The 128,188-nt window shown below is 36.6% G+C and overlaps 7 protein-coding genes, 3 long non-coding RNA genes, 1 other non-coding gene and 4 pseudogenes across 14 annotated transcripts; 9 read left to right on the top strand and 6 right to left on the bottom strand.

Annotated features, from left to right (window-relative positions):
* Positions 1-3,438: 3,438 nt before the first annotated feature.
* Positions 3,439-4,220, bottom strand: LOC147285990 (glutathione S-transferase T3-like). The gene is made up of 2 exons (XM_086239344.1): positions 3,939-4,220; positions 3,439-3,840 (listed from the first exon to the last, which is right to left on the bottom strand). The coding sequence occupies exons 1-2, from the start codon at positions 4,218-4,220 to the stop codon at positions 3,439-3,441; spliced, it is 684 nt and encodes a 227-aa protein (XP_086095470.1).
* Positions 4,221-8,375: 4,155 nt separating this feature from the next.
* LOC147285989 (small nucleolar RNA R71) lies at positions 8,376-8,482 on the bottom strand. The gene has a single exon (XR_015122151.1). It is a non-coding gene; the product is annotated as a small nucleolar RNA R71 (small nucleolar RNA).
* Positions 8,483-8,540: 58 nt separating this feature from the next.
* On the top strand, positions 8,541-13,359 carry LOC147285988 (uncharacterized; annotated as a pseudogene).
* Positions 13,360-31,138: 17,779 nt separating this feature from the next.
* On the top strand, positions 31,139-33,342 carry LOC147285987 (Tetratricopeptide repeat (TPR)-like superfamily protein). Of its 2 annotated transcripts, none has more exons than XM_086241963.1 (2): positions 31,139-31,488; positions 31,679-33,342. In XM_086241963.1, the coding sequence occupies exons 1-2, from the start codon at positions 31,225-31,227 to the stop codon at positions 32,915-32,917; spliced, it is 1,503 nt and encodes a 500-aa protein (XP_086098089.1). In that variant the 5' UTR covers positions 31,139-31,224; the 3' UTR covers positions 32,918-33,342. The 2 variants fall into 2 exon arrangements, with proteins under 2 accessions (XP_086098089.1, XP_086098090.1); XM_086241964.1 differs by having other exon boundaries at positions 31,376-31,488; positions 31,674-33,342.
* A 1,401-nt stretch (positions 33,343-34,743) lies between these two features.
* LOC147285986 (uncharacterized) lies at positions 34,744-38,435 on the top strand. The gene is made up of 4 exons (XR_015122012.1): positions 34,744-36,866; positions 37,686-37,970; positions 38,005-38,068; positions 38,246-38,435. It is a non-coding gene; the product is annotated as an uncharacterized LOC147285986 (long non-coding RNA).
* Positions 38,436-39,286: 851 nt separating this feature from the next.
* On the bottom strand, positions 39,287-49,986 carry LOC147285985 (notchless protein homolog). The gene is made up of 13 exons (XM_086241322.1): positions 49,803-49,986; positions 49,268-49,349; positions 49,045-49,134; positions 48,266-48,391; positions 47,317-47,444; positions 46,258-46,457; positions 45,784-45,847; positions 44,309-44,419; positions 43,058-43,195; positions 41,782-41,924; positions 41,648-41,702; positions 41,072-41,128; positions 39,287-40,008 (listed from the first exon to the last, which is right to left on the bottom strand). Exons 1-13 carry the CDS (start codon positions 49,941-49,943, stop codon positions 39,925-39,927), a joined length of 1,419 nt encoding a protein of 472 aa, XP_086097448.1. The 5' UTR covers positions 49,944-49,986; the 3' UTR covers positions 39,287-39,924.
* An 11,042-nt stretch (positions 49,987-61,028) lies between these two features.
* LOC147285983 (putative LRR receptor-like serine/threonine-protein kinase At3g47570) lies at positions 61,029-73,420 on the bottom strand (annotated as a pseudogene).
* On the top strand, positions 67,312-71,337 carry LOC147285984 (bifunctional adenosine 5'-phosphosulfate phosphorylase/adenylylsulfatase HINT4-like). The gene is made up of 5 exons (XM_086239195.1): positions 67,312-67,385; positions 69,978-70,054; positions 70,177-70,243; positions 71,065-71,142; positions 71,232-71,337. Exons 1-5 carry the CDS (start codon positions 67,312-67,314, stop codon positions 71,335-71,337), a joined length of 402 nt encoding a protein of 133 aa, XP_086095321.1.
* A 3,294-nt stretch (positions 73,421-76,714) lies between the features above and the next one.
* LOC147285982 (uncharacterized) lies at positions 76,715-77,548 on the top strand (annotated as a pseudogene).
* Positions 77,549-78,500: 952 nt separating this feature from the next.
* LOC147285981 (uncharacterized) lies at positions 78,501-80,468 on the bottom strand. The gene is made up of 4 exons (XR_015122088.1): positions 80,402-80,468; positions 80,069-80,274; positions 79,854-79,959; positions 78,501-78,726 (listed from the first exon to the last, which is right to left on the bottom strand). It is a non-coding gene; the product is annotated as an uncharacterized LOC147285981 (long non-coding RNA).
* A 3,058-nt stretch (positions 80,469-83,526) lies between these two features.
* Positions 83,527-84,078, top strand: LOC147285980 (secreted RxLR effector protein 161 pseudogene; annotated as a pseudogene).
* Positions 84,079-87,138: 3,060 nt separating this feature from the next.
* LOC147285979 (ribonucleases P/MRP protein subunit POP1-like) lies at positions 87,139-95,325 on the bottom strand. Of its 3 annotated transcripts, XM_086240657.1 has the most exons (12): positions 95,245-95,325; positions 94,316-94,429; positions 91,400-91,945; positions 91,212-91,308; positions 90,888-90,995; positions 90,579-90,812; positions 90,054-90,172; positions 89,450-89,968; positions 88,874-88,982; positions 88,208-88,794; positions 87,554-87,721; positions 87,139-87,446 (listed from the first exon to the last, which is right to left on the bottom strand). In XM_086240657.1, the coding sequence occupies exons 3-12, from the start codon at positions 91,840-91,842 to the stop codon at positions 87,248-87,250; spliced, it is 2,583 nt and encodes an 860-aa protein (XP_086096783.1). In that variant the 5' UTR covers positions 91,843-91,945; positions 94,316-94,429; positions 95,245-95,325; the 3' UTR covers positions 87,139-87,247. The 3 variants fall into 3 exon arrangements, with proteins under 3 accessions (XP_086096783.1, XP_086096784.1, XP_086096785.1); XM_086240658.1 differs by lacking the exon at positions 94,316-94,429 and having other exon boundaries at positions 95,245-95,264; XM_086240659.1 differs by lacking the exons at positions 94,316-94,429; positions 95,245-95,325 and having other exon boundaries at positions 91,212-91,322; positions 91,400-91,535.
* A 198-nt stretch (positions 95,326-95,523) lies between these two features.
* LOC147285978 (Carbohydrate-binding-like fold) lies at positions 95,524-109,607 on the top strand. Its single transcript, XM_086240020.1, has 27 exons — positions 95,524-95,777; positions 95,878-95,943; positions 96,045-96,131; positions 96,430-96,486; positions 96,642-96,706; positions 96,827-96,996; positions 97,254-97,315; positions 97,538-97,621; positions 97,865-98,024; positions 100,000-100,115; positions 100,897-101,025; positions 101,778-101,849; positions 101,995-102,090; positions 102,167-102,244; positions 102,925-103,053; positions 103,451-103,627; positions 103,806-104,009; positions 104,107-104,220; positions 104,321-104,571; positions 104,825-104,870; positions 104,957-105,205; positions 105,961-106,191; positions 107,172-107,263; positions 107,802-108,030; positions 108,159-108,515; positions 108,763-108,836; positions 108,942-109,607. The coding sequence occupies exons 1-27, from the start codon at positions 95,676-95,678 to the stop codon at positions 109,045-109,047; spliced, it is 3,603 nt and encodes a 1,200-aa protein (XP_086096146.1). The 5' UTR covers positions 95,524-95,675; the 3' UTR covers positions 109,048-109,607.
* A 5,012-nt stretch (positions 109,608-114,619) lies between these two features.
* On the top strand, positions 114,620-118,035 carry LOC147285977 (uncharacterized). Its single transcript, XM_086239327.1, has 3 exons — positions 114,620-117,090; positions 117,185-117,290; positions 117,394-118,035. The coding sequence occupies exons 1-3, from the start codon at positions 114,620-114,622 to the stop codon at positions 118,033-118,035; spliced, it is 3,219 nt and encodes a 1,072-aa protein (XP_086095453.1).
* A 3,686-nt stretch (positions 118,036-121,721) lies between these two features.
* On the top strand, positions 121,722-123,244 carry LOC147285976 (uncharacterized). The gene is made up of 2 exons (XR_015122059.1): positions 121,722-121,821; positions 122,857-123,244. It is a non-coding gene; the product is annotated as an uncharacterized LOC147285976 (long non-coding RNA).
* The last annotated feature ends 4,944 nt before the right edge of the window (positions 123,245-128,188 follow it).

Genomic DNA, 128,188 nt, shown 5'->3' with positions numbered 1-128,188 from the left:
TTTTAATTGATTTCCACTTTACCATCTAGATGTTTATTTATCAAACTTTCTATTTTTCCGTCCATTCTGTCATCCAAGTCGTAAAAAATGGTGACATGAGAAGGGCATTTTTGTCTTTTCATTCAATTTCATCCATTTGGACAAAAGAAATCAATTAAAAATTCTTATATTTTACAAAATATTAAATTTAATTAAAAAATTAAAAACTAAAATAATAAAAGAAAAAAGAATACCCAAGTGCAGCACCTCTCCTCCCCTCACCCGAGCCTTGCCGCACCCCCTCCGGCCAACTTCAACATGCCAACAACCCTTCTCCCTCTCTTTCTCTCACTTTCTCTCTCCTCTCTTCTTCCTTCCTATTTCTCTCTCTGGTCCTTCACAATCAAACCCACCATCCCACTTCACTTATGGCTTGAATTTGCAGGAGAGAAAGTCGCTGGCGACTGGGGGTGGAGGAAGGGGAGGGAGGAAAGAGATGGTGGAGGTGGTTTGGGGTGGGGGTGCAAAGATTTGATTGACTCTCTATTATGTTTTGGATGTATGTCAGTGTTTAGACCAAAATCAAAGGTAAAAGGCCCACATGGAAAGAGCCTAATCAAAATCAAAAAGCCCAAACCCAAGGAAAGAAATAAAAACAACTTGAGCCAAGTATATGACCTCGAGGCTCGAACGGTGCCCAACCGAGACAATGTCTCCATGTTGACATCTTTGGGCGAGGCCCAGCCGAGATAAAAACTTTCAGGTACAGTATCTTCAGACGATGCCCAGTCGAGGGAAGAAAGCCGCCTCAATGTTAGCGGCAAAAGTACAATGACGAATGAGGGTTGAGGTCACCTTGCACGCTTCAAGAATCAAAATGTGGATAGAATTGTAAACCTGAAAAAACCTCATATGCCAGCCTTTAAAAGCAAAAACCACCTCAAATAGCCAGTCTATTCATTGCCATTGTTGCAGATTCAGAATCATATTAGTCATGTCTATATTGATTAACTTATATCATTGTCCTTTTTGTTCCCTTTCCCTTTGTAAGCCCTGCCAAGAGTGAAGCTTCTCCATTTTTGGTATCGATTTCAGTAGTTTAGGCCTTCTACAATGGGGATCCCCAAATACCTAATACCCAAATCAATTTTGGGAATCAAAAAGTGTAAAAATATAGATTTTAGGGATCATTAACACAATGGTGTTGATGCCCAAATATGAGGATATTAATATTTAACTCATTTACTTAATCTTAAAATTGATTAAGTGCCCGTTAATTAAATATTTAAAATATTTTATGATTAAGAATATTATATCATTATTAATAATTTAATTAGCTCTTCAAAATGACACCAATATTAATATATTAATATTAAAATATTAAAAACGTTAAACACAATACAATTTATTTCATTTCACAATACAAACATATAAACTAAACCACAAACACATGATCTAAACAACATTGGCCCCTCAAGCATGTGGTGCGCCTCCCGCTTGGATCCATACGTGCTCAATCAAATTTTCCTTCAAGTGTTCATTCACACGCCGTCATACTCTGATTATACTCTTCTAATCGCCTCTTCCACATTAAACTCCTGCCAGGCTGGATCATCTTGCTGTCGCTTATCATCGACAATCATATTGTGCAATATTATGCACGCTTTCATGATATAACTCATATCATCCATATCCAAATAACGAGCGGGTCGTTTGATAATCTGCCATCGGGATTTTAAAATCCCAAATGCCCTCTCCACATCCTTATGAAAGCCCTTTTGTTTCCTCGCAAACAACCTGTGAGGTTCCGAAACTGGATTGCGTATTGATGAAATTAGAGTCGCCCACTTGAGGTAGATCCAGTCAGCAAGATAGTATGGGATTTTGAATTCCACATCATTGACACTGTATTTCACCCTGTGGGCTCTTCCAGATATCTCCCAATCAAAAAGGTGTGAGCAATCCAACACGGTAATGTCATTGTTAGAACCCGGAAATCCGAAGTTTGCATGCCAAATCCACGTGTCGTATGAGGCAACTGCTTCCAAAATAACAGTAGGTGTATGATAGTGCCCACGATAGTGAGCTTGCTCAGCCATGGGGCAATTTTGCCACACCCAGTGCATGCAGTCTAAGCTTCCAATCATTCCTGGAAATCCTCTCTGGCGCTCCTTTCGCATGAGTCTTCTCATATCCTCCAAGTTAGGTCTGCGGAGATACTCTTCCTCATAAACGTGGGTGATGGCTCGACAGAACTTATATAGTGCATCCTTTATAGTGCCCTAGCTAATGGTTAGTAGCTCTGCAACCCCATCGAGGGGTTGGCCATACGCCATCACTCTCAATGCTACAGTCACCTTCTGATGGGGTGTGCAACCAAGTCTACCGAGGGCATCTGGCCTGGATTAGAACCAATGATCATGGAGGCACACATCATTCAGAATCTTGTTGAATAAGGGTTGATGCATACGGAAGCGTCTCCGAAACGTCACTGTGTCTTCTATCGGTGCAGGGATAAAGTAATTCTGCATCAGCCTCGCGTGAGCGCCTTCCCTATCCCGACGTGTGTAACCTCGACGAGAACACGTACCACCGTGACGTGGACGTGGGGCGACGACTTATTGTCCCATGGACATAATTACACACTCCATCAGCCTTCTGCCTTCATCTACCCTCTCGTAACTAGTATCGAAATCGTCATACTCGATCTCGGGAGGACTCGAAGATGACGACGAAGACGATGCGTAGTTGAAAGGATTCATCGAAGTTTTGATCGAATGATAAATTATCCTGAATAGATAAAAACTATGTGAATTTCAATGGACGAAGTTATCACAATTTATACAGAGTTCATAATGTAGGGTACGTGAATAGTCATATCATGCAAGGTACGTGAATAGTCACTTCATGTAGGGTACGTGAATAGTCACTTCATGCAGGGTACGTGAATAGTCATATCATGCAGGGTGCGTGAATAGTCACTTCATGCAGGGTACGTGAATAGTCATATCATGCAAGGTGCGTGAATAGTCAATTCATATAGTGTACGGTAATAGTCACTTCATTAAATCCTAAACATAATGATTCAAATCTTAAACATAATTTAACTCTCAAGCATAATAAAAACATAATTCAACTCTCAAACATAATAAAAACATAATTCAAATATTAAAAACATAATTCAAATCCACTAATTATTTGGAGGGTACCCTGGGTATGACTGGTTGAGGTCGGTCATATCCGGGTAGTATTCGGCTGAACTCGAGGTAGTACGTGCACGTCTTCTTGCAATTATTTCAGCTTGCTTTGATCCCCCAACTCTCTTTGCATGTCATTCATGTTTGTCAAGTCTTTGTCCATAATCTGACCTTCCTCCCACTCTATCGCCCTCTCAAGCTTCACCTGTTCTCTTGCTTCCTTCGCCCTTTCTCTTGCCTCCTTCGCCCTTTCTCTTGCTTCCTATGCCATGTCTCTTGCCACTTCTCTTTCTTGTTTCACCCTTTCTCTTTCATGTCTCATTTCCTCAGCTACACGTGACCTATCATTATATTCGTCAATTGCCTCCAACATATGAATTTGGTGGGGATCAGCTGCCTTGGCTCGCTTTGCTTTATTTCTTCCTATTGGCCTTGGGCGTGATGGGCCTACTGGTTGCCATGATGGTGGGTCATCATCTGTATCAAGACAAGTCTCATCTTCATCATTCGGTGTGTAATCTGTCGGTGCTTTCTGATCTCTGACCCGCACAGTTGAATTTGCAGCTGAGTACTTGACGCATTCTTTTAAATCCTTCCAAACGTGGAGCATGCTAAACTTTTTTCCATTGTTCTTGTCCTTATATATCTCAAGTGCGTCCGTAAACTACAAAAATTATGACACATGAATAAATTATCAAGCATTAACAATGGAATAAAATACAATATTCAATTAAATATATACATTCATAAAAAATAACTTACAACATCGTCTGAATTCACACCACTTTGACGTCTCCTTTCGGCATCCAAAAACGAGGCATAAAATTTGTTGCAAAAGGCGGCAATGTCCTTCCACCATGATCTAATTGCACCCATCGTTTTGTCCGTTGGTGTGCCCAAATTACGCTGAAAAACAATGTAAACTTCGGCCCAGAATACATCATTTTTTTGTTGTGCACCGAGTTCCGAATTTGGAGACTTCTCTAGCCAAGCTTGGACTAGAGCAATATCTTCATCTTTGGTCCAACCAAGACCTCTAACCATATTGAATTCACTAAATTTGATGAAAATGTGGTGTAAAAGAGAGAAAGATGTGAAGAAAAAAATAAGAAGAATGAGGTTTATATAGAATTTTTGGTGTATTAGCCGTTATAAAATTAAAGGGCATTTTAAAAAAAATTTCTGAAATTTTTCAAATTTTTTTGACATTTTTTTCGATTTTTCTATATTTATTATTATTATTTTTTTGTTCAAAAATAATATTTAGTCATTCTGGGCCATTGATCTTCAATGGCACACAGATCTCCACCGTCCAAATTGAATGACAGGGTGCCGTTGCACTGTGGAGCTGCAGGGGGCTTGTCTTGGAAGCAGCATCCAAATTTTTGGTGTACTTGTTGCAGCTGATATACTAGATTGTGGAGTGCAGGAGTTGTTTTCTTCTTGTCAGCAATGGGTCCCGCATGCATGTGAATGAAAGAGAAATTGGTTTTTTATTTTAGGTGGGCCAGCCATGAGTTTTGGTTTTGGGTATAGCTTATACCCAAAACTGGAGATAGGTTTTGGGGATTAAAAATTTTTGGGGTTAAGATTCCGGCCCATTGTACATGGGTTATACCCAAATTATACCCAAAAAATAGAATTGGGGATCAGATACAGCCCCCACTGTAGAAGGCCTTAATGAAAGTAGTCATATTCTTAGTCTTTTTTTATGAGATGTTTTTGATTTCTTGAATGAAACTATTTTAACTATTTTCTACAGATCTGAACCACATAGCATTTAATTTACATTTAAGTTTATTTTGTTTTGCTTTTATTTGAGTCTCGTTCACCTGAATCCAATACTACTCACATTTGAGTTTCACCACACAATCACAGTTCACCCAGATCAGTGAAGTCCTAAGAACGTTTAGGCATAAAAAGAACCCTAACTAAGTTTGGTTCATACTCAGTTGCACAACTCGCTTGAGGACAAGTAGTTTGGGCCATCCTCTAATCTTTCTAGCTAAAGGCCCAAGCTAGTGGCATGCCCGCATAAATACCAAAGCCAGACAAAAAGGCCCAAAGTATAGCTTTTGGTAGGCCCATTACCCGCTGAGATATTTTGAGCTATAACACTCAAAAATTTCTTCATCAATCATCTTAGTCATCTGCTGGAGTAATTCTTTAATATTTGCACCAATGTAAGAATCAGACCCGTTGAACTTTTTGTCCATAACAAGTACATGTAGTACATGCTTTGCATTTCCTAATGACTAACACATGAACAAAAGCAAGGAACTACACTTCAACACATTCACAAACCTTTGACTCATTTGGGTTCAAATACCTCGCCTGCAATGAAAATAGAGTCCAACTTAGAATTCAAACAATAATACAAGAAGTAAAATTTTATGACCCAATAAAACCACATGCTAACCTGGGCTTCGATGAAGCTACCCTTTGCTTGAATCCCATCAGCACTAATAATGAGTGAAGGATTGAGCGACCCCGAGTCGTCGATCTGGACCGTTAATACCTTCTTCGGCGTCGCGCCGTTGAGCATCAAAATCAAGCACGAGCAAAACCCTCGAGTGATCTCAGTAAGGGAAGTCGCCGGCAGATGGGGGTGGGGGAAGGGGAGGGAGGATGAAGATGGTGGTGGTGGTTTGGAGTAGGGTGCTTGGGAGGGGGGAGGGGAGGGGAGGGGAGGGGAGGGAGGAAGGAGATGGGGTTGGGACAATTTCACTTACACCTCCTAAGGATTGAAATTTTTACACGCACACCCAAGGTTTCACTTATTACACACACACACACACACACACACACACACACACACACACACACCTCTTTTTCTTAATTGAAATTATCTCAACTTAACAGTCAAAGGGCAAGCTTGCCATTTAGCCTTCAAAAAAGAAAAAAAAAAGTGAGGCAGAGAGAGGCAAGGCAGAGAGAAGGAGAGGAGAGAGAAAGTAGTTGCGTGGGTACGTGTTGGTACTGTTGCTTGGGTTGCCTCTGAGTCTGTCTTTACCTGGAATCGAGTAGGCTTCGCGCCGAGGGTGGTGAAAGGCTGGCAGAGAGTGACGTTGGCAACGGTTCCGAAGCCGGTGAGGATGCAGAGGCCCATGTTTTTGCGGCAGCAGAACCGCTAGGGTTGGGCAATAGGCGAGTTAGGTCAGGTTAAGGCCCAACCCGCCAACTGAACCGAGAAGACTAGTTAGAGAATAACCAACCCAAACTGCTCATTTAATAAATAGGTGGGTCAGTTTTGACTAACGTCAGTTGGCGGGTAATTGGGTTGGTGTCCGGTTGGGCGGACTCCAATCCCACACACTCCAAAAGCCAAAAACAAAATAAAATATTTCAATTTAAGCCCATAAAATATAAGGCTCAGTCCATGTGTATAGTCAAACTCAAGTGGTTGTGTTCAAAATGAAGCAAAGAATTCATTTTATAAGAGAAATAAGGGAGTTGGATTGTGGAACTACATTTCATCAAGCTATTTCTTAGTTCCAAAATCCCACATCACGTAGGAGTGAAAATACTCCTCTTGACTTCCTTTATAAAAATAGCTCACACCACTTCTATAGATTTGCACAACTCCAAGCCTTAATATATATATATATATATGTGCGCCAACAATTAATGGCTAGTATTGTGACAGGACCGCCCCCGGATTCCACCCTGAATCTCGGAGGGATCCTGCGGGATCCAAAATCAAGGAAAATCCTACCGAAAATTTGGCAGAACCTCCCCTGAAAATGAATTAACCCAAAAAATTTTCAGAACCTGTCAAACATGAAATACACTTCTATATTACTTCAGCCACCCCAACCACAATTAAATAAGATCTCAGACCCACAACAAGTAAGACAAATCTAATCAGAGCATATGTAATAAACTTTACAATCATATCTCATTATAATAATTTCAAGGGAAATCTTGATCCCAATATACAGCTGGAGATGAGAGATGAGAGATGAGAGACTCGAATGCCTCGACGTGGTACGGTCCGACCTCAATGATCGCTATTACCTGGGGGGAACGTAAAAAAATAACACGTGAGAAAACTCTCAGTGAGTGGACTAAATAAACTTCAAAACCTTTCATTTGAAACCACTTTATAAAACTACTCGGGCTAAAAAATATCCAATTTGAACTAAAAATGAATATCAATTGAAAACATCTTTGTAATGAACTCTTTCACAACTTAACAAAACCTTACATCATAAACATAATTCCAACATAATGTTTCTACATAACAATTTCAACTTGAAATTCCTTTGTATCATAGAGAATAATGAGAAGTAATATAAATGCTATATCTTATAAAATTTATAACTAAAATCCCTCTTTTTGAGTCTTGAATTGATAGAAAATAACTAAAATATCTTTATCTAATAAAGTTTTTAGTAAAAACGTTGGCCATATAAGCACCCAATTGACAGGCTCCACATTGGCACCGTTACAAAACCGTTGCACCAAGTGGACCGTCTACATAACCTTCCACTCGCACCGTCGCAACGCCGTCATGCGAGTGGACTTACGGTGTCCCTTGTACCGTCGCAACGCTGTCATACAAGTGGACTTACAGTGGCCCTTGTACCGTTGAATAGCCGTCGTACAATAAGCCAAAGTGTGGTACGTGCACGTAGACTGCCCTTCCACCCGCACCGTCGCAACGTCGTCGTACGAGTGTACTTACGGTGGCCCTTGTACCATCGAATCGCCGTCGTACAATAAGCTAAAGTGTGGTACGTGCACGTAAACTACCCCCAAAGAGTGAGGCATCTCGGCACACGGCCCAAAGCCTATGTGTGTGCCGTGATGGGTCCCAAAGACCTATCTGTATCTGTACCTGTGGGTGAGGGTACTTATATGACTATTTGAAAATCACTCAGCAAATTTCTAAAACCATTCTTGTAAATAGATAAAGTCAGCAAATTACGATTTCTTAAGCTTTTCACAAATCCACAAAATCATGCAATTAATAAATCGTCTCAAAATAATATAGCTCTTAAAACCATAAGCCTTATTAACTCAACCTCTAGATACCAAAATTTTCCCGATGAGTCCGTGCGTCTCCGTTTATTCCCATTTTCGGTTAAGGACAAAGCAAAAGATTGGTTGAACTCCTAACCCCCCGGTTCCATCACTTCATGGGATCAACTTGTTAAAAAAATTTTGTCAAAATTTTTTCCAATGTCTAGGACTAACGCGCTTAGGAGAGACATTTCGGAGTTTAGACAAAAAGACGATGAGCAATTTTATGAGAGTTGGGAGCGATTCAAAGACTTAATTTTGAGATGTCCTCACCATGGTTTCGAGACGTGGCGTTTGGTGCAATATTTTTACAACGATTTAACTCAAATAAATCGCAATATGGTAGAGTCTATGAATGGGGGTGCGTTTTTAAATCTTGGGGAAGAGCAAGCCTATGATTTCTTTGAAAAATTGTCCGAAAATTCTCAACAATGGGATTTCTCCAACCCACATGATAGACAAGCCAAAGAACCAAAGCGTGGGGGGATGTATGAAATGAGAGGCGATGTAGACTTAGGTTCTAAGATTGAGAGCCTAATGAGAAAGGTGGAGGCCTTGGCCTTGAGTCAAACCACGAGTACCGTTAACCATGTCCAAAATGAGGTTTGTTCTCATTGTGCTAGCCCGATGCATAATGTCCAAACGTGTCCTTCCTTGTTTACTTTTTCCGAGAATAATGTTGAGCATGCGAATGCCCTTAACAATTTTAGGAAGCCGTTTGTGAACCAAGGTACATTTTTCGAGACCTACAATTCCAATTGGAAGAATCACCCAAATTTTTCTTGGAGACAAGGCCAACCCCAAACACATTTAGGAGGAAATTCAATGTCAAACAATTCATTCCGTCCTCCTAATCCCTCATATTCTCATGTTCCCTATGTTCCTCATCCCACTCCTCAAAGTGTTGCCCCACAACAAAATTCATCATCACCTTTAGAGGACACACTCCAAAAGTTCATGCAATTGACCGGTCAAGCCTTTGTTGAGGTTAAAGCTTCCACCCACCAAAATACACAAGCCATTGCGAAGCTAGAACATCAAATTGGTCAATTAGCTAACATTGTGGGGGAGAGAGAGAAGGGAAAATTTTCAAGTCAACTCATTCCTAATCCAAAGGGTCAATTTCATGTTGATGCATCTAGTTCATCCAATACTTATAAGCATGTCAAGTTCATCACAACCCTTAGGTCGGGTAGGCAAATTGATAATAAGGTTCAAATGCCCAATTTGGAAAAAGAAATGAAACAAAGAGATTAGGTGGTCTAGAGCCTAATGTTGATCACATTGTCAAGTCAAAGGAAAAAGAGCCTTTAATTGTTGATCCTTCTCCAACTTTTGTCCTCAAAGCCCCATTTTCTCATGATTGGCTAAGACAAAGAAAAATGCACAATTTGATGACATTCTAGAAGTCTTTAAGCAATTCCATATCAATATCCCTATCTTAGATGTCATCAAACAAGTGCCTTCTTGTGCCAAATTTTTGAAAGACCTTTGCACCATAAAAAGGAGAACCAACGTTCCAAAGCAAGCCTTTCTCACCGAGCAAGTTAGTTCAATTATCGAGCATCGAATTCCGGTTAAGTACAAGGATCCTGGTTGTCCTACCATTGCATGCACGATAGGAACTCATCATATAGGAAGAGCATTGCTAGATTTAGGAGCAAGCGTGAACCTTTTACCATACTCCGTTTATGTGCAACTTGGCTTAGAAGAGATGAAACCAACCTTGGTGACTCTTTCTTTAGCGGATAGGTCGGTAAAAATTCCTAGGGGAATGGTGGAAGATGTTCTGGTCAAAGTGAATGAGTTTTATTTCCCGTGGATTTCATTGTACTTGACACCCAACCCGTGACGAATGTTTGTGATCAAATTCCGGTAATTTTAGGACGTCCATTCCTTACCACCGCAAATGCCCAAATTAATTGTAGGAATGGAGTCATGAATTTGTCATTTGGGAACTTAACTATGGATCTTAATATTTTTAACATAAGTCACCAACCACAAGAGGGTGATGATAGCATTTGTGAGGTTAATTTAATTGAACAAATAGTGGTAAACTCTTTCCATAGGGATAGTGTTAAGGACCCACTAGAAGCATGCTTAGCCCACTTTGGTTGTGACTTTGATTTTAATGAAGCCATAGAAGAAGTCAATGCACTTTTGGACTCCACACCTATCATGAACACCACTAATTGGAAACCAAGGGTAGAACCTCTTCCTCTTTCCAAAAATCCTCCACTTTCTTCCACCATTGAGCCACCCTAGCTAGATCTCAAACCATTATCTGATAACTTGTGTTTTTAGGAGTTTCCGATACCTTGCCCGTGATCATAGCCTCCGATTTAAATGATGAGCAAGAATGCAAGCTTGTGAAAATTTTGAGGGAGCATAAGGAAGCCATAGGTTGGTCCATTGCTGACATTAAAGACATTTCTTTATCCATTGTCATGCATAGGATCCACTTAGAGGATAACACTAAAACTTCTCGTGAGCCCCAAAGACGTTTAAATCCTGTCATGAAGGAAGTAGTGAGAAGTAAGGTCTTGAAATTGTTAGATCTTGGTGTCATTTACCCCATTTCTGATAGTCATTGGGTGAGCCCTGTCTAAGTTGTTCCAAAGAAGTCTGGTGTCACCGTTTTGAAAAATGATGATAATAAATTGATTCCCACACGAGTGCAAACCGGTTGACGTGTGTGCATAGATTATAGGAAATTGAATGCCGTCACTAGGAAAAATCATATCTCTCTTCCTTTCATTGACCAAATGCTTGAGAGGTTAGCCGGTCATGCCTATTATTGTTTCCTTGATGGTTATTCTGGATATAACCAAATCCCCATTGCACCCGAGGACCAAGAAAAGACCACCTTCACTTGCCCATTTGGTACTTTCGCTTACTATCGCATGCCCTTTGGGTTATGTAATGCACCCGCCACCTTTCAAAGGTGCATGATTTCTATTTTCTCCGACATGGTAGAGCAGTTTCTTGAGGTTTTTATGGATGATTTTTCCGTCTTTGGGTCTTCTTTTGATGAATGTTTGCACCATCTTTCATTGGTTTTAATTCGTTGCAAGGAGAAAAATCTTGTTTTAAATTGGGAAAAATGTCACTTCATGGTCAAAAAGGGTATTGTATTGGGACATATCATTTCTTCTAAGGGAATTGAGGTTGATAAGGCTAAAGTTGATCTAATTTCTAATCTTCCACCTCCACGTACTGTTAAGGAAATTAGATCTTTCTTAGGACATGCCGGTTTTTATCGAAGATTCATCAAAGATTTTAGCAAAATTTCACGTCCCTTGTGCAATTTACTTGCCAAGGATTACTCTTTTGTCTTTGATGATGATTGTATCCGTGCCTTTGATAAACTTAAGTCTTTGTTGACCTCCGCGCCCATCATTAGACCTCCCCTATGGAGTGAACCCTTTGAGATTATATGTGATGCATCCGATTACGCCATTGGTGCCGTTTTGGGACAACGAGTTGGTAGGTTGCCCTATGTCATTTGCTATGCAAGCAAGACCCTCACTGATGCCCAACTTAACTATTCCACCACTGAAAAAGAACTTTTGGCGGTTGTCTTTGCGTTAGACAAGTTTAGGTCTTATCTTTTAGGCACAAAGGTTATTGTTTATTCTGATCATGCGGCTTTAAAATACCTTTTGTCTAAAAAAGATGCTAAACCCCACCTAATCCATTGGATCCTCTTGCTCAAAGAATTTGACATTGAAATCCGTGACAAAAAGGGGTCCGAAAATGTGGTTGTCGATCATCTTTCTAGATTGATAGTTGAGTCATGTGAGGAGTCCATTCCCATCACTGAGACATTTCCTGATGAGCAACTTATGCTTGTTTCCCAAACACCATGGTATGCAGATATTGTGATTTTCCTTGTCACTAATAAGATGCCTTCCCATTGGACCAAGCAAGATAAATCTAAGTTTCTAGCTAGGGTCAAGCATTATTTTTGGGATGATCCTTACTTGTACAAATATTGCCCTGATCAAATCATTAGGAGATGTGTCCCGAATAGTGAGCAATCCAATATCATTTCTTTTTGCCATGACCATGCTTGTGGAGGCCACTTTAGTGCTAAGAAAACCGCTGCCAAGATCCTTCAATGTGGTTTCTATTGGCCTTCCATTTTCCGTGATGCCCATGTGTATTGCCAATCTTGTGAGAGATGCCAAAAGTTAGGGAGTCTCACTAGGAGAAACATGATGCCTTTGAACCCAATCCTTGTTGTCGAAATCTTTGATGTTTGGGGCATTGATTTTATGGGACCCTTTCCTAATTCCTTTGGCAATTTGTACATACTTGTGGGTGTGGATTATGTGTCCAAGTGGGTAGAGGCAATTGCATGTAAAACCAATGACCATAGGGTAGTGCTTCGTTTCTTAAAGGAAAACATTTTCACTCGATTTGGGACCCCACGCGCTATCATTAGTGATGGAGGGAAGCATTTTTGTAATAAGTCATTTGAACATTTAATGAAAAATTATGGCATCACCCATCAAGTTGCCACCCCTTACCATCCCCAAACAAGTGGTAAAGTTGAGATTTCTAATAGGGAGATTAAGCATATCTTGGAGAAAACAGTTAACCCATCTCGAAAAGATTGGTCTTTGAGACTCATTGATGCATTGTGGGCTTACCGAACCGCTTTTAAAACCCCTATTGGAATGTCTCCTTATCGCTTAGTTTTTTGGAAAGCGTGTCATCTACCTGTCGAATTGGAACATAGAGCGTTTTGGGCCATAAAACAATTTAATTTTGCTCTAGACAAAGTAGGAACCCATAGGAAGCTCCAGTTAAATGAGCTTGAGGAACTAAGGAATGATGCATATGATTGTGCTAAAACTTACAAGGACCGTATGAAGGTGTTCCATGATAAACACATTTTGAGGAAAACTTTTTCACCTAATCAAAAAGTCCTTTTGTATAATTCTCGTTTGCATCTTTTTCCTGGTAAATTGAAGTCTCGTTGACTGGTCCTTTCCTTGTTCGCACTATTTTTCCTCATGGGGCAATTGAAATTGAAAATCCTAAAAATGGTGATGTTTTTAAAGTCAATGGTCAAAGATTGAAACCATTTCTTGAGTTCCAGAATGATGAGGTTGAGGAAGTCTTACTTTGTGATTCCATTTATCATGATTGATGTTCTTTGTTTAGTTCATTGATTTAGGATTTTTCTTCTCTTTCTTGTTATGTGTATATTCTCTTCATATCTTTGGGAATTATCTTTCATTATTTGTTGAGCTTTATTGTTGGTAATTTCAAAGAAATGACAGTTTTCTCTTTCAGGTAATTTCTTTTCACCATCTTCTTTCTTATTTCTTGTCATTGTCATGTTTTTCCTTTCCAATCATTGAGGACAATGTTTGATTTAGGTTTGGGGGTGGAGTTTTGAAATTTTACTTGAATTTTATAGTACTTTTCTAGTTACTAAAAAAAAAAAAAAGTTTTAGTTTTGTTTTTGTGTTGATTGCTTCACCATGATGTGATTGATTTTCTTGCATTCAATGCTTAGCTTTAGGAAATACATGATTTTCTACTTTAATATTTTTGCATGCAAAATAAGAATACCTCTCATTAGATTTCTTATTATTTTCATGATAGAATCATTTTTTTTTAATTCTTAAACTTGGAATATTTTTGCACTTAAGCCAATAATTGCATTTTGAAATTAAAGAGTGAAATTTGAATTGAATTACCTAAGGAAAAATAGTAGAGACTTGACCCTAGTGAGCTTAGAGTCATTCTATTTTTGTGAGTGTTATATATTTATCTCTAAATTCTTTTTGGGCCCACAATTTGTCGTTGATGATCTCATTATTCTTTCTTGTTTGGTCAATTACTTGAAAATGACATTGAATTTTGAATCATTGCACTTTATGCTCCTTTAGTTGAATTGAAGCATCATAACCATACTCGACTTAGGAAATGATTTTAGGCCATTTTTGTTTTAGTTTGAACCTTTCTTGTCATCCTTTGTCATTAAATAAAACTTTACCACTAGTATCCCTTTTGAGCCTTAGTTTTAGTCTTTTCGTTTGTTAAATACTATCACCCTCTTTTTCTGAGAATTGTTAGAAAAAGTAAAGAAAAAAAAAAAAAGAATATATAGGCATTATGTTATTAGTGTCTCTCTTTATTTTATTTTTGTATGATTTAGTATGATTTTATGATTTTATTTTAACTTTCTTAGAAATGTTTTACATTTTCCATCTTAGCCTTACATTACAAGCCAATAAAAGTCCTATTTGATCTTAGGAAGAGTTTGGTTAGAATGTGGAGAGAGAATGAATAGGAATTAAAGTACTTGATTCAATATTTTCATGTATTTGATTTCCTTTCATGAGATCTTATATTTTCTCTATAATTCCGTTCTTTATGATTCTTATATGTGAGTTATCTTTGAACATTGTTTACATTTACTCATACTCACATATAATGACGCAGTCGGATGCACTAAGACAACAAACGTTGGTCTTAGAATTGAAGGTCCAAGCTCGCGGGTGTCAAACTTGAAGAAAAAACTCTGGAATCCACCAGAAAAAGGCAAAGCTCGAACACTCGAAAACTTTGATTAATAATGATGATAAAAGTCCCCCTAAAACATAGCACCTAAGGTTCTTTATATAGAGAAAACCTAAAGCATAAAATAGGAAATTCCTAGAAATAAGGAAAATTACTAGAATCCTAACTAGAAAAGGAAAACACAAATTACTAGAATCCTAACTAGAAAAGGAAAACACTTAAAAAGGAAATATCTAGAAATAACTTGTAAGCTAGAATAGATTAGGTATTGTAACCGTCTCCTGCATCAGTCTCCTCCACCTCCAAAGAACTCGTCCCCGAGTTCTTATCTGGATAAAGAACACCATCGGCATGATACTCGTAGATGTCTGCTACATTGAACGTATGAGAGATGCTCATGTCGTCTGGTAGATCTACCACATAAGCATTGTCATTAAGCTTTCGTAAAATCTTGAATGGACCATACTTGCGAGGCTGAAGCTTGCGATAAGTACCAACTGGAAACCTTTCTTTCTTGAGAAACACCATTACTTCATCACCTTCTTTGAAAACCTTGAGCCTCCGTTTTTTATCTGCTGCCCTTTTGTTCTTTTGCCCAGTTTCTTCCAATCTAGCTCGGACTGCTTCTTTAGTGTCCAAAATGTCTTTAGCCATAGCTTCAGCTGACGCACTAACTCCAGGAGCTTTCGGTAGTGGAACTAAATCAACCACATGCTTCGGGACAGAGGTATATACCAACGTAAATGGTGATTTCCCTGTTGCGGAATGTACGGCACTATTGTAAGCGAACTCGACCTGCGGTAGAGCTAAATCCCACTGCTTCGGTTTATCACCACAAACACTTCTGAACATGTTACCCAGCGTCCTGTTTGTTACTTCGGTTTGCCCATCACTCTGGGGATGAGCTGTAGAGCTTCGTTTTAAACGTGTTCCAAACATCCTCCATAATGTAATCCAGAAGTGACTGAGAAACTTAGTATCCCTGTCGGAAACTATTGACTTCGGAACCCCATGGAGACGCACAACTTCCCGAAAGAACAATTTGGCTATGTTGGTTGCATCTGCGGTCTTTAGGAAAACCTGTCATTTTGGAAAACCTGTCGACAACAACAAACACAGAATCCACACCTCGTTGCGTCCTCGGCAACCCCAACACAAAATCCATAGATAGGTCCTGCCAGATATCTTCAGGAACAGATAACGGCATGTAAAGACCTGTGTTCTGAGATTGTCCCTTAGAAACCTGACAAACAAAACACCTCCGAACAATAGCTCCAGCGTCTTTCCTAAGGTGCGGCCAATAGTACCTTTCCTCCAAGCTTGCAATTGTCTTATCCCGTCCCAAATGACCACTAAGACCACCACTGTGCAATTCTCGGATCAGCTTCTCTCGTAACGACGAGCAAGGAATGCACAGTTTGTCTCCTTTAAAAAGATAGCCATCGCGAATATGGAAGTCTGCAGAAGGATGCTTACCGTTGCACTTGTCCCATAATTCCTTGAATTCAGCATCACTTTCATATAACTCTTTCAAAAATTCGAAACCCACAATCTCATGTGCTAAGGTAGTTAGCAAGGAAGCCCTTCTACTCAAAGCATCAGCTACCTTGTTAAGAGCTCCGGACTTATGCTGAATAATGAAAGGAAATTTTTGCAGAAAACTTACCCAACGAGCATGCATCTTATTTATCACTTTCTGGCTGTGAAGAAACTTCAGAGCTTGGTGGTCAGTGAACAGAATAAACTCTCGCTGAATCAGATAATGCTCCCATTGTCGAAGAGCTCGAAATACCGCATAGAACTCTTGATCATAAGTACTCCATTTCTGTCGTGCTTCACTTAGCTTTTCACTAAAGAAAGCTATTGGTCTTTTCTCCTGAGATAACACAGCACCAATTCCTACACCACTAGCATCGCATTCCACTTGAAATATCTTATCAAAATCCGGCAATGCTAACACAGGAGCAGTACAAAGCTTCTCCTTAATCAATGCAAAACTCTCGTCTTGTTCTGGTCCCCAGTGAAACTTCCCTTTCTTCAAGCATTCGGTAATAGGTGCACTAATAGTACTGAAGTCTCTTACAAATCTCCGGTAGAAAGTAGCCAAACCATGAAAGCTGCGTACCTCAGTTACGGTTTTGGGAACGGGCCAGTCTTTTATTGCACGCACTTTGGCTTCATCTACTTGAATCCCATCCTCACCAACGACAAACCCCAAAAACAGCAGCTTGCTTGTGCAGAATGTGCATTTCTTTAAATTCACGTACAGCTGATTTTCTTGGAGGACTTGTAACACCTGCCTTACATGCTCCAAATGGTCGTCCTTGGCTTTGCTATAGATCAAAATATCATCGAAGTACACTACCACAAAGGACCCAATGAAAGGACGGAGAACCTGATTCATCAATCTCATGAAAGTACTAGGTGCGTTTGACAAGCCGAAAGGCATCACTAACCACTCGTACAATCCGTCTTTACTCTTAAAAGCAGTCTTCCATTCATCTCCAGGCCTGATTCGAATCTGATGGTACCCACTTCGAAGATCTATTTTCGAAAACACCTTTGATCCATTCAACTCATCAAGCATGTCTTCCAACCGAGGGATAGGAAACCGGTATTTGATTGTGATCTTGTTGATGGCCCTAGAATCAACACACATTCGCCACTGATTACCTTTCTTTGGAACGAGAAGAACCGGTACAGCACAAGGGCTCATGCTCTCGCGGATTAACCCCTTCTTCAGCAAATCTTCAATCTGTTCCCTTACAATTTCATTCTCTTTAGGGCTCATTCGATAGTGGGGAAGATTAGGTAGACTAGAACCTGGGATCAAGTCAATGTGATGCTGTATATCACGCATAGGAGGCAGGTTGTCAGGTAGTTCCTCAGCAACTAACTCCTTGTAATCTTCCAAAATTTCTAACACCTCACGTGGAGTTGTTGTCTCCTCCGTCACGGCACTCAACAACCCCTTGACCACAACCGGATAAAAACACTGTGATTCCTTAACAGCCTTGTCAAGTTCTTTATCATCATGCGACATGACTAGGAAGCTTGACTTCTTCTCTTTTGCAACGCTACCAAAATCCTTGACAGGAGCCATTGCAATCTTATGATTCCCCCATGTAAACATGATCACATTGTCTCGTCCTCGGTACGTAATGTCGTTATCGTACTGCCATGGTCGCCCAAGGAGAATATGGCAAACATCCATATCCAAAACGTCACAGATTATCTCCTCTTTGTAATGCTTACCAATTGATAAAGGAATTTTGCAAGTTTCACTAACCCCTACTTTAGATCCTTTCTTCACCCATCCGAGACCATACCGCTTCTCATGACGAGTCGTGGGTAGTTTCAAATATTCCACCAGCTTTTGAGAAACTAAATTCTCGGAGCTCCCATTGTCAACAATCACATTGCACACCTTGTTCTGAATAGAACAATGCGTTCTAAACAGATTCTTGCGTTGTCCCTCTTCTTTGGATGATAGCAACAGTCGCTGTAAAACAATGCTGATTCTGTCCTCAGATTCCTCTTCCGCAAATTCAACTCCCTCATACTCCTCATTCTCCCTAAAGTCGTCTTCCTCTTCTTCTAGCAATGCAACCGTCTTCCTACTGGGACAAACATTCGACTTGTGACCTGTTCCTTGACAACGGAAACACTTGTCGAGGGTTGGCCTAGCATAAGGAGTGTTCTGTTTCGGAGTGGGTGCTCTGTCCTTCTGAATGCCACTAATGGAACTACTTGCTCCTTTGTTGTTAGAGTTGGAATCTCTGTTAACCACGCCTTTGTCCTTCTCTCCGGCTGGTTCGACGTTGTTCTGAACCGAGGGTCTCCTGAAATTTGTGAAACCCCGAGATGATTTCTCCATCAATTCCGCTTTCAAGGCTAGACTGGATGCTTCTTGAACTGTCCACACAGTCTGTAACCCTATTTTCCCTTGAAGAGAGCCCCTTAAACCACTGATGTATCTAGCCACCTTCTGATTCTCTGTTTCGTTTAAGTCACTACGTTCAGAGAAACGTAAGAACTCTGCTGTATAATCAGTCACGGTCCTGCTTCCTTGTACACAATCAATGTACATCTTGTAAAGAATCTGCTCGTAGTCCTCCGGTAAGAACCGTTCAGTCATTAGCTGCTTCATTCGGCGCCATGTTCTAACTGGACCCTTCCTCTGTCTTTGCCTTTGGAGAGCCAATTTATCCCACCAAACAGCAGCAGTCTTCTTTAACCGGATAGCCACCATCTTAACCTGTTTACTCTTCGGGACTTCCATAACATCAAAGAACCGATCAACATCAATTTGCCAATCGAGAAAGTCCTCTACACCCATAGTACCATAGAACAATGGAATATCAGCTTTCACTCTGTAATCCTGATTATTTTGATTTCCTTGTTCTTCCTCTTCCTCTTCCAATTCCTCCTCCGAGCTAGAGTCATCAACAGCGACACGGTTATGCCTGCCTTGTTGTTGATTGTTTCTAACAGGCGGTCGGTTGTTTCCACCTTGTCCTGCGTTAGCAATCTGATTGGTTAATGCTGCAATCTGATTAGTTAACGCTGCCACCAGATTTGCCAGGTTCGTGGTTGATTCGTTCAAACTCGCTGTGAAACCCTCCATGTCGGCCCTGGTTACTGGTTGATCACCCATAGATGTTCAAGCTTGAAAAGAGTAGGAGATTGCCTGCTCTGATACCACTTGACGCAGTCGGATGCACTAAGACAACAAACGTTGGTCTTAGAATTGAAGGTCCAAGCTCGCGGGTGTCAAACTTGAAGAAAAAACTCTGGAATCCACCAGAAAAAGGCAAAGCTCGAACACTCGAAAACTTTGATTAATAATGATGATAAAAGTCCCCCTAAAACATAGCACCTAAGGTTCTTTATATAGAGAAAACCTAAAGCATAAAATAGGAAATTCCTAGAAATAAGGAAAATTACTAGAATCCTAACTAGAAAAGGAAAACACAAATTACTAGAATCCTAACTAGAAAAGGAAAACACTTAAAAAGGAAATATCTAGAAATAACTTGTAAGCTAGAATAGATTAGGTATTGTAACCGTCTCCTGCATCATATAACTTGAGAGAAAGTAATTAAACTATCTCCATGTGCTTCATTTAAGAGTGGTTTATCTTGTGAGAATTGGAGTCAAAGCATATCTTCCAAAGGTGATTTAATTTTATTTTACTTTGAAGTTGAAATTTGCATTCTTGATTGGCTTTGTGCATTTACATTCTGAGTTTAGAATCTTTAAAAATGATTTTACCACTTTAAATAATATTTAATCTCTTGTTCATATTCTTAAGTGCATGTTTAAGTGTTAAGGTAGTTAAATTGTGTTTTCAAAGTTCATGCATTTGAGTATTAGAATTTCTCTAAGAAAATTTGAAGTAATCAATTTCTTTTTATCTTAGTTTTGCTCGAGGACTAGCAAAATGTAGGTTTGAGGGTATTTGTTGAGCTCATTTTAATATATAATTTTTACCCTTAATCTTACATTTTTGTCTATGTCTTTTAGCAATTTTTAGTGTTTTTAATTCTTATTTTTGTTATTTAGTTAATTAGTGGGTTTTATTAGTTTCTGTCTTAAATCTTAAAATTTAATAAATTGTATTTAACTGTCTATTAGATTTTATTTTTGTTAATTAGTTTATTTTAATTTTGTAAGTTTAATTAAAAAAAATAAAAAGCCCAAAACAAATAAAGGAAGAACAAGCCCAGCCCAAGTGGAGAGGATGAAGCCCAAAAGAAGAAGCAGCCGGCCCAGTCCACATCTTGAGGTAGCCGAAGTGTCACAACGCCACCGCCCAAATCAAATTGCCTTTGATTAATATTGGCTCCAGCCAATACCACAGTGCCACGTAGCCATCGTGTCTTCCGCCCAGCAAAGCTTCTAGCCAATTCCTATTGATTAATCAACCTATCAGCCAACAGGACGATGACACGTGGCCAGCCCATTTCCTTCCGCCTAGCACACAGCCTCCCTTCATTTTGATTAATCAAACCCATGTGAGCCGAGCCATTTCCAAGCTGCCAAACATTGAGCCGCTTCTTCTTTTCTCTCTCTCTCACGTCTTCCCATGTCAGCCACAAGCCAAACTCCTCCAAGCCAGCTGCAAGCCGCCCTTCTCAGATCCTTCCGCCCAGCAGAATTGCTTGATTAATCAAGCATTCAACCAACAAGCAGGCGACACGCAACAAGCAGCGACACGTGGCAGGTCCAGCAGCCCAGCTGCTTCTCTCTTCTTCCGCCTCTTCATTAATCTTGCTCTCCTCCACTCATGCGTCGCCACGTGTCCAGACTTCTCCAGCTGATTCCAGATTGTTCTAACACCTCTTGTGCTTGTGCTGATCCTCATTAGCTGTCACCAGCTCTCCCCCTTTCTGATATTTTATACCCTAAGTATTTGCCTATAAATAAGAACATTCAGTCCTCTCTTCATATTTTTTAGTCTATAATTTAATTTACTGTCTTTTATAGTATTCTCCTAGAATTTCTCTCTCAAGCCATTTGGCTATAATATTTGAGAGAGAATAAGAATGTAACTCTCTTACAATTTTAATTAATGAAAGTTTAATATTATGTCTCTCTTCTCTCTTCTCCTAATCCTCTATTTACTTTATGCCATTTATTTTATGTAGTCCTTTACTTTATTGTTAGTAGTGTTATTTATGTTATTGCTCTTTAAATTCCATGCTCATTTACTTCTTTCTTTAATATTATGTCTCTCTTCTATCTTCTCTAATTCTAATTCTCTATTTACTTTATGCCATTTATTTTATGTAGTCTTTTACTTTATTGTTAGTAGTGTTATTTATTTTATTGATCTTTAAATTCCATGCTTATTTACTTCTTTCTTTATTTTTATTTAAGATATAAGATTATGGGTGGTCACTAAACCCCCTTACCAAGGTAAGGGGGAAGCACCACAATGAACATTATTAAATGAGGTCTTTATGTAAATTTTCCCCTTGTTTAAGATCTTACAAGCTCTAGATTTTGATATTAAAATGAGAAAGAGATTCCCTTTCACCCATAATGTCATATATTTTGGATAGTTAGATCCTCTTTCTACATTTTAGCTTTATGGTTAATTGTTTTAAACACAAACTTTTTGGAACTCTAGTTGTTCCTTAGTTTTGGTTCACTTGAGCTGCTTAAAATTTGTACTTTCTAAGCAAAATCAAAATCTACCATATAAATCTTTAATTCTTGTGCTTAATTCATATCTTTGTAAGAGGGCATCAAGTGACTCTTGGGTGCCCTCCTTTTTGGGAAAATTAATAAAAATCTCATTTAATATGTTCATAAGTGGTGTGGAACCCTAAACCTTGGTTCTTATACCATTGTTTAGTTTCTAAAACCAAAAAGTTGTTATTTTCTTTTCTAGATTTAATTTTTCAATTATTGCATCTTTATTTACCTTAATCTCTTTCCATCTACTTTATTTGTTTTTTAATTTAGTTGCATTTGATTTTAATTTGACTCACAAACCAACAAAATTTTCAAACTAGGTTAGCTTTAAATTAACTTAAGTTTAAGCTTAGTGTATCGTTTTTCATCACTCCTTGAGGTTCAATCTCGTTAATATACTATTAGACTCGTATATTTGCGAGTAAATAAAATTTTACAACAATTTTTTGTAATTGCTTAATCCTCACTCATATACCTCAACAATAAACATTTATTCTCTAGTTCAACAATTATCATCATAGCATCTTTATAATTACCACTTAATCCTTTAGTCTCAATCCTCGTCAATTCCTTCTCATGGTCTAAATCCTATACTTAGCTTCCTCTAACATAAAGCATCAAATCATACAAAACCGACAATTTATTAACGGTACTCTACATTAAAAATCCGATAAGTTTCACTCACAATTTAACTACGTAAAAGACTGAAATACCCTTCACGGTGCCATTGCTCGGATACCAAATCCGGCAGCATAACGGCATCGGGGATGAGATTTCCCGAGCCCGTGTACCTGTTAAGACCAGACAACCAACTTAAATTTATATAGAATTCACAACTGGTCATTTAATCGTCCAAAACGGGCGGCTGCCACCACACACGGTGGCTGCCCGGCCTTAAACAACACAGAAATTTCTCAGAACTCACCAAACAACCTCCGAGGATCTCCTAGAAGTTCAATGTGGGCAAAAAGAGACAAACGACCGCTGACCCGCCGCTACAAGTGGCGGAGGCAGTGGTGGCAGCGGCGATAGATCCTAAAAAATTTATTTTTCAACTAAAAATCAACCCCAATCAACCTAGGCACTTCAATTGGACGAAAAACAATTCAGAAATCACTTAAATATGCTCAATTCAAGGTAAACCCGAAATGGGTACAAGCCCTAAAATTTCAAATCTTTAGATTCTCAAAATTGACACGCAATAACAAGGGGGAAAGAAGGCCCATACCTCTAGGATCATTTTCGACAACTGGACCGACGGCCAAATCTCGCCGGAAATGGCCGAAACCGGCAGCGGAAATCGGCGGCTGAATTAGCTTCCCGAGCTCATTGCCTCGTCGTGGAGCATCGTCTGGATGAACGGAGCCCATAGTTGAACTCGCCGTGGTGAGAGGAAGAGGACCCAGTAGGTTCGGAGTCCCGTCATCGCCGGAAAAATGAGATCGCCGGCGGTGAGCTGTGTTTTCTCTCGGCTGTTCCTGCGCGTGGAAGAGCTCGTCGGTGCAAGGAAGACTCGAGGGAGGATGGCCGGCAACTAGGGATCACGTCAGTGGCCTTCGGCCGGCGAAGGTGAGTTCTCACTGGAGTTGGCCGTGCGCAGGGAGAGGGAAAAGAAGGCCGAGAGAGGGTCGGGGAGAGAGAATGTTCTAGAGAGAGAGAGAGAGAGAGAGATCCCTTAAAAAAAATTCTTATTTTGAAATTTTTAAGACCCAAATTTGTCAATTTTACAAAATTACCCCTCGTTTCAAACGCCCATATCTCTCAAACCGTAACTCGAAATGATGCATGCTACGTGTCTATGAACTCGTGGACTCGAAACCTATCCAACAGGCCAAAAGTCAAAACCAAAAGCCCACTAGTTTTAAAAGTCAACTTTAGATCAAGCCCAATTTTAAAACAAAAAAAATTTAAAATTTAAATTTAAAACCTTTTATTTCTCAAATAAATTCCCAAAAATATTTAGAATAATTCCTTGGAACAAAATACGAAGTCTCACAATTTAATCTCCCACTACGCCTTTAAATAACCATTACGAATAAAATAAAAAATTTTAATTTCTAATGAAATTTGGGTTGGGTCGTTACATATTGGGCTTAATGTATATTAAAGAGAGTGTATTAAATAATAATTTTTTATTAATTCGGCAGGCGGGTAGGATATGGGCGGGAGGGTATCCAAATCGAAACTGACCCATTGTGAGTCTGGTTCAATCGGTTTGGGCCCTTCGGCTCTTTTTTTATGAGTTGGGCCCGACCCAACCCGACCTGCCAAGTCGGAAATAGGTGGGTGAGTCGGGTTGGTCGGGTATATGCCCACCCCTAAGAAGCGGGAGATGGCGTAGACGATGTCGTCTCCTGCGGGGACTTCGAGAATGTAGGGCGTGTTGCGGGGGGGAGGTGGTTGGATGAAGGGGGAAAGGGAGGGAGGGAGGGAGGGAGGGAGGGGTGGGTCAGGTGAAGGGGGGAGGGGAAATGAGGAGTGTGGTAGAGGGGAGGTGGTGCGACAAGGGGTGGGTGAGGGGGTAAGAGAGGCAGGGGGAGGGGCGGTCTGGGAATGGGTCGGGTCGGGTCCATATCGGCCAACCAACCGAGTTAGCAATTTTAAGCAACCACCAACCAACCCAACTATTATGGGTCGGTTACGAGTCGGGCAACTGATAAGCTGGTATAAGTCAAGCCGGTAATGGTTTTACCCGACCTTTTGTTTTTTTTTGCTGCAATGGATTCAAAATATATTACACACCACTGGCTATTCAGAATTGGTCATATTCAGAATCTCAAACCTGTAAGAAAAGCCCCAACAAAAGAAAAGAAGCAGAAACTAGGAATAAACAACAAAACTAATAAGCAATTTGTGATCCAAATTACCAAATAGTCAAATACCATTACCAATACTCAATACAATGCAAAGCACTTGCAGAGTTAGAGTTACAAGTGCAGCGTAGATCTATGAGAAATTAGAACAAAATTGAAGAACTATAAATTAATACTCAAATAGTATGAGTTTCAGGTGCACCAATACTCAATAGGTGGTGTCGTCTTCTTCGACGGTCCATTGAGCCAGTTTGGACCCAAAATTCTAAAATCCCTAATTTTCTAATCATGTAAGTCTCTCTGATCTTGCGGGGACTTCGGGAATGTAGGGCGTGTTGTGGGGGGGAGGTGGTTGGGTGAAGGGGGTAAGGGAGGGAGGGAGGGAGGGAGGGAGGGAGGGGTGGGTCAAGTGAAAGGGGGAGGGGAAAGGAGGAGTGTGGTAGAGGGGAGGTGGTGCGACAAGGGGTGGGTGATGGGGTAAGAGAGGCAGGGGGAGGGGCGGTCTGGGAATGGGTCGGGTCCGGTCCATATCGGCCAATCAACTGAGTTTAGCAATTTTAAGCAACCACCTACCAACCCAACTATTATGGGTCGGTTACGAGTCGGGCAGCCGATAAGTCGGTATAAGTCAGGCCGGTAATGGTTTTACCCGACCTTTTGTTTTTATTTTTTTTTTTGTTGCAATGGATTCAAAATTACACACCACTGGCTATTTATAATTAGTTATATTCAGAATCTCAAACCTGTAAGAAAAGCCCCAACAAAGAAAAGAAGCAGAAACTAGGAATAAACAACAAAACTAACAAGCAATTTGTGACCCAAATTACCAAATAGTCAAATACCATTACCAATACTCAATACAATGCAAAGCTCTTGCAGAGTTAGAGTTAGAGTTACAGGTGCAGCATAGATATATGAGAAATTAGAACAAAATTGAAGAATTGTAAATTAATACTCAAATAGTATGAGTTTTAGGTGCACCAATACTCAATAGGTGGTGTCGTCTTCTTCGACGGTCCAACCAGCTTGGACGGAGAGAGCCTTCAAGACCTCGTTGTTGTCGCAGACCGCAATGCTTGAAGCTGCCCTGAGCTTGAGGCCTCGAGAATATTCATGGTGTTGGTGTCGATTAAGAAAATTAATGGAGATAGAGAGATAAATCATAGAAAAAGAGACAGATCAGAGAGAGACTTACATGATTAGAAAATTAGGGATTTTAGAATTTTGGGTCCAAACTGGCTCAATGGACCAACTGTGATGCAAGCTTTGTCGCTGGTGATGCAAGCTTGGTCATGTCGGTGATGCAAGCTTCGTCGATGCCGAGAGAGAAATGATTGATGAGAGACTAAGAGTGGAGACAGTCGAGAGAGATGAGAGTGAGAGAAGAAGTCGAGAGATTGAGCGAGTGAGATGAGACAGAGAGAGTAACTGAGTGAGAGTTAGGGATGGGTTGGGTTGGGTTTGGGCCTGTGACTGGGATTGGGTGTGTGTGTGTGTGTGTGTGTGTGAGTGAAAAAAGCCCAAACAATTTTTACATAATGTCCGTTGGTGGGTCAGTTATCGGGTAACCGACTTTCCCATATTTTACAACCACCATCCGAACCAACCTTTATGGGTCGGTTGGTACCAACCGACCTGACCTTTGTGGGTCAGTTGCTGGTTGCATATCGGCCAAAAAACACGGGTTGGTAATAGCCTAGTTGGTTGTCGGGTAAAACTGACACATTCCCACCCCTAGGCGGAGCTGTATGGGGTGGGGAAGGGGCAGGGGTGGGAATTTATTTATTTATAATAATTTTAATAGTAATTTAATTTAATGAGTTAAAAGGGTAAAATTGACATTCTATTAGTCAATACGGTCAACATTAACCTTCTGTTAAAATAGGGGGTATGCGTGTAATAAATGAAACTTTGGGAGTGTGCGTGTAATAAACTCAAATGTCGTACCCCGAATTTTTCGGTTTATGATAATTTTGTTACTTAAGCTTTTCAACCTTGTTCTTAAGGTTTGTTTAAAGAAATTGATCGAAAATTTCCTTAACTTTATCTTAACTAACTAAGAACTTTGATTATAGTTCTAGAGTTTAGTTGTGTAGAAGTGAATTTTGGAAAATAAAATTCAAGAGTTTGGTGATTATTATATTTATTTTCATTTTTAGAATTAAATTATGAGAGGATGATTTTTCATAATTTTTATAGAAGTAATTTGACTATTTTGAGGTCATACAAAATTAGTACTCAGTGAAACGAGTCCGTAAGATTTTTTGGAGAATTATTTAGAGTCCCAAGCTATTTTTGATGAATTTACAAAGTTTGAAAAAAATAGAAAAAAAGAAAAAAAGAAATTAGATTAAAAGGAAAAACAGTCGTTGATGTGGTGCGATCTAGAGCGTCAATCACACCAGATCGAACGACCCAGATGCATCAACGCATGGCTATGTTTCAGTGTGACGCGGCGTACATGAGTTATAGTGCACCCGTGATCTGGAGCGCACGCCGCAAACAACACGAACGACGCTCAATCCCAGCCCCTCCTCGCTTGCGACATGTCGTTTTTCCCAGCTGCTTGACCCGTTTGCTTCAACCTGTTTCCTTCTGGATTATCCGTTTGCAGACACATACAACCGGCGCATCGACCCACGGGTAACGCATGACCCGGTTCGCTATTTATCCTCTTGTTAGTCATGTTTAGGTGTTTTTGTTCCACATTGAAAACTTATAATTTCTTCCCAACCTCTTGTGCCTATAAATAAAGACCATTGTACCTCATTTTCACTTGCACCACCAAATACAGTTTGAGAGCTCGTCACTCTAACTTTGGTTTCTTTTTCTCTCTGAAAGATTATTATTCTTTTTATTCTGGAGCAAACTCATATTTTTTAGAAGCTTTCTCCTAGTAAAATATTTTAAAGTCTTCTCTTGGAGGAGAAGTCCCAAGTTGGAGTCTAGCTAAAGAGGTCTACAACCGAGTAAGTGTTCTAAAATTTCTTATTTATTTTTAGGCTTTTAATTTTAGTCTTGCATGTTTAGCTAAGCAAGAAGAATTTATTTATTAATTAAGCATGCCTAATTTTATTTTTGGAGATATAATTGCTTAATTAAAGGTCAATAACATGCTATGTTTAGCAAGTTTCTATTGTAGAGATTCAGTTAATTGGTTTAATCTAAATTAATTTGTGGAATTGCTTTGAGTTAAAGCAATTAGTCAAGTGATTTGACTTTAAGATAAAACTTGAAACTTATAAATCTCTAAAGAGTATAATTTGGTTCACTTAGGACTTGAGCTCTTCTAGGGACGTATGACCTAAAAAGGAAGGGTCATAACAAGATTTTGTTGAACTTAACTTTTGACTAAGTTGTCGTTTGTCGGATACTAGGAACACCAGTTATAGAAGAATTTTTTTGTGACGTAACAAGAAAGATGATGGATTCAAAACGGATGAGGATGAATAGGCAAGAAAATCATTGGATTCCAGGTGGGGAGATTTATCCTACATTCCTGACTATGGACTTTGTGTGTGTGTGTGTGTGTGTGTGTGTGTGTGATTTTAAATTATTATAACATGTTGTTATTATTATGTTTATTATGATGGATCTAAGAGTAAGGGTTGCATAACTAGTGACATTGGGTTCAACTCTCTAAATATGTAGAAGCAGTGTTATTAAGGTTGTGAAGGGCTTAGCCAAGTCATTACGTTGCCACATGTGCTTGGACTAGCAAATTCTCATAACTTATAGGTAGCAGGTGATATGGTTATTCAATTGAGAATTCCTACCTCTGTTGACCATAGCACTCTCACAATGGTAATTGTTTCTTTTGATTATAGGTGGTTGTAGTTGTACCAAACGTGTATCAACTATCATGTATGAATATTTTGTTATGAATTTGTATGTTTATAATATTCTTGTACAACCGAGTCATAAATGTTTTGAAATTAAGGATTTCAAAGGGGAAATTTAGAAGAACTTATTTTGGATGATTTAAGGATTCGACAAAAAATGATTTCCATTATATTTTTCACTAGAAAAGGATTTAGAGGTTTTCAAACCTAGGAGGGTCCTCTAAGAGGGAGTTATGATCGTATGTGATACTTATCTCTTACATATGTTTTGTTCCTTATTTATTGGATGTTTTTATAGGTAAGAAGCACGGTAAATAGACGAACTTGGACGAGGGTTGAGTAGAGCAGCATCGTGAGACTTGTCAACTTCATGGATTCAGATGGTGATGTCATTTAATTGTTTTCTCATGTCGAGTATGTTTTAAATGATTTTTCCTCTATTATTTGAAGATGGTTTTGAGTTATCTACTTTGATATTACGTGTTGCGTAGTTTAGAACCTTTTTTTTTTTTTTTTTGTGTATTTCAAATTTATATAATTATTCAAGGTTGCAATGAACTACCGTAACCTTGAAAATTGGTTTTATAAAGAAGCTTTATTTTTACTTCTTATGTTTTCCGCTATTTATCATCTTTGATCCAACCTGTACTAAACAAAAAGGCTTAACTCGGCTTGAATATTTTGAGAGATTGATGCTTGATTTAATGACATTAATTTTTTTGGGCATTCAAGGTGGGTGCCTCTGTTGTATACCTGGGGTTTGAGCTGTAACATCAAACCTCAGGGGGTGTAAGTGAAATTATCCCTTTTTTTAATTGATTTAAAGTTTTAGCATATTACATTTTTTATTAATTTTTTTTGTACACATGGCAGCTTATATAAGCAAAAATAAGGTCCACAATGGCCAGGTAGGTGCCACATCACCAATATTTTAAAATATGATAATTTTTAATTTATTTTCTTGTCTGAGTGGATGAAATGACAAAAATGCCCGTACCACATCAGTATTTTTGACGGCTTAGGTGACGAAATGAATGAAAAAATGTAAAGTGAGACACAGAAAATAATTATAGGTGGTAAAGTAGACAAATAATCATATGAGTGGTAAAGTGAGAATCAACTAAAACTATAGGTGATTAAAACACAATTAAGCCTAACAATAATGATAAAATATCAATGAGTTTGTGGTTTAGTGGTATTTTTCTCCACTATATTCGAAAATTCCCAAGTTCAAATCTCCTCTCCCCTTAGTAAAAAAAAAAATAAAAAAAAAAATCAAAGACTCCACAATTAGTTCAAATTCAAAAATGGGAAAATTTTAGCAAAATATCTTGACTTTTACCCATTTTCTCAGTTGAGTATGCAACATTCAAATTATTCAAATTAAGGACTCCTAGTTTACTTAAGTACCAATCAAGAAATTTTCGTTAATTCCGTCATAACCGCAGTTTAAAATTGGTAATGTGATCCGCACGTGACCAATTTGTGGGGGCAAAATTTTAGCAAAAGCCCTCAAATTTTATCACTTGTCCCAGTTAAAGTTGCGACATTCAAAGTGTTCTAATTAAGGACTCTTGGTTTACTTAAGTACCAATCAAGGACTTTAGGTTAATTTAGTCATAAATGCAGTTTAAAATTGGTCACGTGACCCGCACATGATCAATTTGTGGGGGCAAAAACGTCTTTTCTCTTGAAAAAGAATTATAAAAATATATCATTAATATAATTTTTTTAAAAAATTAAAGAAAAAGAAAAAGAAGAAAGAGGAGGTAAGAGATGCAGAACCCTCCCACCCCCACGCACCCACCCACCCACCCACCCACCTACCTCTCTCTCTCTCTCTCTCTCTCTCTCTCTCACTATTTGGCGGACTTTGAAATCAGACTCCACAAAGACCTCCAGAAGAATAAGATCCTCACCGACGCTCTCAAGCTCTACCCGGATCTCGTCAACCTCAACGCCGTCCATTCCATTCTCAATGTGTAGGAATGGGTGAAGAGGGTCGGTGGTGGAGAGGGTTCTACATCCTCCTTAGTCCCTCCCAATTTTTTTTTAATTCTTCTAATTTTTGTGTTACTATTTTTTAACAGTGATTAAAAAGACGTTTTTGCTCCCACAAATTGGTCACGTGACCAATTTTAAACAGTGTTTATGACTGAATTGATAGAAAGTCCATGATTGATACTTAAGTAAATTATGAGTCCTTAATTGGAACACTTTGAATATCGCATTCTCAACTAAGACAATGAGTAAAAATTGTGGTCTTTTTATAAGATTTTGCCTCTACAAATTGGTGACGTGACCAATTTTAAATGACGGTTATGACAAAATGATGGAAAATCCTTGATTAGTACTTAAGTAAACTAAGAGTACTTAATTATAATACTTTGAATGTCACCTTCTTAATTATAAAAAGGGTAAAAGTGGACGCTTTTTGCTAAAATTTTACCTTAAAAATTAAAGAGAGGCACACAGTTTGTATTTGTACCGAAGCAAAAGACTCCACCCCGTCCAGCCCATTTGAAGCACAAACGTAAACTTTAAACCCTAAACCTTAGCAGAAGCACCGAACGCCAGTTACAGAACCCTTTGGCTTTGAGGCAGCGCGAATCGACTCAAACAAAAATGAACTCTAGCCGTTTGATGTCGTCCGGAACAGGGCTGGTGAGGAAGCTTTGCACGGCGGTGGAGTCGACGGCGGTATCGGCAGGACGGCCTGAAAATCCCGATAGGCTGTACCGGAGGTTATCGGCATTGGGAGCCAGGGGAGGGAGCGCGACAAAGACGTTAAATGAGTACATTATGGAGGGCAAAATGGTCAAGAAATACGAGCTCGAGCGCTGCATCAAGGAGCTCCGCAAGTACCGCCAGTTCCAGCACGCTCTCGAGGTTCCACATATTTCCACTTCTTCCCTCCTTCACTTTTATCAGTAATCCCAAATTCTCAGTTAGATAGATAATTCAAAATGTGATGCTGTATGATAAATTCTTAGGTGTTTTAAATTCAATTGCTCTAATTTGTTATACCCAATTCAATATTTCGTTTGTTTTTTTATTTGTCTTGGTTGGTTTAGCGCAGATAATGGAATGGATGGAGTTCAGGAAAATCAATTACTCTCTAGCTGACTATGCTGTACGTTTGGATCTTACCTCCAAAGCCAAAGGGATAGAAGAAGCTGAGAGTTACTTCAGTGGGCTACCACTATCTGCAAAGAATCTATTGACTTACGGAGCCCTTTTCAACTGTTATTGCAAGGAACTAGTGGAAGACAAGGCATTGGCTCTTTTACAGGAGATGGATGAGTTGAACTTTGTTTCGTCATCTTTGGTTTTTAACAATCTCATGTCCTTACATATGAGAAAGGAGCGACCGGAGAAAGTGCCTCCCTTAGTACAAGAAATGAAGCAGAGGAACATCTCCCTCGACACCTTTACTTATAATATCTGGATGCAGAGCTATGCGTCTTTGAACGATATTGAAGGAGTAGAAAGAGTCCTGGAGGAGATGAAAATGCAAGATGGAGACAAATGTAGTTGGTCGACGTATAGCAACCTGGCTTCCATCTATGTAAAGGCGCAGCTTTTTGAGAAGGCTGAGCTGGCCCTTAAAACGTCGGAGGAAATGATGAAACCCTTGAAGCAGCGCCAGCCATACCATTTCTTGATTAGCCTCTATGGCTGCACTTCTAATCTAGGTGAGGTCAAAAGGGTATGGGAATCCCTCAAGTCATCTTTTCCAGCAACCAACAATATGAGCTATCTTATTATACTTCAGGCTCTTTGTAAGCTAAACGATGTTGAGGGCTTCAAAGAATGCTTTGAGGAGTGGAAGTCCAATTGCTCCAGTTATGATATTAGGTTAGCAAATGTTGCTATACGTGCTTACCTCAGTCAGGACATGCATGAAGAAGCAGGATTGGTTTTTGAGGAGGCTACTAAGAGGACTAAAGGGCCTTTCTTCAAGGCTCGGGAAATGTTCATTGTTTACTTCTTGAACGCCTGTAAGGTGGATTTGGCTGCTGGCCATTTGGAAGCGGCTATTTCAGAATCCAGGGATGAGGAATGGCATCCATCCCCAGAAACCATAAGTGCATTTTTTAGTTATTTTGAGGAAGCAAAGGATGTTGAAAGTGCTGAGAACTTTTGCAAGATTCTGAAGCGTCTAAATTGTCTCAGTTCTAATGAGTATTATTTGTTGCTTAAGGTTTACATAGCTTCTGGAAAATTGGTTCCCGAGATGTGTCAGAGATTGAAGGAAGGCAATATTGAAATAAGCTCCGAGCTTGAGAGTTTGCTTGAAAGGGTTTCCTTGAGTTGATTGACTGTATAGAGCAGTACCCTAGGATTTTAACAGATTTTGCAGCTTCTTTAACTTATACATGGGAATCTCTGTAGTTTTGGATATATCTCTCTCAAAACTATAGGCCTGTAGTTTGGGGAGTCTTCTAAAATTATGTATTGCTAAATCTGATTTCATATACTGTGGTATAAGGAATATACTCAAAATTCTCTTCACCATCTTCTTTGGGATCCAAGGTCGTTCCAAACTGCTCAGATTGTGGTCTCGGGTATTTCATTTTTTATTGTGAATTTTTATTTTCTCTATGATGATTAATCATGTAATTTTGATTTTTGGACCGGGGTTCCTTGTGTTTGGTTTTGTGTTAATAATTGATGTATTTCTGTAAGATATAATTCCATAATAGCAAGTCATCAATGGTGAAATGGTTGTATTTTGATGAACTTCCTTCTAGAAAAACCAATTTTAAGTTTTTTGTTTAGCCAAAGTTATACGAAATTTGAGCTGGAGTTTTGTGAGCTGTACTTCAATTTCTTATATAGGCTAAAAATGGTAGAATAAGTGAGAAATGACCCTAAACTTGGTGTGATGAAGGATGGTGTAGTCTTTTTAATGATAAAGATCATATGCTAAGTTCATACTGCAGTATTACAAAGATTTCAATTTTCACACATATTGTGCCATGACCTGGAATGTGAACTTTTGGCATGAAGTGTCTGGATTTTGTTTTGGGGGTGCCTTGAATCTGTGGATTGTGAATAGTTAATATGTGGTTTGCATATCAGATCCTTCTAGTTTTCTTTGAGAGTGCATGTACACTTATGATTACATAAGTGTGGGCAATTAGATTGGGACAAAGTCTTTTCGAGTTGAGTCATAGGGATAATATTGTATCAAATATTTAAGCATGCAGGTTCACATTGTATCTGTCTATGGTATAAAAGCATGTATTATTCTTTAACTCTAAGCATGCCAGTCATCGTTTTTAATGCCACATTTGTAGTGCATTTTTCCTGTACAGATATATTCAGTGTTTGTTAGAGATGAAGGCTGTTCCCCAGTGTATGGACATGGAGGCATGCCGTAATTGTTCTATTAACTAATTACTAATTTGGTATAGTTTGTGGATGCTGATATAGTCCCAATTTAATCTCACCTGTGTGGGTTTGACTTCTAAATTGGTCTTCTTGGGGGGAGATAAAAATAATGATAGAACTACATGGTACTTGGACTTTTATTTGTTTCATGGTAACTGGTTTTGTCTTGCTATTGTTATTGTTATGCAGCTAGGTCTTTTTAAGAGAACTGAGTGACAGAGATTCATGGCACTTAATTGAACTTCTGTTGGATTTGTTGATGTAATGCAAAATTTTTCTTTAACGATTTTAGATTCTTTGTTTCAGTTTGATGTATTGCAATTATTTGTTGAGGTGTAAATACCTGGTTGGACTCAGTTTTATAGATTTGCTTTTGTTGTAAGTTCAATTTCATGTCCTAGAGTAGAATATATTTCTAAAATTGTCATTCTCTAGTCATAAATAACTTTGAGCATTTCTGTCTGCATAGATGATATGGAATGTATTAAAATCTGTTAACACTATTCTCTGGTTTCTGTAATTTCTTATATCATATAATGCACTGCTTTTGGTATTCGGAAATTATATGGGGTTAGTTCATCAAATTTTTTCTTTCCCTAGCCTCTCATGCTTGTCGGATTGCAGCTCCATTTTGTCTTCCCACTCGTTTCTCTTCATGCGCAAAACTTGGATTGGATGAGGTTAATTGATTGTTATCTACTGAATATTAAAGAAATTTTTGTTCACAAATTTGTTCTCTTGATTTATTCAACGTATACAATTGTGAAGGTAGAGATTACAAACGTATGCAGGTAGAGATTAAGGTTTGCCAGAGGATGAACCTGATTAACATTCTTAAGCACCAAGGAAACAACAGAAAGGGAGTCCATTTCCACCTCAACTTTCCTGAAACCCGAGACCATGCAATATTTAAACCATGAAAAATGCCCCACAATTCAGCTACCAGAACTTCCCCATCACCCAAATTCACAGCAAAACCTGTGATCCTAAGTGATGGAGCCACTAAGTGCCAAACCTGTTCCCATCAACATTCATCTTGACCCAACCCTCAGGGGAGGAGACCAGCGAAGCTGAACCTGGGATTTGTGAGGTTTATTGATAGAGCGAGAATTAGCCATGAACCACTTATGGGCATAAATTTCAATGGAGGCAGGGGATTAGGAACAGAAAAATCAGTATCAAACACCCCCTTATCCCGCCACTTCCAAATGAACCAGCAACCAAAGCAAAAGGCAGCTCTCCATTCCAAACCACAATGATTGTTCAATTTAGAGATCATATTTACTTTAAGCCAATCTTGAAACTCAAACCCAGCAAAAGAAAGGAGCTGGGGAGGCATACCAGGAGAAGTCCCATACTCGAACAGATTTGAGACACTACCTACAAAGATGCTCAATAGATTCCAAGACACTCCCACAAACAGATCATAAGGGATCATCTATCACACCCCTTTTAAATCTCTATTGATTAACAAGCAATTTATCCAACAAAAGCAACCAAAGGAAAAAAGCCAAAGAGTGAGTAAGCAGTCTTGACAGAAAAGACTCCAGAGGGAGAACTTTTCCAATACCAAACAATCAGCACAACCCCCATCCAGACCAACAAGAATAGCATAAATATGAGAAACAATGTGATCAGGCAAATACTTCTTCAATTTTTGGATGTTCCAGCCTTTATCATCACAAAAATCCCTTACCAAAGCCTGAAGATGATCATCAGGAACCTCAGTAGAAGCATGATCAATTTAAACCCCCAAAACCAGACCAATCATCTAACCAAATGAGAGTGTCATAACCTCTACCAACTTTCTAGGCCACATGATACCCCTTCCAGGTGTTAGAAGCACCACTAGCCTTGTCAACATTAAAAAATTTTAAACTTCCACCTTTTAGATACTTAGCAGCATAAGTATTAGCCCAAGGACCTCTATCCTGCTGAAGAAGACTCCAACCATATTTTTCCAACAAAGTTTGGTTCATCCATCTCATCCTTTTAAGGCCCATACCACCATTAACCTTAGGTAAACACACCTTACTCCACTTGACCAGATTGGTCTTATGCTTAGAATTAGATGAGCCCCAAAAAAAAATCTTCATTCAACCTGTCAACCTTGTCACAAATAGTAAGAGGAAGCTTGACAATTTGCATTACATAGATGGGAATGGCTGAAGAAACTGACTGTTTGAGGGTGGTCCTGCAAACTAGAGAAAGGATCTTCATTTTCCAAGCAGCCAATCTGGATTGGACTTTCTCAAGAATCTCCTTATAAGTATGCTTTGTAACTCTAGAAAGAACCAATGGCACCCCAAGATACTTCCCCAAACTGGAGGTATGAGGAGAGCCACATATGAAACCAGTTTCTTTTGCCAAGTAAGGATTGGTATTAGGATAACAAAAGATTCTAGATTTATCAAAGCTCACCAATTCACCAGAGCAGTCACGGAAGAGATCAAGACATTTTTTAACCACAATAGCTTGCTTGCTAGAAGTCTCATAGAAGAAGACAACATCATCAGCAAAAAAGAGGTGGGAAATGGCAGGACCCCTCTTCCTACCAATCTTAACAGGCTTCCACCTTTTCTTATGGACCACTTCCTGAATAATATGGGCCAATTTGTCCACAAAAAGATCAAAGATGTAGGGGAGAGATGATCCCATTGCCTAACACCTCTCATAGGATTGAAACTGTCAGTAAGCTCACCATTAACATAATCTGATAGTTAACATCAGAAATCAACTCCAAGACTTTCCCAGAAATCCCAACTTCAATAAGAACTTGCTGGATGAAACTCCATCTCAAACGATCATAAGGTTTGGCTAAATCGATCTTCCAAGCCATGAAACTCCTCTTGGCCCTGCACTTTCTGAAGGTATGAAGCACTTCCTGAGTGATTATATGATATTATCACAAATATTTTTACCAGGGAATAAAACTTATTTAATTAGGGCTAGTCAGCTTCTGCATCAAGGGCCTGAGTCTATTCACTAATCTTTTGATTGCAACCTTTTGGAGGCGAGGAACCCTAATTGGAACAAGTAAAAACCATATGAAAGTTGTTAGAGCCACAAGTCTGCCAAGCATGTTGAAACAATCCAGCAGAAAAACCACCAGGCCCAGGGACATTTTGAGGAAATTCTAAAATGACTGCAGTCATTGTCTGCCTTCATCAAAAAGTTACCACTTTTGGACAAAAAGTTACCACTTCTTGACAAGAGTTACCCCTTACTTGAGCCATCTATCAAGAAATGGTAACTTTTTGTTGAAGGCATACAATGACTGCAGTCATTGTAGAAGCACTCGGCATTCTAAGCACCAATGGAAAATAAGCTGGAGTGAACATTTGCCATAGTAAAATCTACCTCCAAACTGTCAATTTCCTTAGATATGTGAGGAAACAAAGTTAGGGAGAGTCGGCCAACTAGAAGAGGGGACATCATAGCCAAACAAACCTTTGAAATGATTAATTAACAACAATTTGCTTGATTCCTATTTTATCAGCAACCCAACTGCTATTAGAGTCAAGCAGCCCTTCAATCTTGTTCTTCCTCCTCTTGATAAGGGTAGATATATGAAAAAACTTGATGTTCCTATCACCTTTTTGTAACCATTTAACTCTGGATTTTTGCTTCTAGAAGATTTACTCTTGATCTAACAGAGAATTTTATATATGTTGCAACTCTTTTTCCAGCTTCAAAAGAAAGGAATTAGCAGAATTACAAAGGGCTTTCTGAATTCCACCAAGCCTAGCCAAAAGCCTTTTCTTCCTATGACCAATGTTACAAAAAACTGCAGAATTCCATTGCTTAACACCCTTAGTGAAAGTAGCAAGCTTGATCCTAATATCAACTTCACCAAGAAGCCAAGCCTTGCTAACCAAATCTTTGAAATTATCATGAAGCAACCATATGTTTCAAATCTAAAAGGCTTCAAGTTAGTACTAGAATAGGGGGAACAGAATATTGGTTACAAAAAGGTGAATCCGGGAACAGAATATTGGTTACAAAAAGGTGAATCCGAATGTAGAAGAAAGCCACCATGAACAAGCATAGCTCCATTGATGAACAAAAGCAGGTATTCCTTTATCGTAGTTCATGTATTGAATTTCATATTTGTATATGATCGCATCCTAGGTTATGGGTTTGATAAGAAAATTTCTAATTGTTACTTTTCGCTGCTCTTTCTATAATATTTCTATATTATGATCAATCACATGAGGTTTTTTCTAACAAAAACATAATGAGAATGCAGCATCTGTGGCTATTGTGAATTGTGGAGATTCCATCACTCATATGATTCCACCTCTGGCCACCGGCGACCATCTCCTACCTCCACCGGCCACCACCTCTGACTATCGGCGACCACCTCCAAGGTTTATTTTCTAAAAAATAAATACAAAGTGTGGTTGTTATTGTTTGAACCTTCAATCTTATACACACAAATAAACTCTCTACACCTGTATTTGTGTTCAATTGTCTATTTTAAATATTTATCTATATTGCCAAATATATGAAAATAAATTTTTTTATGGAAACAACAGAATTTTAAATACAAGGATTTCAAATGCATAGATTTGAAATCCAAATCTAAGAATCCAAACGGGCCCTAATAGTTGATTAAACGATTTCAACAATTTCCTTAAGCATAATGAGGTATGACTTGTGGGAGTATTCCGTTTTGTAATTCGATGATATGAGATTCTGAGCCGTCTATTTTCTAAGTCTATAGATCATCCATATAAAAGATTAAATAACATAGTAATTCAGTAAACACTTGAAATGATGATCATTTAATCAAATGATTAGATGAACATCGATATATATATATACATGTAAATATATCTATTAATTTCTAGTTGGAATTCTTTTTCTCTTTTCTTTTTTTGTTTGTCTGAATTTCTAGTAGAATCGTGTAGCATATTTGCCAAAATGTAGATGAGATCATGAGGAAAATGGTTTCCACTTCAAACTTCACTGAAAAACCATAGTTTTTATCAACGCCATCCATGTAAAAGATTAAAGAACATAGTAATTTAATAAACACTTGAAATGATGACTATTTAATCAAATGATTAGATGAACATTGATATATATATATATACATGTAAATATATCTATTAATTTCTAGTTAGAATTCTTTTCTCTTTTCTTTTTTTGTTTGTCTGAATTTCTAGTAGAATCGTGTAGCATATTTGCCAAAATGTAGATGAGATCATGAGGAAAATGGTTTCCACTTCAAACTTCACTGAAAAACCATAGTTTTTATCAACGCTGCTAGCACAATGGATACGAATTGACCTGTCTAATCCAACCAACACATCTAAAGGTTTGATTTACTTCAATGTAGTATTGATTTTACAATCATGTTAAATCCATCCCCTTTGATGCATTGTCCCTCATATTAAGTCCTTCATGCCGAAGGCCAAAACCATTTATGTTTTCATGTGCATAAACATGTCAAGAAAAGGCAGCCTTACATTCAGCACGACAAACATAAATCAGACTGTTCCAAGTAAGCTAAGAAAAGAGAAGTACATCGGCATTATAGCAGAAGACACAGGAATCTGTTGCAGAGATACATTTCCTGACTACCTATTTATTAACAATTTGATTAGGAAAAATAAAAAGCACGACTCTAAATGATAAACTTAACACCCAGACTTGTAAATCAGCTTCCTTTCTGTTCCACCCCAGACAGCTTGCAGAACGCTTAAACCCCAATGGATCAAAAACTTTAATACTTGATTTAGGAGCTTTTCCTGTTAACCACCCTCGTGACTGATTCTTAAATTTCCGATTCTTGTTCATTTCTCTTTAGGCGTACAATATACTTGAATTTATATTATACCGAGTACTCCGATGCTCAAATGCCACCACCATATGGCATTTCATTCATCTAGTTGCCTGTACTTTGCTTCTACCATGATTAGTCTAGCCCATCCACAACTTCAAAACTCTATCCTTACCCCCAGAAACTACCTTCTCACCATCTGGACTCCAATCAACAGCATAAACCTTCCAAAATAAAATCAAAATTCAAAAATAAGCTAACAGATGTCAACATAAAGAAGACATATGTTACATGTTTAGAGCTTGTCACATATGCATGTGGTAGTTTAAATCATGCAATACCCAAAAACATTTGAGTAGAACTAGGAGTTGAAAATTCTCTCAACATTGCTTAAAGTAAGGGTTAATTGATTTAGTTAGACTCCACCTCTAGTTTAGATACAAGTATCTATTTTGTTGGTGTCTTCCTACTTTTGTGGTATTTACCATTATATCTTTATTTGAGAACTGGAACGAAAAATAAAGGGCATCAGACATATAGAAAATCTGGAGGACTTGGATTTCCTCAAAGGCTAGAAGTAACACAACTTGTCTCTAATTCTCTCTCTCCTTTTTAAAAAAAAAATAAATATATATATATTCAGGATAGGTAAAGAAAGAGCAGTTACATGTGCAGGTTTGTCACGTATGCATGGGATAGTTTAATTCATGCAATATCTAAAAGCATTTGTGTAGAAGTAGTAGACTTCAATAAATCATTTAGCCCTTGCTTTATATGAGGACAAGTCAAGTGATTACACAAACACCCCTTTTAGGTTTAGTGCATTTACAATTTAGACCTTGCACATACACCTCCTGAGGATTGTCCACAGACAGACTTGAGAGAACCAATAAAAGGACAAACATAACTTTACTTCTTAAAAATCATGTTTGGCCACTTAACCTAAACATCGTAGTTTACAGAGATCTGATGTTAAAATTTCAAAATCATGCTTGTCACCAGTGTGAACTCTATTAATCCTATGTCAGATTTAATTATTTTTGCACTATTTTATGAAGTTTAATGGTTATAGATGCATCGATGATTTATTAACATCTGCTAAAGTTCCATTAAGTTTTCATGTTTTTGAGCAAGTATATATCATTTCCATCAACAGTCACCGATTAATATTTCTGTAAATTGAAGTGCCTATAGTTCCGTGTCAATACCAATATTTTCATCCATGATACAAGGCAAGCTTAATAAATGTAACATATCAGTTGCTTGAACAGTGAAGAGAAAACATACCTCATCGGCATGGCCTGGAAGGTCTTGTTTTAATTTGCGTGTCCTGATATCCCAAACCTAGGTGATCAGATAAATTTCAGTCATAGGTCATGGATACAATCCCGAAAAATTCCACCATTAACCAAGGTCCACAATATAAAAAACAATTGTAAGGAATCTGAATTTAGATGCTCAAAAGTTGGGAGTTCATACATGATGAATAAACTCAATAAAAAATTGAAAACAAAGACCAAGGTTTCCCTTATTGTGTATGCCATAAACAGGTCATTAAAAAACAATACTTGGCTTGATATACAAGCTTAAATTATCTGGATACCATACAGATGAAACTCCATATCTAGTTTAACATATGAACTGAGATTTAAACCACTAGTGATTTGAGACAATTCTTTTCCATGACATAGAATTATAAAAATATGAAGAAATCACATTTCATTGCTGATGATTTCTTTTCCACATTTACACCATGTTATGATGTTTTATATGTAATGTGAAATCAAACAATGGCAACACTTTTGTCAGGAGCCATTATCGCCACAAAATAAATAAAAAAATCAATATCAGTAAATGTTTTACCTTGAGAGTAGAATCTTTGCTTCCGCTTAAAAGTAGCCTGCTGTCTGCAGACCAGCTGTGAGACAATATGCAATGTAACAATTAGGCATACAACATAAACAAATAGAAAAACAGACAATCAAAACAATTCAGACCTGATCTGGTAAACAGGGCCAACGTGGCCCCGGAAAGCTGCAACAAATGTTCCAGTAGTACCATTCCATAACTTGACAGACCTATCAAATGAGGCACTTGCTATCCATTGCCCATCAGGTGAAAAGTAGACGTGGTTTACAAGCTGTGGTGGAGAAACATTTTCAAACTTCCATTATAAAGCTTAAATAATGAAAAATTAGTGACTTTATATTTCATATATCACCTTATCATAAACATGAACGCTCATAAAGAACAAACAACATCATAACTCTATATTTATATATCCTCTTATTACAAACATAAGTACCAACAAAGAGCAAGGACCAATCAGAGTTCTAGATTCAAAGCTGGTGCTGCAATGAAGATGCATCATGCATACCATTAAATTACACTGGCAGCTAGATATTGCAGATTATTTCCACTATGAAATACAAATCAGGTTGATAATTGAACCTGAGTTAACTTGAACAGTTACAGATGGACTCTACCACCTTCTGGGGACTGGCATGACATTGTTTAAGTGCCAGCACAAAGTGATGAGAAATAAAAGGACCTGTTTGGTTCCTCATTGTGAAAACAATGTGTGTTCTAAAATCATGGAAAACAGAAAACAGTGTGAAAACATGTACCAAACATTCTAACTATTGTTTTAGGAAAACGAGCTTGAATTTTAAAAACATTATAATGTATGTTTGCAGTATTTTAAAATTTAAAAAATAAGTTCAAGAACGTCTGAAACATGGTATATGTCCATCAAGATCAAACATCCATTCAGATCATAAAAAAATTAGATAACAGTTAGATCAAAGCCCCCCCCCCCCCCCCCCCAAACAACACCCGAGTTAAGGTGAATTATACTTAAAGAAATAACCCAAAGAGAAGGTAAACATCTAATGTCCCAAAATGAAATCCACTTCCTCCACTCTCTCATCAAATGACCGATTATAGAAACAAATTTTTCTGAAACCAGTTAGGTGTTTGAGTGTGGATAGCAAGGCTTGTTAATTAAGCGAGCCCATAGAATGACTGAGGTTGAAAGTAATAAACTTTCCATTTCCATCACTGTAAGATAATACATCATGAAGACTACCAATTGGTTTATCATCAAACAAGCCAAACATACAAAGTAGGAAACCTTTAATTGCTAACTAAATATCAAGCACACTGATAAGGAACACAAATTGGAAAAGTAAAGTAATTTTGTACTTCGACCAAACAATGATCAACAACTTGATTGCAATCAAAACCAAACATAGCATTACAAAATTATTTTACCTGTTGATGACCTGTCATGCGAGTTTTGGGGTGTTTGCTGACAAAAGGTTCCCAAAGGAACATAGTAAAGTCATCAGATCCGGAAACCAATCTTTCAGGGGCATTGCCTTTCATTTTGTTATACCTTTCCAAAGCTGCCTATATGTGAGTAAGTGAAAATATAATTAGTTCCTCGCATGGCGAAAAGAGGAAAATGTTTTGCAGGTACTTCTTGAAAAGAACCAATAAATTATTGCCACACAATAAAATAACAGGGGGGTAAAGAGGTGGAGAAAGAGCATTATATCAGCAGACATTTTCCTCTTAGTCAGTTAACTGTAACTTAATGACACACACTTGCCGTGTTGCAACCCCATGAAATACAAGCACGCAAAATAAAAGCTTCAGAAAATTTTATTCAACCTTAGTGATTTGCCACAATGGCCGCCTCTTCAACAATGGTATTCCAGCTCAACCATTGTTCAGTCAATGGTCAAGAATTAGTAGTTCCCAATTTTTTTTATTTTTTTTAAATACAAGAGATCCAAGGGAACCGTTTTTAAAGGAAAATATAATATAAGTACAAACCAGCTGTGACAACATTTTCATCATATTTTTAATTCTTTTTACTTTGCATACATGGGTGACACGCCTCAGGGCATTCCTTTTATAGATTTGACTTATTAAAGGGGAGGAGCATGGCCAAAAAAAAAAAAAAGGGAGGGGTGCAAGAAACAATTAAGCAAGTGCCTAAGTGGAAGGCCTGCTTCCTTAAAACTAGTGAAAATTGCATCTAAAATATTTTTCTATTCACACTGGTTTATCACTCATGCAAGAAGCCAACCAGATTATTCATTTTGGATGAAACAAGGTAAGATTGAAGATCGAGTTACATCAAAACCAAACACCAGTTACAACAATACAGAATATCCACAACTTAATTGTTGAAAAAAATAATAATAATAGCCAAAAAGACATGATCCAGAGATTTAGAATTACAAGACAAAGTCATATGTTTATAATAAATTACAAAGAGACTACATTAGGTTCAACAAAAACTAACACATGCTTGCATTGATTATAAAAAATTACCATGGCGAAACAAAATGTAATGTCCATGCCTCAGAATTCATATTACTGATAAGATGATGACGTCTGATGTTTGACTATCAAATGTATCGTTTCATAAAAAGAGTGATACTAAGTAAATGGCGCCTACAAGGGAATAAATTACAAGGGCTAATACTACCAAACCATACAGTAAACAATTACCTTCTTCATTTCCTCTGGAGATGAATATTGCTTGCCGGTGTGATCAAAAGCTCCAGTACGAAGAACATATTCAGTACTCAATGCAAGAGAGTTAACCCAATGCCCATGACCCTAAAACCATATAATATAAGAGATGCAAAGATTATGAAAATGTAAAATATAGATAAAGAAGATGCATCAGCATCAACAATTGAATTTCCACAAGCTCATTCCACAGACAAGGCGTTAAATTAGAAGAGATAAAACATTTTTCTGACCAAAGTGATTTAAGGAAATAAAAGAACAATTGAATTTCAAAATCATGATCCAGAATTAGAAAATTTAATTATTGTTGAGAAGACAAACAACAGTTAATACAGACAACAATTCCTTATATAAGTAATTCAGAAACCATTAAAGCAAACATCATGAATTTGAACAGTCTAAAAACTTAAATTTTTCAGAGAAAACATACAAAATGCAGCAATACAACTCAATAAAATCTATTCAATTCTGCAGACAGATTTCCTATCACAGCCAAAAATCAAATAAAAATATCATGTTCAAAGATATAAGAAAATCAGCAAAGCATTTAGACATGCCAATTGGGGTTAATGGGTATACAGGGCTAGCCCAGAAAGGGCAGCCTTTTTGTTCATGAGAAATAGAGTGATGCAAACGCAACTTAGCATTCAAAATATAATCATTCAATATTGCTGATACCATTATAGTCAAAAAGAAAATTTAAAAAAAAGGTGTGAGAGAAGAGAGGGAAATAGATTATTATTGCAAAACTTAAGAAAACTACTAGAAATTAGTCAAAGGCGCTTATCAATACATTATTAACTCATCCTCAAATCAACAGGAAGCATAGCGAAATAACTTAATTTCATGAGAAAATAAAATGGTATGGAAACAGAAAACACAAAAACCCAATCACCAGCCCCAAGCATTTGGTCAGTTATTAAGCAAGAAGATAAAAGCAACTACCAAAAAAGGATCCCGCTACATTCAACTACCAAAGATTCTATAAGGGGGAAAAATTCGAGAGGAAGTTGAAGGGAAAAAGTACGTAGAGCTGCCATGTTTAATTTAACACTTGCAATTTATACACTAAACTGTGCTACTTTGGGTACTGTCTAATGACACATAAGATGCCATGGTCAAAGACAAAAATACCCTGAGAAGTAATGATACACTTCAACGATTTTCTAGATCAATACATGGTTGGATGTTGAAGCCTTGAAGGTGAAGAGTATCTAACGAAGTAAAATTTTAATTCCTAAAAAATATAAACTAAAAGCTTTTATAAGTTCTCTACACACCACAAGAACAATATTAAAGAATTTTATTGACATGAACACCAAATCTACTACCAGGAGGGAAAAAAAAAAAGAGATCACAATAACAAAATTACATATTTATAATAGCAACGAGCAATGATGCAAAAATCAACGGAACTTAACCAGCCATGGCTCTAAAGATGTATTACTTACCTTCAATTCACGAATTAGCTTCCCCTGTGTAGTCTCCCAGACTTTGATAGTACAATCCTGGGAGCTGTGACAGTTAAGATAGAGATATTAGTTATAAATCTGTAGCAAAATTCAACTCAATAATGTATTTCAAACAAGAAAAGCAACCAGTATTGCTCAAAAATCTTGACCTGAGAATGTTTTTCAAATGAACAAATTCAATCATCTTTTCAATGGACTCATCCAATCATTTTTCTTTTTCTTTTTTCTAAGTAGATAGGCCTTAAAGGAAGGCTATTGACAGGGTCTAGAATTATAGACAATTTGAGGATGTTCTATATGGGAACATGGTGTAAATTGGATGTCAAGGTAAGTGGGGCATTTAAATTAATTAGCCTTGCAATCATCCCAAAAGTTTGCTTGTATATTTCACAAAAACATGTTGAACATAACTAACGAAAGTTTCATCATTGCAAAACCTAAGAAAAAGTATACCCTGTATATATAACACCATCTCCACCCCATTTTACACAAGTTACAGCAAGTGTGTGACCACTAAGACATATAACGCATTTCCTCAACGTAATGTCCCATATGCGTGCATCGCCATCTTTGCTAGCACTTACAAAGCGTCGGCATGGAGCATTCAGGTGGGCTGGCTCCCAAGAGAGTCCAGTAATCCATTTCTTGTGGCCCTAACACACATGAATGAAACAAGATTTCATCAAACAAATATCCAAGAACACATATCACAGTAAGACAACTAAGGAATTTCAAGGAAAAGTTTTTTTCAGGAACCCGCTCCTTTTTGTCGGTTGTTTCTCACATAATGACCATCATTCTTGATGAAGTCTAAATGGGACACCGCACTTACGACCAAAATGTTTACCTTTGTCAAATAACAAAATTCTTGTAAGTTGTAACTTGTAAACAAAGGCAGTTTTGAGTTTTGTACAGATTTTGAATTAAAAGCAAAGTTGCCCAATCCACTTTTGCTGATCAATCATATTTAAGACAAACACAGCTGCATATATGCTTGAGGAAAGCAAATAAAATTCACTAGAGAAGCCAGAGGAGTTACCTAAATCACACACACGCATTTATTCAAATATTAAATTTCACTTACGCAAACTCAAATAAGTAATTTTTGAAATATATAATTTATTCAAAAAAACAAACAAAGGGATCAACACCCAATTTTTTGGGAAACCTACAAGAAGTTAACTTTCATGTTATAAAGGTGTCAAAATTTACATTAGTTACAATATAATATTGGGAACCTATTACCTATCAAAAATAAAATATTGGGAACTCATGGCTATTTTTATGGGATTTCGAACTCATTACTTGAACACATGCACAGACAAACATAGACACATGTCCTAGTGAGTTAAGCTTTTTAGCATATAATAAACTTCCATGAGTCCCATCTGACCAGATCCTCCAAGGTAGAAGAGGCCACTTCCCATATGCTTCAAAAATAACTAATTACAATACGTAACAAGCAACTGAGAATTTTAGGAATGATCAATTGTTTAAGCATAAAGACTTTACAATAAGTGGATTGCCTGATGGCTTCCCTGTCTGTGGATCCCAACATTGAAGCTCTCCAGCCTTGCTCCCGCTAACAAGATGCTTACCATCAGGTGACCATGCAATGCAAAGAACCCAATTCTTATGTCCTGAACAAAGAATGACTACTGTTATGCAAATAATAGAAGGACAATTAAGATGAGGAGTGACTACCCTCTTAATTTAAAAGTTTTTTTTTTTTTTTTAAAAAAAACACACAAAGTTAAAAAGTTATAATATAAGTAAATAAAATTTGAATCACTAAAGGAAAAAAAGTTCAGAAAGAAAAAGATGAAATAAATTTATTCTCACTTAGGATGCAGCACACCACAGCAAGCATAAGTGTGTGCTTACCATAAGAAACCATAGGATGTAAGATTTCCCATCTGTACCATAGTCTATGTGACAAAATCTTAAATTAAAAATAAATTGCAGTATCTATCTCTAGTCGCTACAGTAATCCAGAAAACATGTTCTCGAAAACCCAAATTATCTGTAATTTCCTTCTTCTTTTGGTACAGGAATTTTCTATTCTGTATTATACTTTTTTTTTTTTTTTACAAACATTGATGTAATGTTTCAAAGGTATACAGACCAGGAATGTGAAATGAAACTCAGAATCCAAACCTGTACATGTGTACATTGGTGTCTGAGTGACAAAACCATAGGATGTAAGATTTCCCCTATAGTCTAGGTGACAAAACCTTAAAATTAAAATAAGTAATTGCAGTATCTATCTCTAGTCACTACAGTAATCCAGAAAAATATGTTCTCAAATACCCAAATTATCTGTAATTTCCTTCTTTCTTTTGGTAAAGGAATTTTCTATTATTTTATATATTATATTTTCTAGCGTACAAACTACATACATAGATGTAATGTTTAAAAGGTATACAGACTAGGAATGTGATATGAACCTCAGGTTCCAAACCTGTACATGTGTACATTGGTGTCTGAGTATTAAGGTCCCATAGTCGGACAGTGGTATCACCAGAACCACTAGCCAGCTGTCGACCATCCGGACTAAAAGCAACTGAAAGTACAGCTTCTGTGTGACCTGCAGTAACAAGACAATACCATGGACTCAAGGATAAACAGTATAATTCTAAACTGTATAGTATTAAACAAAATTGGCATTTAGTGAGTCAATCCAGAGAAAGGTTGACCACACGAAATAATTAAGTGGGTCCCCACTGAAGCCTAAACAATGATTGGGTACAGAGAGCTTTATCAATTTTTTAAAAAAAAAAAACAATAATCACTGAATTTTATCCTTTTCATGCATTTATATGCTTTTTTTTTTTCTTCTTATGATAGGAAAAAGAACGATTATATTCCATGCATTTATACGTTAGAGCAAAAGAATGTGTGAGGATGTGGTACCCTAGATAGATTATCTGTATGATTGCAGGGTTGTCCGGAAATCCCTTTGCAACTTCCTGGACATTCATACTTTGTTCTTGTCTTTCAATTACCAAATTTAGATAATAAATAAAGGTTATAGGTCATCGGTTGTGACGTTCATGAAAGTAGTTTACTTGCTTACTTTAAAGAGTAAGGGTCAACCCCTCGGATTTTTAGTTCTTGTTATTACTATTTCAAGTTTTACCTGCACATATCCCTCGGATCCTTCCCTTACTGTTAAATAAAAAATGGAACAGAAAAGAAAAAGCAATCTCTTAGGATAGGATATGAGAGAAGCATTCATACCAGCAATTGTTGCTGAGCAACGATGAACAGGACGAATCCGGAAAACAGCTTGTGGTTGATAAACTATTTTGAGTACCTTCTCCACAGAAACTGCCAAGGTTTTTCACACGAAAAGGGTATGAAATAAAAAAGTAGCCACTATAATCTTTCAGTTGCCAAAATTGTTTAAGATAAACACAATTGCTGAAATGTTAAAAAATATTTCCTTCATGATTTAACTAACTTTTTTTCTTCTCCGAATATTTGCCAAGTGACTCAAGAAGTTCCTCATCGGATATATAGAAAGCATAAGGCAGCTTCTCCTCCTGAACGAACCCAAAACGCAGACATCATTACTCATATGAGCATGGAAAAACACAACACATAAAGCAGGATCCACAACAACGGTCACAAATCACTACTTCCTAATATATTAACTGAACTATTAGCAAGCACAGTTACAGTTGGCAAAATATGGACTCATACCGGAACCATTTATCAAAAGTTAGTATATGTGCATGAAATTTAATTAGGTGAATTCCATACATTGACAATAAGAAAAACATTTCTAGGAAACAAAGTGTTGACACATTAGCTACAACATGGGGGAATGACCCAGATATAAAATCAAAGTGTTGACACATGTTGAAACTCTACTTGTGTCTGACATGCCAAATTTTCGAGCAAACTAACAAAGCAGTAAGAAAAAAAAAATATATATATAGATATATATAAATAAAAATAATAAAAATAAAAATAAAAACTAAAAATGAGCATACATTGTTAAGAAGCTGATTGACGATTTGTTGAAGGTGTTGCGGGCCAGTGTTTTGAGGAAGGTACATGGAATTTCCTAATGGAGTCCCTTCTGGGTCCGTCAGAAGGCACATCACGCTCTTCCCCGTCGCTTCCACCTCCATAGTTATTGCTTCTTCTTGTCCGTGCAATTGAGATTTTAGGGGTTTTGGGCTTTAAGGTCTGTCTGAGTTTCTTAGGGTTTTAGAGAGGTTATGTGTACGTGGAGGGTTATTCTTGTCATTTATTATTTTAAAAGCGCTGTTATTTGCACATCAAATTTCCTCTAAACCCTTATTTGCACATCCAATTTCCTCTCTTTACACACCTCCTCCCTTTTAAATTTGAAATTATAAATTTAACCCAAAATGAAAAGACCAAAGGACATAAATAAAAAAATAGAACTCGAACGTGGACCTCCAGCGCCGCTTCCATTGTCACCGACGGTGGACCTTCGGTGCTCTCTCTCTCTCTCTCTCTCTCTCTCTTTGTACCACCTCACTTTCTCTCTCCCACCTTTCTCTCCTTCCCTCTCTCTATCTCTCTCTCTCTCTCTACCTCCACATCGGTTGTTGTCATGGTCAACCCAAGTGGGTGCATCATCGTTGTCGATCGATGTGGAGGCTGACACCTCTGCAACAAATCGGAGAAAGATAGATAGAAGAGAGAAGAGAGGTGAGAGAAAGGCAGAGAAGAGATAGAGAGAAGGAGAGAGAGGGAGGCTGGCCGGTCGCCAGCTGTAACACCCCAAAATCTTTTTATTTTTGGTTTAGGTGGTGTTACTGATTTTATCTAGAGCATACATATCTAATGCTTATTTTCTTGCTTTTACAAACATGAAATTGATTCACATACTCTTAGTAAAAGAAATATTGCTTTCGTTTATGCACTTGTTATATTTATTAACCATGTGTTATACTTGCTTTAAATTCTCATGTTTGGTCTAATATCTACACTTGCACAATTTACCTTGTGGGGAACAATTGAGTTGTTTGAGTATGTTAGTAGGTGCTCTCGAATCACATGTGCATGGCACTTGTAAGTGTGTGCATATGATCTCTACACTTAGACCAGGTTTAGAATACTAAAAGACAACCCAAGGGATGTCAAGGATCAAAGAGTTTGATCTTGAAACCCTAAGCATTGACCGGCCTATCAAACAAAGGCTAAAACCTAGATTACTTGTTAAATTGGAAGATAAGGTGAACCAAAGGTATTGTAATGATGTGCCTAAAGGATCGAGTGTATTTTCAGCAATTTGAAGATATGAAAAGAAATCTAATAATGAGATTTAATTAAGTAGATTGAAACAAGGCAAGGCCTTGGATTGGCTAGTGGGCTGTTAAGTCTAGTCGATCCAATAGGTTAAATCAATTACTTAATTAAGGAGGCTTGAGGGATTGGTCAGCCAACCAAAAGCCCTCTTGAAACACTAAAAGGCCTGACACAAGCCTTGAGAAACAACCTTTCTCACGTAAATAAGAAACTGAAGAGGTAACTCTTCACTTTCCCTCCAACGGCACAACACAACCATTATAAACCAACCTTTATTCAGACAAACATTTCACGCATTCAATTCAGTTTCTAACAAGAGAAAGCAAGGGAGAAAGAAAGAGAGAAACATAAAGGAGAAACCGAGAATCAAGAAAGAAGAAAGCCAACACTGCCCTAGTGCCCTCGAAGGGAATTCTGGTAAAAACCCTCGAAATCAATCTCTCTAATATTTTGGTTATCAATTCTTAAGATTAGAATAATGGTGGAATGGCTAGAACAAGTCACATTTCGAAAAACAATGTGTTTTCACATTTTGAAACCCATGTTTATCTTCTGACCTTGTTGTCTTGTCTACTATGGTTGTATTCATTCGTGAAGTGTTTTACAAAATTGTTTTAAAGGGATATATTAGACATCCTAATCTTTCTTTACGATCAAGAATCACTTAAATCCAACTTGTTATGGATTTGTAATGATTTTTACAAATTGCTGCAGAATTCTTCATGTTTTCATAAAGGAAAGCTTAAGGTTATGATGCACGAAATCTGTTGTACTTAGGGGTGGGCATTTGAAACCGAAATACCGAAACCGAACCTGTACCGTTCCATACCGAGGAAATTGGGTGTGCATTTAGTATCACTCTTTTAAAATGATTTAAAAATATAAAAGTAGAAATTAAAATAAGAAGATCTATGTATTCTAACATGCTTGTGCCGTGAGTCTACTCTAAGCCTTCCCTCACCCAAGACCACCTGGAGATGGTCAACTACCATAGCCTCCACGAAGCCAACGTCGCCGCGAAAATAATCACCTCTGCACCGTCAACCTCAAGTTAAACAACCACCACAACCTCCTGACGAGGTGAAGGGTATTCGGCGAGGGGTTGAGGTAATGGCTTTGGGGATAAAGGGAAAAATTTTCAAACAGGACACCTAGTTTGGGGTCAATCTTAGTTTAGGACACCAGTTTGGGTTTGTGCTAGTTTAGGACACATATTTAGGATTTGTATTAATGTGGGACAATCCGTCACTTCCGTCAAGAATTCCGTTAAAAATAGACATGTGCCATGCACATGACCTATTTTCAAGGGACAAAATGGACAATTCACCATAATATATTAAAATAATTAAAAATAAACAAGATTAAAACTAAAAATATATTAAAAAAGTTTAAAACTATAAACACAAAAAATACAGAAAAAAAAAAAAGGATTGAAGAGGGAGATGCAGATCTCACCCCCCCCCCCCCCCCGTTTTCACTCAGCCCCAACCACCTCCGGCGGTGGCTTTACTGCCGGCGACGACCCACCCTCTCTTCTCTCTCTCTCTCTCTCTCTCTCTCTCTCTCTCTCTCTTATTCTCCCTTCTCTCTCTCTCGGGCAGCACTCCCTGCACACACCCAGCTCCACCCAAGTCCAGCCCCTCCGGCCACTTTCCCCGACAACCCAAGATCATCGGCGAGCTGTTCTCGCCGGCGCCAACCCCCCCAGACCAGTCCCCTTTGCCAGCCCGCCGCTCTCTCTCTCCTCTGTTCTCTCTCTCCTTCGCGCCCCCTGCAAGCGCACATGGCCCAGCCACCTGACGCCGACCACCTTCCCGGCCGTCTCCTCACTTCTCTCTCTCTCTCTCTCTCTCTCCCTCTCCCTCTGTTCCATCTGCGCACCCCTTCTCCACCCAGCCCCAACTCGTGTTTGATTGTTTCTCAATCTCATTAATCAGATCTGTAATTTTAGATCAAGTAATTTGGGTTTTGTCTAAAGGCGTATGCTTTGATTCAGATCTGTAATAATATGAAGATGGTGAACTATTTAGTTTAAATTGATGGAAAGGGTTTTGGTAGATCTGAAATTGGGATGTATATGTGTATTGGGTTTTTGCAGACAACATCGAGGCGTTTGGCTGATAGGAAGGTGGAGAGGTTTGAGAAGAACATAATGAAGAGAGGTGCGGAGATGAAGAGAGAAAGAGAGAGAGGGGGGAGGGTGGGTCGTCGCCGGTGGGTAAGGCCACCGCTAGAGGTGGTTGGGGCGATGTGCAGAGAAATAGAGAGAGAAAAAAGAGGGTGCGATCTGCAGAGAAAAAGAGACAAAGAGAGGAATAGAGAAATGGAGGGAGAGAGAGAGTGAGATAGAGAGGGGGGATGGTGGGGTCACTGCCGGCAAGTATGGCCACCGGAGGTGAGTTGGGGCTGGGTGGAGAAGGGGTGCGCTGCCATCTTGTTCTTCTTTCTTTTTTGTTTTAGTTTTATTTTTAATTATTTTAATATATTATGGTGAATTGTCCATTTTGTCCCTTGAAAATAGGTCATGTGCATGGCACATGTCTATTTTTAACGGAATTCTTGACGGAGGTGACGGATTGTTCCACATTAATACAAATCCTAAATATGTGTCCTAAACTAGCACAAACCCAAACTGGTGTCCTAAACTAAGATTGACCCCAAAGTACGTGTCCTGAATGAAAAATTTTCCCGGGGATAAATGTCATTTTGCTTCCCATAATATTACACTTGTATTAGTTTGTTCCTCAGACTTTCAATTTGGAAAATTAAGATACTTGACTTTTCAATTTTGAAATTGTGGTAATTTTGTGATTTTGCTCGCTTTCCATACAAAGCTTTGTTTAGGTAGGCCAGTTGGCCAAGCAGTTGTGCTGCCCCCTCCTCATCGGGTTTCGATCCCCCCCTCCCCCCTCTAGGCCTCTTTCCTTAGCCTCCCTTTGTAACCAAAAAAAAAAAATTCTCATCACGAAGAAACCTTATTGAGGGAAAAATGGTAGTCACGTGCCCATCACCGGTATCACTTATATTAAGTACCTTAATTTTTCAAATTAGAAGAATACAAGTGCAATAGTCTTAAGAGCACAATGACACTTATCTTTTTTTTTTTCTTTTTGTCTGAGTTTGAGTTTTTGCTTTAATTTAGTTCTTTAATTTGAATTGAGGGAATAAAAATAATGGCTATTTACAAAAAAAAGTCAATAAAACATTTCAAAATTACAAATAGGTCAATGAACATTTCCTAAATTTCAAAATAGTCATTATTGACTAAAATGAATTAAATGAAATTATGCATTATACAAAAGATGACATAACAAATACTAGAAATTATAGTCACTGTCAATAAAATAAAAACAATGGGCTGGGGCAAAAGGGTAAAATAAACTCAAAGAAAAACCAGTATAGGAATTGATCCTAATCGTTGATCATGCCCAAATTGATCTCAACTTTCTCTGTTGTCATTTCTCCTTACTTTCTCATTTATGAGCTCTTCACTTTCTCTAACTCGCTCCCTCTAAAGATTCTTCTTAATGAATATCTCCGTTTTTAAGGGAACCCAATGGAACAAGCTCCAATTTTGGAGTAGTTACCATAGTTAAATTTTTTTCAATTTTACATAGGTTAATTAATTGCCCATAAGCGCAGTGATTATAACAAACCCTAAAACTGAAAACACATTAACAAATATTAACGGGAACAAATGAATTCATATGTATAACTACATGAAGGGGAACAAATGAATAAATTTTAACCTATTATCTAAACCACATCTCACCTGATGTACTAATCACTCACATTTTGAAACTTAAATAGGAAAGAAAACTTGCAAATGAATTCATATGTTCAAATAGTAAGACACAAAATAAAACAAGCAAGTAACTTATTAGGTCTACTTCTTTCATTTGAATTTAAAAAATAAAAACCAATTGAATGACATGAATATATACAAATTTCAACCTCAATTAAGAAAAAAAAAACAAATATTTAGATTAAAGCAACAAGCACTTGACCAAAATAGTAATTTGATCTAATAGTTTAAAATGGATTCATTTGTTCTCCTTCATGTGGAGAACAACACTTGAACACCTAAAGCAAATGGTAGAAAAATATACAACTAGAAACCAATATCTACATATGCTAAAATGAAAACAAGGACCACATGAGCTGCTAAAAACCAGTGAAGCCGAGGAACATTACCCAAACAAGCAAATTCTTCAAACGGAAAAGAAACTTGTTCCATACAAGAAAGCAGAAACTCTTTTCACGTGAATGTGAAAGTTTGTATTAGGTGATTTATCTACCTAATTAACTTGGTTAAATCCACTGTCAGTAATCGGACCCCAATTTTTGTTTTATATGATCACTCAGGATCTAATCAAGTAGACAAAACTCTGACGACACAGTGGCTAAAATCTGAAGACACAGATTGACTTGTAAAACAAAAATAACTTTTGTAAACAACACAAATCAAACACACTAAAGGATTGAGTGACAACCTATGCACTCAAATGATCTATCAGTGTAGGCATCCTAGTGCTATCAACAACTAAAGTGGTGTGTAAGCAGATTATCAAACTTTCATTTAGCATTCAAAAGGTTAAGTTAACATGCTAAAGTAGAGTGTGTGATCTTGTGATAGAATTTTCAGATTAATAATAAGCAACACAATCGAAATAAACAACGAATAAGGCACAAGATTGTTCACCCAGAAACCCACTAATGGTTAAAAAACTGGGGGTCTTTTTCAGCTGACCAAGCAATCCAATATCAAGGGTTTCAATATAAGCAATCACACAACAAGCTCAATCACTCTAGTCCTAATACTAAGTGGCAGTTTCTTACCATTATGTATCCTTGTGCAAACACCTTGAAGCTAGCAATCAATCATTCATGTCATTGGCAGCTCCTCCTTGAGCTCTTCAACGCACGGACACCGATCGCAACCAAGCAAGTGGATTTCAATGATAATGCTGTGAAATGATATGCAAATTTGGATTCTTTAAAAATCAGCCTTCTCAAGCAAAAGACATGAAAAGGCTAATGGAGAATCCTTAATCTAAAATCTAAATAATAGTGTTTATGAATATGTGAAAAGATTTAGAACAACACTCAAACCCATTCAGATTTTAGAGGGTGAAAAACAAGTTAAGAAAAATCATTTTAGTTTGAGAAAATCAAAAACATTTTCTTACTTGAAAAAGGATGAGCACACACAAATTACCAAGCTTGAACGCAGAAAAAATACCCACATAAAATATGTTCATCAACCTACACCAGAAAAAAACTGAACCGATACACCCATATACACCGTACAACAGACACACGCACTCACCATGTCTGCCCGTGCCACGTGGAAGCCAATCAATGGCTGTCCGCAAGAGACAAATAAAGGGCATATTCCGTTTGTTTTAGAGAGGTATCCTAGTACTGCTAAGGATAAGAATGTGGAGCTGTAAAATTAGATATTTCTTTATTTTGCAAAATTCAGAAAGGGGGAAGAAGATGAATAGTGCTAAGGTGTGTGAGTGAGTGGCGTGAAAATGATGAGAAGCAAGATTTGATCTGATTGATTCAGTGAAGGAACTAAATCATGTGTTGTGCACATGCATGTTTAGAAAAACAGAAAATGAGTTTTAAATGAAATGGGCTTTAAGAAACAAATCTCGAAATGGCTCACTGAAGTGACACTGTCATTTAAGTGTTAACCACCGTACGTGAAGAACATTGTCCTTATGATCAGTGAATGACTAGTCAATAGACACAATACTATTTTTTCATGAAATGCATGAAGTGCAGTATACCTTGGATCTTTTTGCATTGCAACTTCATTCTTGATTTCTTCAATACAATTAATCTTACCCTTAATTCTAGCCTAGCTTGTGAGTGAATAATTAAAAATAAATACAATGATTTTGACAAGGAAAAACCAATATATCAAATCATAGAAACTAACATAATGAATTAAAATTAAAGAAATTATCAGACAATACCATTCAAAAAAAAAATCCAAAAATAGCAGAACTCACAACCTAACAACAACAAATTTAACACTAACTTGAAACCCTAAAAAGTACCTAACCTACTAATCTAACAGAACCAACATTAATTTAAACAATTTCCTATGAGAATGTGTTGTAATTTTGCAGAATCAAAAAAATAAAACTAAAATAGGTTAACATAATACCTTAAAACAAATGAAGAGAAGCAAAGAGAGAACCTTTAGTGGGGATATTATTTTCAGAAATGTGAGGGTGTGTAGAGAGAAATTGATGCAGCGCAGCACGCATTGCGCATAATTATTGGCTCCGAAGTGATAGGCGCAAATCGGCCATTAGGCTCCCGATGTCCGATTTTTGTGAACAATACCTTTTTCGGAAAGAGAACGACGATATGGCAAAAGTTTCATATATTATTTATAAATTTTGATTGAATATGACAAAACAGTTGAATTTAAAAACTAATATTTCTTTCAAAAAGATTAAAGACCTATATTGAATGAATGGTAAAATTAATGATGAAGAAATCAACAATAAAAGTGTACATTGTAAAACCTAAAGTATATATAGATAATATGAAAGAGAAAGGAGAATGATGAAAAAACATCATACCCGGCGAACCTTTTCGTTCTGTCTCGCACATAAGTGGTAAGATTGCATCAGTTCTATCTAATATCTGAACTAAGTAAGTGTACCAAGAGATTAAATGATCGATGATAAAAGAAATCAACAAATGTAAAAACTATACGTATGCAGTGGTCACACAACCCTAACAACTAAACCTTCTCATAGGTTTTGACACCAATATCGGTTTTAGTGCCAAATTTAATAGTTTTTTTAGCCCAATATCAATTTTAGAGCGACAAATTGACTCGATTATTGATTTGATGTTGGAACGAGTAGTGCTTGGTCATTAAATTTGAATTCACAATGAATTCTATATAGATGATACCATTCAAAAAAATAAAACATATCCCAAACCAGCATAACTCATAACCTAATAGCAACAAAATAACAAACCCTAAAACTGAAAACACATTAACAAATATTAACGGGAACAAATGAATCTATATGTGTAACCACATGTAGGAGAATAAATGAATCAATTTTAACCTATTATCTAAACCACATTCCACCTGATGTACTGATCACTCACATTCTGAAACTCAAACGAACAAATTCATATGTGTAACCACATGTAGGGGAACAAATGAATCAATTTTAACCTATTATCTAAACCACATTCCACTTGATGTATTGATCACTCACATTCTGAAACTCAAACAAATGAATCCATACGTGTAACCACGTGTAGGGGAGCAAATGAATCAATTTTAACCTATTATCTAAACCACATTCCAACTGATGTACTGATCACTCACATTCTAAAACTCAAACAAATGAATCCATATGTGTAACCACATGTAGGAGAACAAATGAATCAATTTTAACCTATTATCTAAACCATATTCTACCTGATGCACTGCTCACTCACATTCTGAAAATCAAACAAGAAAGCAAACTTACAAATGAATCCATATGTTCAGATAGTAAGACACACAAAATAAAACAAATATTAAGCACACATTTTATTTGAATTTAAAAAATAAAATAAAAACAAATATTTAGACTAAAGCAACAAGCACTTGACTAAAATAGTAATTTGATCTAATAGGTTAAAATTGATTCATTTGTTCCCCTTCATGTGAGGAACAACACTTAAACAACTAAAGCAAATGGTAGCAAAATATACAATCAACCAATATGTACATATACCAAATTGAAGGCAGGGACAACATGAGTTGCTAAAAGCCAGTGAAGCCGAGGAACATTACCCAAACAAGCAAATTCTTCAAACTGAAAATAAACATGTTCAATACAAGAAACCAGAAGCCCTTTGCACGTTAATGAATTAAAATTGAAGAAATTATCAGACAATATCATTCAAAAAAAAAAAAATCCCAAAACAACATAACTCAAAGCTTAACAACAACAAATTTAACACTAACTTGAAACCCTAAAAATTTCCTAACCTACTAATTTAACGGAACCAATATTATTTAAATAATTTTCTAGGAGAATGTGTTGTAATCTTGTTGATTCAAAAAAATAAAACTAAAATAGGTTAACATTATACCTAAACCCAAATGAAGAGAAGTAACAAGAGAATCTTTAGCAAAAAATGACCTTAAGAATGAGGTATGAGGAGTGAAAATTGACAAATCTATATATCAGGAAACGAAAATAGAGAAGATTTTTGGCTGTACTATATATCGCCGGCCTCCCTTTCCGTTCGGCAGAGGCTGTGCAAAGAGAGTGGAAGGAAAGAGAGAGAAGAGAGAGAGAGTGGCAGAAAAAAGCACCAGTGGTGTAGGTTCGACGCCGGCGGGATGGCTGCAGGCCAGCCCTTATTGGTATGGCTGAGGCTGGTTTCATGTTTTTTTTTTTAGTGGGGATATTTTCATAAATATGAAGGTGTGTAGAAAGAAATTGATGCAGCACGCATTGCGCATGATTATTGGCTCTAAAGTGATAGGCACAAATCTAGCCATTAGGCTCTCTGTGTCCGATTTTTGCACACAATACCTTTTCGAAAATGGAACGACGATATAACAAAAGTTTTATATATTATTTATAAATTTTGATCGAATATGACAAAACAATGGAATTTAAAAGTTAATATTTCTTTCAGAAAGATTCAAGACCTATATTGAATGGACATAATACAAGGACCAAAAACATCTTTCGGCCAAAAAATAAAACTAGAATAAGTTAACATAATACTTGAAAAGAAATGAAGAGAAGCAACAAGAGAATCTTTAGCAAAAAATGACCTTAAGAATGAGGTATGAGGAGTGAAAATCAATAGATCTATATATCAGGAAGCGAAAATAGAGGGGTTTTGGACTGTTCTATATATCGCCGGCCTCCATGTCCGTCCGACAGAGGGTGTGCAAAGAGAGAGGAAGGAAAGAGAGAGAAGTGAGAGAGAGTGGCAGGAAAAAGCACAGGCAGTGTAGGTTCGACGCCGGTGGCGTGGGTCGGTGGGTGGAGGCCAGCCCTTGCTGGGATGGTTGAGGCTGGTTTTTGCTTTTTGTTTCTTTTAGTGGGGATATTTTCAGAAATGTGAGGGTGTGTAGAGAGAAATTGATGCAGCATGCATCACAGATGATTATTGGCTCCGAAGTGGCAGCCGCAAATCTGGCCATTAGGCTCTCGATGTTCGATTTTTACCGACAATACCTTTTCAGAAATGGAACGATGAGGCAAATCCAAATATATGGCGATGATCTAAGGTGGATTTTGGTCAAATTAGGCTGTTTGCTAGGCCCCACATTTAATGTTTTTATTAATTTTTGAACATTTTTAATTGTCTTTTATTACTTTCAGTATTTAATTTGGCTGATGAACTTACCATTTATGATCTCTTGGGTAGGGTTTGGTGTAAAGTTAATCATGCTTTTGAGCCCACCACATAACTAATCTCATAATTTGAACCGTCTATTTTTTGGTCAAGTTAAAATTAATTATTATTAGACAATCAATTAATTATTTTTAAGATACATATTGTTCTGTTAAGAATGCAATTATGCAACCAATGAGAAATCTCAAATGACTAAAGCCACTCTAATTAAAGAGGAAAATAGTAGCATTCCCTTTACGTTGAAAGTACATGAATACTTCATGTTCCATACTTCCATCATATGGCACTAAATTGTTACTTATTTAAATAACGGTTCTAAACATTAATCTAATATCTAGAATAACAAAAGAAGAGTCATGATTTGGTGTGTTTAGTTTAGACATAAAAGTCAAAAAATTTCCTATACTTGTTTCTGAAAAAAAATATTAGTGCTTGGATAAATATTATCGTTGATGTTAAACAACTTAAACTTCAATTCATATCTTTTTATATGATGTTAAAATTATGGTGACAAGCTGTTACTTACTACTTAGGGCCGTGATCATATGCTCTCTAGGCATGCCAGTTTCAATTAGTACATCCTTAATTCGACATAATTCAGCTACAACCTTGCTAATCTCCATTCTCTCTCTAACCAAATTTGTCGAACGAACAACTCCTATATATCCCAGCAATGGAAATCAAGCACTCCTCAACTCTTTGTCTTTGGTTATTTCGGAGATGATTCGTACTAGTTCTGCATTCTTGACTTTGAAGAAGAAATGGATCACGATTCTTCCACGCGTGTAGGTTCAGACCATCTTTGAACACGTCATTCGGCGACCTCTTGCCTGTAAACATCTCCGATAGCAGCATTCCATAGCTATACACATCCCCATGTGTTAACATTTTGTTTCCCATTCCATACTCTACAAAATAAAAAGAATTGCACAAAAAAATTCGTCAAAAAGAAGTTGAAGCATAAATTCAATGTTAGGATTGAACGCTAGACAAAAGTAAGTAGTAAAAAAACAAGCAGAGGATCCGAATCTTGTTACATGGGGTAGTATAGCTGATGGAACATTTTATTGCATTGGAAGTGCTTTCATGTAAAGGAAGTGGAGAAGAAGCATTTGGGAGATACCTTGCTAAACCAAAATCACCAACGCATGCAGTCATGTCATTGTCCAAGAGAATGTTACCGGGCTTTAAATCACAACGAACCATTGGCTTGTGACAGGGGTTGTGCAAATATGCCAGAGCACTAGCTATGTCAATGGCAATGTTTACCCTCTGAATAGGATTCAAATACCCCTGCATAGTGGGTGCCCCAGCTACTCTATAAGCTATAGTATGCAGCCATTCTTCTAGACTTCTATTCACCATCAACTTAAAGACCAAAGCTTTGAAATCATTTCCTTGAAAATCAATACTTGAACACACAATCAGTACCTTGACAAGGTTCCAGTGCCTAATGCTTTTTAAGACTTCACATTCAGTTATAAAGCTTTTAGCTGCTCTTAAGCTTTGAAGATTGAGTACTTTCACTGCAACAATTCTTTCTTCCTAGTTGAGAATTCACCTGTACACAGACCCAAAACTACCAACACCAATCAAATTCGCAGAAGAGAACCCAACAGTTGCTTCAAAGACAGCTCCATATGACACTTTTCAAGAGTGAAAGCCCCAATGATGATCTTGAAGCTGACTTAAGTTCTCTTTTTTTTTTTTGATCGATAAAGAAGCACATAAAACAATACTAAGGCAAATCCAATAACCTCACAAACAATTAGGATAATTAGTTTTAGTACAGAAGATGATCCTTGCTTAGATTGATAGGACATGCATTTCGGCAATGTTAAATAAGGTATACCAACGCAGAGCCGTGCGTTTCCCATGATAGAAAGCGCACTAGTATTCTGGAAAACTCCTTGCATTGGTACTACACCTTCAAAATCATTGAATGATAGGTTTAAATTCTGCAAGAAGTTGAAGGTCTCCAAATAGTTGGGAATTTTGCCAGACAAGTCGTTACTAAAGAGGTCTAAATCTTGAATCTTTCTCAAAATACTCAAGGATTCAGGAATTGACCCTTTGTTGAACAAAATTTGTAAATAAATAATAAATATTACCCAACATAATTTCACCCAAATTCATTTATGGAAGGAAGGTTTTATTATTTTGGGTATATACGACCCATTCAAGATGGAGTACATCTCTTAATTATAGTCCCTTGACTCAAGGGAATACCCTTTGATTCCAATCGCAATGAAACCAACGGATCATCTTGCAAGTGTTTGGATTTCCAATAGGTAAACGACCCATTGAAATGAAATTTATTTGTGATTGCGGTTGCACCTGTATTTTAGGTTGCCTACGTATCCATTGCAGGATCAAACCGCACTTAGTTCCAAGGTTTTAGGATTTAAATGGGCGGATGACCCACTTAAAAGATTTGTGTAATTTGGGTAGGGGTTTAGAGCCCTTGATTTGATTTGAGAAATTAATTCAGGGACTTTTTGTAAGACCCCGTATTTTTCAAGGAGTTATTTTAAATATTTTGCGAATTTATTTTAAGGATTTTGGGAATTTATTTGGAAATTTAGAAGGTTTTGGTTTAATTTTTAATTTTTGTTTTAAATTGGGCTTGACCCAAAAGTTGACTTTTAAAACTAATGGACTTTTGTCTTTGATTTTGGGCACGTTGGAAAGGTCTTGAGTCCACGAGTTCGTAGACACGCGGCACGCGTCAAACAGAGTTACGGTTTGAAAGATACGGACATGTGAAGTGAGTGGCACACTTGTAATTTTTACGAAAGTGGTTTTTAAAACCCAAAAAGTCAGACATTTCTCTCTCTCTCTCTCTCTCTCCCTCCCGCGTCTGTCTCTTTCTCTCACCTTCGCCGATCTGCCACCGGTGCGTGGCGACGCGTCCGGCAGCGGATGGGTTGGGTTTTTGGCCCACCAGCCTTGCTGCCTTTCCCTCTTCCTCCCCCTGGCCGCCGATCACCTAGCTGAGCCACCATTGCGATGAATCGATGCGAAGACCGAGAGAGGCTCTCGTCGGCGATCTCGCTTTTCCGGCCATGCCACGACCAGCGACGGGCACCGGCAGACTCGTCTCGCCGTCGCCGTCCTTCCCAGCTCGGTCTCGTACCTCGCCGTCACCCCTCGACGTCGCAACGACGCAGGACAGAAACAGTGCCACCGCCGACGATTTGATTTTTCCGGCCAAGACGCGACACCAGACCTACTGGGCTTTGTTCCCCTCGTCATGGCGAGTCCGACCATGGTCTCCGTTCATCCATACGAGGCTCCACGATGGATGAATGAGCTCGGGAAGCCAAGCCAGCCGCCGGCTTCAACCGCCGATTTCGGCGTTTCCGGCGATATTTGGCCGTCGATCCAGTTACGAGAATTGATCCTCGAGGTATGGGTAATCTTTCCCCTAAGGTGGGCACGTCCAATTTTGAGAAATTGAAAATTCAATTTTAGGGTTTATGCCTATTTCGAATTTCTTGAAGTTGGACTACATTCGAGTTGTTTATGTGCAAGTGAAGGTTCCATCGTGCAATTGAGATTAATTGGAGTTGATTTTGGGTATTTTCAGGTTTGTGCCGCCGCTGCCACTATTGGAACCACCACTTTTGGCGGCGGGTTAGTAGTCGTTTGACCCGTTTCCTCCCAATTGAGGTCTCAGAAACTTTTCTAGGTCCTTTTGGTGAGTTTTTGTAAATGTTTGTGTGTTGTTTGGGGCGGGGCAGCCACCGTGTGTGGTGGCGGCCACCCGTTTCAGTCGTTCAGTGGCGTAATTGTGAATTCTGTGTGTATTTATTTGGTTGTCTGGTCATGCTGCCGGATTTGTTATCCGAGTGTGTTGCCGTCCAAGGGCTTTATAGTCTTTTCACGCAGTTAAACAATGAGTGAAATTAGATAGTTTGTTTTGTTGCTTTGTGTGCTTGTGTGCTTATGTTTGCTAAGATTTGGTTTTGGCTAGGACTTGGTAAAGTCTAGGCTTGAATCTTGAGGATGGACAATGATAAATTGATCATGCATTGAGTTTATGAGTTAGGATGTGAATGATTAGAGATTGAGGTTAATAGTTGACGATTAGGCATTTGATTTGCCGAATTGATTATTATTTATTGATGAGATTTGATTAGAATACGAGGATTTATGATTTATCTTGAGATTTGGATGATTGGTGATGAAATCATTATGTGATTGAGTATTTATGAATTTTATTGTGGATTATTATTGATTATGGAAATAGAAGAATTATTGAGGTTACTATTTAAGTTATTTCACTCATACGAGCTCTAGTGAGCTTACCGGGTTGTTTATTTGAATGACCCGGTGTACCATGAATATGGTGCAGTGTGGTTATTGGTGTTTTGCAAGTTAAGCAGGCTGAGGAGGCAGTGAGACCCATTTTAATTTCATTTAACTGATTTTATACAGTGAATTTTACATAAATGTTTTGGGCTCACACTCTGATTTATTTAACGTATTTATTTATTATATTAAGTGCATGACCCATTCTTTGAAAAAGGGTTAAATGACAAGGTTTTCAGATTGTTTATGGGCCCAAGGTTCGGGGCGTTACACTTTTGTGTGTAGAACTAATTTCTGAAGGATTTGGGTGGATTTGATTTGGTGCGAAATTAATTCAAAGAAATTTGTATGAATTAATTCCTAAGGAAATTTGAAGAATTTTGTGAATGAGGTTGAGTGTGAATTTTGCTCACATTGCCTACGTACCCATGATGGGATCAAACCGGACGTAGTTCAGTAAAGAATTTGATTTGGTTGGCTTTGCCCCATTTTGGAGGGTTGGTTTTGTACCAAGCGATGAGAGTTGGTTTTGTACCAATTGAAAAAGATGGTTTTGTACCATTTGAGAAAATTGGTTTTGTCCCATTTTGAGAGTTTGAATTTGGGGTTTGGATTTGGTTTCGGTTTTGTACCGATTGAGAGAGTTGGTTTTGTACCAATTTGAGAGTTTGAATTTGGGATTGGAGGAAAATGTGCCCATTAATATTTTCGTATCATTTATTTTTTTTAAATGACACATATTCTTATTTTTAATGGGTGAACATGAATTTGGTTATGTGCCCACTATAATTGTTTTGTATCAATTATTTATTAATTGATACATTTTATTTTTTTAATGGGCAAAAGAGAATTTGGGAGACCACCGGACTTTGTTTATTTTATACCAATTTTTTTGTTATTGGGCATGTTAGATTTGACAACAAACCCATTAAATTTGATTGCTCACTGTTTGATATTTGGCATATATATTTTTTGTATTTTATTATATAAGCCAATTACAGTAGATGCAATTCAAATAAGAATTGGCCTCTACTTTCTTGTAGGCCCAGTTGGTGAGATTTTGGAGGTACATCTCCTTTGAGCATGCAAGTCCACTGGCTTTGATAACCAAAGATGATGGAAAGCAACCACACTCTTTTTTTTTTCTTTCTGGAAGCAAACTTAGAAAGCCCCACATGATGAACTTTATTGCTACAACTTAAATTAAGGCCTTGGAATGATATATGTTGCTCTCCGACCGCATTGCAATATTTTGGTGAGTTGGATATATAGCAACTTAAATACCACACGGCGGCTAGGCTTTGTGCCAATTCTCAGAATCTTAAAGTGCAGCAGCCCCATGTCTTTTGGGCTCTAAATTTTAGCCTGCGTGAGCTCACATTAATCCATTACTCCCCCCCTTTTTTTTTTTTTTTTTGCTGCACATCCCACCTATTAGACTTGGCAATATTGATCTTGTCTTTTGCTCAGGATTGCAGCACCATAAAGAGGTGGAAGTCAATTTATTTTTTTACTTCTTTCCTCGTGTGGTGCAACCTCTGTGTGCACTACTAGGAAGTACCCCAATAGATATCACTAAAAATATATCGGTTTTAAAAAAATCGATATTGTCAAATTTTTTTATATCAGTTGGATTTTTAGTTTTCTAAAAATGATGTCTAAACACATTTATATATCACCAAGTTTACAAATTCGATATCTAAATTTTTGGGTAGAAATTAAATTCTATGATAATCGATATCTAATCCATGAACTGATATTAATTAATTCAGCTAAAAATCAAATATACAAATTTTTTTGACAACTTAAATGTTTTGACTTAAGTTAGACCCGATACCCCCCCCCTCTCAAACACTCCCTCTCACCCCGATCTCTCTCTCTTTCTCTCTCTCTCTCACCCGCAGCCCTCGCCGTTGCTGTGATTTTGCTTCAAATTCCCCCAGACCAGAATCCATGAGGTCTCTACCTCATCGATCCTGCTTCTCAAAAATTCCTAAAGGCTTGACAACTCTTCACTCGCAGACACATTCACTCAGACTCCATCAGACCAAACTCAGCTCCTTCTCTCTCACCCTCGCTCACTGAGACCAAACTCAGATCGACCAAACTCTCCTTCGATCTCTCAATCTCTATGTCTCTCTCTTTTCTCTTCCTCCTAAACACGATTCACTCATCCAAAATTGTAAAACCCCCAAATTCTAGGGTTTCACTTTCTCTCTCCGATGGAAGGCAACGACGAGACCTCGGGACCAATGATCAACGACGAGATCTATCACCCATCGTCCAACACCCACCGCCTAGTATCCATCGTCTAGCTTTTTGTGTAACACCCATCCAACTCCGACTCTGTTCTTCGAGAGCTCTCTCAGGTACTCTTTCTCGCTCTTGTATCTATTTAGGTTTTTTTTTTTTTTTTTGTATTGAATATCTTATTTCTTTCTCTCGCACTTCCCTCTAATTTTATTCTTTGGTTCCTTAGGTGAGCAGATGTCTGGTGTCTTATGTGGTCCTAGGCTAAGAGATCAATTTCAAGGATTCATTCTAAAGGATGGCTTAACAAGGTACCGGCCTATATATATATATATATATATCACTGTATGTGTGTGTGTGTGTACTTCAAGGTCGGCAATGATCCAATTTCCTTGTGCATTCACACCATGTATATTTGAATATTCTAATAAAAGTTATTTATTTCTTTGGTTGGATTAATATTGTTCTGTATTTGGGATTTTTTTTCTTAAAAAGGAATAGATTTGGCATCCAATATATCAATTATTATTCTAAATTCACATATTTTAAAATCAACTTCATAGCTTAACATTGTTTTGGGAGCATTTAGGATAATATTTATTTAACAAAAGTTCTAGACATTTAGCCAATGTTGAAAAGGGAGAAAAAAAAAAAAAACAGGTGGCAGGGTGGGATGTGGTGAGGATGAGGGCATAACCATATTCTTCACAGGGCAGGGACAGGAAATGCGATTCACGATCCTGATTAACTCTTTGCTGATCCCTAAGAATTGTTTCCATTAGATCTATTTTACTTCCTTGAACCATGATTTGCTTAATGCTTTCGTGTTAGAGGTATGCTTATCTTTTTTAATGGCTTTGTGCAGGCAACAATAATGATAAGTGGCTTATTCCACTGTCTTGGAAGACTGTGTATGGACCACTCCCAGATGTCTCTCTTTTAGGCAGGATTCCTCTGATCTGAGGTATGATCTGCAAGGATGGAGTACCTCCTATTTCAGCTTCTTACCCTGACCTTTTTGTTTTCTTCAAGCTCCTTCTAATGATCTTTTTTTTTTTTTGGCCTTAAGTTCCTTCAAAAGTTTAGTTTGGAAAGGGAATATGTATCAGCAGAATTGATTGGGATGAGAAATTGAATATGTACATTCTTCAGATACATATGAAAACAGAAAATATTCTATCCGGCTGTGGCTTTCCCATCCTTTTCAGCATTGTCAATATCCTTTACTTCTTGTGTTGAATACTTTCTCTATCTTTTTTATTGGTAGATTCTTTATAGGCAGGCTAAACAGGAGATGATGGCTTTGCTTCTCTGTAACACTGATTTGCTGATCTGCAATTAAGAAAATGCTTGAATAAGATTGGTTTTCTGTGGTGTTTAGCGTAATTTTGTCATTTTAAAACACTAGGGTAGCTGACTGTCAGCTATTAGCTTTTACAGTTTGGTTGAGAGTAGGATTTCTTACGAGGACAAAGCTATTTCTGCTATTATTTTCAATATAATCTTTTAACCCATGAATTAATACTAATTATAAGGAAAGTTACTTTCTTTAAAGTACTTAACTTATTTCTATATAATCTTTTAACCCATGAATTAATACTAATTATAAGGAAATTTACTTTCTTTAAAGTACGTTGCTCATTGTTTTCCCTGCTTGTTTGTGCTATTTTTGTGAATGGATTTTAGCTATTTTGTATATAAATAACAAATGCTCTTCAAGAACATACTATTTAATTTCAAGACTATGTCTAGGCTTCAATTTAGAGTATCCAATACTTGAAACCGAGACACCCATATAGAAGAGAAATAGTTTGTTGCTTCTTTGAGCTTTATTAGCTATTTCTTTTTTTGGATTTATTTAAGTTTTTAGACGTTTACTACTTTTCTGCAACTTTTATAAAAACTAGTAATAGACAACTGATTCACTTGGTCTTATTGGTTTAGTGGTTGAGTTTGCTAAGACGGGGTTTTGTCTAGGCTAGCTTTTGAATATGATATTGCAGTAAACTATTGCTATAACAAGTTTGATAATCGTCTCTATTTCTTTTGGGGGGAGGGGGGGAACTTTATGAGTACTAGGTTTTTGTTGGTTCTTTTTAGTATTTACGTTGGAGAACTATTCTGCTATAACATGTACCTATGGATGGGGATTGACTGAAATTAGCCATTGTGCTTAATTTGTTTTTATTGGTAAAGAGTTTCTTATACTTGAACCAAGTAGTTACTATTGTTTATTTGGATGGGATAAACAACAGTAGTTACTGTAAACTAAAGTTGTTTACTGTAGTTACTGAAATTTACACTTGTTCAAATTCGTTATAATGTTAGTACTTTGTGTGATTGGAGATGTTTCTTTCCTTCATTAAGTAGTTAAATATAGCTGATTTTCCTTCATAAGGTATTTAATTCGGATGCTTGCAGTAATTGTTAGTTAAGAACTTCATTTTTTTATCATTGTATGGATGCTTGCAGTCATTGTCAGTTGATGCTTCTTTCTTTTTTCCTATTCTCCTTTCTTAATAATCTATACAAATTTACAATGGTTCAAATTTGTTATAATGTTAGTACTTTGTGTGATTGGAGATGTTTCTTTCCTTCATTAGTAGTTAAATATAGCTAATTTTCCTTCATAAGGTATTTAATTCGGATTCTTGCAGTAATTGTTAGTTAAATATACATTTTAATTTAATATTGATTTTAGGTTTTGTAAGATGTTAAAGGGAAATAGGTGGATAATTTAATATTGATTTTAGGTTGATTTTAGGTTAGTTAAATATACATTTTAATTTAATATTGATATATATCAGACCCGCTGCTGCAAGCTAGGTATTGAATGACTCCCCCCAATCCCATTCATCAGTGTCACCATTTTCAATTTAAAATAACAATCTTGATTCTTGTAGGCATTACTTGGTTATTCCTGTGGATCACATCCCAACTGTGAAGGATCTTCAAAGAACACCTCAAGACTACTCTTTGGGTAATCTAAATGTTGCTCAAGCTTAAATGATTCATGGTTCAACCAATGTGGGACTTTTTTCTTTGTTTTTTCATCATTATATGTATTAATCTTACACCCCATTGTTTTTCATTGTTGTTCAGTATGTCACATGTTAGAAGTGGGGAAAACTCTATTACAACGAGATGCACCTCAATGCCATCAGTACAGGTATTGCCCTGTTCTTGAAAGCTTTTATCTTTGTATTATTTTCTGATATGCAATTATGCACAATTAGATTGATTTTTGGGTGTGCAATTGTGCACAGTTAGATTGATTGTCAGAAGCTGTTCTCTTAGGTTGTTTCCTCTAGCGTTGCCTCTGCTGGAAATTATGTAAATTTGTATTACAACTTGATTCAGTTATTATGCTACTATTCTTGAATTCTTGTGGCACCGATTGCACCAACATTTGCTTCATAGCCCGTCCCTCTTGTTTCTTTAAGCCATTTGAATGCTTATTATGTACCATGGAAACGATGGATGTGAAATTGTGCCTTGGTGGTGAACACTGGATTGTTGACTGTCAAAGAATAAAAAACACTAGATTAGTTTCAATATTTATATTCTGTCTGTCCTACTAACATGTCACCCATATTGCTTAATGTAAAGATGGGCTGGTTAAGAATGTGAATGTTCATAATTTCTGTAATTTGGGCTATACATTGACCAATTTGTCCTTTACATCTTCTATGGAAGATGTCTTTCTGTAATGATTTGAAGAGACCTAGGAAGTAGAAGATCAATACATGAGGTATTCAGCAGATTTTGATTCCTATATATCCACTTATACTTGTGAACCTAAAATGATTACACACAAAAAATTGAATAAATGAACTTGAATTAGAGTAGGCATGCATGCAGTATTCATCTGAAAAACAATTAGGTCAAAATAATCATTACTTGGTTTTTACTTACTTTGAACTAAGGTTCTGCAGATGAATTTGGTTATGAAAGAGTTTTGAGTGTGATGTTATTATGTCCTTTTGACAGATTTGGCTTTCATCAGCCTCCATTTAATTCTGTTAACCATTTGCACCTTCATTGTTTGGCACTACCCTACATACTCAGGTAAGCTATTTTGGGGTTTACGATATGCCTGAGGTTTCTCTTACCTCAACTTGTTCATTGAAGTGACATACCTAATTACACTTGAACAGATGGAAATATATAAAATATATGTCTGTGGGATCATTTGGATTTCTTGAAGCTGAAAAGTTGCTGGAGAAGATAAAGCCTCTCTCACCAATTACTTCAAAAGTGTGATTTGAGTTATAAATTAGTAGTGAAACATGATACATTGGCTTTCCCTAGTTAGTGGGTAAACTATGTAAAACAGAAAAAAGCATATGTCATGTTAATCGTTATGGTGAATCATATATCATGGTTTGCTTACCCTTAGAATATGTATTGCTTCAAATTCTAATACAAGTATAAATATTTTTATTCTCTATTGATGCTTCTGTTTCAGTTTTGTGGTGCTTTATATTAAATTACTGTAAGTGTAAGTGATGCACATGAGAAATGCTAAGATTCCCTCTCTACAATTTCTCTGGAAATTGGATGTTGGAAATGTATGAGAATGTTGGATGAAATTTATGGAAGCATTTAAATTGCACATATTGGATGTTGCATGTTGGAACTTTTATATCAAATATTTGGCAGGAAAAATTGATATCTAACAACCTATTTTATTTTATTTTTTTAATTAAAAAACATTTACAATATCAGTTAAACACTGATATCTAATGTCTATTAAATCTGATATTTATACAGGTATATACATTGAAATAACAAATAATACCGATATCTAATGTTATTTTTATATCACATTGTAACTCAAACCTGATGTTTAAGAGACTTATAATATCTAAAACAACGAACAAACAGATATCTAATGTGTACATATATATCGATTTTAGTTACAAATTCGATGTGTTAAAAATATTATATATCGCTTTGATAAAAAAAGTGATGTAACAACCTACCAAATATAGCTTTTGATGAGTTTATAATATCGAAAAATAGAATCAAACAGATATTTAATATACCTTTTAATGTCAGTTCTTGAAAAAATAATGATATTGAAAGTATATTACATATCGAAATCCGTTCATTTAGATAGCGGAAACTTGAAAAATCGATATATATTATTTATTAACAATATCGGATATTTAACAAATAGGATGTCTAATTTGATATAGACATCGGCCCAAAACTGATATTGAAAATAGGGTACATTAGATATCACGTCTGCCCTTATCGGTCGCAAACTTAATAGACATCAGTGTTCCACTGATATCTAATGGGGTACTTCCTAGTAGTGGTGGCTTGTATGTCAGAGTAGCAAGATAGTTTATGACCTTGCTTTTGTAGGCTAAAACCTTCATTTCTTTGGTTTGCAGGTACTTTTCTCTTCTGCCTTGGACCATTTTAATCAGCAGACTAACTGCATTTTTTTGTAACTCAACGCACCATGGATTCAGCCCAACCCGTTCGGTGCTTGAGATATATGGATTCAGCAGAATCCTTTATGGTTTCAGCCGAAACCAATTTGGAGATGGATTTAGCCGAATCCTTTGATGAATTTTTGTGGTTTCAGCCGAAACCGATTGGGAGAAAATGGATTCAGTCGAATCCTTTGGTAAACTATTTTGGGGTTTCCGCCGAAACCAAATATTGGAAGGAGCAATGAATAAAAGAAGTGTCATCTACCTAGCGGTGGCAAAGCTTTGGTGATGGCAAATGCACGTTCCTCTTCTTCCTGCAGCCTTTCGGTGTCTTCTCTCCCCCTCCTCTTTTTTATGGCCATCTCTACTCTATTTATAGAGACAATGAGAGGCTTAAATGATGAAGATTGAGTCTATTTGAATTCAAAATCAAATACCAATCTCTTATTCAAATAACATGATCTGATCTTTATTTTTGGATTGGCATCTAATCCTTTCCTTTTTAAAACTCTTTTCCTCTCATTTTGAATGTATCCAACGTGAGGTTTATATCCTCAACCATATTTTTTGAATTTTTATGGTTCAACACCCTTGCAATAAGTTTCCTTTCAAGTACAAACTTGTCAAACCTGTGCAACTCCCTAAGTTTGTGGAATCTCACCTGACAAATTGTTTTCAGAAATATCTAGGGAAACAAGATTTACCAAATTAACTACTTCCCTAGGAATGGATTTAGTAAATTGGTTGCTAGATAGATCCAAAACTTGTGACAAGGATGATAAGCCAATGACTTGTTTCGGAATGAGACCGCTAAGATTATTTTGAGAAAGAACCAAAACTAACAAATTGTTGCATTCACCAAGATTTTGTTGTATGGTTCCTTGTAAGTTGTTTGACATGAAGATTAGAAAAAGTCAAATTTTAGCAAAAAGTTCACGAAATCAATCCTACAGTTCATAATGTTACAGATAGATCTTTCAAAGAAAAGAAAAACACTGGCAAAAATTCAGGATGAATCCTACAAAGGGGTTTACAAAACTGTCAAAAGTTGATACGATCAATCCTACAAAGGATAGAATCAATCCTACATGATTAACGCTAAATCACAAGCTTCTGGAGGATCGATCCTCCTAGCCATATGATTGATCCTTTGGGAGATTTTTTCAAAACATATTTTCCACGCGAAAGATCGATCCTCCCAAACAATCACCTAAAAGAATTGAACATCGAAACTCACCTCCGAAAAACGCTTCGAACTTGAACCTTGATGAATATGCTTCACTCTCCATTGCTCCGTACATGACCATAACCCAACTCACATAAACTATCTAACCTAGTGCTTACACATTGATGTTTTTGGCTTAAGAAATAGCCAATTACAAAGTTTACATTAACATAGTTATAGGAAACTAAGTACTATTAGAACGATATATTAAGCAAAATAGCGAAGCATACTAGCTTGAATTTAAAATAAACTCAACTGTTTATCAAAAGTTATTCAAAATCATCAAAAGCCCAACTGAGAACAATGCATAAATCATGTAAGATGCATGGTATGTAAGATTTCTATATGGACAACATTAGTACACTTTGATTAGTACAACAACTCATCATGACTTAAGGACCAATAAATTGGGTTTACCTTGAGCAATCCGGATACATCCTTAGACCAGCTGTGTTATCAGTGTTCTATATGGATTGAGGGACTTCTTATGTGCTGGCTTTGCTCACTTAAACATGGAATAAGATTCTAATTAACCTTAAGGGAGCAGACTTGTATCTCTGCACTAAGTCCATTATGGGTAGGACTAGCCTAGACATCCCTTATAAGTAGAGCTAGTCCATGCTCTCATACATACTGCAAAAATCTGAGCCCCATAAATCAGTGCATCAAAGTTGTAGAGAGAGTAGAAGCCTAGTTCTAGTCTTAGCCATGACTTCTTCAACATCTGGTAAGTCACTGCGTGCAGGTAGAGATGTTCTTTGTGTTCTTATACATGTGTGATTGTAGTATATATCTGATAGTTGATATATATGGTTTACATGTGGTATCAGAGCTTTCATATATACATGTTTAAAGATCAAAATTTTGTCTAATTGATGGTTATTTAACAAGAAACGAAAAAGCATGCAAATTGTATCTGTTTTGTTCCTTATAAGTGTCAGGTCTTCAAGTTTATTTTTTGTTTTAAAAGTCCAAATTTGTAACTTAAGGCCCATATGGTAAAACTCGATTCAGATGGTTTTGAAACAACACTCTTGTTTATTGTTTCTAACTTTTGAAAAGGAAAAACAGAATTGGGATCTTTAAGATTTACAATGATATTTCAAGAAATCATTTTTTTTTAGTTCTAGTTCTGTGCAAGTTTTGTCCTTGTTATTCTGCAATATTGTGACTAACTGGTGCAGCAGAAGTCTTATGCTCTAGGTAAGTTCTACTATCTCTCTTAGAGCACATATGAGGGTGCATATAGGTTTAGGCTTAATTATCGATTTACCACCCAAAACTGTAACTCATTCCCACTTTATCACCTGAAAGTTTTTTTGTCCCAGATTACCACCTGTAACTTACATCCGTGTCCCATTTTACCTTGTTCCGTCAACAATTCCGTTAATGCTGACGATCTGGCCGTTAATGCTGACGTGGCGCGCTAGATGTGCGCCACGTGTCACATCTTTTTTTTATTTTTTCGCATTTTTTTATTTTTTTTATTTTTATAAACTTTGAAATTTAATTAAAAATAGCTCCGAACTCAGAAAAATACAAAAAAAATTCCTACGGACTCGTCTTGACTAGCACTAATTTACTATAAGGTTAAATTACCAATTTGCCCTCTAAAAATTTTCAAAAAAATTAGAAAGTCCAAATTTATTTCTAAAAAATTAAAATAAACTTTCCTCTATTAAATAAATTCTAGAAAAAATTCTAGAATTTTCGTAAACTCTTGGACAAATTCTCAAAAATATTTTGAAAAATTACCAAAAGCTTGTTTTAGAGAATTATTTCGAGACTTTACAGAAATTTTAGAATTTTTCTAGAATTTATTTTATAGAGAATTTTATTTTTCTCTAAGACCGAGAGGTCTTTTGGGTAGCAAGTGTTCACGAGAAAGGTATTGTTAGTTTTTAGAAGACTAACGGTGCAGACCTCATATTTTTTGGAGTTCGGGAGATTATTCTATGAATTTTCAAAGAGTCTAGAGTATTTTAATTTTCTAGAAATAAATTTGGACTTTCCAAATTTTTTGGAAATTTTTAGAGGAAAAATTGGCATTTTGAGCCCATAGTAAATTAGTACTAGTTAAGACAAGTCGGTAGGAATTTTCCGTGTATTTTTCTAAGTTCGGAGCTATTTTTAATTAATTTTCAAAGTTTATAAAAATAGAAAAATCAAAAAAATCAAAAAATACAAAAAAGATATGACACGTGGCGCACATCCAGCGCGCCACGTCAGCATTAACGGAATTGTTGACAGAACAAGATAAAATGGGACACGGATGTAAGTTACAGATGGTAATCTGGGACAAAAAAACTTTCAGGTGGTAAAGTGGGAATGAGTTACAATTTTGGGTGGTAAATCGATAATTAAGCCTATAGGTTTATTTTCTGTTAAAGCATACTGCCCCATTGTTGTGTTTGATGGAATTAAATTGATTATGCATATATGCTATTTTTCCTATCTTGATTCCGGGATGCTTTCATAGCTACGATGTCTGCATATTTGCATGACTGAATATATCTATTTAAGCAATTATTTTATTTATATGTAATCTACTGCCATATATGATGCTTATAGAATCTCTTGATCTTAATCCTAAATTCAAATTGATTAGAATTACCAAAGCAATATAACTCAGTTACAGTTTTTAGAGAATACAGTTTCAGATCAAACTTGCAGAATCAAATTAATAGTTTATTTCCCAAAGATTTTAACTAAACAAACTTGATACTGGCATGTTACAGATTAGGAAAAACATAAGGATAATTGTAGATATTTTCTTCTTGCCTAAAGGTGTAGAGACTATATATCTAGAAAATGTCTTCCCTATTATTTGGTAATATGATAAAGAATGAATACATGCATGTTAAGCTATCTTGCTCAAAAGTGTTACTTGATTTTGCATAAACAGTATTATGTTTTCTTAAAGTATGTTTGAATTCTCTGAAATATAAAGATTCTTAGACACTTTTGTATGTTTTATTTTCCAATTAACTCCAACTTTGCTCAAATAGAGACACTCACTGGCACCAATTTTAAGAAATAGAAACAAGATGTAGAAATTTACCTAGGCTTATCCAAGCATGACCTAGCCTTGAGAGAAGACAAACCTGAGCAAATCAACCTTGAGAACACAACTGAGGAAAAAGTTAAGATGGAAAAGTGGGAGAGATTGAATAGGATGGCCTTACTGATTATGCAGAAGGCCATGAATGACACTGTTAGAAGAGGGATAAATGTTTGTGACAATGCTAAGGATTTCCTAGAAGATGTTGATGAGAACTTTAAGGATTCTGAAAAAGCAGAAACTGGTAACTTGATGACTGCCTTGACCTCTACGAAATATGATGGATAAGGAAGTGTGCGTGAGCACATTATAAAGCTTATAGATATTGCATCTAACCTCAAAGCCCTAGAAATTGCAATTTCTGACCCTTTTTTGGTTCATATGGCATTGAATTCTCTGCCACAACAGTATGGACAACTAAGGACTACTTACAACACTCATAAAGACAAATAGAGTTTGAATGAACTCATGATCTCCATTTGTGTCCAAGAAGAAGAAAGGATTAGAAAGGAGAATGGTGAAGTAGTTGTCAATCTGGTTATTAAAAACCATTTCAAGAAAGGCAAGAATAAGGCTGCAAAAGACAATCAGGCTCCTAAGATCAACTCCCAGCCTGTCAAATCCACCCCTAGCACTTCTCATAACCTAAGGCCAGTTCAAACGACTCTTTTTAAGTGTTTTTTATGTAAGAAGGAAGGTCATATGAAGAGAAATTGTTTCAACTATAAGAGAATTGGCTAGCTAAGAAGGGTAAGATACACATTTACAATTGTTTAGAAAGTAATTTAATTACAATTCCTTCAAACACTTGGTTGTTAGATATAGGCTCACCTATACACATTTCTAATACTATGCAAGGTCTGACAAGAAAAAAGGACACCAAGTGAGGAGGAATCCAGAGTCTGTGCAGGCAATGGAGTTAGAGTTAGAGTAGCTATGAAGGTCATAGGAGTTCTTAGGCTTAAGTTAGATTTAGGTTTTATATTAGAGTTGGAGAATGTATTTGTCATTCCTTCTATGAGAAGGCTAGGAACTTAGTTTCAATTTCTAAACTTGTTGATTTCGGATTTACTTTTGATATCAATAAAGATGGCTTTCACCTTTATTTCAATTCAGTTTCTATTGGTAAAGCTTTATCATTTGATGGATATTGGAAACTAATACATGATATGTCTATTGAAAATTTTCTAATTGAGAATACTATAGGGAACAAGAGACCTAGTTCTAAGGAAAGTTCATCTTTCCTATGACACAAATTAAAGGCTGGGGCATATCTCTAAAGAAAGGTTACATCAATTGGAAAATGATAACATTCTACCAAAACTAGATTATACATATTTTGATATTTGTGTAGAATGCATAAAAGGCAAAATGACCAATTCTAAGAAGAAAACCTCTAACCGAAGCCAACAACTTCTAGAAATAATCCACACAGGCATTTGTGGCCCCTTCCCAACTCAAAATATATGTAGAAATCAATATTTCATAACTCTCATAGATGATTTCTCAAGATATTGTTACTTATATCTCATTTTAGAAAAATCACAAGCTTTAGAAACCTTCAAAAATTTTAAAGCTGAAGTAGAAAATGACAAGACCGCCCCCGAATTTCACCCTGAAACCCGGAGAGGTCCTGCGGGAATCCAAGATCAAGGAAAATCCTACCGAAAATTCGGCAGAACCTCCCCTGAAAATGGACTAACCCAAAAATTTCAAAACCTGTTAAAAGCACTTCTAAATCAGCAACCACCTCTACCACAACCAAAAAGTTCTTATTCACCAAGGCACATGATAATCAGAGCAAAACTAAACTTCCATTACAAAATAAAAGTTATCTCCACAACTTAAGGGAAATGACGCCGAAGAACTGAAAGTCCTGCCTCGACGTGGTACGGCCCAACCTCAACGATCTATAACACCTGGGGGGAAAATGTTATAAACAAAATGAAGAAAACATGAGATAACTCTCAGTGAGTGGACCAAAATCAAGAAACAAAACATTAAGTTATTCATCCTTACAAATTCCTTTAAAATCAAATCTCCACTAAGACCTCACGTCACTCTTTGAAATCCCCCAGTTTTGAAACCAACTTACGATCTTTAAGAAAGTCATAAAACCATTTAAACTCCAGAAATTTAAATAAATCAAAATATAACTTTTCAATAACAACCTTTTAAAATAAAAGTCATAAAAACATTGTCCAGAAATCTTGATAAAACTCAAAAAGAAATTCTCAACCAAACTCATATTTAATAACTCCTGTAAATAATAATAAAATCTCACCATGCTTATACCCTGAAATAACCTGGCCATACACCTGTGCGGAAATACAGGCAGGCAATATCCTGGCCATACACACGCGTGGAGTAAAATCCAACACGTGCAGGCAATATCCTGGCCATACACACGTGTGAATAAAATCAGCACGTGCAGGCAATCCTGGTCATACGTGCACGCAGAGCAGCCCCCAAAGGGCGAAGCATCCCGACACACGGCCCAAAGCCTATATGTGTGCCGTGATGGGTCCCAAAGACCTATTTATCTGATAACCTGGAGGGTACTGCAAGGGTGGTTTGAAAACCATTTTTTTTTTCCATAACCAAATCATAAAATCATTTTCTCACGGATAGAAAATATCTTTATCGTTCCCATAAACTTTAAATCCTCAATCCACAATGCGTAAGCACAACTAGTAAAATAGTCCTTAATAAATCTCATTCGAAACACATAAAACCAATCAAATCTTTGACCATAGGCTAAAATATGAAATAATCCATGTGTATAAAAATAAGAAACTAATTTTCTTTCAAACATCCAGCAATAAAACTTATTTGAAATAACATTTGAAATCCAACATTTAATGCCAATGATCAAATCCCAAGATAAAATTTCGAAAGTATTTAGTGTGAAATGATTGATGAAATTTTCATGAATTCTTTAGAAAACCAAAAGCCCATTCAACTTCTATTTCACAATTTAAAATTTATATAACTAGAATAAATCACGAATTTCATAAATCATTTAAAGAGACAAGAGTCCACTCACAGTACTTGCCGAGCTACGCTCAACCCCTTTTTCGGAACACGTTTCTATCTCACAATTCAACACTTGTTCGCCACTAACGGTAGTCAAGAGACGAAGCTCCATCAACCTAATACAAAAATACGCTTACTTTAATATGCCGAACATTAATCCCACTTTAGAATTAACGCTACTGGTATAAATTTAACCAAGGAGTCAAACCCTTATCGAGAACTTACCTAAATCTCTCTTTCAATTTGATTCCACGTTTGGTAACCAACCGATCATATATTCGAGCTTTTCAAACCTCCTTAATTCACAAGTAACAACCAACCATCAGTCTAACTCAATTACAGTCGATCCACTCACAAAATAGAAATATCCCTAATTAGACGGATACGAATTATACTTTTCTCGCATTCCATAACCTTCGCGACTCGGTCACCTAATTAATCCAAAAACCAAACAATAACTATAATTCAAACTCCAATTAACCTTAATTATCCAACTCACTTCTCATTCTTAATCCAAATTTCCAAATCAATTACGTAAAAGAGAGTTACAGTTTATACCTTAGCCGGTGCTTATTCGGGAGTCAGTTTCATATTACTAAGACGTCCGTTCGAGGTTCGATTTCCAATTTGAGTTCTCCATCAGCTGAAATCCACCCTAAAATCAACCAATAGGTCATTAGGAATCTAAAAATAGTCCTAGGAGGTGGGAGAGGGTCGAAACCTGCTCGAAACCACTCCAGTCGCCGCCACGCGCGGTGGTCCCGCAGTGGCTAACGGCGGTGAATAGTGGTCGTTTCCCAAACTTCTCATATGAGTGCAACAAATATACAAACATGTAGATAACGACGAGAGGAACAACTTTTATACCTGGGTCGACCTCAAAAGGAGGCTGAAAGTAGCCTGAACACACCTCGGATTCGCGGCACCTATGGTGGCTTTAATGGCAACTATCAAAATACTGAATTAAAACATGAATGGTGACCTGGAACTGGAATCCCATGAAGAGAGAAGAAGATCCATGCCAAGAACTCCATGAATGGTGGCCGGAGTCGTCGGAAATCGGCGAAAAACCGTCATTAGGGGCGTCACCTTTCGAGCTTCGATTCGCTCAGTACAGTGTGAGATAGGGTGCGTGTGATATACCAAAAGAAAGAGGAAGTCGATACGAAGCCATAGCCACCAAGATTGCATCAATCGGACATCGGACGAAGAAGTTATGGCCGGTCAAAGTTGAGAGGGTGGTGGTCAAAACGGAAAGAATTTTCTGGAAAATGGGGAGGGGCTGCTGCTATGCGGGAGAGAGAAAGGGTCAGCTGGTTTTTAAAATGGCTGATCCACGAAATTACCATAATGCCCTCCAACTTCAAATGCCCATAATTTTGTCTACGTAATCTCGAATCGCGATCCGTTTTCGCCTACACGTTCGTGAGTACGAGCACTTTCTAACCATAACAAGATTGAAATTTTTAAAATTACTTTTCAAATAAACCCCTTTGGAAACCCAAACTTTTTTTTTTTTTTGTTAAGGGCATAACCGTCCACACCTTAATTAATTCACCAATAATGGATTTGAGGTCTGAAAAATGTTCCGTAAATTCCTATGGCTTCCTCTTGCCTTGTATTATCCCCTCAACTTCAAACTTTGAGTCCACGAAAATTATTCAACTTAATTTAAATGCTTCCAAATATTTCCCAATAAATCTTTCATGACTTAAATTTAATCACCAAAAATCATTTTAATTACAATTAGGTCTCTATAACTCCAAAACTTATTATTGTCTCCCAATTAATTTACTAAAAAAAATAAAAAATTTCTTGGGTCCCACAACTTAACTTTTCTTCTTGCTTCTTAGGTCCACAACCAATAAAATTTTAAATTCATAATGAAATTTGGGTCGGGTTGTTACAGAAAAGCAGTTGAACATGTCCATTAAGATAGTGAGATCTGATAGGGGAGGTGAGTTCTTTGGTAGGTATGACGAATTTGGGTAAAATAAAGGACCTTTTGCCTTGTTCCTCTAAGAACAAGGCATACAAGCTCAGTCCACTACACCTGACACTTAAGAACAAAATGTAGTTGCAAAAAAAAGGAATAGAACCCTTCTAAACATGGTGAGAAGCATGATGTGTGCTACTGACTTGCCTAAATTTATGTGGGGAGAAGCCTTAAAAACAGCAAATTACATTTGAAATAGGGTTCCTAGTAAAGTAGTCAAGAAGACACCTTTTGAACTATGGACAACCATAAAGCCTAGCTTGTTTCACTTCCACATTTGGGGATGTAAAGCAGAAGCTAGACTATATACCCCTCAAGAAAAGAAATTGGATGCCAAGACAGTAAGTGCTTACTTCATTGGCTATCCAGACAAGTCTAAAGGTTACAAATTTTATTGTCTCAACACTCACACAAGGATTGTTGAGCCAAATAAGGCCAAGTTCTTAGAGTTTACAGGTTCAAGTCCTAGTCACTCTTTTTATGACTTTGTTTTAGAGGAACAACTTGAAATCACTGCTAACACACCTGAGCTTACAGTCTTTGATCATAACCTTAGGAATAATGAAACCATCAAACAAGACCAACCTGCAGTAGAAAATGGACACAATAAAATCCTACAAAACCAAGTTTTAGTACCACAAGCTGAAGAGTCACCTAGAAGACAGTCACAGAGAGTAAGAAGATCAGCTATTTTAGAAGATTACATGGTTTATTTGCAAGAAACTGATTTTTGTGAGGAGACTGGTCCATTGAGTTTCAAGGAGGTTGTTGGTAGTGATCAAGTAGAAGATTGGAGAAGGGCTATGGAATCAGAATTGGAGTCTATGTCCAAGAATGGAGTTTGGGATTTAGTCGAACCACCTGCAAATATCAAACCTATAGGCTGTAAGTAGGTTTTAAAGACAAAAAGAGGTTCTGATGGTAAAATATAAAGGTATAAGGCTGGACTAGTAGCCAAGGGATTCACACAAAAGGAGGGAATAGATTACATAGAGACTTTTTCACCTGTTTCTACCAAAGATGCATTTCGGATTATAATGGCTTTGGTTGCATATTTAAACATGGAACTTCATCAGATGGATGTCAAGACAACATTTTTAAATGGAGACTTGGGGGAGGAGATATACATGGTTCAACCAAAGGGTTACATCGAGCAAGACACTGAAAACATGGTGTGTAAGCTTAAAATTAAGGTCAATCTATGGCTTAAAGCAAGCTTCAAGGCCATACTTGAAATTTGACTCTGTTGTGATTTCTAATGGTTTTGTAGAGAATCCCTTAGATGAGTTATTTACCTTAAGATCATTGGGAGCCATTTCCTTTTCCTTGTCCTTTATGTAGATGACATCTTGTTGGCCAGCAGTGACTTGAATTTGTTAAATGAAACCAAGTCTTTTCTCTCAAACAGTTTTGACATGAAAGACTTAGGTAAAGCTTCATTTGTTTTGGGAATCGAAATATGTAGAGATAGAAAGCATGGCCTTTTAGGACTTTCACAAAAGAATTACATTAACAGAGTCCTTAAAAGGTTTGACATGCAAAACTGTGCATCTGAAGAGGCTCCTATGAGTAAAAGTGATAACCTTCATCGAGGTCAATGTCCTAGAAATAAAATTGAAAAGACTGAGATGAACTCCAAGCCTTATGCTTCCTTAATTAGTAGTCTCATGTATGCACAAGTGTGCACATGTGCACCAGGCCAGATTTGGCACATTCAGTGTCTATGCTTAGCAGAGACCAACTCAATCTAGGCCAACAACACTGGATTGCAGGGAAGAAAGTTCTGGGATATCTGCAAAGAACTAAAGACTACATGATGGTTTATAGGAGTGGTGGAGAGCTTGAAGTGGTGGGATATGGAGATTCAGATTTTGCAGGTGACAGTGATGACTACAAATCTAATACAGGATGTATTTTCATGATGGCTGGTGGAGCTGTGTCTTGGAAAAGTACCAAGCAAACTCTCACAACTACTTCTACCATGCAAGCTGAGTTTGTGGCACTACATGAGAAAGCTGTGGAAGCTTTATGGCTGCGAAATTTTATCAAAGAGTTCAAAATAGTGGATTCCATTACAAACCCTTTAGTCTTGCATTGTGATAACAGTGCTGCTGTGTTTTTTGCCAAGAATAACAAAAGGTCTTCGAGTTCTAAACATATAGAGCCTAAGTATCTAATGGTGAGAGAACGAGTCAGAAATGGAGAGTTGCAGGTAGTGCATATTTTCACTAAAGCATAGTTGGCATATCCATTCATTAAGGCATTACCAATTAAAGTTTTCCTAGATTTTGTTTCCAAAATGGAATTAGCTGAGAACTTGGAATCTGTTGATCAATGAGAGTAACTTGTTTTCTGTTTTAGTTCTTTTTCATTTCTACTATTTTCTGTTATTTCCTTTTCAGACATTTGGTAATGTTTTCGAATTTGGATATTTATGTATGTATTTTGGTTTTTACCAATTTTTCATTTTAAGGCTATCATTACAATGAATTCTCATACTTGTTAAGTTATAAGTCTTGTCAATAGTTCATTAGACAGGTACTTACAGGTACACAAGTTTTTCTTGTAAAAGAGCTTCATTTCCGAAACACAGTAAGATTTCTTTTGAAATCTTCCAGTGGGCTGAGCATATGGTATATGGTTTCAGTTTCCATATGCATTTTCTTTTTATCTTATGTTTTTGTTGGTGACTTATGTGGTTTTTGATTTGGTTTGGTAATTACAGAGTGCTTATACTCGTATGAGTGTATGATTTTTTTGTAGTTTTGAATTGATGTCCAAAATTGACCAAGTCTTGAAGATAGTTCAGCTCTAGTAAATCTAATGTGATCACTAAGGATTCTTTGGTACAATTTTTGGTGTTCTTGTTGTGTGGATTAGTGTTGTCCAAGTGGGAGAATGTAAGAATTCTATATGGACAACATTAGTACACTTTGATTACTACAACAACTCATCATGACTTAAGGACCAAGAAATTGGGTTTACCTAGAGCAATCCGGATACATCCTTAGACCAGCTGTGTTATCAGTGTTCTATATGGATTGAGGGACCTCTTATGAGCTGGCTTTGCTCACTTAAACATGGAATAAGACTCTAACCTTAAGGGAGCAGACTTGTATCTCGGCAGTAAGTCCATTATGGTTAGGACTAGCCTAGACATCCCTTATAAGTAGAGCTAGTCCCTACTCTCATACATACTGTAGAAATCTGAGCCCCATAAATCAGTGCATCAAAGTTGTAGAGAGAGTAGAAGCCTAGTTCTAGTCTTAGCCATGACTTCTTCAACATCTGGTAAGTCACTACGTGCAGGCAGAGGTGTTCTTTGTGTTCTTCTACATGTGTGACTGTAGTATATATTTGATAGTTGATATATATGATTTACATGGTATGCATGAAATGAGAAATAAACTTTGAAATCCTATTAGCCTCATTAATAAGTGCATGAACTTGACCTTGAAGAGAATTTCTACCCTTGTTTATTATAGGCTTAAAAAAATTCTTAGTGTTCTTTCTAAGAAGGTTACATCTAAGCCTAATGTGGTCAAGCCTACCACAATGATAACACATGGGTATAATCTTTGACTTGGGAGCTACCTTAGAAGGATGAGACACTAAAAATGAAGAAGCTATTGTGGAAGACTTAGGGTGCGTTCGGTAACGTTTTACAAAAGGGTTTTTCATTTTACAAATTCAAAAAATGACAAAAATGTGTTTGGTTGCTATATTGAGAAAACCGTTTTTGAAAAACACAAAATATAATTTTTAGTTTACAGTGTAAATTCAGAAAACAACTAAATGATGTTTTCAGTGAATTTAGAAAACATAGAGAACACATATACAAATATAAAAAATTTACAACTGAAAAAAAAAAAATTAAAAAACATGTGATCTGCACTTCCTCCCCACCTAGCCAGACCCACTTCCGGCGGCAGCCCTACCCCCTGCCGCTGCCCACCTCACTCATCTCTCTTCATCTCTCATCTATTCCTTTATTTCTTTCTCTCTCTATCTACCCATCTCTGAAAATATATACTTTGTAATCCCTCTATAGTTTTCAATTCTCGCTTCAATAAACGGATCAAGACTCCCCGTAACATTTATAGTAGGAAGCTCACGAGTCTTAACAACCCTTACATAGAGAAAATACATTCGTAAAATTAGATCATAGGTGCTTGCAGTATTGTCTCCGTTAATAATACGGCCACCAACAACTCTTCCACCTCCAAGGTAGCCGTGCCAGCCGATGTGGGTTGGGTTTTATAAAACTTCTCTCTTTTTTAATTATATATTTTATGAAATTGGTTAATAATAATTTATAATTAATATTTTTTGTGAATATAATTATTTGGTTGTACTAATTGATTAATATCAAATGTGTTTTCATTATTTTTGTTTTATATAATTGTTTTTCAATTACGCTACTAGATGTCTTCTCATATTTTGAGAATGCAAAATTTAATTTGTCATTTTCATTTTACAATACAGTTTTTAGAAAATTATTCTGTAAAACGTTACCAGACGGGCCCTTAAGTTCTACGGCTTTAACAAAATTAGTTGTAGGAGCACTTGATTTTGACCCTTCACCTACAAAGCCTAAACCTGTTGTATGACCAAAGGTATTTCCAAAACTCAACACCTTATCAATTTTTCAAGCTCCTATTGTTGTTTTATTTAACTTACAAGTATACAAATCATTGTTATTTAGACTGCATAAATACGAGGTCAATCCCACGAGAATTGTGGAAAACTAATACAAGTTGCTATTGTATATGTGTATATTTGGAATATTTCAAAATTAATTGAAATTATTCGATTAAAATTCAAATCAGATTGAAATGTACAAATGCATTCTAATTCCAATACAATATCTTTTAGGATTTTCGGATTTGAGTCAAGGGCCAGATTGAAATTTTTTGGCTTAGAATAGGATTTTCCAATCCAAATTGCACTCCTACCTCCATAAAGTGGTTTCAAAAAAGTTTGCTAAATGTCAATTTGACCGGGAGATTACCAAATCTTTGTAAGCCATTAAGTAGTCACCAGCCGAATACTTTTGTTTTGTTTGGTTGGTGGCCATCGAATGGTTCCTGCATAGGGTATAAAGAGTAATTGAATTTGTTTTTTTAAAAACCATCATTTGTGCTTAAAAACCAATTCATATTGCACATAAATTATAATTGTCTATTCTTATTAAAAATAGTGCAAGGTTAGAAGAGCAAATTGTTGGGTATAAATATAATTTACCTTCCCAAAACTGTTTAATTTAGTAAAAAGTAAAATTTCAAACTACTCTGTTTCCTTCCTGCTATGCTCTTTCTCCATTTCAAAATTGGGTACATTCATGTTAGAACCGGACATGTTCTCCATTGTATATTTATACGTATCAAAGCCAACTGGTCTGCATCAGTTCACAGAAATTCCACATCTTCTCCCTGATGTTCCAGGACAATGGTGGCAAGAGCAAGTCTATATGCTGAAGATCTTAAATTCCTGACAAGGACATAAATTTCCTTCTGCCTTTGCTTCACCGGCATCGAATTCCACTGTTCTTCTCTAAGACAAGCAAGTACAACTGCCTCACAAAAAGCTTTAGCCACTGGCTTCTTGCTGCACATAAGATTGCATGCAACATAGCACATGGCAAATAATGAATATACAGAAAAATGTAAACAAAAGTTGGTAGTTGTGATGTAGCAGGAGGCGAGTAAACTAACCTCCCTCGAACAAAACCAGTGGTGACAAATCCTATTGGCCAACGATGAGATTCTCCACCAACAGTATCCTCCGGTATTTGGAGTTCCCACTTACCAGAAGATTGCTCTTTGAAGTATGATGTCACTGCAGATTGAGGTATTTGAAGTCCTGCATCGAAACTCTCTGACCTGCAAGATGTATATGAAGCTTATCTTCAAAATAATCGGTCTGCTGCATGAATATTACTATAAAATACAGATATATGTGAGGGAGTTTCAAGTAAGGATGTCCTTACTTTAAGAAAATAAGAAAAGTGGCCACAAAATTTAGAATTCACTCCTAAGATTAGAATTGTCAATAACTACACTTAAACTTCCGTAAAATTTCATCATGGGCAATTTCTTTGGTAATGAGGCATAACCTAGTATATAAGTCACAATATTTCTCTTAAACTATACCACCTTTATCATGGTCCAGGCATATCAGAGAAAACACATTTGATTCCAACTTATTAACTGCCAGCACATCAAAACACCTCTTCTAGAAAAGAAAAGACAAGAAGGAAATTTCCGAATAACACTAAGTGATGATATAATCATAAAAAGTTTAGAGGATATATAAATTTGATGGAACAAATCACAAATTCAAAATAAAAAGTCCAAAAAAAGGACTACCTGGTCCACAATGATATGTCAGTCAGTTGAGGTGCACAAACAACTGCTCCCTCCTCAAAAAACCCTTCCTTGTACGCATGGAGATATAACCTAATAAAACATAATTTATGGTCGTATTTAAAGTTAGTAATCACATTTTGGCCCTGCCCAAGCTTGCTTTCATCCCTCATAAACTTAGAAAAGCTTGTCTGCTTATCCGCCAGTTGAGGACATAGATGTAAGTGACTGCCTTGAATTTCATTCAAGAAATTTGTCAGCGAAAAAGAAGTCCGTGCTACAAAACCATCAAATGAATGATCATAACAGCCAACCAATGTAACATCACAATTTCCACAATCAGAGTTAGATGATGAATTGCTTCTGACCCCATGTTCCTGCCTTGATATTTCAGTATCTCCCACTGTAGTGGGTCCTTTGTTTAAAGCAACTCGGATACTATTCCATGGGAGTAGAATGGGAACCCTCAAAGGTCTTATAGCTGGAGAATGAAGTTCCTCTTTAAGACTACTGGCAACAGCTTCAGTTGCCTTGAGGCAAATATATGCATTGCAATCAGGAAAATCGGAAGGAAAATATGGCAACCCCATCTACAAAAAGGAGAAGACTTACTTACAACATTTGATAACCTGATATTAAAGATAAAAGATATGAAGTGCACATGCTTACTTCACATGAAATCCAGTGCTTCTCTCTCAGACCTATTGCATGAGCCCCCTTGGAGACAAGAGAAATCCAAAATGCCTTGACCCAGCTTAAGGGGAGCATAATAGACCATCTGTATGGCAATAAGAGATAGACTTCTAAGGTGACAAATACAAATAAAAAAAAGTCAATAAGAAAAATGATAAAGTCTGATGCACTGGTGCCATTTTAAGGCAAGTTAGAAAAATTGATTGTCACATTCTGTTGTCCTGGAAAATTAAAAAAGAAGTGACCAATTATTGCACAAAGATCCAGTAGTAAACATGTAAGCCACAAATTTCATGTTTCAGATTAGAAAAGATATAGAACTTGTAATATATCTGAATTGTAAACAACCATGTGAGACTCTAGAGCATTTTTTGATGAGAAATATAAATTTATTGAAAATGGAAAAAAGGACAAACATAATTCAGAGGACCAGGTGTCCACCGAAACCCGAATCTAGGAGCTAACATTAATACAAGAATGTAGCATATGCAGTAATTAATTTAATCTATGTAACGCTAAATGGACGAATAAACCAGGAAATAAGGAGTTTACCCAATATGCAAGCCCCTTCCATTATTATTTTTCAAAAGCAGAATAGGACAAGTTCTTGAGCACTGCGACTTGGTTGAAGTATTTAGTGCCCCTGAACTTGAATCATCAAGGCAGAAGAAATTCTTATGCTGGTCATGTTTTTCCTTGCAAATAACAATTTCTTCCACTGGAGGACTTGCACCACCGCTAACATCCCACAAATTCTTCTCTGCAAGCATGCCACTACCTTCAGATTCTGACCACATTGAGGAGAGTGACTCTTTATTCTTTTCTGAAATTCCTCCAAAGACAACATGCTTTTTGCCTTCAGTTCCTAGTACATCACCTAGTATATTAGCAGAACCTGACTCTGGAGCATATGCAATCTTTCTTTTCTCTGTGAATGTGCGAGGGTCCTTGACATTGAGAGACAAGATTGCATGAGAAGGAATGTCCTCCTCATTTTCAAGTACAATCTTAGATTGGGAATCATCATCAGCCTCAGCAACTGAATGTTTCACCAATTTCCAAGAATAATCTCTAATCATGTGCAGTCAGACAACAACATTAGCCATCTTTAACCTCATTACTTGGTAAAATGAATCAAACTCTTCCTGTAACTTACTTGGTAACAGGACGTAATGTCCTTTGAAGGAGTTGAAATGCTTTTAGTCCCATTACTTCGAATTTTGCAAGTTGACCCTCAAGTGAGAAGCAATTAATCAAGATGCCCCTCTCATCCATCTGAGATAATGCATGAAATGAATGATAGTAAATAATATATGGAGAACAGGTAATCTAAGCATCTAACAATGATGAGTTTTCAATTCTGACGACAACTCTATACTAGAGGGAAAGCTTCTGCCAACAAGCACATCACATAAACCACTCTAGTTGCATTTGAAAAGAATGTTGGTTTCTACCAAAAAAGTAGACAAGAGTTCGCATTCATCCTTGATCATAATATAAGCAGAAATTTAGGAATATCATTCACTCACAAATTAAACGCCCAAACCAGGACTATTCCATTCTATTGTAATAGTTACAAATATTCAAAATAAGAGAAAAATAAAAATGAAAAGAAAAACTTAGATAGAGGTGGATTCCATAGAGCTTTGCAAGTACACTCATATGAGATTGAAATGCATACCTCTTTCTGACAAGCTAATTTCAGAGCATCATACCCTTCAGTGAAAGCAGAAGCATGAATCCACACCCAAAGCTGGCGAAAGTCATAAGAGTGCTCTGTACCCTCTAGTCCATTACGTCCATCGCTGTTATATACAGCAGTATCATCACTATCTCTATTCAGTTGGCCAGAAGGCCGCCACATATAGGTCACAGGAGCAATGGGGTTTGAAAAAGGTGCTCCAAAATGATGCAGCTGCAAAATATGGATCATAAAGTTAATACCAGAAGTCATCTATATTCAAAAGAAAAGTGCAATTGGATAACTTACCATAGTACTATCATATATGACACCAGATTTAATAGAACCGGAAATAATATCAGAACGAGCAGATGGAGAAGGCACCATTACCATTCCTAACACTGATAGTAATGAATCCTGGAAGCATATGAAATAAGGTAAGATCACAATTTAGTAACAGAAGACAAAACATATTGCAGCACTTTCATTTTTTAAGAAAAAATAAATGAAAATGGCAAGCACTGTAATAGGACTAAACAGAAGAAAGAAAGAAAGAAAGAAAGGAAGGGAAAAAAAAAAAGAATGAAGAAAGAGGATTAAATTTATAAGATAGGAAGTAAAGCAAATGCCTGCCTCTGGACCCTCCAATTGGATAGCTACATGATAGCTTGCATCATGAACAAGCATTCCATCCTTGAACCACTTCAAGACAGCTCTGGATCCCCTTCCTCTACATTATTGTTTCTTTATTAACAAGATTCATTTATCAATAAATATAACAATAATTCAACAAACGATACAATAAAATAATAATGCATTACCTGCCCTGCAAACCCAGGGGAAGGTAGTAACCCCAAAGCTTCGTCATTGTGAACCTCTTTGCATGCCAAACATGTGTTCTAAGCCTCTTCGTCCCATCCCCTGAGGTACAGAATCCCTTTTTAAGGTTCATTCTAAGCTCAGCTCTCCGACGAATGCGACGAGGAACATTATTCTCATCATTCTCTGGAGGCAAAGCATTGATTTGACCAACTACTCCAAGTTTTCGCTTCTTTCTACATCTATTTTTCGCAGCTTGATTGTTGTACGCAGTGGTTCTTCTTCTCTTGCTTCTTTGAGACCGAAAATCATTGTTCAATCGGTTAGATACAAGAGCATGGAGTGTCTCGAGCTCTGAAGCTCGCGATTCCGCAAATTTTTGGACGTTGATTTTTCGAGGTGGAGCTGATGAAACCTGTAGCCGTTTGAATCCGTCGGTAGCCATTAGACGTAATTACTAAACTCCTCAGATGAAGAAGGATATTATATAATTTCGTAACAAGAAATTATAGTAGTTCTTTCTTCACCCCCACTACTACTCCATTACTCTGAAATGTTAGAGAACAATATGTAAGCTACAAAACTTAGTAACCAACTGTGGTTCCCAATAAATATAAATTTTAAAACAAAGGAAAACATAAGATAAAAAATTCAGAATCTGATGGGAGCAATAAAATCAATTGTTTGCAGCAAATCGTATTTGGGTCTGGCATTTAACAAAACAAATTCAAATCAACTTTCTCAATTAAGTTCAGAAAAATATCACTTCTATTCGAAGGATATTAGTAGTTTCATTACGAGGATGAGCTCATCAGACGAGGCATAGATGAGTTCATCAGGTTATCTTACAAAAACAAAGGGTCAAACTAGAGTGAACAATAAATCCCATAGTAAAAGGAGTTCAGACGAATATATTTCCAAGTTTCCACCAGAAAACTTAAGCACAATAAAAATGGTACAACATACAACTCACATGTCTCTTCAATATGCAAGCATATTTTTGTTTGGATCTTGAATGACATAATAGAAATAGCTATGAAATTTAGAGGCAATATACTCAATGTAGCTGGTTGAGCATGCAAGAAATTGGATGAAAATATAAAAAAACCAATGCATGAAAGACTTTGCCAACTACCAAAGTACTATACATAGCACTTAATTTGGAGAACAGCTAAATCCCACTATTGTTAACTGAGACAAAAGTTGTTATCATTAATTCACCTTTCAGCTTAAACCTTCACCTAGAACTTCATTTGATCAAACGCCACCAAAGCTAACTCATAGGTCACTTTACTGTTTTTCAGTGCTTCATAAATCAATGATAACACCTATGTTTTTGGATCAAGACCATGGAAACAACCAGCAGAAAACATCAAGATTTCTACGAGCAGAAATTGGCAACAAAGACTTCTACTAAGACATAAAATTTGTCAATATGGTGGCTGATGTAGCCAGGGACAAAGCCAGGATTATTTTCTGGGGAGGGCTAAACCTGCAAAACAATGTCTATTTTTGGCATTTCAGTCTTATTTACTACTTTTTATATAAATAGCCTTAAGTATACGTTAATAACTGGCAAAAAATGTAAAAATAAAAACAAAAAAAAGAGCTTTGAAACTATAGGAAAAGAATGAAAACAATTTCATCCCTAACCCAAAACTCAAATGAATGACTCACTAAAAGTTAATTAAAAAGAAATACAAGAAAACTAATAAGGAACAAGGATGGAGCTGTTCCTCACTCTTAAATTGCTTAAAAAACTATGTGCTTTTACTGAACCAAAGGGTGTTGGATTTGGTGGGAGTTTGTAGCTCTAATGAAAACAATTCCATCCCTAACCCTAAAACTGATTAGGGAGGTTATCCCTATTATTATAAGCCTCTGTCTGGACCAGGTTTCAGTTTTTGTGAGGCCCAATAGAAAATTATCAGTTCTCCTCAAAAACTAAAATTAATGATTCACTAACAGTTAATTAAAAGAAATACAAGCAAGCTAATAAAGAAATGAGGATGGAGGAGTTCCTCACCCTTAAACCGCTTAAAAAACTATGTGCTTTTTTCTGAACCAAAGGGTGTTGGATTTGGTGGGAGTTTGTAGCTCTAGTGGTTAAGAGCGTTTAGAGAGAGAGAGAGAGAGAGAGAGAGAGTGTTGTGAAAGTGGCTCGTCGGAAGTTCTGGAAGGTTTGGCCGACCGGTCGGAGCTCTGGCTGACCGGTTGCCCAGCTCCAGAGAGTAATTGGCCTTTCCAGGCAGTTTGGCAGACCGGTCGCCCGAGACCAGTGAGGAAGGGCGTCAAGTTTTTGGGGCAGTTTTTTGGGTTTCCTAGAAGGGTACAGTTTTGGAAGACAAAGAGGACTTGCACAAGACCTTCCTAGTTTTGGAAGGAGTTCCAAGTGTTTTCCTATATGTACAAGGGAATAGAATTAGCTAATTAAGTGTATTACCTAATTCTATTAGGATTAGGAATCCAAATCATAACCTACTTGTATATGGCAGCCTGTGCATTATAAATAGGCTGCTATAAGTCTCATAGATGCATGTGGAGTTTCTTAAGTCTTCATAAGTTCTGAAGAAAGGCAGAAACTCTAGAGAGGTGTTTCAAGAGGGAAAAACACAAGAGGGCTAATTGTGAAAGAGAGAAGAGAGCGGCTGCGAGTTGGGTAGTCTAGGGTATCAATAAGTTCTTGTAAGCTTATTCTATACATAGTGCAGCTGTGATTCTCTAAGGATCACACGGGGACGTAGGCAAAGTTCGCCGAACCTCGAGAACAAATCTTGGTGTTCTTATTGCTTTATTGTTGCTGTTATTGTGTGTGTTTGCTAATTGTCTAATCCTAGAATACATCAAAGAAAAAGGTCACGGGGAAGGGTGTTAATTCACTACAGATATATATATATATATATATATATAAAGCCAACCTTCTGAGGCGCTGAGCTGAGTTTTGGCAGAAGCAAGAACAATGATCGTCCAAGTATGGTAAGTGTACTTCCCGGCAATGAAATTAAGCAGGAAAGAAAATAAAGGAGCTCAGACTGCACAATTAGATGACAATGAATTAAGCGATAACAATGACGCAATGACAATGAAGAGGGTGTAAGATCTAATGTCACCATTTTAAAACAGAAAATAATGAGCTGAAACCCCTCAAGCACGAGGCAACAACCCCAAACCCACAGCAGTCAAGCAACCTCGTTCCTAGAAATTAAAAAACAAATGAACTAAACACATGGAACACAAACACCGGGAGGCCTAAGGCAAACAAATAACTTGTCCAATCGCAATATTACCATATGCACCCATTCATGTATACCAGTACACATAATTGTTAAGCACAGTGCAATTTAGAGCTAATTGTTAAATACAGTTCAATAGCAAAGTTCAATTCAGACTTGAAAAGCTTTTGTTTTGGTCGAAGACTTGAATAGCTTAAGCAAAGAGAAAAACTTTTAAATTTTAACCAAAACATTTAAAACTAATTGTTATTTGGGTCATTCTCCCAGAAAATAAAAAAGATAAAAAAACAAAAGAAAAAATCGAAATCCTTAGTTCAATAGCACAGTTCGTATGTTTCTTATTACCATGAGATAAACTACAAAAGCACAACGTGAACTAAAAAGATAAGATGAACACAGACCCAAGAGCAAACCCAATCACCATGAATGGAATTACAACTAACATTCATTTTCAGATGAACAAAGGAAATTAATACCATAATAAAATGCTTATCAAGGTAGTTTTAGAGAGAGAAAGAAAGACCATTCACTTTCTCTTTGCAAAAAAGAAAAAAAAAAAGAAAGCAAAAACCTAAATTTGTTTAAGTTTAGTAGAAAGGAGAGGAGACTGTCACCTGTTTCACTGACATAAATTTCTGATGAGAGCGAGAAAGAACCGGCCGCTGTGCTGTGGAAGATGAAGAGCAGCTCAGTCGAGACTCGAGAGAGAAGGGGTGTGAGATGGGAATTGTCCCATATACCCCCAAATTCCCCAATCGCTTGTAAAATTGCGTTAGACGTGAATTGTCCTATATACCCCTCACTCACGTGGACTGAAACACTCAACTCTGGACTCTCTCTCTCTCTCTCTCTCTCTCTCTCTCTCTATCTCGCTCTCTCGTCTCGACAGTGAGTACTTCATAACTCGTCTCGACAGTGAGTGCTTCATAACTCGTCTCTCTCTCGTTTCTTGTTCCCAACGAAGACGCTCATGTAAATTAGCAGATCTGTCATCTGCGTTGTTGCTTTCAGACTTGAGAGAAACACATCCCAAGTCCAAATCACAATGAGTCTCAAACACGCCTTACCATTGCTGTTCTTCGTCGCAGTCTCTTGGATTTCCACCAGTTCCGCCGATTCAATCCACGGTTGTGGTGGCTTCGTCGAAGTAAATCACCCATAACATCCTTCACTTCATTTTATTTACCCTTGAATTTAGGGTTTTGTATACTTCATTCACCTTCTAATCATACTCAAACCAACTGTAGGCTGGCTCTTCTTTGATCAAGGCGAGGAAGCCCACCGATGCTAAATTCGATTATTCTCACATCACGGTAACAACTTTTTTTTCCATTACTGGCTGAATTTCCTTGTTGGGTTTCACAGCATTTGCCACTAAACGCACAATATCTACTTGGTTTGCTTGTAATTTTAGATTGAGCTTCGGACACTTGATGGGTTGTTGAAGGATAGCACTCAATGTGCTCCAAATGGTTACTACTTCATTCCCGTCTATGACAAGGTATTTCTTATACTACAGCATCAACTAAAATGTTTTTTATGCTCTGGAATCTCTACATTTTAGGAAGCTATTGTTTTCGAGGATATGGTCCCGTGAATTTTAATCTTGATTTTTTCATCCTCATGCTCCGGTGATGGTGTATGGTTTGTTTCAAATGAGAAGAGATCATGAAAAAGAAAAACCATATGCTTGCTGTTGCTTCCTTTATCTTAATAATATGACATGCTTGAATTTCTGAAACTTTCTGTGTTTTTCATTTTATCTTCAATGCTTCTCATTGCTATTATTTCTAATGCAGGGTTCTTTTGTAATTAAAATCAATGGGCCAGGAGGATGGTCATGGGACCCCGAGAAGGTTTTTTTATTTTTTATTTTTTTTATTTGTATTGTTATTCATATAGTTTTCCTCATGCATTTTATTTTCTCTCGCTTTCTCTTTCGATTCTCATACATGGCCAGTCGATTAAGAATTTTCATGTCATAAAATCTGACACCAGTTTTATTTTACAGGTTCCTGTTGTTGTTGATGGTACCGGCTGCAATGGCAGTGAAGATATTAATTTTCGGTTTACAGGGTTTGTTTCAATTTTTTTTTTTGTTCTTATTGAGTTTTTGTTATCTTGTGAGCATTTAAGGTATGCCCTTGTGGCTTGCTTTGGATTTTGAGTATAATTTGCCTTGTTTATATGTGGCAGGTTCTCCGTGTCTGGTAGAGTTGCGGGAGCTGTTGGTGGAGGGAGCTGTTCCGTTCAAAATGGAGGTCCTTCAAATATTAAAGTTGAACTTTTGTCGGATACTGGTGATGTTGTTTCTTCTGTTTTAACATCATCAGGGGGGAGTTACCTGTTCAAAAATATTATTCCAGGTTCAAAAGTTGACCTCTTGTGTATACCATTATTCATAAGTTTTCCTGATATGTCCTGCAGTGCTGCACACTTCACCAGATGTTGTGATTTAATTTCCTTGCGAAATTGTATTTTTAATTATGCATTGATTGTGATCTGGTCTCCAAGACCTTTTTTAAGATTTCCTTGTTACCATCTCTCACTCTCTCTCCCTCTCAATTAATTAATGTTATAACAGACGAGTATCTTTCTTATCAATATCCTTCTTTGGCTGCAGGAACATATGAACTACGTGCTTCTCATCCTGAATTGAAAGTTGAAATAAGAGGTTCAACAAAGGTTCATTGTGTTTTCTACCTTTAGCACCACATTCTTTTACTTCACTTTTGGCCTTTAGTGTTGCGTTTCTTTCCCCTCTTGTTTCTTGTTTCTGTACATCCACGATCTTATTTTATCCTACTGGTTTTTTTTTTTTTTTTTTGATAAGATTATATTATGTTACTGTTGATAAGTCTTTACAATTTATATGCCACTCATATGGAAATAATATACTTTTTGCAGGTGAAACTGGGGTTTGGTAATGGTGTTGTCGATGACATTTTCTTTGTCCCTGGGTATGAAATTCGCGGATTTGTTGTTTCTCAGGTAAAAATGTTACTTTAGAGATTACTTTTGTGCAAAATACAATTTTCCTGGTCAACATGTCCCTATTTTAAAAATCTATATTCTACTACATGAGCAATCCATCCATTACTACAGGACATTTGTCAATTATTTGTTGATTATTTGTTCTAATAGAATTTAGCTCCGCCATAATATGATGATCAGGTGAAATTGGCCTTCTACCTTATTTACTTATACCTATAAACTGTTATTTCTTTTGGGCAGGGAAATCCATTATTGGGAGTTCACGTTTATTTATACTCAGATGATGTCTTAGAGGTAGATTGTCCCCAAGGTTCTGGTACTGCCTCTGGAATGAAGAAGGCTCTCTGCCATGCTGTATCTGATGCTGATGGAATGTTCATGTTTAAATCGATACCTTGTGGTAAATTCTGCATGTTAGTTGTTTGTTTGTTCTGTTTTTCGCAGTTTCACTACATATTTTTTCCCATATGCTTTCTGTTTGGTTCTTACCTTTCTGGTTATTCTGCTCTTGCATGCCCTTATATATTTTTTATTTGATTGGTTGCTAGTTGTGGATGTGCCATTGGGATGTTAGCTGATTGGTGCTTGTAATTTAAGTCATTTAAGATTGTTTCCTTACAGAGTTTTTGGTCAACAAACTATATAGAAACTGCATCTAGCATTTCATTTATAACCAAGGATGAATGCTTCATCAAAATTTTTGAAATTTTTTCCAAAACAGGGTACAGCATTTGAGGCCAATATCATTTAAATCGTCCATATTAAAAATATAACCCATATTACTTAAAATATTCTCAACAAATATAATCCTTGTTAATCAATAAAATTCATTTGTCAACTCAATAAATAATTAATATCAAGTTGTTATAATACATATATAAATCTTCTCCATATAAAAAAAAAGTTATATAGGTCTAATATGTATAAAATATATACGTAATTTATGGAAATATAGGTCACTGGCATACATTGTTTACACCATACATGCCATAGATTTGATATGGATACACTATTTTATGAAATTTACATGTCTAATTTATGCATTGTTGATTGGTATAACATTTCCTAAAGTTTCATTCAAAATTTCCATTTGTAAAGCAAATTTCGGTAATTTTCTATTTTTCACCAATATCGGTATTTTGTCCTTGTAAATAATAACTAAGTGAACAATATTATATATTAAGAGGGCTGCTATTTGCACACCCTTAAATTTCTTTTTGCACACCCGTTCAAAAAAAAAAAAAAAACTCAAGGGAAAAGACCATTTGGCCCTCCCCTCACCCACACACCCCCATCCCCATCTCCATCTCCCCCCCCCCTCCCCCGTACACACCCCATCTTCCCATCTCCATCTTTTTTTTTTCTTCTTCATCGTCGAAGCCCACCCCCCACCCTCCACCCTCCTCTCTCTCTCTCTCTCTCTCTCTCTCTCTCTCTCTCTCTCTCTCTCTCTCTCTCCTTCCTCTCTCCTCTCACCCAAGCAGACAACCAAAAAAAAAAAAAAAATTTGCAGCGGGTTCGGCACTGGTCCACCGAACCCGCTCCAATTTTTTTTTTTTTTTTTTTGGTTTTCTTCTCCGGCGAGCTGGGTAGGTTAGGTGGTCGGCGTGGTCTTGGCGGCTCTGCATGCATGTGTGCAAGTTGGGTGGGGGGAGGAGCGAGGGAGGGGGTGGGTTGTGTATGGAAGTTTGTGGTCTGGGGGTGTGGCAGGGGGAGGGGAGGGCGATGGCAGAGGGAAGAAGAGAAATGGAAGGAGAAAAAGGAAAGGAGAGGGGGAGAGAGAGAAGAGAAGGGAAGGGTTGAGCCGCCGGCAACCCCGCCGGCGACCTTGCCGGCGGTGGGGGTGGCTGAGGGAGGTGTCGGGGTGGGGTGTGTGTTGTCTGGGTTTTGGGAGGGGTGTGTATAAGTTGGGATATTTTGGTAATTGGGAGGGGTGTGTATATGAGAAATGTTAATTGTGGGAGGAGTGTAGGGGTGTGAAGTGAGAAAAAGTGAGGAAAGGGTGGTGCAAAAAGAAATTTAGGGGTGTGTAAATAGCAGCACTCTATATTAATATGTTGAAGGAAATAGTAGTTCAGCCAAATTGATGCTTGCATGGAAATTTATGTGATTACAAAGCTCAGTTACATGGCCATCTTATTCTGTTGACCAAATTTCAAGATTAAACTGGTTAGAAGCCTTCGTCCTTGCATGGAAAAATGTTTATCCTATGCATCTCAGGAATTTTGTTGCTTTTCAAATTGAATCTAGTACTCAGTTTCATTTAATCAAGAAGCCTTCGTCCTTGCATGGAAAAATGTTTATCCTATGCATCTCAGGAATTTTGTTGCTTTTCAAATTGAATCTAGTACTCAGTTTCATTTAATCACTGGCAGGAACGTATGAGCTCATACCTTACTACAAGGGGGAAAACACAGTATTTGATGTTTCACCTCCTGTCATGTCAGTAACTGTTGAGCATCAGCATGTGACCATTGCGCAAAAGTTCCAGGTAAGAGGCATAGCGGCCTACAGGGTCAGAACTCAAACAATTTGGAGCTGTCCTAATATTTGTTTCACAATCTGTCTTCACTAGATATATTTGCACATTTCTTACAGTAAAGGAGATTAAATGTCCTTTAGCCTGATTTCATTTGGATTAAATAATTTAAATCTATTAATTGGTTCCCCTTCCATGAATGTGATACTGTCCTATTGCAAATTTGTATATGGTAACAGTATATATTTAAATTATTATACAACATTGGTTTTTTTGTATTTTTTTTTTTGGGATAAGAAACATACTTTTATTAATAGAAAACAGAAAGTACATCATAGTGGACAAGCTATCCACTATCAAAGAAACTAAACAACTTACAGTAAAGAACAACTAAACATAACAGAAACAGAGCAAAAACCATAAAAAATCTAAGACTTTACAGCCTTCTAATCCAGCATAATGATAGCAAAAGAAAACCAAAGCCCATAGAGAAACCCAAAATCAGACTCTCTCGCACAAAATTTCCACCTCTTCCCCCCTTAACATCCTCAAATATGCTTCTATTTCTCTCCATCCAAACTACCCAAAGTATAGCCATGACAGCACACCTCCCCAATACCACACCCTTCTTCCCTCCGAAAAACTGATACCTCTCAGATGAATTTCATTTGGATTAAGAAATTAGCAGCCCATCCATCCATTTAATAATCCAGCTCTGTTTGTATGATAATTGTGTTGTGTTGTGATTCTATGCATATATTCAACTTTATCAGCTTCTATTCTTGTTGTGCAGGTTACTGGATTTTCTGTTGGCGGACGTGTTGTTGATGGAAATGACATGGGAGTTGAAGGTGTTAAAATTATAGTTGATGGCCACGAAAGGTCCATCACTGACAAACAAGGTTATTACAAGCTTGACCAGGTATAATTATGTGTGATCTCAATAACTAAGCTTTTCTGATGAGATGTGGCTATTCTTGATTACACCATTTCTCTTTGAGCAAGATCTCTTGGCTTGATTGTGAAAAGTATTTATTTTTAAACTTTAACCATCTTTTGACAAAAAAACCCTAAATATCTACTTTTTCTAGACAATGAAACTGCAATTAGGCAATGGAGAAAAAGAGAAACAGATGATCAATATTCTCCACTTCCCTTTCTAGACATAATACACTAGGAGGATAACATACAAACATTAGGTCTCTTTCTCTTTGAACAACGAGGCAAGTATTAACCTTTCCATGAGCAATTATACAAGATGTAGGGATAATAATCCAACCCAATCCAATTTCCCTAAACCTTCTCCATAAATCTAATGCAATCAGACAATGAAGAAACAAATGTGATCTGCACTTTTAGCTTCACCCCTACACATGTCTCTCCAATAGGAAGAAAGAAAACCATTAAATCTTCTCCAAGTGATGGCTCTACCATAAGCAATTATTCAAGCTAGAACACGTACTTTCAGTGCTACTTTAGCCTTTCAAATCAAAGCAGAAGGATGAAAATTAAATAGAGATGGGGTTGTCAATCAACTTCCTTGCACAAGATTTACAAGAAAACACCCCTGATGATTCCAAATTCCAGCACCTCCTATTTAAACTAGACGACATCTTTTTTTTTTTTATTGTTATTACTATTGAATTTAGGTTACCGAGCAGTTGAATGTTTCAGGTTACTTCGAATCGCTATACAATAGAAGCCACAAAGGAGCATTACAAGTTCAGCAATTTGAACGATTATTTGGTAGGGTACATTTATGAGAATATATTTCAGTACTTGTATATTGATGTTATAACAAGGTTACTGGGTGCATTGTATTGATTTTCTATATCAGAATGAATGATGTCTTCATCCTTTTTGTTTTTCCCCACCTTGCTTGATGATCCAGGTATTACCTAACATGGCTTCAGTTGTGGATATTAAAGCAGTTTCCTATGATGTCTGTGGTGTGGTTCAGATGGTTAGTGCTGGTCACAAGGCAAAGGTAAATACCAATTCCTATGTTATTCGTTTTTTCTGTTTTATATGGAGGATTAATATTTGTCACATTATAATTCTAGGTAGCTTTGACTCATGGACCTGAAAATGTCAAACCTCAAGTGAAACAGACTGATGGAAGTGGAAATTTCTGCTTTGAGGTACGTTAGATTGACATGCAATGATGAGATGCTCTTTAGTTTCTGGGAATATCTAGTTCACTAGTACTTTCTTTTGAGGTGGCTGAGATTACGAAAGAGAAGGGGTAGCTGACCCTTCCGAATAAGCCAAAGCCAGAATGAATTACTTTGAACTCTTTTTATTTATTATAAATATGTTCTGTATCGACAGTGTCAACTTACCACTTAGAGAAGTGTTAAAAAGTTTTTGGGTCAATGAGGTGACATGTTCCTGTTTTAGAATTCAGTACTGATCCTTGGTTATTTTTTGAGGTGATGAATTACTGTTACTGGGTTCAAGTTACTGCTATCTTGCATCTTTTGATTGCTTGAAGTGCTTTTGAACCAACTTAGTCATTTGTATGATAAGGTTATTGCAAATTCTGATGGAAGGCATGTCTTGGAGAATAAATGTTATGCAATAGTTGATAGGGTATATAGAAATACAACTGCAAATGAGAACCAATCTTGGGACCTTTTTTAATTTTTTTTTATTGTAGTTATGAATTGGGTATGTTGATTTTCTCTGCCGTATTTTGTTTTTGTTTGTTTGTTTGTTTGTTTTCTTGTTGGTTTTTCAGCCAGTCATTTTTTGACCTTTGATCCAAAGTTAACCCTACTTCTTATGCATTCTGCATCTTCTTTGTCTTTTTCTTGCCCAGGTTTCACCTGGTGAATATCGATTATCTGCTTTAGCAGCTTCGCCGGAGAGTGCTTCTGGTCTAATGTTTTTGCCATCTTATATTGATGTTGTGGTCAAAAGTCCATTATTAAACGTCAAATTTTCTCAGGTAAACTTTCCTAATTAAACAAATCTGTGGATATATGTTTTTCCATCAAATATAATGACGTTTATTTTCTCTAACTTTGGGTCTTTGATGCTTTCACATACTAACATGCTTTAGAAGCTCCATTCTGCCATGAGTACAATCTCTTGGCATCAAAGTTCAACTTGATGATATGGGGGCAGATGATATGGATACCAAAATCTCTAGTTATTTTCTCTAGTTATTTTATTTGCTAAGTAATTTATGGGCGCAGATGATATGGATACCAAAATCTTTTTGTTGATCGATATATAAATTTTGAAGCAGTGTACATCTGCTTGTATGTGATAGATGTACAATTTATTACTAAAATATTCCTTTCTGATTTTCCTTTTTCTTTCCTCTTTTTCCAATAATTAAGGCATTGGTCAACGTACGTGGTACTGTAGTCTGCAAGGAGAAGTGTGGTCCATCTGTTTCGGTTACCCCTGTCAGTTTGGCTGGTAAACGTAATGCAGAGAGGAAGACAGCTAGTTTGACTGATGAGAGTAGTGAATTTCTCTTTCAAAAGGTCATCCCTGGAAAATACAGATTTGAGGTACAATTCTCGTGCTCTGCCCTTTACATTTTCTTTTAACTTTTGTTTATTTTCCAGACAGTTTGTTGTTATGAGATGACAAAAATGTGTACATGTCATAATGAACACTGATTCTGTATAGATGTTTGATGCCATTAATCCAGTCATGTGTCTTTTTGCTGGATGGTTGTTACTTTAGGTTAAACACAATTCCCAAGAAGGCATGACTGGACAAGATAATTGGTGCTGGGAGAAAAGCTTTATCAATTTGGATATTGGGGTTGAGGACGTAGAAGGAATTGAATTTGTTCAAAAAGGTTACTGGGTCAATGTCATTTCCACCCATGATGTAGATGCTTATATGACTCAACCAGATGGTTCATCCATGAATTTGAAAATTAAGGTTGGCTCTGTTCATTAATAAGCCCGGATAAACTAAATGAGGATACATATGCACCGTGATGTGAAATTCATTTTCTTTTTGTTTTTATGAACTGCAGAAAGGTTCCCAGAATATATGTGTAGAATATCCAGGAGGGCATGAACTTCATTTTCTCAACTCATGTATTTTCTTTGGGAGCTCATCAATTAAAATAGATACATTAAACCCATCGGTATAGTTCTTATCTTGATTCTTCACTCTTTTTTGACCTTTCTCTTGTGACCTTAACCACAATTTCCTTCCCCTTCTCATCTCTTATTTGTTTTTTGCAGTCTATTTATCTGAAAGGAGAGAAGTATCTTCTTAAAGGACAAATCAATGTTGCATCAAGCTCATTTGATGGTGTGAATGAGATACCTGAGAATTTCATTGTGGACATTCTGAATAGTGAGGGTAGTATTATTGATGGTACCACAGCTAGACTTACTTTCAGTGGAAATGATCAAACAAGTGCTGCTGTTTATGAATATTCTGTATGGGCCAGTCTCAGAGAAAAACTTACCTTTGTTCCTCGGGATTCAAGGTGCATAGTTATATTGTCATTTTTCTTTATAACTGCTTAGTTATATCTCTTCTATTCTTCATTTTGAGAAGTCTATTCTCTTTTGAGTTTTGATTAATTTCTTACCTGCATTGAATTGTTACTCTTTTCTTATTGCTTTCACAGTTACTTCCTTTTTCATGCAAAGCAGTTTTGGTTTAACATGGGATCAATGTCTCTGATTTTCTATTACTTCACCAATTTTGTTTCTGACTTCAGCTGTGATGTTTTTCAGAAATAATGAGATGGGGAAGATCTTGTTTTATCCCAGACATCATCATGTATGGATTAGTATTTTGCTTCTGACTTCAACCATAGAAGTCTATTATGTTCTATCAAGATTAATCTTGAAACTTTGCTTTGTCAGGTCATAGTTACAAATGATGGTTGTCAAGCTTCAATCCCTCCATTCTCTGGTCGTTTGGGTTTATATATTAGAGGATCAGTCTCTCCCCCTCTTTCGGATGTTCATATTAAGATTCTTGCTGCTGGAGATAGCCACATTGCTCAACTTAAAAACGGTGAATTAGTACTTGAAACTACCACAGGGATGGATGGCACCTTTGTTGGGGGACCTTTATATGATGAAATAACATACAGTGTTGAGGCTTCAAAGGTTTGCAACATCTATTGTGACATTAATTTACTTTATGCAATAAAGTATCCTTCATTGTGTGCTTTCTGTAGTTATCTTAAAGGTGATGCATTTTAATATTGGTGACTTGGTAAATGTTTTTGTAATTTGTGCACTTTTTGGATTCTAGAAGGTGTCTTTTTTCTAATAATTTATGCAGATTTTACAAGGATTAAACTTGTTTTAAAGGATCTGGCCAAAAAAAATAAAAAAATTTAAAGGATACCAGGAAAAAAATCATAAAAGCAACTTCAGAGATATATAGTTTGAGATGTTAAAATTGTACAGACCTTGCACTTCATTGCCGATATTGGATATAGCATTTTCATAGATTGTTTGCTTGGCATTCCCGAAGGTTTTGTCAGTATAACCTCCCTAGATAAACCGGTGTGACCCAACCAAATCTTTTTGAAAATTTATGTGCTTATTCTTGCATATTTTATTTTTATTAGTATAGATAAATTAAATAAAAAACAAAGGACAGGTTGATATATCTGTTCCCTCACTAAGGTGCTCTCTTTCTGGCTTAGTACAATGCAAATAAATAGTTCAAATGTGCTAGCTTAGATCAAGATGGTCAAGCTATATACATAATTCAAATAAGTTGTTGGCTGTACATTTTATATTTGTGGTAAGAGAGGAATGAACTGATATTATCTACACGTCTGAACTGAATACAAGAAATAAGTGAGACTGCAATTCATTGCTTTCATCCTAATGTCTATCATTTTGTGCAGCCTGGCTATCATTTAAAACAAGTTGGACCTCATTCCTTTTCTTGTCAGAAGCTTGGCCAAATTTCTGTAAATATATATTCTAAAGATGATGCTAAAGAGCCTATTCCTTCTGTTTTATTATCCTTGAGTGGCGATGATGGCTACAGAAACAACTCAGTATCTGGAGCTGGTGGAACGTTCCTCTTTAATAACTTATTTCCTGGGACTTTCTATCTGCGTCCTCTGCTAAAGGTACCCATCTACCATGTGCATTATAAATTAAAAGCTCATGCTAATTATTTCCATTTGTTTCTGCTCCGCACTCTCTTTTAAAGTCCTTGTTTTTTCTTTTTAGAATGTAGGAGTTAAGTAATTTTGAATGCATTCTGAGGTTACAAGGGTATTTTGCTCAACAATCAGCATTTATCATTATACGGCCCAGGAATTCTTGGGTGTCTTACAGGGGTTGGGGTTAGTTGTAATTTGTTGTTTTTGTTTGGATGTTGTTTAAGTAGGGGCCATTTAGGTTAAAAAGTCAACTTGGACATAAATTGAAACTGTACAAGAAATGGGACGCATAGGAAAAGAAATTTTTGTTTCGTGCATAATTATTTAACTTTTTCTTTTTGTTGTTAATCCTGTACAAACAGAAACTCTCAGGTGGGTATTTGGTAATTGGACTTCTTCAAATAGGAAAACTTTCACTTGAATTTTCCATAGTTTTCAGTTGGTAACCCCAAAAAAGAACAAAAAAATATCATTTTGCAATTTCACTTTCTTCCATAGTTTTCACTTCATTTAAGTTTTGATTTCCCTCATTTATGGTTCTACTTCTCATGACCCAAAAGAAAGTCTTTTCCTTTCATATTTCAAACTTTCATTACTCCACAAAAGGAATTCACTTGGAAGCTCATTTTCTAGCATTTTGTTTGTATTTCTATGCTTTTACTGCAACAGTTCTCTATTTTATATTCTCATATTTACAAGTTAGTCAACTCTCTGCCTCTCTTTTTGTTATAATTTCTTTTAGCATTATTATAGTTTAAGATTGCCTCCATAAAAATAAAATCCTAAGTCTGCTACTGCATGAGACTGCTCGTGATAGAAAAATAAAACTAGGACTGGCCCCTAAAAAACACCATGATTAAACTATTCATTTCTATGCCAAAGCTTATAATTAATTCCTCCAACAAACAATTGACTGTTCTTGTTCCTGACATGACATCCTGTAGGAGTTTGCTTTTTCCCCTTCAGCACTGGCGATAGATCTTGGTTCTGGGGAGTCTAGAGAAGCTATTTTCCAGGCCACTCGCGTGGCTTACAGGTTTTCCATTGGTCTTCTCTTATATTTAGTTTGCTTATTAGCCATACTTTTACAATGTGATCTGATGCAATTTTATTTTATTTCTCCAACATATAAACATGACAAACCATTCTCTCTGAGACTAAGAATTTTGAACAGCCAAAAGTTGATTACAATTTCTGGAATTAAGATAAAAGGAAGTATTTGGGAATTTTGATATGTCTTATCTGAACTAAAATATTTCCTGACTGTACAAATTTTCATCATGGGCGGTTTCCTTTGCGAAGACTGAATAAAAATGAAATAGAGGCTCTTAACTTGATGTCATTCTTGATACAACTTTTGTGCGCATAGATTTTGTTTTCCTTTCCTTTCTATTTGTTATTGTTTGCTTTTCATACTTGATCCAAGTTTTGTTTTCTTTGCTGACTTTAGACCAAATATTGTTCCCTATAGTACTTTATTTAGTACTCTAAAAGTTTGATCAGTGTAACAAAATACATTTTTTATATAAATTTATTCCTTCTGTGAGATGCTAAGTTGGTTTTACTCTTCCTAGTGCCATGGGTGTGGTCACTCTGTTGTCTGGCCAAGCAAAAGAAGGTGTGTTAGTTGAGGCCAGATCAGAATCAAAAGGCTTTTATGAGGAAACAGTGACTGATTCATCTGGAAGTTATCGTTTGAGAGGGCTCCTTCCTGACACAACTTATGCAATCAAAGTAGTAAAAAGAGATAGTTTGGGTAGCACTAAAATTGAGCGTGCATCACCAGAATCTGTTACTATCAAGGTTAGTTTCTTGCAATTTTTTTAACGACGAAAAAGAAAGAAAGAAAAAGTTAAAGACTGCAAAAAAGTCTTTCTTGATGTTGCTTCCAATATGTGAACCTTTATTTCAGCATTTTGGTAATTTTGTAGGTTGGATACGAGGATATCAAAGGATTAGACTTTCTGGTCTTTGAACAGCCAGACACAACTATTTTAAGTTGCCATGTTGAAGGAAAGAGAATAGAGGAACTGCATTCACATCTGCTGGTGGAAATAAAATCATCTAATGACGTTTCTAGGATTGAGTCCGTCTTCCCTCTTCCACTTTCAAACTTCTTCCAAGTGAAGAACTTACCTAAGGGTAAGCACCTTCTGCAGCTCCGGTCTAGTCTTACATCAAGCAGCCACAAATTTGAATCAGAGATTATTGAGGTCGATTTAGGGAAGAATACTCGTATACATGTTGGCCCACTCAGATACATTTTTGAAGAGGATCACCAAAAACAGGTTTGTTCCACTTCATTGTCCAATAGTTTTCAAACAAATCTTGTAGATGTACAATGTTTGTAACCTAAAGTTACACGGCCCCTATCCATATTTCATGGTACTTGCTGAAATGGCATACCTCCAACAGTGGTGCTTACCTCTTGTTTAGGTTGATTTAATTTCTGCATTTGAGACTATGAAGTGGATAAGAGTAAAAACTAACCAAAGATTCCTTTCTTTCTCCTCCTTTTACTTCCATGGCCTACAGGAGTTGACTCCGGCACCAGTTTTTCCTCTTATTGTTGGAGTCTCAGTGATTGCTTTGTTTGTCAGTATGCCAAGGTATTTGTTATGTTATTTCATTCTAAGCACACTACTTGATTCTGGACTTTTTAGCACTGATGTTAATGCTCTAATTATTACTGTTATTATGCCCCCACCTTGAAGGTTGAAGGATTTGTATCAAGCCATGGTGGTAACACCAACACCCGGGTTCACTGTGACTGCAAAAAAGGAAGTGCGGAAGCCAATTTTGAGAAAGAAGACTTACTGAAGTATTGAACATCTGTTTGTGCCTATAGAAAGGCACTATGGGCTAGGTTGAAGATGAGCTTACCATAGGAAAGAGCTAGGTTAGGAAATTAGGACCAGTCAGGGTACTTCCCTCACATGATTTAGACACGTAAGGTTTTGTGATATAAATTTTGCGTCTTTTACAAAGCAAAAACTGCCACCATGGTTGGGGCCCTACATGACCTAATTTTTGGCCTCCATGCTGGTGGATCATTCAATGTTAAATTTTTCTTGGAAATGAATGACATAGGTGATTCATAAGGATAGGGGTAAGTTGGGGACGTGAAATGGTTTTACATTTCTTAATTCCCTCAACACAAACAGCTGTACCGCAGGCATGTGTATGTGTATGTTTGGAAGCTACATTACATGTAAAAACTTTCAGGTGCTGGGTTTTTCTTATGGTTTATGATATTGGAATCATGATGAGACATAATAATACTGTTCTCATCTTGCACAGCTTAAATAGATAGACTTGTTAGGGCCTTTTTCTTGAAAAAGACTTATCTATTTAATTTAAGGTGATCAATCTTATTGGTTTTTCTTTTTTTATTACATAACCCATGTAGGCATTATATATCCGTGAAATTCCAAGTGATTCGAAAAAAAAAAAAGTGAAAAGAAACTAATGACAAAGAAAGAAGATTGTTATAAACTAGAAAGGAAAATATGGAAAACGGAAGTATCAAAGAGTGTTTCTCAATTAGCTTGTGTATTCCATCTATGATAGACAATTATAGGAATCTTAATACAAATTATTAACCACTCAAAAATTTGTAGGTTACAAATCATTAATTACTATCATTAGGACATAGGTTACAAAACCATCATTAAGGCATAAGTTACACAATGTTCAAAGGTATAGTAATGATAGTCATCCACACATTAAACCTTATGATTTACAACACTCTCCTGGATGTCCACTACACAATGATAGTTGCCTCTAGGGGTGTGTTTTGGTCGGATCGGATCGGATCGGAAATAGGGTGTTCCAATTCCAATCCAAAAAATTTTGGAATGGAATTTATGTTCCAATTTCCATTCCAAAAAATCGGAATTTCAACATCTCATTCTGATTCAGAATTTTTCGGATTTCTCAGAATTTTTCGGAATTTTTCGGAATATAACATTTTCGAAACTTTCGGATAAACATTTGAAATTTTCGAATAAAAAATCGGAATTTTCACATTTTCATAATATTTTTTAGAACATGTTCGGATTTTTTTTCATAATAGTTAGGTCTCCCAAAGCGCATTAACGAAACTCTCTGCCAATAAAATTCTACATTTTGTCGGTTCAACTCACTTGTTAGAAAAAAGCTTTCGTCGCCACCTCAATCGGCTATTAGCTATTGTATCTTTTTGTCGGCATCAAATTTTTAGGCGCGAACTAATCCCATTAATGTATGGTATATATTATGTATGTTATAAGAGAAATAAATTATGTATGGTATATATTATGTATGTTATAAGCGAAATAAATTATGTATGGTATATATTATGTATGTTATAAGAGAAATAAATTATGTATAATATATATTATGTATGTTTAATGGTATATATTATATATTATAACACACATAATATATAAGAGAAATAAATGTCACTATGAATGTATAATAGGCTTAATAGCACATATCTTAGAGGTGGGGGATTAATCTTTGGACCTCATCCAACATTGTTAGAATAAATGTCACTAGTAGATACATGTTACTCACATATATATATATATCATGTTTGAAATTTTTAATATAATAAGCATAAATATTTAGTAATTAGTAATTACAATTGGTGGGATATTCGAGTTGGAACAACTGTAGAATTGCCTCATATCTTCAATTCCCCTCCCTAATAAAAAAAAAATAGTAATTACATGTACAAAAAAATGTGGGTGTTTGTGTTACCAACTTACCATTTATGTTATTATGATACACATATATTTATAATGTACATATGTTTATATTAATAGTATTAGTCATTTTTTTAAAATATATGTTATATGTATCATACTAAATAAATGATAAAATATATAATATTAATATAAATATGGAATAAATTGGCATAATTTCGGAAATATCAGATCGGAATGCCTTCGGAAAATTTCGGAATTTTTCGGATCGGAATCGGAATTTACATAAACATTCCAATTTCAATCCAATTTTTTTTCGGAATTTTCGGATTTCGGCATTTTTGGATTTGAAATAAAATTGGAAATTTTCGAATAGGAATCGGTCGGATTCGGATTTTCCAATCCAAATCACACCCCTAGTTGCCTCATTAAAACTTTGCTTGGAAAATCCAATGGGAAAAAAAAAAAATCAAAGCAAAAGAAAAAGAGTACAACATTATGAATCATTGATATGATGTTGGACACGCTTATGTTGCCTCGTTAAAATCTTGCTAGGAAAAACCCAATGAGACAAAATCTTAGTCGAAGGAAAAAGAGTACAACACGCATATGTTCATAATAGTATACTTCTTGATGCTTCCCTTGACAAGGATCTCCCCCTGATGATTGCATGCTTTAATTTGATTGCTTATAGAGTTAACGCAAACTGATTCCATATATCAACTTCTGGAATGTAGACTTTGGTAGGGATTCGGTGATTAGGTCCGCTAGATTATCATTAGATCAAATTTGCTTGACATTTGCTGAACTTTTTAAAGTTCAGGTGTGTAGAAGAATTTTGGTGATATATGTTTGGTCTTGTCACCTTTGATGTGTCCCTCCTTTATTTGAGCAATACAAGCACACTACTACAATAATATAAATAGACGACACTATCTACACAACGGTTGTTTTAAAACTGTTGTGTAGTTTTTACAGATAACGGTTTTAAAAAAACTGTTGTATTTATGAATGAAATCCAATGGTTTTGAGAGGGGTAGATTTTTTGGTTTGGCCTACACAATGGTTTTAAGTTGTGACCATTGTGTAAGCGAAACAAAATGGAAAAACCGGTCTACAGTAACTTCATTAAAAAAGTTTTGTTGTGTACTCTTGTTTCCCTCCGATATGTTTCCCTCTCAATGTTCATCGTTCCCACCCCTAAGTCATACACCCAGCAACAAACATTGCCAAAACCAGAAGAGATCTGAGAGAGAAGCCATCATCTGCTCCAAGCGCACCCACCTGACCTCCAAGCGACCTCACAAGCCCGACCATGTGAGAGATCTGAAAGATAAGCCACCCATCGATCTCGCCTCTCTCTCTTTCTCGCCTCTCTCGTCGCATCTTCTCCTTCTCGCCACCGAGTCACCGTCGCGTGGGGACACTAAACCTAACCCTCAGTCCCTCATCCAGATCCAACCACTATCTCTCTTTCTCTCTCCGTTTGCTCTCTCTCGCCAATCGCTCTGTCTCACCGTCGGATCCCTTTCTTAATTTGTGTCACCGTCTTGAAGGAGAGAACTGGGAAGCGACCCTTGCTCACTGGGGATGTGAATGTCACTCTGAGAGATGGGTATGCCACGATTGGAGATATGAGTTCACCGTCGACAACTTGAGCTGGATTCGGAGCAGAAAGTTTAGGCTGGGTGCAAGGGTAGCTCGGCCAGTGGTTATTAGGGTGCTCTTAAGGGCCTACATAGAGTGCTACACAGCAGGTTTTTCATATCTCTTACCTTAGGTTATAGTCATAGTTATCTTCGTTTTGGTTTTCCTTTTCTACTTCTATTCATTGCTAGTAAATTGTTTTTGCAAGAAACCTTAAAAGTAATGAAGCTAAGTCAATGATTCTGCATATTGAAGATGTTTTCTTTAAGGGTTCAAACCCTATTTGCCAACCTTAATTTATTCCCATCCCAACATTTGACAAATAAAGTGACTAAGCTTGAAATGGGCAAGAACTATTTCTACTGTCGAAGGCCTTAATCCAAGTGATGAGAATTCTGCTCTTGTCCACTGTATTCAGGTTTAAATTTGTCATTTGTTGCTACTTGGATTAGAAATTTGTTGACCTTAATTTTTTCTTTATAAACAGTAGAAGTTATTAGAAAATATAAAGAAGCATGCAAGCCTGGGACACATGAAGAATTTAAGAGACCCCATAGAGAAATCATGTTGACAAATTTTACGAAGTTACTTTATGATAGATGGTTGTAATCATGTAATGCTTATCGGTATAAAAAATCAATTTGGCATTGATGTGATCAAATGAGGAGTCTTTCCCATGAGATTTGTGTATACTGCAGTAAGATCAGACCAGTTTTTTAACTTGGACTTCTGAACCAGTGGATAATTTGAGAAAAGTTTCTTTCTTTCTTCTTTTTATTGGGGTGGGTAGGATATACATTTCTTAAAGGGTGGGTAGGACATCCTTATAAGAGAAAGAGCATATCTTTTTATACTTTCAACATAGTTATTTGTACATCATTGTTTCTTACTAATAATGTACTATTTTTGTTTTCTTTTTGAAAATGAGTTGTTTTGTTGCGTCCATCATATATTTTTATGAGGCTCAGAATCAAGTTTTCATGGGCTGTAAAAGGTTGTTTGGTTGCTGCGGAATTGGAGGGGGAAAAGTTAGAATTTAGATTTTACTGAATGCATGCTTTATTTTCTCACTAGGTTGCGTATATTTAGTTTGCATTTCTGGGTTGAAATCAAGTTTCCATCGATAGGGTTGATGCAGTATGAGTGATAGAGTCTCATGGCGTGAGTTTCTGATTGTAGTTCCGTTTTTATTTGAGATATAAAAATTGGTTATAATATGGGTTATTTACTGAACTTGGATCTTTAGGTATGGAAGGAAATGGAATTCTAATTGGTTAGCTAGAACTATTCTAGTTTCCTTTGTATATGTGACTGAATGCTATTCACTAAGTTTGGATAATTCCCAAGGATGCTGAAACTCTTGATTGGTAATGGACTAATATGACTAATATCATAGTTCATTTAATTTTTAAATTTAGTTTGTATTTATTTTGAAGTATTTCTCTTGTTTATTGTTTCTAAATTAAGTCATTTGTGTTTGTAGATGTGAGAAATCATCTAGTTTTTTATCCATTATAAGTGTACGTGGAAAGCGCTACTGACTATCTTTCAAAACCAAGGCTCACAGCGAGGTAAGAAGACTTGAACTTATTTGTGAACCCTGTGAAACTCTTGTGGTAATGCATTTGAGTATGTTTGAATGTTTGGCATTGGCAAGAATATTAAAGGTTCTGACCTTACTGTTTACTTTTGTTTGATTTTGGTAGTCTTTGACCTTACTGTATACTTTTAGAAAACTGTATCATTTGGTAAGGAGTCATAAGCTGATTTTTTGTGAGTCACAAGTTCACATCCTAATGGTCATTTGAAGACAAAAATCACCATATTCCGACCTTGAATGTAGTTTTCGTGGAATACCCAAGTCAGACCTGAAAATCTGAAACTCTGACAGCAACACTCCTCTTGCATGCCTACATTCTCACTTGTCCTTGTGTGATTTTGTGATATTTTTTTAACTGAAATTGTTTGGATAATATTAGGGTAACTGAATATATTGAATTTTACTTGCAATGAATGACAAGTTTGCTTTAATTTTTTGTGAAATTTGAAATTGTTAGATGGATAAGTCATGGATGTTTGCTAATAGAAGGTCGAGGGCATATGAATTAGGGATGGAAGCATTCTTCAAGTTTTCATTAGAAAATACTAGAAACCCAAACCTGATTCATTGTCCTTGCACGAAGTGTGGCAATGTGAAGCAGTTTGGTGTTGGAGTTGTAAGGGAACATTTATATTATAATGGTGTTGATAAAAGTTACCAACAATGGATATGGCATGGAGAACCTTCTAGGTCAGCTACAAATACAGTTAGAGAGAAAGAGCAAACTGAAGTAGAACGTTCATTTCTCTCTGAAACAGTGGAGATGGAAGGTGATAAGGCAAACTATTTTTCAGATGACGCAGCTCAAGATTTTTTGAATGTTATTGGGGATGGAGATACACCTTTGTATCCTGGTTGTACAAAACACACTAAGCTATCTGCACTAGTGAGGTTGTATAATTTGAAGGCAAAGCATGGATTGAGTGATGCAGGTTTCTCTGATTACCTTATTGCTTTTGGGGATTTGCTTCCAGAAGGTAATAAGCTACCCATATCCATGTATGAGGCAAAGAAGGCTCTGTGTGCATTGGGAATGGATTATGAGAAAATACATGCATGTCCTAATGATTGCATCTTGTACAGAAATGAAAATGAGGATGAAACCAGTTGTCCTATTTGTAGTCTGCCAAGGTGGAAGATTGGTAAGGATTCAAAAATGAAGGAGGGGGTGCCTGCCAAGGTCTTGTGGTATTTTCCCATTCTCCCAAGGTTTAAAAGGATGTTCGAATGTAGTGAAATAGCTGAGAGTTTAACTTGGCATGCTAATAAAAAACTGAATGATGGACAGATGCGGCATCCCGCTGATTCCCCATCATGGAAGTTAGTTGATTTTAAGTGGACAAACTTCTCAGAAGATCCAAGAAACCTTAGACTAGCAATATCAGCTGATGGCTTCAATCCCCATAGTTCTTTGAGTAGCAAATACAGCTGTTGGCCAGTTATACTAGTTACTTATAATCTTCCTCCATGGTTGTGTATGAAAAGGAAGTTCATGATGCTGACTTTATTAATTTCTGGTCCTAAACAACCTGGAAATGATATAGATGTGTACCTGACACCTTTGGTTGATGATTTAAAATCTTTATGGGCAGGAGTTCCAGGAGTGTATGATGCGTTCAGCTGTGAATACTTCACCCTTAAAGCTGTACTTCTATGGACCATCAACGATTTTCCGGCCTATGGAAACTTATCTGGCTGCATTGTGAAAGGGTATAATGCTTGTCCAATCTGTGGATCACAAACAAGACCTCATAGGTTGGTACATGGTAATAAATTATCGTACATAGGGCATAGAAGATTCTTGTCACGCCATCATCCTTATAGAAGGCAAAGAGCAGCTTTCAATAACTTGCAAGAATTAACACCACCTCCTGTACCATTAACAGGAGAGGAAGTACTTGAAAAGGTTGAAAAGGAAAATTTCACACCTTTTGGCAAGAGGAAAGTCAAGAGTAAAGGGGTTGAGGGTGAAGCTAGAGCTTGTTGGAAGAAGAAGTCAATTTTCTTTCAGCTTGAGTATTGGAAATCTCTTCATGTTCGGCATATTATCAATGTTATGCATGTTGAGAAGAATGTGTGCGATAGTATTATTGGCACACTATTGAACATCCCTGGAAAAACAAAAGATGGGGTTGCAGCTCGTTTGGATTTGTTGGACATGGGGGTTAGAACTGAATTGGCACCTAACACTTGTGGAAAACGGACTCACTTGCCGGCTGCAAGTTGGAATTTGTCTAGAGAGGAGAAGCGATCTGTGTGCAAATCATTTCTGGGTATGAAGGTCCCTGAAGGCTATGGTTCAAATATTAGCAGTCTTGTATCAATGGAGGATTTAAAGATTCATGGCCTTAAGTCTCATGACTGTCATACCCTCATGCAACAATTGCTCCCTGTGGCCATACGTTCTGTGTTGGAAAAGCCTGTGAGATATGCTATCACGAGATTATGTTTTTTCTTTAATGCTATATGCAGCAAAGTTGTCGATGTATCAACGCTAGATAAACTTGAAGAAGATCAAGTAGTCACTCTGTGTTTGCTTGAGAAGTATTTTCCACCATCATTTTTTGATGTTATGGTTCATTTAACAGTGCACCTTGTGAGAGAAGTTAGGTTATGTGGACCAGTTTATTTTAGATGGATGTACCCCTTCGAAAGATATATGAAGGTGTTAAAGGGGTATGTACGAAATCGTCATTGTCCCGAGGGTTGCATAGCGGAGGGTTATATTGCGGAAGAAGCTATAGAGTTTTGCTCTAAACATATGCGTGAAGTTAGTACAGTTGGTATCCCGTCATCTCAAAAGTCTGGCTCTAACAATGAAACTAAGCCCCTATCAGGTGCTTCTATACATCGGGTTGATCGTGACCAGTTGGAGCAGGCCCATCTTTATGTACTAGAAAATACAGTTGAAGTTGAACCTTTTATTGAGTAAGAGCAATCATTTCCCTTTAAAATTAATTTTATAATTGTTCAATAGTTGTTTTCCCCCTGCTGGTTAATTGATACATGTCTCTTATTATAGTGAACATATGAGATATTTGAAAGAGAAATATCCCAAAAACAAGAAAAAGAAGAGGTGGTTGCAAGAAAAGCACAATCGAACCTTCATCCCTTGGATAAAAAAACGGGTGATATATTCAACTTTTTTTACTAGTTCATATTTTAAAAAAATGAAGCACATTCTCTGTATACACAGTGCACCTTATTTGATATAGACGGTCATCTTTGCAGGTGAATCATGCACTTTCTGTCACACCTAATAACATATCTGAAACTTTGAGATGGATAGCTGATGGACCGTGTGTTGAAGTTCCGAAGTTTAACAGTTACAAGATTAATGGGGTTCATTTTAGTACCAAGTGTCGTGATGACGTAAGAACTGTTCAGAACAGTGGTGTTTACCTCCTGGCAGATGCAATGCAGGTTGCTAGTTCGAAGGACAAAAACCCGGTCATCACAGATATGGTCTTCTATGGAGTGATTCAAGAAATATGGGAACTAGACTATTACAAGTTTAGGCTGCCCATTTTCAAGTGTGATTGGGTTGAGAATCAGAATGGCATTAAGATAGATGAACTTGGATTTACGTTGGTCAATTTGAGTAGGTTGAGTCATAAGCCGGACAAGTTTGTTTTGGGAAGACAAGTAAAACAAGTGTTTTATGTGGAAGATCCTGCAGATTCTAGGTGGTCTGTTGTACTAACAACCCCAGATAGAGATGACATTAGATGGGAAGATGAGCTGGGAAATACCACATTTGACCTTCAACCATTCACCACTAGTCTTCCACCCGTAGAGACGTTTGATGATATAGTGGGTGAAACTGGAACAGAATATGTGCGACCTGGAGGCGAGGGCATATGGATTGATTAGTTTATGTTTACCATATTTGAGCTTGTAAATTAATACTTATTTCAATTTGGATTAAAATATTAATATGTAATAAAGTGTTTGCTAGTTGTGTTTATATTTTTTTCTTTGGTTGCTGTCAAAGGTATTGATCTACAGCAAAGGTAAAAATCTTGTGTTTATACTTGTGTTGATACCTTTATATATGTTGCTTGTGTTTATACCTTATTTCAGTATTGCTTGTGTTTATTCTTACTTGATTGGTTATTATGCTTATTTGTCAAACCTTGTTCATACTTAATTAGTTGATTGCTTTTGTTTTTGCAGACCATGGCTCCACAGAGGGCATCTCCGGCTGGTAAGAAGAGGTGTAAAGCCAAAGCTAACAGGACACCGACAAAAGCAAAGACTTTTAAGCAAACACAATCTAAGGCTGTTGAGGATTCAAGTTCTGGTGCTAAGGAGACACTTACATCAGAAAGCAGTGTGAAGAGCAAACGAGGACCCGTTACAATGCCTCGCATTGTGAGGCGAAAGATCCTAAAGATTAAGAAGGTGGTTGAGTATAATAAGAAGGGTCAGCCTCGTGGGAAGGTGGCAACGGAACTACAATCTTACATTGGGGTGTTAGCACGTACAAAGATCCCTATTACCTTCGCTAAATGGAAGAAGGTGGACAATGAATATAAAAACAAGATTTGGGAAGAAATAGAGGTAAGCATACATTTAATCATGCTCTTTTTTTGTTTTCATATAAATACTTATAGCAACCTATTTTTGTAACCCTTCTTGTAATGTAGCAACTAATATATTGGACATCTATGTATGTAGTTGGCATTTGAGATAGCGCCGGAAAGCAAAAAGCTGGTAATGAAATCAGCGGGTGCTAAATGGAGGGAATTCAAGAGCCGTCTCACGACTGCTTTTGTACTACCATTTATAGATGACCTTGAGAAACTTAAGAAACCCCCTGCAGAGTATAACTTCCTTGAGAAAGCTGACTGGGACGAGTTTGTGCAGTCAAGACTAGAACCAAATTTTTTGGTAATTTCATGATTTTTACATATTATATCCCCTTAAATTACTGTCACATCTTCCTATTTGATGCAAGTAATTTGTTACTTGTTTGGATTGTAGAAACTTCATGAAGTTCAGCAGGAGAGACGTGCAAAGGCCGAGTACCAACATCGAATGTCGCGTAAAGGGTATGCTGGGTTGGAGTCAGAACTGGTTAGTGATGTGTTTTTAAATCCTCTGATTTTGTGTTATGATGTTTAGGTATGTAACACCGTCTATAAGTTCTAAAACCATATGGCTTTTGGCAGTTGAATGACATGAATTCTGACCAAGAAGAGGTTGATCGTGCTACTCTCTGGATGAAAGCACGTGCAAATAAAGAGGGTAAAATCATAGATGCCAAGGCAGCTGAGCTAGCAAATCGGATTGTGAGTCTGCACGCTAAATTTTTATACTTAGTTCATGGCACCCTACAGTTTATAACAGCCACATCATTGCTTGTTTCTCATTATTTTTTAACAATTTTTTAATTGCATTTTCAGGAAGAGTTGAAGCAACAAGAGAAGGAGGGGAAATTAAGTACATCTGGTAGCAATGATGTTTTGACACTTGCCTTGGGGACCCCTGAGCATGGTGGCAGGGTTAGAGCAGTTGGAAGTTATGTGACACCAAATTCATACTTCCACCTCCCTAAGCGAAGGAAGACAAGTGTGAAAGAGAATGTGAGAGAGTCAATTAAAGCAATTGTAGAGGAGGAGCGAGAGAAGATTGTGGCGCAGATAGTGGCAGAGGAACGAGAGAAAATCAAGGCAGAGATAATGGCAGAGGAGAAAAGAAAGATCTCGGCTCAAATTTTGGAGGAGGAGCGAGCAAATATTGTGGCCAAACTTGTGATGGATGAGCGAGACAAGTTAATGGCAGCAGGGTCCCCTGATTGGCAGGCCAAGGTGACTACATTGGATGAAATACTAGCTAATGTCAAGGGTCCTGCTGCAAATATCCCAGTCCCGGTACAAAAGACTGCTCCTCCCACTCCCCCAACTCCACACACCGTGGAATATGGATCCGATAAAGCCAGTTGTAATGCTGCAAAGAAGGTGTTGGGATTGAATGACAATCCAAAGGAGGATGACATCATGGATGTGGATTCTGAATTTGTGAGGGAATCAATATTTAAGGTGATTCAATGAAATTTTATATGCATCTAAACAATGTCTTCAGTTACGCTTAGTTAAAATGCTTAGTGAAAATGCCTTCAGTTATGCTTAGTTAAAATGCCTTCAGTTAATTTGAAATTGTGTCTTGTGTGCAGGGGAAACAATGCAAGTTAGTTGTGGAAGGTGAGGATAAAAAAATTGTTGCACATGCAACACTGATTGAGGTACAAGTTGACAACCCGACTGTCCATGGCATTCCTTTGGGAAAGGACAACCTCAGGGTTTCAATCTATGCTTCATTTAATGATGATGCACTGCTTCCCATCCCTGTGAGAGGCGAACTTGAAACTGTGGGCCAAGCCAAAGGTTGTGTTGTAGCTTGGCCAAAACAGTTTGTTTTGCCTATGGAGGAGAACAAAAAGGGTATTACGGTATTGTGGTCAACCGTGTTGATTTTGGCAATTTTTGATGTTATTTATGAAATCCTACATCTAACATATTTTTAATTTTGAACCTAGAAACCCTTGAAGGCCAAAGCTGATAAGCATCAAAAGAGTGTAAACAAGCCACAACCTTTGGACCTGAAAGTACTGCCCCCTACATTGAAGGTGTTATGCATGTATGCACAAACTGGCATGAAGAAGGATGCGACAATCCACTTTGTAATTGAACCTGAAGTTTTTGGTCAGCCTCGGAAAATCCACGTACTGAGTGAAGATATAGAGCAGTTTAGCCGTATGGAGGAGATATCAGCCACTTGCATTGTTGTGTATATGAGGTAGCTTAATTATGTCTTTCCATGTGAATTAAGTAATAAGTTTGGCAAGCTTTCTTCCACTATGATATGTTAAATTATGTATGTTCCTTATAGGTTTTTATTCGATGTGGTTAAGAAATCAAAAATGAATGACATGATTGGTTTTATTGACCCTGCTCGAATGGGGGCTATTGGCTGTGGAACCGTTGATGAGAGATCACGAGTATTAGCAGATAGGTTCAAAAGTTCTGCTGAGGATCAGCTTTACTTAGTCCCTTATAACTCTGGGTAAGTAATTGTTTTAATGTGTTTTATAGTTGTTTTGCAATTTAACATAATCCATAAGAAGTTTGGTAGATGTTTAATGAATTTTTTGTGTAGAAATCATTGGGCGTTAACGGTTGTCAATCCGGGCAAGGAGATTGTCCATTTTTTGGACCCAATGAGAAGGAGACTATGTGGTGAAGAATGGAGAACCGTGGTGGACAAGTAAGTAATTAATTGAGCAGAAGCTTGATTCCCAAAACAGCAGTTTGATTTATTTATGCATATGCATGTATAAGGTTTTTATTTGCTATGCTGATACACGGTATCTGTTTTCATGTTAAAGTGCGATCAGAATCTTTAAAGCCCAAGGGAATAAGAAAGGGAACAAGGCAGTTGTGTGGAAAAACTTGTCGGTATGCATGTTTGCTAATTTCTACTCAAGTTCATAGTGATTTAGATATAATACTTAAGATTATGAATTTCGGTCCTAATTCTATTGCTTATACTATTTAGGGCATTCCTCAACAACCAACCCACAAGGAGTGTGGCTATTTTGTTATGCGGTTTATGAAAGAGATAGTTGAAGATGAAGGATTAAGCTTTGCTACCAAGGTACAAACTGAACTTGAAATTTAGACTTAATTTTATACTATTTGGAATGTATATATACTAGGATATATATATCATGGGAAGTTTGAAATTTAATAAGCTGAAAGGTTAATTGCATGTGGGGCAGATTTTAAGTCCTAGGTAGCATTTGGCCTAGACTTAATTGGGACAGATTTTAAGTCTTATGCACATTTGCATGTGTTCATAGTAGCATTATGAAAACAAAGAAGTTATTTATAGTAGCAACTTGATGCCCTACTAGTTTCCAAGTCGCTTGTTCTCTTTTATTTTTGATTTTTTTTCTTTGGTGTATTTAGGTTACTCATTTTACATATGCTTATCATTTGTTGTATTGTTGTGCACCTTTGATAGTTTATTTTTGAAAATCTCACCTTTCTTTGGGTCATGCAACTCTTTTCTTGGACCTATGCTTAGATTTAGCCTGTTTGTTTTGTCATGTTGACCAATTGATTGGTGACTTGCACTTTCATGAAATTGATTAATTGGCCAGCAAATTAATTTCTTGAATTTTTGTAACTTCTAAACAGATATTGGGGTTCACTATTTTTGTGTAGTCGTCATAAGTGGAATTAAGCTCTTTCATCTAATTAAGTTTGCATGCTAGAATTATTTCAATCTTACCAAATCAAAATAGACCTTTGAACAATTTCCTGCTGTCTACTAAACTTTGCCCAGGTTTGAATGTTGAATGTTGGTATACTGCATGTGTTACAGTGTGCATGTTTCATGGTGTCATGATAACATGATGGTTTGGCTGCAACCTCATTACACTTGGGACATGTTTCATTTTGTTTAAAATGTGGTTTGGATCAATTGTGTAAAAACCCTTGTTAATTATGATGATGATGGATTAATTTTATGGTTGACAGGTTGATTGTTTTTTAAGTCAATTAGATCATTAATTTGATGGTTGATGATTAACTTGATGGTTATGGCAGGTTAATTGTTTTTTAAGTCACTTGTGTCTTGGTGTATTCCCTTATGTTAATCCCTTTGTTACTCCATGGTTAATTTCAGTGGGAAAGGAGAAAGGACAACACCTACTCACAGGACCAGATTGATGAAGTACGTGCTGAATGGGCAGGCTTTCTGGTGCGCTATATGTAGATCCAATACGTACTCCTCACTTCCCTAAATCTGCTGGCTGGGTTTAACAAGCATTTTTTGGTAAATATTTTGTATAGCTAACTGGCTAGGCTGTGTAGACATGCAATATTATGATGGGAGCAGTTCATTGACTAGCTAATCTTGCAAAGTCAGATATTTTGGTATTTATATGGCTGACTTTGCACGATTACTTAGGTTAGACCATGTCATCCCTAGCTTTATAGTTTTTGTAATCAACAAGTACTTTTTGTAGTTATCAAGTTACTTATAATTTTTTGGGCTGTACATTAATTGGCAAGGAATGTGTGAATGGGTTTGTTATCATGATCGACTTTGTAAACTCCAATTCCAATTTAATGAATTCATGGATCTTTTTGAGTTACCAATATTTGTGGATTACTTTGGATGCAACAAGCAGGGATTTAGTGGGATTTAATTCCAATTGGATATGCAAGCAGGGAATTAATGGGGATTCAATTGGATGTAAGCAAGGATATTAAAATGTGAATCAAACAAACAACAGTTTTAAATTTAAAAAAATTATGTTAATTAACAATAGACAACGGTTTTAGTTAAATAACCATTGTATAAAACTCCTACTAACAACAGTTAAAACGATTAACCAAAAAATTGATGTGTATCATCTATCTATACAACATTTTTGAAAAAAAATTACTTGTCAAACACCTAACTTAACATCACATATAGTTAAAAAAAGTTGTGGAAAACATGATTACCCAACGGTTTTAAGATATAAAATGATATGTATAAGTAATTAAAATAACATGTTTTAGTAAAAACTGTTGTTGAGTTTCTTATGTACAAACATCATGCTGGTTTTATACTTAATTATGCAACGGTGTTTCTTAAAACGGATGTTTAATAAGACTTCAGACAACATTTATATCATATAAGTATTGTCTAATTATTACTAATACAATTGTTTTGTATCTGTAAACGTTGTGTATTGGGTTTCAACACAACTGTTTAAGATGAATATTGGGTATTTTGGTGGATACTAGACAACAGTTTTAAATTATAAATGTTGTATTAATACATTTAGACAACGGGTTTTTACCGTTGTCTAAATATACTATAGTCGTCACTCGCCTAGACGACGGAATTTTGGGTAAATAGACAACGGTTTTTCACCGTTGTCTATTTATATTATTGTAGTAGTGGCAGCATTGTCTTCATATATAACAGTTGAAGTGTTTGTTGGAGGTAGATCACATGTGCTCCGAATATGATGAATTATTGATGTTAGCCAAACACATTCTCGACTAGCTTTATTGAGTGTTTTTGAATGGTTAGAAGATGTAGCAACCAACGTTTGCTTTGTAGACCTCTATGAGATTGATGTATCTTCACAAGTAAATACATATCCGGTTTGGGAGTGGCCCTTGCGCGGAATCGGAGAGATATCCATATACCCAACAAGAGTTGAGCCATTGGAAGATTCACTTGAATAAAACAGACCCATATATGTTGTTCCACGAAGGTAATGTAAGATATGTTTGATACCATTCCAATGTCTACGTGTTGGGGCAGAGTTATATCTTGCTGACAAATTTACTAAAAATGTGCACTATATATATTCGATTTAGTACATTGTGTTAAGTATAATAAAGTACCTATTTCACTAATATATTACACTTAAGGGCCAATGATCTTTTCATTATCTTCTTTAAGACAAAACAATTCTTTCATAGTGTCAAGAGACTAGACAACCATTGGAGTGCTTAACAGATGAGCTTTATCCATATTAAAATGTTTTAAAACCTTTTCAATATAGGTTGACTGATGGACAAGAATTCTGTTTGAACAATGCTCGATCTGCAGGCTGAGACAATTTTGTTTTCCCTAGATTCTTCATTTCAAATTCGTTTTTCAAATATTCAGTAGTTTGTACAATCTCTTCAGGAGTCCCAATTAAATTCATGACATTAACATATACTGCCACTACTGCAATTCTAGAACTTGATTTATTTATAAAAACACAAGGGCATATAGGATCATTAATATAACCTTATTTTGTCAAATATTCACTACGATGATTATACCACATTCGCCCAAATTTTTTTAACCCATACAATGATCATCTCAATTTGATTTAAGTACATATTTCAGAAGTTTTACTTCATGCAACTTAAATTCTTCTGGGACTTTCATATATATATTGGCATCTAACTCTCCATATATATAAATATGTAGTAACAACATTCCATAAATCTCACATTGATATACAATTGTACTTATAGAAATGTGGCTACATCTATGATAGGAGAAACAGTTTCTTCATAATCATAATCACAAGTTTTTAGGGAAAACCTTGTGCCATATTTAATTAGTGATTTAACCCACATTATTTCAAACACTCATTGTAACCTTCAAGGTTTAATAACTTTGATTTTGCTGTTTGAACTATAAGTTCTTATTATTCCACGTTTTAATTCAACTGGAATTGTCTCTTTCCAGTTTGGCCAATCATTTAATTTTGTCGACAATTATAGTAACTTCCACATCATTATATATAGCCCTTGATGATTTTAGTAGCTACAATAAACAAAATATCATCAATATATCAATTCACTATCTCATAATTCTCTTTTGCATGCATTAGATATAAATATCCCTTTGTTATTGGGTACCCATGCCTCTTCAGGGGCTTTCATAGTCTCTTCAGAAAATGTCATCTCTTGTAGGATGAATTGTGTAGAGAATGTGGATATTTAAATTTAATTAATTGGGCTTGTGTGGATCATTTCATATATTCTCCACTTTTGGGGAGCTAAACTTTAGAACCTATAGATTGTTCATGCTTCAAGCATGCAATAAATCATTTTCTACAAAATTAATGGACTACCATGCTAGCTTTCAAATAAAATGCATCCACTAGATTTGCATAATCATTCATATATCATTCTCATTTTGAACAGTATGAAAAAGACTATATGATGGAGAAGTAGATGCATATTATACTATTTCACGCTGTTCTTCAGGAACAATCATTTCTCCCCCTAACGGCGGGAAATATGCACAAGTACATATATGACAAGCAATAAAGTGAGTGGTTATACAAACTCAAGTGCTTATATAACTTTAGGTTATATAAAGATGAAGCATAATTAGGCTTGCAATTCACTTGTAGGTACATGAAACTTTTGGTTTCAAATATTAATTCTTCAGCATCCAACTTCAGGTTATAATGAGATAATCAATAAATTAAATAAGGTAGCAAATGAGAAAGTGATACAACCAACAAATAAATAGGTAAATAATCATACAATGAGGTTCTAATGAATAATAATAAATAAAAAAATGTAAAAAATTCAAGAACAAATATAACATAGGCCAATATGTCTTAAATTGAATCTATGAAACTTCAAGTTCATTAAAAGCCATGGAACTTCAAGTTCCTATACAAAATATAGACAGAACTTCAGGTTCTAAAATTTTATTAAAACATAGAACTATATGTTCTAAGGAATCATATAAATAAAGACTTCCGGCTTAATCTAAACTTGATCAAGAACTTCAGGTTCATAATGAAAAATATTGAGTTGTGAAAAATTAGAGTTCTAAATAGAATGATAGATCAAAAACTTCTGGTTAATTCGTTCAATTTGATTCTATAACATAGAGCATGAAAAACAAGAAACTTTGAATTATGACTTGATTGGGTAATATATGTACATAGAACCAAGGAATAAAATTTCGGGTTTCGAGGAAATTTCGATAGAAGTTTCGAAGATTTTTAAATTTTGATAAAAATTAGACGGAAACGACGGAAATTATTATCAAAATACGGAAATTTTGAATAAAACTTTACCATATGTTTATTTAATATATTATCTACTACATTGATAAAAAACATTGAAGAAACCAAATTATATTGTAGGTTTCATGTGATATGTGATGAATATAATGCGCGCTGGAAGCAAATACTGTTAAATAAAATTAATATAATGAATAAATAAAATTACTATATTTTTTATACTTTATAATCTATACACTAAACCTTATACTTTATATGCCATAATATTACATTAAACCCTATATACTCTATATTCTTTAAGATATGGTATAAGATATTAGGATTTATGCCCTTTAGAGTATTTTTAATTATTTTTTATATAAAAATGTATTATGATTTAGGGTTTAAAGATAACTAAATGAAATCCCAAAAGAATCAAACGAAACCCCAAACCCTTTTTTTTTTCTTTCCAATTGCCCAAAGACCTCAAACCCTAATCAACCTTAAACCTTTTTTTTTTTTTTTTTTTCCTCTTTTTTTCTTTTCTTTTTCTTTTCTTTTCTTTTTTTTTTCTTTTTTTTTTTCTTTTTTTTCTTTCCTTTTCTTTTTTTTCTTCTTTCCTTCTTAGCTTCCACTTCTTCTCGGACGGTGTGACCTTTTCACCTTTCTTCTTCCCTTTTCCTTTTTTTTCTTTTTCTTTCCTTTTCTTTTTTTTCTTCTTTCCTTCCTGGCTTCCACTTCTTCCCATGACCTTTCTTCTTCCCTTTCATCTCTATCTCTCCCAGCCGCCACTGCTATGCGACTCAGCATATGGCATATAATTGATATAGCTATTTCTCTTCTCTCTCCTCCGGTCCTCCTTCTCCAACGCCAATCTCTCTCTCCCAAGTCCCTCCCCGATCTGATTTTCCCCTTCACTGATCTATTCTCTCTATTCTCTATCTTCCCTCCCAAATCACGCCGGTGCTGAGTTTGTAACTACCAAGGAGAAGACGAACAGAGAAAAATGGTTGGGTTTGTTTCTTGGAGCGAAATTTCGGCGAAATTCAAAAAATTCGATAATTTTGGAGAAATATTGGCGAAAAATTCATGAACTACTGTTACAATTTTTATATCCCTAAAAAACCAAATTTTCGACAAAATTTCGCCGAAAATTTCAAAATTTAACTCCTTGCATAGAACTACAGGTTTTAATCAATAAGAAGAGTGTAACGCCCTGAACCTCGGGCCCACTAAAACACTGAAATATCAAACCTTTTAAATCTGTTTTCTCTTTCCTTTGAGCCATGCACATAAATATAAATAAATAAATTTCTTTCATATAAACCATTTATATAATACCTCTGTACAAAAACGTTTAAACAAAACAAAATGGGTCCCACTGCCTCATCTTCTCCTCACTGCCTCCTCAGGCTGCTTAACCTACAAAACATCAACCACAGGTGCAACCACGTGAAATGACCGAAGTGCCCTTCACGGCGCCAT

This window comes from Dryas octopetala, chromosome 4 (assembly GCF_963921425.1).
Source record: "Dryas octopetala chromosome 4, drDryOcto1.1, whole genome shotgun sequence".
Lineage (NCBI taxonomy): Eukaryota > Viridiplantae > Streptophyta > Magnoliopsida > Rosales > Rosaceae > Dryas > Dryas octopetala.
The sequence above is the reverse complement of the archived record's forward strand: the minus strand, read 5'-3'. Positions and strand labels throughout refer to the sequence as shown.

Excerpts from the sequence above, each read along its gene's own strand:
- LOC147285990 (XM_086239344.1), bottom strand. The coding sequence starts at position 4,220 with ATGGTTAGAGGTCTTGGTTGGACCAAAGATGAAGATATTGCTCTAGTC. Across the intron at positions 3,841-3,938 it reads GTGTGAATTCAGACGATGTT|TTTACGGACGCACTTGAGAT; the intron begins GTAAGTTATTTT and ends TAATTTTTGTAG.
- LOC147285987 (XM_086241963.1), top strand. The coding sequence starts at position 31,225 with ATGAACTCTAGCCGTTTGATGTCGTCCGGAACAGGGCTGGTGAGGAAG. Across the intron at positions 31,489-31,678 it reads AGTTCCAGCACGCTCTCGAG|ATAATGGAATGGATGGAGTT; the intron begins GTTCCACATATT and ends GGTTTAGCGCAG.
- LOC147285985 (XM_086241322.1), bottom strand. The coding sequence starts at position 49,943 with ATGGAGGTGGAAGCGACGGGGAAGAGCGTGATGTGCCTTCTGACGGAC. Across the intron at positions 49,350-49,802 it reads TCAATCAGCTTCTTAACAAT|GAGGAGAAGCTGCCTTATGC; the intron begins GTATGCTCATTT and ends GGGTTCGTTCAG. Across the intron at positions 43,196-44,308 it reads CTCCAGAGGAAATGAAGAAG|GCAGCTTTGGAAAGGTATAA; the intron begins GTAATTGTTTAC and ends ACTCACATATAG.
- LOC147285984 (XM_086239195.1), top strand. The coding sequence starts at position 67,312 with ATGTCTGGTGTCTTATGTGGTCCTAGGCTAAGAGATCAATTTCAAGGA. Across the intron at positions 70,055-70,176 it reads ACCTCAAGACTACTCTTTGG|TATGTCACATGTTAGAAGTG; the intron begins GTAATCTAAATG and ends ATTGTTGTTCAG. Across the intron at positions 70,244-71,064 it reads CCTCAATGCCATCAGTACAG|ATTTGGCTTTCATCAGCCTC; the intron begins GTATTGCCCTGT and ends TCCTTTTGACAG.
- LOC147285979 (XM_086240657.1), bottom strand. The coding sequence starts at position 91,842 with ATGGCTACCGACGGATTCAAACGGCTACAGGTTTCATCAGCTCCACCT. Across the intron at positions 90,996-91,211 it reads TCCAATTGGAGGGTCCAGAG|GATTCATTACTATCAGTGTT; the intron begins GCAGGCATTTGC and ends ATATGCTTCCAG. Across the intron at positions 90,813-90,887 it reads TCATATATGATAGTACTATG|CTGCATCATTTTGGAGCACC; the intron begins GTAAGTTATCCA and ends CATATTTTGCAG.
- LOC147285978 (XM_086240020.1), top strand. The coding sequence starts at position 95,676 with ATGAGTCTCAAACACGCCTTACCATTGCTGTTCTTCGTCGCAGTCTCT. Across the intron at positions 103,628-103,805 it reads CTGGAAAATACAGATTTGAG|GTTAAACACAATTCCCAAGA; the intron begins GTACAATTCTCG and ends TTGTTACTTTAG. Across the intron at positions 105,206-105,960 it reads ACAGTGTTGAGGCTTCAAAG|CCTGGCTATCATTTAAAACA; the intron begins GTTTGCAACATC and ends CATTTTGTGCAG.
- LOC147285977 (XM_086239327.1), top strand. The coding sequence starts at position 114,620 with ATGGATAAGTCATGGATGTTTGCTAATAGAAGGTCGAGGGCATATGAA. Across the intron at positions 117,091-117,184 it reads GAAGTTGAACCTTTTATTGA|TGAACATATGAGATATTTGA; the intron begins GTAAGAGCAATC and ends CTCTTATTATAG. Across the intron at positions 117,291-117,393 it reads TCCCTTGGATAAAAAAACGG|GTGAATCATGCACTTTCTGT; the intron begins GTGATATATTCA and ends TCATCTTTGCAG.